Here is a 130,318-nt window from a genome sequence, read left to right as displayed (position 1 = left end):
CAAATATTTTTTTCCAGTTTATAGTTTGTCACTTTACTTAACTGTTGATGAGTTTTCCTATTTGAGAATTTTAAAAGATTTTTTATGTGCTTCATTTTATCAGTCTTATGCTTTATGGCTTCTGGGTTTATCTCATATTTAGAATGCTCTGTCTTATTCTAAGAGTATGGTTTTGTTTGTATGTTGTTGTTTTTGTAAGTAGGCTCTGTACTCAACATGGGACTAGAACTCATGACCATGAGATCAAGAGTCACATGCCCCACCGACTGAGACAGCCAGGGGCCCCTCTAAGAGTGTGTGTTTTAAAAATATCCCTCTTTTATGTAGTTATATATTTTTATATCTCAAGTTTAAGTCTTTGAATTATTTATTTTTTTTTAGTGGAATGTATTACGTAAGAATCCAACTCTATTTTTCTGAATTATCATCCAGCTGTACCATATGTTCTTTTCTTTCTTTTAGTTTGTGCCATTATTTATTATTGTAGGTTTTTTTCCCATAGTTACATCTATATTTTATTTAATTTTTTCATTTTTTTAAAAAATTTAAGTCCAAGTTACATTATTTAACATATAATGCAATAATGATTTCAGAAACAGAATTTAGTGATTCATCACTTACATATAATACCCAGTGCTCATCCCAGCAAGTGTCTTTCTTAATGACCATTGCCCATTTAGCCCGTCCCCCACCAGCAACCCTCAGTTCATTCTCTGTATCTAAGAGTCTCTTATGGTTTGTCTCCCTCTCTGTTTTTATTTATTTTTTGCTTCCCTTCCCCTACGTTCATCTGTTTGTTTCTTAAATTCCACGTATGAGTGAAATCATATATTTGTCTTTCTCTGATTGACTTATCTCACTTAGCACAATACCCTCTAGTTCTATCAATGTTGTTGCAAATGGAAGATTTCATTCTTTTTGATTACTGAGTAATATTCCATTGTATACATATGCCACTTCTTCTTTATCTGTTCATCAGTTAATGGACACTTGGGGTCTTTCCATACTTTGGTTATTGTTGATAGTGCTGCTATAATATGAGCAATTCTATCCAAGTCTGTTTTTTTGTCCAAAAAATATTATTGATGAATTATCCTTGATTGCTCACTCTCCCTTGACCTGGGAACTGTTAAACTGTCCTATGATATTAAGGATGGATACATTCTCTTTGTTATAACAACCACTATCCCTTACTGTGGTATGTAATACACAAAAACTGAGTTCCCAGCTTCTGGAGCCAGAATGTTGTATTCTTTGCTTACTAGCTGTGTGCCCCTGAGCTTCTTGCTATCTCTGTGGCTCAGTTACCTTACCTGTAAAATGAAATTATTATGAGGATTAAATGAGTTTATGATTGCAACACATTTAAAATGATACCTGGTGCATAGGCGAGGCTGTGTTAAGTGTTGGGTTATTACGAACATTACCCTCCTGTGGCTTGGGAGAGGGAAGAAGTGGGCTGAGGCCATGGGTAGCTTCAAGACTTTGCAGATCTTGGGCTTCTGATTTAGAAATGAACTCAGGCAGTCTTGCTCAGAGATTTGCTCTTAATCTCTAATATTTATACCTCTCCTTTAATATTTCTTCAGTTTAGTCCAAATGCTTCTATATTTGGAAGATGTTTCTCAAAGTTTGGAAAAAACACATTATTTTAATTTTGGGGGGCACCTGGGTGGCTCAGTTGGTTAAATTTCCAACTCTTGATTTCTGCTCAGGTTGTGGTCTCACGGTTTTGTGAGTTCGAGTCCCACGTTGGGCTCTGCACTGACCGTGCGGAGCTAGCTTGGGACTCTCTGTCTCCTCTCTCCTCCTCTCCCATTCATGCTATCTCTGTCTCTTTCAAAATAAATAAATAAACTTAAAAATGTTTTTAAATTTTTTTAAAAAGTGGAGGGAAAAGGGGGGTAGGAACTGATTAAAATGGGTAAAGGGGGTAAAAAATACAAACTTTCAGTTATAAAATAAGTAAGTCATAAGGATATAATGAACGGCATGGGGACTACAGTTAATATACTGTATTGCATATTTGGAAGTTGCTAAGAGAGTATATATTAAAAGTTCTTATCACAAGAAAAAATGTGTAACTATGTATGGTAATGGATGTTAACTAGACTTATTGCAGTGATATTTTTTCAATATATACTATTATGGAATCATTATGTCGTATACTTGAAACTAATATGTCATATGTCAATTATACCTAAATAAAATTTAAAAAGTAAAAATAGTCCCAAGTCAAATATTAGACAAATACACCATTTGTGGTGTTTTTTTTTTAAAGTTTTTATTTTTGAGACAGAGAGAGACAGAGCATGAGCAGGGGAGGGGCAGAGAGAGAGGGAGACACAGAATCTGAAGCAGGCTCCAGGCTCTGAGCTGTCAGCACAGAGCCCGACCCGGGGCTTAAACTCACAGACTGTGAGATCATGACCTGAGCTGAAGTCGGATGCTTAACCGACTGAGCCACCCAGGTGCCCCCACCATTTGTGTTTTAAAATGAAACATGGAAAGGGCACCAGGGTGGCTCAGTCAGTTAAATGTCTGACTCTTGGTTTTGGCTCAGGTCATGATCTCATGGTTCATGAGTTTGAGCCCAGTGTCAGGCTCCTTGCTGACAGTGAGGATCCTGCCTGGGATTCACTCCTTCTCCCTCTGTCTCTGCCCCTCTCTTGCTCTCTCCCTCTCTCTCTGCCCTTCTCTTGCTCTCTCTCTCAAAAATGAATAAACTTAAAAAAATGAATCATGGCAGTGATTTATTCCAGCAATGCAACCTAATGTATTTGTTAAAAGCCTATTATATGCATGTATGTATTATATATAAAATTAATGGCATTAAACAGTTAAAGGAAAAAGTTCACAAAGTCATCTACGTAAATACTGAAAATATGTTTAATAAGAATTACGTGCCCACTTCAGGTTCAAACTAGAAATTGTAATCTACTTCTTCATTATCGTAATAATTACTTACCTGAAGCAAACAGCCAGTGTCATTCTTCACAATGAAATCCTACAGGCACTCATCTGAAGCCACTCCGGTGCATTTTCAATCTTTTTGAAATCTTTACCAAGATTATAGTTGTTAAGGCTTTCTCTATGTTTTGACTTAAGCAAAGTTTCTGAATATAGCCCAGAAACTTAAATACCTACAAGACTGGGCAGATTGCATAAATGCATGACACAGCCGGGATAGAATAAAGTATTTTTTGCTGCAAAGCGTGCTATTTTCTTTTTTCAAGAAACAGATAACACATGGGTATAAGAAAGGTTTCCTGTCCTCTGAACTTTACTACAAGAAACCCAGCAATGCAAGTATGGTGATAAATGTAAACTGACAACAGCATTAATGCGGGGGAGCTCTACAGAGTGGTAATAGCTACTATGTGCGAGCACCTACATATTCCGGCGGGACACTGAAGCGGAAGCAGAGAAACACACGCACACGGAGAGATTGAGGTGGGACTCTACTAGTCTGACTCTTAACTTACATGTAATTGTGAACCATATCTGTGGTACAAATCAGAGGTGGGCCTGAAGGATGTGACACGGGTGTTGTGTCTGTTTACATTGGCTGTTTATGAAATGAGAGAAATCCTTCCATAGGATAAAAATTCCCCAAGAGATTGTGTTGAAATCTTTTATGAAGACCAAGTTCATATGGTGTCCGGATCTCTGGTGTGTCTTTTGGTAATATTTGGCTTTGGTTTTCCTTTGTCTCTTGGTAATTTGGGATCTCTTACCACTGCTTTTTGCCTTGCCCACCGGTACTATCTCCTGCCACCAGGATATCCCTCAAGCCTCAGAATTTTCTTTTTCTTTCTTTCTTTCTTTCTTTCTTTCTTTCTTTCTTTCTTTCTTTCTTTCTTTTTAATGTTTATTTATTTTTGAGAGAGACATAGAGCACGCACTAGTGGGGAAGGGGCAGAGAGAGAGGGAGAGGAGGATCCAAAGCAGGCTCTGTGCTGACAGCAGTGAGCCTGATGTGGGGCCTGAACTCATGAGCTGTGAGATCATGACATGAGCCGAAGTCAGATGCTTAACCCACTGAGCCACCCAGGTGCCTCTAGCCTCAGAATTTTCTAATTCATCATCACTCCTCCTAGATATTTTTTCTCTTCAGCACACATAACATTTTCTATCCTGAGAAAGTTTAGTCTTCAGCTTATGTGAAACAAATTAATGTCAGATAATTTTGAAAGTTCAAAATTTTTTTAACATTTTTTTTTACTTAACCTGAAGAGTATTCATACATAAATTAAAGGAATAATAGTAGAAATTACTTATGCTTTACCACGTGTCAGGCAATGTTCTAAGGACTTAACATGTGAAATCTCATCTAATCCTTCCCACAACCCTATGAGATTGGTGCTATTATTATCCTCATTTTCAGATGAGAAACTGAGGCATGGAAATGTGAAGTGCAGTGTACAGGTTCACACCACTAACAAGGGCAGCATCACAATGTCTGGCTCTAGTACATGGCTCTCCCGCAGCCATTGCACCATCCTCCTGCAAGACTGCAGGCCAAAATACCGAAGGGAAACACTCCTTCTTTCACACACGCCAACCATTCATTTCTGCCCTCATTTATCATACTATTTGGAATGCATACTATGAAAAAAAAAATGCTCTTCCAGGAATGGTACAAACAATAAAACACAAAAACCAAATAGCTAGCAAGTGCTACAGAAACTGAAGAAATATGTAAACTCAGTAGGAAGTAAAACAGGTTAATCAATTACGTTAGTGATTTACTATAATCATATTTGCAATGAACTTTAATCTAGTTCATGGCAAATTGTTCTTGAATCCCTAACAAATGCTTTTGACATTTCTTCAAAACTAACTCAAAACTTCATTTTATTTTGTCTATTTAATTCTGTTTAATTTGGATAAAAATTTTGCTTTAAGCAAACCTAATTTAGTCACTCTCTACAAGATATCATAATAGATTCAGTCTATTTGTTCTTCAGTGCTATGAATTACTGACAGCTTTCTAAATTATTCTAAGATTCTGGAGTGCAATGATTTATTACTTGTGCAATAATTTCTGCAAAGCTGCTGAAACCTGGCAAGTCTATAACTAATTACACATATTAGACTAAGCATTTGGCTCTGACATAAAGTGGGTTTTGTTTTTCTCATCTCTACAGTATTTTCTGTCACTATGTTATCACTTCCCTATCTACAGGAATGCCTTGTTTCTGTTTTAGTGGTGCAGAGAGCATATGTATTTGTGCGCATTACTTGAAGATCTCCTTTTAATCTGAAAGATAAAACTGGGAAAGAACAATATACCAAATAGTATTGAAGTATAGCATGGAGTCTCAATTTGAAATTAGGATAAGCTGCAGGCATGAGCAGGGATGTTTGCCAAACTGGTAGGGTAGGGTCCCTAGGAACTGTTTGTATGAAGACAAAGTTGCCTCATGGGAGAAATCACCTTGAAGAAAGACCAAGTAAGAAACAATGAACATGAGTTTGTAACAGAGACTTATTAGGAAGAGAATAGGGCTCTGTGGGCTGCCTGGTGGCTATTATTTAGCTCATTCTCATTTTCAAGCAAGATGTCTGGGACCTAGCAAGGGACAGGGCTCTACGTAAAAACTGAATGTGCCATAAAACATTGAAACTGCTGGTTTGGATTCCTCTTATCAGAATTGATAGGGGAGAAGCATCTTCCTTTAGTGCCTTTGTGGCAGTGTTTGGTGAGAGACACTGGCAGGCAGAATCGTGGCTAAGACCAGTAAGAATTGCCATGCCTAGGTGGAGTAGAACAGAAGCTGGGATGCCTCATGGAACAGTAGCAGCGTCTGCAGGTAAGTTGGTGCCTGCAGTGCCCATCAAGTGATCCGGAAGCCTCCCTGAACATCAGTGGAACCCAGCAGAAATTGCCATGCGCAGATCCTGGTAGGGAAACAGTGCTGGAGGAAGAGTTCCAGGTTCTTGTGAGCAAATGTGATACCTGGTGGGTGGTTGCTGAATCAGGGTGAGTTTGTGAGCATATGGGAGACACCCACTGAAGATGCCTAAAACACCTCAAGGAAGTGAGATTTCAAAAAAGGATTGAAGTCCTGCATTATGCAGGTGATGACATAAGCCGATGACTAGTGGGTCATTCCTCTTAAAATGACCTTATTTGCATCTACAAGCTGGTGGAAGCTGGACAAATGGATATATAAAATAATCTAGAGATCGGAAGTCATCATCAGACTATTGAGGATATTTGAAGGGAACTGTGTCATAATAATTTTGAGACAAATAAAATGTGTAATCTCATTTTATAGTCACAGGCTACCTTGTTATATAAGGTCTTATTTAAGACTAAATAACCCAAACTTCGGGAAATGAACAATTTGGACTCTGGTCATTGCCTCATAAAGGTCATGGAACTAAACCATGTTTAACATGGATCAGGATGAGGTTTCATCCCCCAAGGGAAAGGATATGTTTATATTCTGAAAGCAATATTTCCTCTATTTACTCTACCTTTGACAGTAACACTGAACAAGCTAAGCCTCAGGATATGTCTGCCAACAGCCCCTTCTAAGAGGTTCTTGTCTATAATACCCTTCTAGAGTTTTACTTCTACATAGAATTCTCTTCTTGTATAAAATCACCCTGTCATCTTAGCCACAACTGATACGAACAAAGGCAGTTATCTGATCCAGGGAAAGCCAATAGCGCATTTAGTTAATAACACATGAGTTGATATTTCATAGAAACTCAATTGGGAATAATTGTAGTTAGGCTGATGAATATCACCTTTCCTTGAGAAAGTGGTAGCAAACACAAAAAGTGAAAAACAAAGATTGAGAAAAGGTAATTAATAGAAGTCTATAAGCAGAAGCCACAAATAAAAAGCTGAAGTAAGCAGATGCCATTATGTTGAAAGGAGATGGTCAGTTTATTGGTGGCATGTGAAGCAGGACAATCAGACACAGAGTAACGGAGTCTCTGTTATGGTTGAGCATCGAATGAAGGTCATTGGAAGATTACTGAGCCACAAGAACTGCTGAACATCATGATGGACCTTGCAGTTCCCGAGCCATATTCTGTCTCCTTGACCTGGTAACTCAAGTATGTCTCTATTCCTGTAACCTAGCAGGCCCTAGCTACCTCCTACACTACTGCAATGAATTTTGTCAGTTAAAAAAAATCAACAGTGATTTGAATAAGTGGGGAAGTGTACTTGCTTACATGATATACCTCATAGAGTTAGTAATAGAATGACAATCTAAAAATCAGAACTTAAGCAAAATAAATTGGTAAATATTCTCACTTCAAGGATCTATAATTGCTAAGTATATTCAGCATAAAATTTGAAGCCCAACCTTCCAGGTATCTAAGGCATATATAATATATATATATATATATATTATATGCCTTAGATATAAATATATATATTTATATAAATATATGTATTTTATATAAATATATATATTTATATATTTATAAATATATATATTTATATATATATAAAAGAAAAAAGAAAAAAGAACTAAAATATTTTGAGACATTTAACTTTTATCTCTTTATTTTTCCCTTTCCCTTCCTCTAAGTAGGTGGGCAGGTTAGTGCTTTCTTCAGCAAGATGAAGTGTGTACTAGGGATGGATATTGAAGTTGTCTGGAAAACTTTCTGGCTTTTATTTCAAAAGGCTAAGCCTCAGTAGAAGACAGAAATTGCAGGTGGAGACAAAATTACCAGGAGAAAGCTGAAGTTAGAACTTCCCTCAGTTTAGAAAAAAAAAAGACTCTACATGCCAATGGGGGCCAGAGGACTTGGATGAAGGAACCTAGATCATGCTCTCGGGTAGTATTGTTAGGGAGGCAGCAAGATGGACCTCAGAAAGTGATGGCTGCAGGGTACATGAGAGCCCAAGCTTGGAATTCTTGGTAAAAATATCCATCCTGCAGACCTGGTGCAGAAGCAGCTGAGAGCTGCTGGACCTGACGGGATAATGCAGACAGAGCAAAGTCAGGGCTGTGAAGAGATGACCAACAACCACTGGGCCTTTCTTCCATCTGAGTGATGTCTCGGCACTGCATAAGATTCCAGAACCATGAACGACCCTGGGTAGGTTGGGGTCAGCTCCAAGAATGGACAATGTTAAATTTCCACACACCTGATGGAAAGATGATGGTAGGACTCAGCATCAGGAAGTACCTTGATAGAGAACATTTTTGTACATCTGTATCTGTGGACAGAGATTCACAAGGCGCTATACTCGCATTATCAGAAAAAATGTACCAAGATCACTTCTAAGTTTCAGATTAATCATAGTGGCTATGATAATGGCTCTTTAAATCACAAAATAAAATGACAAGCCAGGGAAGCTTAAGTGATAGGGCTTTAAAGTAAGGCAGACAAATAACTTCTGCAGTCAGACCCTCTTCCCCCACTGGAATGAATCTGGAAGGTCATTTGGGATATTAGCAGTTTATGCCATTGTGTTCTCATGCCGCCATGGATCCCTGTTGCAATCCTATACCATTCTGGTGACTCAGCTACTCTTTGTAGCTGCTATTTCTGCTATTCCATTCTGTCCATTGTCTTTCTTAGCTTTTGCCATTCATAGTTTCTGACGACTGTTGGGTTTTATTGTCTCACAGCTTCTGATGATTGCTTTTTCTCTGGGTGTTTGTTTGGTTTTGTTCTTTTCATTTTTTGAACTCTACCCCTATAATAAACTGCTGACTTACTCTCTGTGTTATACCCTCAGCCTTTGCAAAAGAGTCCATTCATTCAGTTACAGCTACTTCTGTTGAATGGAGTGCTCACACCTGTATCCTCTCTGCTACAGCCAGCACTGTGAGTTCCTGAAACTTTCATAGCCCACTGTACAAGGACAGTTTTATGGACAGACTCTGTGAAAATAATAATAATATAATGATAATAATATCTAACACTTATGGAGTGCTAACTGTGAACTAGACATTGTTCCAAGTACTTTATAGTTAGTCTATTCAAACCTCTGAATAAAATTCCCATTTTACAGATAAAAAAGCAAGCTAATGTGGTTAGAAGTGAGCAATGTTTCCGAGGTCACACAGTCAGTAAGCAGCAGAGCCAGGATTCTATCCAGGCAGTCTGGCTTTTACCCGCTACATTTCCAACTCGACTGAATTTTTTAAAGAAACCTACACTGGATCTACCATGAGCAGCAGAGGGGCTAGCTGACTACTAACGATCCAAATTCTGTGTTCCTGGTGGAGAGTTGTAATGGGAAGTGGTTGCCCAGCCAAGGGCTATGTTTTTCTAGTCCCTTTGAATCTAAGTAAGAACATATGACTGGTTCTAGCCAACGTGAACACCAGTGATGTGCTTCACATTCAGCTCAAGGAAAGTAGTATCTGATGTGCCTTCCTCATGCTCTATTCCCCTTCCGTGGAAACCCTGGAATCCACCTATTTCGGATGGTAGTGCCATAAGATGGGAGGTGCCTGGTTCTCACTTGGAGAATTGCCTGGGAAAGCTGCCCAGTCAGGAACATCTACTTGACTTTGCATGTGGGAGAAATAAACTTCAGTGGGTTTAGATTTGGGGTTGTTATGGCAGTTAGCCTATTCTGACACATAAACCACGTAAGCACCAGTTTCTTGAATAAGGTTGGCAAATTTGTTGATAAATGTGTGGTTGAGATGTTGTAACCACATAAATGTTTCAGACACCGACACTGTTGAGTGACCTAACAGTTTTGACAAAGGCTCTGGGAAGAAAAGGAAAACTCTTTAGTGATCTTTACCAAAGATTAATACCTTCCAGCAGTAATGGACTCTTCTCTTCTGCATGTGTGGCTATATATGCAAATATTTATATGTGCTGAGACATCTTTCCCCAGACTTCCTAGAATTATTATGTGCATAATCAAGATGATCATTGGAAATAGTGTGAACTGCTTCCACATTTCCTGAATCTAGAGTCTGATAGATCTGACTGAGATCATATTTCTCAATATTATGGGCTGAGCTGCAGCCGCCTCCCCCCCCGCCAAATTAATGTATTGAGTTCCTAATCCCCAATACCTCAGAATATGATTGTATGTGGAGATAGGGTCTTTAAAAAGGTAAGTAAGGTAAAATGAGATTATGTGGATGGGCCCTAATCCAACAAGACTGGTGTCCTTATAAGAGATTAGGACACAGACAGCACAGACCAAGGGATGACTATGTGAAGACACAACAAGAAGGTGGCCACCTGCAAGCCAAGGGGAGTGGCCTCAGAAGAAACCAAACCTGACAACATCTGAATCTTGGACTTCTAACTTCCAGAACTGTGAAAAAATAAACTCTTGTTGTTTAAGCCCCCTAGTCCATGTTATCTTGTAGGGCTTGCTAGGCAGCCCTAGCAAACTCATACACTCCAAAGGGCCCTTTGCCTTTTGGAATTAACATTCTGCTTCTTCGAACCTCCTAAATCATCACAGGTAGAGTCTTGCACAGTGTGGGTAGGATTTTTATGTTTGAGTCAATCTCTAGATATTGTGAACACAAACTTTTTTTTTTTTATTTTTACTAATTCCATGGCTAAGAGCTCTCTGCTAGCATCCTATGAAATCCCTGTTTATTAGAAGCTGTTCCTTTATTTCCTGAGCTGAGATAGATAATCCAGCTCCTCAGTTAAGTCAGGAATATCCCCGTTAAGCTGCTGATTGCAGTTCAATATTTGAATATCACAACAGAGAGATTCAACAGTATCACAAATTCATCAAACGTTTGCTTTTTTTTCCTAAGTGAAAAAGAAGATAGAGTCTGATTATGGTAAATATTTTTCTTCCATATTCAAAACTGTGAGAAGCATGCCTGGTTCTGTTGGCGACCTCTATTTTTGTTTATTTTAAGGAAGCATTAGAAGAGCAGGTTCACTAATATCAAACTTTTCAGTGAGCCTTCTAAAAGTGCTTTATGGTCATGTCCGATTCAGCTTTTATAAATTATAAAACTAAGTATTATAGATAATACTTTCAATATGATGAAATGACATACAGAATTGGAAGCCTATGCTGTTCATCTTTTTCTCTCTCTCTCTTTTTTTTAATGTTTATTTATTTTTGAGAAAGAGAGAGACAGAGCACAAGTAGGGGAGGGGCAGGGAGAGAGGGAGACACAGAATCAGAAGAAGGCTCCAGAATCCAAGCTGTCAGCACAGAGCTCGATGCGGGACTAGAATTCACAGATGGTGAGATCAGGACCTGAGCCGAAGTCAGATGCTTAACTGATTGAGCCACCCAGGCGCCCCTATGCTGTTTATCTATGTAAAAAATATCAGAATACATGGAGAAAACAGTAATAAATATAAAATTATTTAGGAATCCTTATGTTCTCATTGTTAAGACTATTATTTTTTAAGTTTATTTTTTTAATAATCTCTACACCCAACGTGGGGCTTGAACTCATAACCCCAAGATCAAGAGTCGCATGCTCTTCCAACTGAGCCAGCCAAGTGTCCCCATAAAGACTGTTATTGAAAAAACTTGCCTAAATGCACCAAGTGTTTGAGAAGAAATATGGTTTAATCATAAGACAAGGAAAGAGAACCGAATTGCATTATTCAGTTACATTCTTCATTTTGATAGTTATGAGATTGGACTAAAGCAAAGTAGATAGCTTATGCAATCCCAGGTTGCACATTGACATTTTTTGAATTATCAAGACACTTGATTAAGTAGCATCACACTGTCGCACTGGCCATTCTCACACAGTAGCTGTACTCACAGCTGGATGAAGTGGCATTCTCACAAAGGCATTCTGACCTTGGTAGCATGTCTGACCTCTCCTTTGAGACTTCTCTGTGAGCTTCTGTAGATCTCACCTCTTGCACTGCTTTCATTCATGCCCAGAATGGGGCTGAAATGGAGTCCTGCCATAAATCAAGGTCCATGAATGGATACTATAAAATTCCTGATTTATACGCTACGTGCTGTGTGTTCCTTTGAGAGACATAAAGCTATGCAAATAGAGTAACTAGAAAGCACAATAGAGAAGGACCATTTGCTTCCTAAGAAAGGAAGCAATAGTAATCAGTAAGCTTGTTTCACGTTGAGTGAGTGTACCACCAAGCAGTGCCAAAGGGCAGCTGTAGAGGGCCTTGGAAGAAACTTGGCTAAGCTATCAGAAAAGAAGCTGATAAATTTATAAAACAAACAGATGCTGGTCCTTCATTTCCAAACTGGTTTGGTGAAATGTAGTTAGTTGTCTTTCCTACCATTTACCTGGAAGGTGGGACAAACCATTCTGTGTAATTTGAGCCCAAATGAAAGATGTAAAAGAATTGTACTTCCCCTTGCTTCTTTCCTGGAGTCTCTCTTTGCTACAAGGATTGCCACAAACATAAGCAGAGTATAAAAGGCTATTGCCTTGTATATAAATGTTACATGGGTAATCGAATCTCCATCATTTGGATCCTGCTAGCCTGATAGATGACATGTTACTTCCACCCACAGTTCAAATGAGAAAATTCAGAATCTGAACGTGGCTTTGGTGTTAATGTATATGTCACATTTTCCACAATTTATGGATTTTTGTCTGTCTCTAATCACTCAAAGATTTCACTTCTTTTAAATTTATCACAGGCACTCAAGACAGAAAACCAGAATGGTGCTGATTTTACATATCTCCAAACCCACTTTTAAAAAAAATCACTTTTAGTTCAACTTGTACGTGTAATCAATCTTAGAACAGTCTTGTAATACATTGAAGAATATGTCAGCAGAAATAAATTTAAGCAACTCTTCAGTATCTCTTGCTGCCTCAAAGGGTTAGCAGATGATGCCACTTGACATTTTAATTTGTTAAACAGTATTGAGGGAAACCAGACTGTAACGTGGAACACATATTTCAAATTAAACTTTGTGGTGCTTGGTTGATATTTATCTGAGGCATTGCATTGTAGAGTTATATTAGCATAGAATTTGAGTCAATTAATTCTGGCTGGCTTATATATGTGAAACCTGTGTTTTCTATGAAACGTAGAGAAGATGATCCTAGGAGTTTGCTAGGCTTGTGAGTTCAGCATGTTTTCTCAGATATTATTTTTTAGAAATGCATGTTGAAAAATCCCCGCCTTTATAACTGAACTGAAATCTAGAACTTGCAATGAATTAAAAAGAAATAGGAAAGTTTGGACAAATGGTGTGTCTGTCATATTATTATAAATAGCATATTATTATAAATAGCATGTTATAAATAGCATATTGTGTAAATTAAAGAAATGTTTCTTTTTTTAAAAATAGCTTTTCCCTTCCAAGGGAACAGATTCATTAAGGATACTGGAAAATACAGAAATGTATAGAGAAAAAAAAACAAACTATTTGCCATTGTTCAACGGTGTAAAGATAGGTATTTTCAATATTTCAGTATGTTTCCTCTATACTTTTTTCTGCTTCTGTTTTGAGTTTCTGTATGTATACAATTATTTTTTTATCCTGCCCTTTTCTCTAATAATACCATTTCTCTAATTTAATACATAAATTTACAAAAAATTTTAAAAAGCCATACAATTTTCTGTTAAATGTAGGGTCTGTAAATTATTTATCTAGTCCCAAATCATTAGATATTTAGGTTGATGTAAGTTTTCACTTTCATAAAATATACTACTGTGAATATCTTTGTGCATAGAACATAGTTTTACTTTTTAATTTTAGATTATTTATGTAGGCTTTCTTCTCAGAAGGGAAATAATATTTAAAGACCTTTAAAAAAAGGACACAACCATCATGTACCATTACAAAGTTCTGGGGAAGGGGCACCTTGATATCTCAGTTGGTTAACTGTCTCTCTCTCTTTTTTTTCTAATGTTTGTTTTTATTTTTGAGAGAGAGAGAAAGAAAGACAGAACATGAGCAGGGGAGGGGCAGAGAGAGAGGGGGACACAGAATTCAAAGCCGGCTCCAGGCTCTGAGCTATCACCACAGAGCCCGACACAGGGCTGGAACCCATGAACGGCGAGATCATGACCTAAGCCAAAGTTGGACGCTTAACCGACTGAGCCACCCAGGCTCCCCAGGTGTCTGACTCTTGATTTCATCCCAGATCATGATCTCACGGTTTGTGGGTATGAGCCCCACATCAGGCTCTGCACTGAGCATGGAGCCTGCTTGGGATTCTCTCTCTCTCTCTCTGTTTTTCTGCCCCCCCCTTGTTCATATTCTCTCTCTCTCTCTCTTTCTCTCTCTCAAAATAAATAAACAAATAAACATTAAAAAAAAAAAAAAGAAAGTTCTGGGGACACCTGGGTGGCTTAATCAGTTAAGTGTCTGAGTTGGGCTCTGGTCATGATCTCATGGTTCATGAGTTCAAGCCCCACATCAGACTCTCTGGCAGAACCCGCTTCAGATCCTCTGTCCCCCCTCTTTCTCTGCCCCTCTCCTGCTACCATGCTTCCATGATTTCTCTCTCTGTCTCTTAAAAATAAATATTAAAAACAAAAGAAATTTCTGAGAATGCTGTTCAATGGCATACTGGCAGCAATGAATAGTATTATATACATGACTTCCTGTTAAACATGGGACTATGACCAAATACATTTATTTTCTCTTTTACTCAAAGCTTCAACAAAGAAACAGTAAAAAATAAAATACATATTCTAACTCAGAATATTAAATAAAATGGGAATGAAAATATGAAATCTGGACCACAGGAAGTAGTGACTCCGGGAGCTGATGAGAATAAAGTGAAAGACTCTTTTCTGGGGATTGAGGCAGTCAAATATATACAACTTCTTGGCAGGAGATAAGAGAATTATTTTCTTGTGTAACTTAAGATCAGCAGAAAAGACCACCAAATAACATTTTGGTATCCTAACACAAGGGTTGGCTTGTTGTCTAAAATATTCAGACAGAAACTTGGAGAGGAAAAAGGGCAGAAAATGCAAAAAAGAACCTAAGAATCACACTAGACATGGAAGATATATTGAATATATGTGTAATTGAAGTTTACTTTTAACGTATGTGTAATGAGAGATACTAAGAATTTTCAAAATCTAACAAGAGATATCAAGCCACAGAACCAGTAAGCAATAGACTACAGGCAGGATAAATACAAAGAAAATCATGGCTAGGCACATCACAGCACAGCTATTGAATATCAAAGGCAAAGAAGGAAATTTTAAAAGTATTCTGAGGGAGGGAAATCACTTTCAAAGGAACAAAAACAAGGCTATCTGCTGGTTTTTAAAAAGAAACCCTAAAAACCAAGAGCAACTAGAATGATAACTTTAAAGTCTTTTCAGAAGTACCTCCATGAATCAGTCTTTACATCTTTCTTCTCTTTTCCTTTTTTGTTTAAATTAACTTAAAAAAAACTGAGATATAATTCATATATCATAAAATTCATAATTTCAATTATACAGTTGAGTGGTTTTTGGTATATTTACAAGGTTGAACAGCCATCACTAGTATCCATTTATATTTATTTATTTTGAGAGAGAGAGGAGAGAGTCCCATGTGGAGCTCGATCCCATGAATCGTGAGATCACAACCCCAGGGGAAATCAAGAGTCAAGCGTTCAACTGACTGAACCACCTAGGTGCCCCTGCCATTCCTTTTTTATGACTGAGTAATATTCTGTCACATGGTTATAACACATTTTAAAAAATTCATTCATCAGTTAATGGATATTTGTGTGGCTTCCATTTTTTGGAAAACAAATATATGGATTTATTTTGGACTCTCAATTCTATTCAGTTAATTGATATGTCTGCCTATAAGCCAGTAACACACAGTTCTGTGTTTTCCATGAAAGCAGTTATGTCCCCCTGACATTTATTTATCTGATTCTTGTCAGAACCTTCAAGAATACAAAGTCTATGTTGTCTGTTGTATCCCGATAATGTAGAAAAGTGCTTAGGGTATGGTAGGTCACAATATAACATGCTAATTCTATTGTATTTCTTGAGTAAAAACTATTATTGGAGATAGAATTTACCACATCCATTATCTAATGAACACATGGATAGTGTAGATAAGCACAGGGATATGGCTTTTTTAATGCTTATTTATTTATTTATTTATTTAATTTATTTATTTATTTATCTAGAGAGAGAGAAAGAGAGTGTGCAGGGGAGGGGCAGAGAGAGGGAGAGAGAGAAACCCAAGCAGGCTCCGCACTGTCAGTGCAGAGCCTGACATGGAGCTCGATCTCACAGACCGTGAGATCATGACCTGAGCTGAAATTAAGAGTCAGACACTTAACCAACTGAGCCACCCAGGCGCCACAAGCACAGAGATATGTTTTATCTGAAATGTGCATTTGTGTGATCCCATTGTGCTTGTTTTGGTTACTCTGTGCACATATACACATAAAAAACACACAAATATGTACATTGATAATATTAATAGTAAAAAACACTTTCTAGCAGAATTAAAATATGTACATGCAAAAATTAAAGCATTTGAATCAGGGCCAAACTATCACCTGAAAGTAAGTCAATTTTCACAATACTTACTTTGTTTTTAATTATAGGCAGAGTTTATTGTACTATGCATTAGAAAATTTAAGTAGCATACCTAAAATATTTTATAAAACTTTGCATATGATGAGGCTGCCTTTCTTGAAACAATCCCAGAGAAAAGCCATAATTATGATGCAAACGTTATTTTTCTTTAACCATTCCAGAGAAAATTGCCTACCTGATGTCCCATCACCTCCCAATACTTCAGAGTGCATTTCCTACAATGAGGACATTCTCCTACATAACCACACACTACCATAAAGATCAGAAAGTTACCGTTGATACATTACTACCATCCAATCAGCAAACCCATTCAAATTTCACCAGATGTGCAAATAATGTCCTTTAGAGCAAAAGGATCCATTTCAGAACCGTGAGATGTTTTTAACTGTCATGTATCTTTAGTCTCCTTTTGTTTAAAACAGTTCTTTAGTCTTTCCTTTATTTTTATAACTTTAATTTTTGATCATATCAAGGCAGTTGTCTATATAATATTCCTCAGTTTTGGTTTGATGTTTCTTCATGATCAGATGCAGGTTACGCATCTTTAGAAGAGACATACATTCTCATTGCATCCTCTCGGGTGGAACACTATTTTGATTTGTTCCTTTGCTGGTGATATTTGATATGATTACTTGATTAAGAAGGCATCTGCTGGGCTTGTCAACTCTGAAGTTACTTTTCCTCCTTTATTATTATTGAAATATTAATTTGGTGAAATATTTGAAACCATGTAAATATTCTATTAACAAACTCAATTTATTCATTTATCATTTTTTAGAAGTATGATTCATTATCTCCTACTTATTTAATGGGATATAATCTATAATTCTTATTATTTTGGTTTCTCTTTAGCAGGCTGATATTTAGAAGCCAGGATCTGGCACCAGTATGATCCTTGCTATTGGGATGATGCAGGTCTCAGCCTCACTCAGTGGATAGAGATGGGGAATGTGTATATTCACATGCACAAATATACTTACATTTAAATGTATATTTATGTCTATATCCATCAATATATATTGAAAACCATAGCTCACAACATTTCCTTCAATTTCATTCAACACCACAGCTTTTCTTTTAGTTTTCTACCTTTCCATATTTGAAACTGCCTTCTATGACAGAGAGAAAACTGGCTTCAATTATCTTTAACATATTTATTTGTTGGATCCTGCGTACACAACCAATCTTAATTGTTTTATTATTATTATTATTATAAATGTTTTATTTATTTTTGACAGAGAAACAGAGCATGAGCAGGGGAGGGGCAGAGAGAGAGGGACACACAGAATCCAAAGGAGGCTACAGGCTCTGAGCTATCAGCACAGAGCCCCATGCAGGGCTCAAAACCACAACTATGAGATCATGACCTGAGCTGAAGTCGGACACTTAACCGACTGAGCAACCCAGGCGCCCTGACCAATACCATTGTTGCTGCTGCCCTCCTGTGTACACATTTTCTTCTTATCACACATGGGCTCCAACACCCCACATCAGTCTTCCCCTTCACTTGTATGACTTCCTCACCCAACTCAGGCTCAGACACCACACACTTCCCCCCTTTCCCTATGGATCTCCTCCCGCATTCAGGCTCTGACTACCCATGTTGGGCTGCCTCTCTGGAGTGATGCCTACCTCACCTCCATTAGACTCTGACTTGTCATGCTAAGCTGCTGTCCTGTACAGGCATCCTCCTCAACATACTCTAGGGTTGACTCTCCTTGCCAGCCTGTCCCTCTATGGGTATGTGCTTCTCGCCCAGCTCTGGTCATGACACCCCAGGTGGGACCGTCACTGTGCAGAGATGTTGTTGTCATCTTGCTGGGGCTCTGACACCCCGTTCCTGGCCATCCCATTTAGGGGGAGACCCACTTTATATCTACTGTTAGAGCTTGAGTAGGATGAAAAGAGAATCCCAATGAAATGCAACCAATTTGAGTACATTGATTTTGTATCCTGCGACTTTGCTGAATTAATGTATCAGTTCTAGCATTTTTTGGGGTGGAGACTTTTGGGTTTTCCATGTGGAGTATCATTTTGTCTGCAAAGAGGGAAAGTTTGATTTCTTCCTTGCTGATTTGGATGCCTTGTTTTCTTTTTGTTGTCTGATTGCTGAGGCTAGGACTTCCAACACTATGTTGAATAATAGTGGTGAGAGTGGACATCCCTGTTGTGTTTCTGACTTTGGGGGGAAAGCTCTCAGTTTTTCTTCACTGAAGATAATATTAGCTGTGGGTCTTTCATATACGGGCTTCATGATCTTGAGGTATGTTCCTTTTATCCCTACTTTCTTGAGGGCTTTTATCAAGAAAGGAAAACGAAGGAATTCCTTTTTTATTTTCCCCTTTCTAGCCATGCCCCATTTCCCAGGATGAGGGGCTCTCTGCACAGAACCTGATCCCAATGTGTGGTGGGGCACACCAAGACACTTGGCGCACAGGTGGGGGCTTGCCAGTGGGGAAGAAAGGGAACCAACTATCTGAGGCCAACAGAAGAGCTGTGGTGCTGCAATGGGTGGGATTCCGACTTAGAGGTTGAACAGTCCATAATCCACCAGATGGTAGCTTCGTCCCATTGGCTTCTGAGGCAAACACATACACCAAATGTCTGAACTTGCGGTTCCTCTCATACTGAGCAGGATTGCCATAAAACCAGGGAATTCTTAAGGATACAATACAATCTTTATATTTTCCTTTTAGCAAAATCATTTTTTTCTTTTCATCCAAAATCTAACCCAGATTCAAGTTGTCATGTCTCTTTAGTCTCTTTTGATCTGGAAGAGTTCCTCAAATCTTTCTCTGTCTTTGGGATATTGACATTTTGCAGATTACAGGTCATTTATATTGTAGATTGTTTTCCATTTGGGGTTGACTGTTTGTTCATGGTTAGAATCAATTATGCATTTCTGAACACCACAGAAGACAAATTGTGTTCTCAGTGTTTCATATCAGGAGGTGCACAAAGTCAATTTGTCTCATTACTGGCGATTTTAACTTAGAAAACACTGTTAAGACAGTATCTGCAAGGTTTCTCACTGTGAAGTTATTATTTTGCTTTTTATATTTATTTAATTTTTAATTTTTTAACATATGTACTTATTTATTTTGAGAGAGAGGAAGACAGAGAATCCAAGTAGGCTCAATGCTCAGTGTGGAGCCTGACGAAGGGCTGAATCCCACGACCATGAGATCATGACCTGCATGGAAATCAAGAGTTGGACACTCAACTGACTGAGCCACCCAGACGCCCCTATTTTGCCTTTTTAAATGATAAATATTTTGTAGGGAGTTACACTGAGACTATGTAAATACCCTGTTACTTAAGAAACTTTCACCCAGTGAAAGCATACATTTTTTTTAGCATTTTTTGATGACTATTGCCTGAATAAATTATTGCTATAATGACTGCCAAATGGTGATTTTCTAACTCCATCATTCTTTCCAAATTAGTTTTTTCCTAGTTTTATTTTTTTAATTGAAGTATAGTTGACACACAATGTTACATTAGTTTCACATGTAAAACTTAGTGATTTGACAGCTCTATACATCCTGTTATGCTTATCACAGGTGTAGCTACCCATGTAGCTATCATTGAATACCAAATAGGTATAGTCAATACTTTTGACTATATTCCTTATGCTATACCTTTCATCCCCATGACTTATTCATTCTATAACTGGAAGCCTGTACTTCCCATTCCCCTTCACCTATTTTACCCATTCCCCTACCAATCTCCTGTCTGGCAACCATCGGTTTGTTCTCTGTATTCCTGCTGTTTGTTTGTTTATTCATTTATTTTGTTTTCTAGATTCCACATATAACTAACAGTATTTGTCTTTCTCTGGCTTATTTCACTTACTGTAATATCTTCTAGGTCCATCTATGTTATAAATGGCAAGATTTAATTCTTTAAAAAAATTTTTTTTAACGTTTATTTTATTATTGAGAGACAGAGACAGAGCATGAGCATGGGTGGGCAGAGAGAGGAGGAGACACAGAATACGAAGCAGGCTCCAGGCTTTGAGCTGTCAGCACAGAACATGAAACAGGGCTCGAACTCACAAACCGCGAGATCATGACCTGAGTCGAAGTCGGACGCCTGACTGACTGAGCCAGCCAGGTGCTCCAAGATTTCATTCTTTTTTATGGCTGAGCAATATTCCAGTGTATATACATACCACCTTCTTTATCCATTCATCTATTTTTTTTTTAATTTTTTTTTCAACGTTTATTTATTTTTTTTGGGACAGAGAGAGACAGAGCATGAACGGGGGAGGGGCAGAGAGAAAGGGAGACACAGAATTGGAAACAGGCTCCAGGCTCTGAGCCATCAGCCCAGAGCCCGACGCGGGGCTCGAACTCAAGGACCGTGAGATCGTGACCTGGCTGAAGTCGGACGCTTAACCGACTATGCCACCCAGGCGCCCCTATCCATTCATCTATTAATGGACACTTGGGTTGTTTCCATATTTTGGCTATTGTTAAGTAGTGCTGCAACAAACATAGGAGTGCATATATTTTTGAATTAGTGTTTTTGTTTTCTTTGGGTAAATACACAGTAGTGGAATTACTGGTGTGTGTAGTACTTCTCTTTTTAATTTTTTGAGGAACCGCCATACAGTTTTCTCCATACAGTGGCTGCACCAATTTGCATCCCCACCAATAGTGTATGAGGTTTTCTTTTTTTCCACATCCTTGCCAACACTTGTTATTTCTTGTCTTTTTCATTTTAGCCATTCTGACAGGTATGAGGTGATATCTCATTGTGGTTTTGATTTGCATTCCCTGATTAGTGATGTTGACCATCTTTTATTGTGCCTGTTAGCCATCTGTACTTCTCTTTGCAAAAATGTCTATTCAGATTCTCTGTCCATTAAAATTATTTTAGTGTTTATTTTTGAGAGAGAGAGAAGCAGAAGAAGTAGAGGAAGAAGAAGAAGAAGAAGAAGAAGGAGGAGGAGGAGGAGGAGGAGAAGGAGGAGAAGGGAGAGAATGAGTGGGGGAAGGACGGAGACAGAGGGAGACAGTGAATCCAAAGCAGACTCCAGGTTCTGAGCTGTTAGCACAGAGCCAACATCAGGCTTGAACCCATGAACTGTGAGATCATGACCTGAGCTGAAGTCGGATGCTTAACTGACTGAGCCACCTGGATGCCCCTACCCATTTTTTAGTTAGGTGTGTGTGTGTGTGTGTGTGTGTGTGTGTGTGTGTTTGAATGTGTGTGTTGAGTTGTATACATTCTTTATATATTTTGGGTATTAACCCCTTATCAGGTACATGCAAATATCTTCTCTCATTCAGTAAATTGCCTATTTTGTTGATAGTTTCTTTTGGTGTGCAAAAGCTTTTTATTTTGGTGTAGTCCCAATCATTTATTTTTGCTTTTGTTTCCCTTGCGTGAGGAGATATATCCATAAATATGTTCATGAGGCTGATGTCCAAGAGATTACTATGTTTTCTTTTAGTTTTATAGTTTCAGGTCTCACATTTTGGTCTTTAATCCATATCGTGTTTTGTGTCTGGTGTAAGAAAGTGGTCCAGTTTCATTATTTTGCATATAGCTATACAGTTTTTCCAACACCATTTGTTGAAGAGACTGTCTTTGCCCCATTGTATATTCTTGCCTCCTTTGCTATAGATTAATTAACCATATAGGTGTGGGTTTATTTCTGGGCTTTCTATCCTGTTCCATTGATCTGTGTGTCTATTTTTGTGCCAGTATCATACTGTTTTGATTACTATAGCTTTGTAGTGTATCTTGAAGTCTGGGATTGTGATACCATCAGTTTCTCAAGATTGCTTTGACAATTTGATGTCTTTTGTTGTTCTATGCAAATTTTGGGATTTGTTCTAGTTCTGTGAATACTACTACTGGTATTTTGATAGTGATTGCATTGGATGTGTAGATTGCTTTAGGTAGAATGGGCATTTTAGTGATGTTAATTCTTCCAGTCCATGAAAATGGAATAGATTTCCATTTGTTTGTGTCATGTTCAATTTCTTTCACTAGTGTCTTAGAGTTTTCAGAGTATAGGTCAGTCACCTCATTGGATAAGTTTATTCCTAGTTATTTTATTCTTTTTGGTACAACTGTAATGGGACTGTTTTCTTAATTTCTCTTTCTGCTACTTTGTTATTAGTGTATAGAAATGCAGCATATTTCTGTATATTAATTTTGTATCCTGCAACTTTACTGAATTCATTTATCAATTCTAATAGTTTTTTGGTAGAGCCTTTAGGGTTTCCCATATACAATATCATGTTATCTGCAAATTGTAAAGTTTTACTTCTTCCTTACCAATTTAGGTGCCTTTTATTTCTTTTTCTAGTCTGATTGCTATAGCAAGGATTTCTAGTACTAAGCTGAATAAAAGTGGTGAGCATGGACATTCTTGTCTTGTTCTTGATCTTAGAATAAAAGCTCTCAGTTTTCTTGCGATTTCTTAGTTGATATTCTATTGTAAATAAGAGCTTACTTTTGTCCCTCATTTGTTTATGTCTTTTTAGCAATATAGGCTCATGGAATATTATCTTTTTTCAGTGGGTTATAATCTGATACTATCACTATTTATTCTGGTTCACATTGTATTCAATTTGGCCAGTGGGAGCTGCTTCAACTTGGCTACCATGTCCTTTCTATAGTCACCATAATTTTTGTGTTCTACCTTATGTTCTGGTACAATTTGACTTTCCAGACTTGTACTTTCCCTGCTCTAGTTTTGGAATGAGCCAGCTCCCCAAGGACATCTGATCCCTTTTATTGGAGAAAAGTATTTAGAAACAAAGATCTGAAAATTAGGTGTGCTCATTGCCTATAGTTCCATTTAGTGGTCAGAACTATACACACACACACACACACACACACACACATATGCATGTCCATATTATCTATCTATTATGCAAAACCTTGAGTTCACATCAATATATTTTTAAAAATGTTTAATTATTAAAAATTTTTTGATTTTTATTTATTTTTGAGAGAGAGACAGTGTGATCTTTATTTTTGAGACAGAGAGAGAGAGAGAGAGAGTGTGAGTGGGGGAGGAACAGAGAGAGAGGGAGACATAGAATTCAAAGCAGGCTTCAGGATCTGAGCTGTCAGCACAGAACCCCATACAGGGCTCGAACTCATGAAGTGTGAGATCGTGACCTCACCTGAGCAGAAGTCAGACACTTAACTGACTGAACCACACAGATGCCCCTTAGTGTTTATGTATTTTGAGAAAGAGAGAGACACAGAGAGAGGGCATGTATGTGAGAGAGGGAGAGGGGCAGAGAGGGAAAGAGAATTCCAAGCAGGCTCCATGCTGACCTCCCCCTGACCCCCACCCCAATGTGGGGTTTGATCTCACAACCATAAGATCACAACCTGAGTGGATATCAAGAGACAGACGCTTAACTGACTGAGTCACCCAGGAGCCCATCACATCAATATTTCCAAATCCAATATAATACCACATGATTCATCCTAGCCTTCATCCTTTTCATATTTGTAACTCCCTCAGACAGTGATAAACTTGTCTCTCATTACCCTTAATTTAGTTATGTATTTGCTCATTTCATTTTTGTGTGCCAAGCCCCTTATCTCCTTGGCTGTGTCCTTAGCTTTGACTTTGGTGGTCCACAGATCTCCTTAGTCCTGTTTCCTTACCACCAACTCTGCAGGGTCTGGCCACCTTTTGACCCTGGCTCCAGCTCTACAAGCCCCATATTAGCAAAGGATTTTAAATAGGGGAAAGGCATGATCAGATTTATCTCTGAGAACAATCAGCTTGATGGCAGGGTGGATTCAATGGATTAAAGGCAGTTAAGAAGCTACTGTAACAGTCTAAGCAAAGGCTTAAAATGGCCTAAACTAAAGCTGTAGCCATAAGAAGAGAGAACATATTAAAAAAAATTTATTTATTTATAAATGTTTTTATTATTATTGTTTTGAGAGAGAGACAGCGCGTGACAGGGGAGGAACAGAGACAGAGGGGGAAACAGAATCTGAAGCAGGCTCCAGGTTCCAAGCTGTCAGCACAGAGCCTGATGTGGGGCTCGAACTCACAAATCTCAAGCTCATGACCTGAGCTGAACTTCGACGCTTAACTGACTGGGCCACCCAGACACCCCTAAAAAAATATTTAGAGGATAAAGTCTATGAAACTGAGTGATTCATTTGATGTGGGGGTTTAAATAGAAGGGGCCTAATTTTTAACTTGGGAGAAAAGAGTAGATAGAGGATGTCACAAAGCAAGACAGGGAATTCAGGAGAAAAAGCAGATTTGAAGGGCAAAAGTGGGTAAATAGAAGATAATTGTTTCTTTTTGGCTATGTTGATTTGAAATGTCCATGGACACTGGAAATATTGTAGCTAGTTGGGCAGATAGTTTGAACATGTGCTTAAACATGATATCAAAAATGCTTCTCTCTATGCAGAAGTCCTGGGAAACAAGTGCTTTCCAAGGCCAAAGGACTCATTTTTTTTTTGTTTTTTGTTTTTTTTTAAGTTTGTTTGTTTGTTTGTTTGTTTATTTAGAGAGATAGAGGCAGAGGGAGAGAGGAGAGAGAGAATCCCAAGCAGGCTTTGCCTGAGATCATGACCTGAGCTGAAATCAAGAGTTGGGCACTTAACGGACTGAGCCACTCAGGTGCCCCCAAAGGACTCTTTATAAATCGCAGCAAATTCTCAGCTGCGATTCTGAAGCGCATTCTTCCTCCTGGATGTGGGTTGGCTGAACTTTGCACATAGGAATTAAAACAGAAACAGTTAAAATCTCAAAAGGAAGAGAAGAATAAAACAGGGACTCTGACAGACATAATTTTGTAAAACCTCTCATATATTGTCACTTTTTTATGTTTAAATAAAAGGAATATGGATGATTATCTTGAGAATAACATAAGGTGATCTTAGGAAGTTTATCTCACTCAACAGCCTGTTTGAGGCTGGTGTGGTGGTGGGGTGAGTAGGACCAAGGAAGGAGGACTTGATGGCAAAGCTAACTAAGTATTGCTAATGGAGCTCCAAAGCACTTCACAAAATCTATTTGATTTAACTATCATAAAACTCCATGGGTAGGTACTCTAGCTTGTATTTTTCAGATATGGGAAATGAGGTTAAATAAGTTGCTCATGGGAACATGACTAAGGGAGGAGAGTTGGGAGGCAGAGGTTTCAACCCAGGTCTGCCTATCTTAATCAACATCTGTGCTCTTAATTGCCCCACAGCATTGCTTTCCTAAAGGTGCAAGGACACAGCTTTCCTAAAGGTGCAAGGACTCCAGAGCCGACAGCTAGCAAAAGCAGAAGAGTTTCCGGTCTCCCCATGCCTGAGAAGAACGCTGAGGGTCTTTTGGACTAGAGTTTTCAATAATTCCTCTTCCTCTATGTGATTAGCTTCATCTGGACACAACCCATGAGGGAACAAACTGGAATTCCTCCAGATTAGATGGAGAAAGATTGCAAGGGATCTAAACTTTACTACAGATGGAAGGGGATGCTGTAAGACTGACAAACCATAAGACCTGACAGTCTCAAACACATAAAAGAGCTGTCATGTTGAAAAGGAATAGAACTTAGTGTTTTTCCTAAATCTGAGATTAATCCATGGCATAGTATTATGTGAAAATGTAGAATAAAAAATTCTATCAATAATTGCAAATATGTAAATGCTGAAGATGCATGTGGATAAAGATTGAGGGAACAAGGAAAAATGAAACATTGAGGTGTTCAGGTGATAGTATTATGGCCAATTTGTGTGTTGTTTTTTTTAGTTTTTAAGTATTGTTCTGCAAAAGGAAAATTTAACAAATAAAAGCAAACACACACAGGAAGACATGCAAATGGTGATAATCAGAGAAAAAATGTCCAGCCTCATTATAAAATAAAATAAAAAAAATAAGATACCATTTTCCATTTATCAAAATGACAGGCATTAAAAATAAGATAATAATCAGCACTAGCAAAGTCTCAGGAAATAATGTGTCAGTATAGTTCTGACTAGAGTGTAAATTTGTATACACTTTTAAGGGAAAATTTGACAAACTGTATCATAAAAAATAAAGTGACAATCCTTTGATGAGGCAATTCCACTTTTAACAACATATCCTAGGTAAATAAGAATGTATGCAAAGTTCTAGCTAAAAGGGTATTCAGTGAAGCCTTGTTCATAATGTGTAACAGTTAAAAATAACTTAAATGTCTATTGTTAGTGAGCTTTGTTCAGTGAATTACCCATACAATAGGATATTACGCAGACATTAAATTATGTGGTAAATTTTATCATAATTAAATTATTAAATCATAATTAAATCAATAATAAATTATACTATATTTAAGGACAATAAAGGAAGTTTGTAATGTAATAACTGAAGAAAGCAAGTAACTAAAGATGGTCTTTGTTTTTGTTAAAAAATATTTTATATATACATATACACATATGTATGTCATACGCATCCATACACACATAAATCGTTGATTTTTGCTCACGTGTAACATTTTAAAATGTATTATTTGATCTTATTACATTATTTATTTGTATTGCTTATACAGCAACACTTAATAAAAATAAAAGTAACATGAGTTTTTTCGTCTATTAAGTATGTAAGTTTAAAAAAATATGGATTAGATAACACGAAGTTCACAGCGCTTAGCTGATGATCAATAAATATTAGTTCCTCTCCCTTTCCAGTGACAGGAGGTATTTAAGCACAAGTTAGAAAATGGCAGACCTGGGATGTAGTTGAAGAAATTTAGGCAACAAGTTTACATCAGATGACCTCTAAAGCTCCTTTCAACTCCGGTGCTTCAACATTAGAACAATTCTTCCCTACTCACCTTTCAAACAATCAACTGGGATAATACAAAAAAATCATTGTTTTATTGAATATCTAGTAGTTGTGTCACTATTACTAACATTGTACACTGCGAATGGGGGGGGGGGGAGTGTGAAAAAAAATCAGGCACGAGGGAGGCCTGATGCAAATCTCAGCCCATTTTCTGACAGCTCTCTGGCTCCTCTTTTTGTGAATGACTGAGTGGCGGTCTTTAGGCCTCAGAGCAGACACTATCGGTGAGAAACAGTACTTTAAAAGAGAGAATTACTTTCCTTTTCCAAGGAGCTGCCGGGTGAACCAACGCAGAGGAGCGCGGCGCTCTTTCCAACCGCCTGTGAGTGTGGGGGACATTCAGTAAGGCACGGCCGGGGCGCTGTCTCCCTAGGTACAGACAGCGCAAGACGTGAGGGCCTCTCCCTTTGCGCCCTTCGCCGCCGGGCGCCAGGAAGTCGCACTACCCGGGGACAGACGTGGGACCCCGCGGGGCAGGAGGTCTCCGACAGACTCCCTCACAGCCCCCACGTGCACGACTGGCGCCGGGAGGCGGGGGCCACGGGCGGGGGCGGGGCGAAGGCCACGGGGCGGGGCGCCAGTTGCGCGCGCGGGGCGGGGGCGGGGCGCGCAGCGTGGTCTGGGCCGGCCCGGCGCTCCTTCTGCTTCCGCGCCCAGGCCCCGCAGGCCGAGCTCCTCCCCCGGCTCGGCCTCTGTCCCCTCCCCTGCCCTCTCTCCTCCTCCTCCTTCCTCCTCTTCCTCAGTGAGGCGCTCCTCCAGCAGCCAGGCAGCATGGCGGCTGTGGAGACGCGGGTGTGCGAGACGGACGGCTGCAGCAGCGAGGCCAAGCTCCAATGTCCCACCTGCATCAAGCTGGGCATCCAAGGCTCGTACTTCTGCTCCCAGGTAGACGCCTGCTCTCCCACGGCGCCGCCGCCGCTGGCGGACTTCCTTCCCTCTGTGCCTGCCCTCGCGGCCGGTCGGGACGCGCTCCTCCTCTTCCACCCCCCGGGCGCGCCTGCCGCGCTTCCTCCTACCCCCAGCCGCAGCGCCGCCGCCCCCTCCCGCCTCCGGAGAGCCTGGGCCCCTTCGACGCGGGCGCGGTCTGTAGCGGCCATGTGGGCTGGGGGCGGAAGCGGACTTGTCCCGGGTAGCTCGGAGGTCCTAAGGCGCCGCGTTTAGGGGCGGGTTCCCGCCGCGCATCTCCTGCCGGTGCTGGGGCTACCAGGTGTGCGGGCTGCCCGAGACAGGTGGGGACGCCCCGGGGAGGGGGCACGCCCCTCTGGCGTGTCTCCACAGCTCCCGGCAGGACTCTGATCGTGGTCACAGGGGGCTGCGGAGCTGGGTAGTCACTCTGGTCCCGGCGGGATTGGAGGTCGGAAGACACCCACTGGGTTTTGAGGACTGGGTTGCCTGGGGGTGGTGGGGGTCGCAGACAGGAGGAATGTTAGCTCCAGCCCCACCTGTGTCCTTGTGTTTTACTACCGCGCTTTGACACTTAAGCAACTTTGGACGTGGGGATAGAGAGGGGTCTGTAATTCATTCTTTTGCTTTGGCACCCAAAATTATTAATTTAGAAAACCGTAAGTTAGCGTTATGAGTCACCGTTCTCATTTACTGAATTTCCCACTAAGGGAAAAAGTCAGTTCCATTAAGGGTTATGCTTTAAGGCCGTGGTGTATTTTAGTAAGTTTTGTGCAGTGGAGCAAACCCAGCACTGAATGGGGTCTTGACAGAAACGTGTGCCAGTGTTTATGTTTACTGAAGAGTACTAGTGTTCCGGTTGCATTGGAACAGAGTATTGGCAGGGTAGCAGTGGTAAGGCTCGTAGTTACAGTCCAGATTTGTTGAAGAGAGACACGTGAAAGTTCAGGTTTAAATTAGTAGCGTCCTGTGGGGAGAAGAGCATGAACAAAGAGTCTGAAGGCCTGGGCAGGGCCCCGTCCTTGCCAATTACAGTGCAGTCTTGAACTAGTCAAGTTACCTAACCTTTCTGAGCTCCCACTGTGCAGAGGGAAAGGTGATACTTTCACTTACATATTTCACAAGGTTGTTCTGGAGCTCAAATTATCCAGTAAATGGAAATGTCGGTAAAACGTGAAGCACTTTTTTTGGTTTTAGAGGCTGTCAGTGCAGTGCAACACTGCCATATAAAAAATATCAATGAATGGAATAGAAACAAATATATAAGAACAGTAAATACAAGAATATGAATATCTTCAATATAAACTATGTAAACCTAAAGATGTATGTAAAATAAACAAATCCTTCAGGTCACAATACTTGTGCATAAGCCATTATGAGAGATCCTAGCTATATTGTATAGGTCATGTTTTTAGATAGGATATGATCCTTGACCTTGTTAATATCATTTGGAAAAAGTTGCACATGAGAAGAGTTGCTCTTTCTAAAAATAGCATTAGGACTACTCAGCATGCTAAACCTGGTATGAGTCCTTTTGTTTCTTAGAAATAATTTTCAAATTCTCATTTGTTGAAGCCTATGTGGGACCTGGATTTAAAACAAAACAAAACAAAAACCCAATAATTTGCTTTTGGAAATTATGTACATCTTTGTGTGGAATAATGTGGTTTTCATTGCGTTTAAGATTAGGTGGCATTTTGTAATGCCAAATGAGTTAATGTGTACACACACTTACCTGTTGAGATTTTAGAAAGGTACTGTGAAACTGTATTCATCCAGCATAGGTGATGTTCTCTTAGGCACGGTATTATTCAGTAGAAAGAACATTGGCTCATTAGGGTTTGTGGAAAAATGCCAACACAGTTATGAAAACATGAAACTAGGGCTTCTCCTTGCCACTTCTCTGATCATCTTCACTAGGAGTGGTCTGTCTTCTGTCTGCTTCTCTGGTCGCCAGCCTGGCTGTCTGGCCAGCTTGTGTGGAAACAAGCTGAGAGCAAGACTACAAGAGGCCATAACAGAAATAAGCCTTTCTTTTCCAGTTACTTCCTCACATCCCCTTCTTTATTTCCTTTATAATACTTTATACAATCTGTAATTTTCTCATTTATTTTCTTATTTATCTGTTTTTTAATTGGAAGGTGAGTTTCATGAATAAGCTGTCTCGTTCACTGCCCTCTTATTTCTCAACATGATGCTCTGTATGCAGTAGGTGGGCAGTGAGTGTTTGAATCAATCATAAGTGTATCACAGGGCTGCATAGAGAGGCTGCATTTGAATCATGACTTAATCATTTACTAGCCATGTGACTTTGGGCAAATAATATAGCTTCTTTATTTTCTGTTACATCCTTTTAAAATGGGGCCATTAATAGTACAGGGTTCAGTCTTCAGTAAATACTAAGAGTATGTAAAACATTTTGCACATTGGTAAATTTAATCGATGTTAGATTTTTTTTTAATATGAAATTTATTGTCCAATTGGTTTCCATACAACACTCAGTGCTCATCCCAAAAGGTGCCCTCCTCAATGCCCATCACCCACTTTCCCCTCCCTCCCACCCCCCATCAACCCTCAGTTTATTCTCAGGTTTTTGTTTTTTTAATGTTTATTTCTGAGAGACAAACAGAGCATGAGTGGGGGAGGGGCAGAGAGAGAGGGAGACACAGAATCCAAAGCAGGCTCCAGGCTCTGAGCTGTCAGCACAGAGCCTGACGCGGGGCTCGAACTTACAGAGTGTGAGATCATGACCTGAGCCGAAGTCGGTTGCTCAACCAACTGAGCCATCCAGGCACCCCTATTTTCAGTTTTTAAGAGTCTCGTGGTTTGGCTCCCTCCCTAACTTTTTTTTTTTTTTCGATGTTAGGTCTTAGTGTGATACTGTGTTTTATGCTTAAGGTAGAAATATTTTTATCTGAGATGCTTAAATTTTTTTTAAGTTTATTTATTTTTAGTAATCTCTACACCTAATGTGGGGCTCAAACTTACAACCCTGATATCGAGTCACGTGCTCCTCTGACTGAGCCTGCCAGGCACTCATAAGATGCTTAATTTTTTTTGTCTTAAAATTTTTTTTTAATGTTTATTATTTATTTTTAGATGGAGACAGAGATATATAGAGAGAGACAGAGCAAGAGCAGAGGAGGGGCAGAGAGAGAGGGAAACACAGAATCTGAAGCAGGCTCCAGAATCCAAGCTGTCAGCACAGAGCCCGATGAACTGTGAGATCATGACCTGAGCTGAAGTTGGATGCTTAAGTGACTGAGCCACCCAGGCACCTCTAAGATGCTTAATTTTAAGAAAAGTTTTGGTCCTTTAAATGAGTAAAATCTGTTTTACTTGAAAATCAAGCTTTTCAGGAATTTCTGATGTTTGATGGTATTTCCTTATAGATGCATGTCCATTTTTATTTAATAGTTTATTTTTTGTTTTAATTTTTTTTATGTTTCTTTATTTTGAGGGGGAGAGAGAGAGAGCACAAGTGGGGAAGGAACAGAGAGAGAGGGAGAGGGAGGGAATCCCAAGCAGGCTGCACAGTGTCACCACAGAGCCCGATGCTGGGCTTAAACCCACAACCCTGTGAAATCATGATATGAGCCGAAATCCAGAGTTGGATGCCTAACCAACTGAGCCACTGAGGCGCCCCAGTAGTTTAGTAGTTTCAATAGTAGTATAGGAGTTTACTTCTACTTCCTAGGAGTCTGTAAGAACATTTTGAAGATGGAGGCTGTGCTTTACTTATTTTCATTTTCTCTACCTTGTACACTGTAGGCACTTAGTTTATTAACTGAAAGAAGAGAGGTTGATGGGCCTGAGAAGGAAAGCATAGAGCATTCTTGCCCTTAGTGAATATCAGCCCAGGGCAGATGCTACCTTGTGTGTAGTTAAAGGATCAAGCTGAGAACACATGAGTGATTTCCAATCATTTATAAGATACAATAACTAAAAGATAGTATAGTGTGAGTGGAAAGAGACTGGGTATATAGTCTGACCTAGGGTTAAATCTTTGCTGCTATGTTCTTGGCTAAGTTCTCTCTTAAATTTGTAGTAGAGGGCTAATGGTGTATCCTCTTCATGGAGCTGAGGGGAAGGTGAATAAGAGAGCGTGCAAAGTGCTTAGCACAGTGTTCAGTGAGTGGTTTTATTATGCATATTGCCTCACATCTAATACCCTTACACTTAGTTATGAGGAAGGTTTAAAAATGTTTAGGAAGAAGTATCATTTGTTTATGAAAAATATTTTTTTAATTATGAAAACAATTTTTAAAAAAACGTTTATTTTAGAGAGAAAGAAAGTGTGTGCATAAGTGGGGGAGGAGAGAGAAAGAGAGAGAGAGAGAAAATCTCAAGCAGGCTCTACAATGCCAGCGTAAAGCCTGACACAGGGCTTGATCTCATGAGCCATGAGATCATGACTTGAGCCGAAATGAAGAGTTGGACATTTAACCGACTGAGACACCCAGGTGCCGTAAAACAATTTTTATTCTCCATAATAGCTATCAAAAAGTAAAATTATAAAATAATGTTATTTACAGTAGCACCCAAAGAAATCAAATAACTAGGGAAAATCTAATAAAAGCAATGAAAGATCTCTACACTAAAAAAAGTATGTACCAGTGCTGAGAGAAATTAAAGAAAAGCTAGAAATGGAGGTATATATGGGTATACCTAATTGTATTGTGCTTGCTTTATTGTGCTTTACAGATACTGTGTTTTTTGTTTAAATTGAACGTTTGTGGCAACCCTGTGTCAAGCAAGTTTCTTGGCCCCATTTAGCTTACTTAGTGTCTCTGTCACATTTTAGTAATTCTCAGAATATTTAGAACCTTATCATCATTATTTTATTTAAAATTTTTTAGTTTGAGTATAGTTGACACACAATGTTACATTAGTTTCAGGTGTATAACAGTGATTCAACATCTCTGTACCTTTAGGCTGTGCTTACCACAAATATAGCTACCATCTGTCACTATACGGCACTATTACAATATCACTGACTACGTTTCCTGTGCTGTGCCTTTTATTCCCATGCCTTATTCATTCCATGACTGGGAGCCTGTATCTCCCACTCCCCTTCATCCATTTTGCCTACCCCCCACACATGTGCTCCTGTCTGTTTATGAACATTTTGAACAAAGTCTTGCAGTAGGTTCTTTCAAAGAAGCAGTGGCAAAGTCAGGTGATGAACTGGGTCTCCAGGAAGAAAGTTGAGTAGCTGAGCATCTTGTGGGTTGGAGTTGGAAAGGAAGGAAGGAATTGCCCTTCCAACATACAGCATCTTTGAAATGCAACCCTGTCCTCTGAAATTCTTTCTCCTTTTGTATCAAAGTTCCTGATAATGCAGCGTATTTCTGGAACTCATCATTGATGGAGATATTACCATATTGTATTTTATAAGGATTATCTTTACATTCCTCACATTATGTCATACCACCCCTAGATAACTACTGTAAGTTAGGTGATTGGGTATAACTATCAGAGCTTCTTATGAAGCTCATCGATCTTATAAAGATCATTGTTGGTTTGCAGACTTTGTGGTGGTCAGTGGGGATCTTTTTTTTTTTTTTAAGCTTATTTATTTATTTATTTTGAGAGGGACAGAGAGACAGAGAAGCCCAGGCACGCTCTGCGCTGATAGGACCCACCAGTGTCGGGCTCGAACTCATGACCCATAAGATCATGACTTGAGTCAAAGTCAAGATGCTTAATCGACTGAACCACCCAGATGCCCCAGTGGAGATCTTTTTATTGACATGCTTATATTATAAACAAACGTGTTGGCATTTTGGCATGAGTTATACTTATATTCCAGTAGAACTTATAAAAAGCAAGCCTCTGGGGCACCTGGGTGGCTCAGTCGGTTAAGTGTCTGACTTTGGCTCCTGTCATGATCTTGCAGCTCATGGGTTCGAGCCCCATGTCGGCCTCTGTGCTGACAGCTCAGAGCCTGGAGCCTGCTTTGGAGTCTGTGTCTCCCTCTCTCTCTGTCCCTCAACTCACACTCTGTCTCTCTCTCAAAAAATAAATAAACTTTTTTTTTTTTTTTTTTTTTAAGCAGCATTTGGTAGGTAATCAAAAGTGGAACAAGTCTTTAATGAATTTTTTAGAGATTGAAGGGCTGTTGGTAGTAGGTGTGATCTTATATTGTTCATACAGTTTGTGGATAGATGTTTTAGTCGCTTTTTTTCTTTTTTCTTTCTTTTTTTTTGGTGAGTCTGACATACAAAAAATTATTTGGCATAGAAAATTTTTAGTTTGGTCTTAGTAAAATTGGCAGGGGTGGCGTGACAGACACATAAGCACATAGCTAAGCGCATGCTTAGCTGCTCTAGATGTTAGGAGGGAAAAGCAATGGCATGGTAACTCTTGTATTAATTACTGAGGAATTGTCCTTGGTATTAATAGCAAACCCATTTAGTAGATATAATATAGACAGGCATACTCTGTAAAGCAACTATTGTGAATCTCTGCATATCAAAGATTTAATGTAATGGAGTATAAATATAATTACTACCCTTTCTGCTTGATCATGAACCTCTCCTGACCTCACAGTTTCAACATGAAGCATTTGCTTATTCATGCTTGGGCAGGTAGTACTCCTAGCTCAACAATTACACCTTTTTCTTTTGATTTCTTTGATTAGTATCAGTCTTGTGTGTGGCTTTGAATAAAGAGCAGTTCAACACACTCTGTAAGCTGTGTCTTGTCTCAACATGTTTGGCAGCTATAGTTAAACCTGGGAGAGGGACCCTGTAATTCTTCCCCCGAGTTATATATTGCAATATATCTCTTGTAGCACTCGCTATTCGCAATAGCTAAGTTGTGGAAACAACCAGAGTGTCCATGGGTGGGTGAATGGATAAATAAAACGTGGCATATACACATAGTGGAATACTATACAGCCTTAAAAAATGAGATTCTGCAGTGTGCCATAACATATATTAACTGATACAAGCCAGTTAACAGACACTACATGATTCCAGTTACATGAGGTATCTAAAATAGTCAAATTCATAGAACCAAAGAATATAATGGTAGCTGCCAGGGGCTGGGAGGAGGGAGAAGTGGAAGGTGCTAATCAGGCATTAAGTTTCAGTCACACACACACACACACACACACACACCCCTCTAGAATAAGCTCTAGAGGTCTGCTGTTCAACATTTTACCTACAACAAGGAAAATTATATTGACACTTAAAAAAAATTCTCTCCTATTTTTGTCTCCAGTAACTTACCTGTTTTACCATAAAATTCAGTAGGGACTTCTTCTTGATACACTAGAGCTGTGCCATGTCTGTTGGAAAGCATTCTTAAAAACGCTGTTAGCTGGGGTCTGCTAGTGTCCCATTTATCTGGGTCATAGCTCAGGCCTCTAGTGGTTAGGATAAAAAAGATAAATTGTGACTGTAGCAATTTCCTTAATAAAGTAAGAGGAGACAGAGACTTCTCCATATTGTAAACCTGTCTTTAATGATTTTCCCTTGATGAAAGGTACAAAAGGGCAACCTTTTATATCACGTTCCGAAGGCTACTTTGTCTTATCCATCAAGCTATGACGTTAAATCACTCAGTAAAATAGGTAAATGTAAGTGCCATTAGACCTGCCTTGGCTTCCCCCTCCCTCCCTCAAATGGGACGTGACTTTTTGGGTGAAGGGATTTATTTTATTCCTGGTTGTTTTGCTAATTGGTACTACTGATAGGTTTGATTATTTGAATACTGATAACTGCATTGTTCACTACTAAGCAAATGCAGAGAAAAATATAAATGCAGTTATTGTGTGAATAATTTAGTATTGTTTTTGAATTGAGGTTTTATGTACCTTAAAGTCAGGATCTATATATAAGTATTATCTTTTTTTTTCTTTCCTAAATTGTTTTCGTTAGATTTTGAGTAGAATTAAAAACTACTGGTAAATCATCCATAGAATCTAAAAAGAAAAAAAAAAAGACATGGTAAATGCCTAAGCGCTTAAGTTATTAAAAAGAATATTACTAGTAAAACAAGTAAAACCAGAAGGCTCCGATGCTTTCCTCACACAAGAGGTACTACATATCCTGAATTTTGTGTTTATCATTCATTTGCTTTCCCATATGTTTGATTCCTTAGATAATGCATTGTTTACTTTTGATGTTTTTGAAAATTTTGTAAATGAAATCACTGCTAGTATTCTTGTGCAACTTGCTTTCTTCGTTTAACATTAAGTTCTTAAGATTCATTCGTGTTGTGTGCAGCTCTAGCTCATTCATTTTCATTCTCTATGGTATTCCAATGAATTCATATATCATAGTTTATTCATTTCTTTGTTAATGGAAATTTGGGTTGTTCTAAGTTTTTGTTATTTTAAACAGTGCTGCTTTAAATAGTCTTGTACCTAGCTCTTGGTGCCTGTGTGCAAGAGTTTCTCCTGGGTATATACCCAGGAGAAAAATTCTTGAGTCATAGGATACGTATGTGTTTAGCTTTATTTTGATGGTGCCAAATTGTTTTTCAATGCGCTTGTACTTCTACTCCCATCATCCAAAACTTTATATTGTTCTATATCCTAGCTAGGACTTGAAATTAACAGACATTTTGATTTTTGTCAATCTGGTCTTTTGTGTTACTTCTGAATAACAACATTCATTGGGTTATTTGTATGTTTGTAAACCTGAAAAAATTTAACTGTCCTCAGGGACTTAATAGTTACTTGTACAAACAGGAAGTACTTTAAAAAAGACAAGTGATTGAATCATTGTGTTGTGCACATGAAAGTAATATTATATGCAAGTATACTTCTCTTAAGAAAAATAACAAGGGGGCGCCTGGGTGGCGCAGTCGGTTAGGCGTCCGACTTCAGCCAGGTCACGATCTCGCGGTCCGTGAGTTCGAGCCCCGCGTCGGGCTCTGGGCTGATGGCTTGGAGCCTGGAGCCTGTTTCCGATTCTGTGTCTCCCTCTCTCTCTGCCCCTCCCCCGTTCATGCTCTGTCTCTCTCTGTCCCAAAAATAAATAAAAAACGTTGAAAAAAAATTAAAAAAAAAAAATAACAAGGAGGGGCGCCTGGGTGGCTCAGTTGGTTAAGCATCCATCTCTTTGTTTTGGCTCAGGTCATGATCTCATGGTTCATGGGTTCAAGCCCCACATCGAGCTCTGTGCTGACAGCACGGAGCCTGCTTGGGATTCTGTCTCCCTCTTTCTCTGCCCCTCCCCTGCTCACTCTCTGTCACTCTCAAAAATAAATAAATAAACATTAAAAAAAGTTTTTTTTTTTTTAAAGAAAGAAAAATAACAAGGAGGTGCTAAGTGAAAGAGACAAATAATTATTTTTTCCTTTATTTTACAATTTTATTAAGTTCCCTAGTTTTTTATTTTGAACAGTTTCAAACCATAGAAAAATTTAAAGGTGAATATTATAACTAATTGCAGTATACTCATCACCTAAATTAATGGTGTGCCTTGCTTGCTTTGTGTCTGCTTGTGTGTATATTGCATTTTTGTATGTATTTGTTGAAACATTTGAGAATAAGTCACAGACAACATGTCACCACAGCCATTAAATATTCAGCATGCGTTCTCTAACGACAAGGACGTTTTTCTTTCTTAACTACAGTGCCATGATTACATTTAAGAAAATTGACAAGGATTCCCTAATGTCGTCTAATAGTCAAGCCTGTTCATATTTCTCAGTTATTCGCTAAGCACGTCTTTAATAGTTGTATGTTTTGCTTTTTGTTATTTTTTGGGATCAAAATCCTGTCAAAGCTCACAGATAGCATTTGATTGTCCTCTCAGCCTTTTTTAATTTGGAAGAGTTCTCTCATCTTTATTTCATGATGCTGACTTTTATAGAGACTAGTCAGTTGTCTTATAGAGTGTCACACATTCTTGATTTTTTGATTATTTCCTTATAGTGTCTTTAAGTTGTTCTTATTTTCCTTAAGCCAGATATTAGGTCCAGAGGCCTAATTGGAATATGTCAAGATTCCCTTGAAAAGACTCCTGGGTGATGCTGTGTGCCTTGTATTGTATCACATCAGGAGGCACAGAACACCCGGTTGTCCCACCACTAAACTTGATCTCTTTGTTAAAGTGCTACCAGATCACCACTGTAAACACATTTTTCACTTAGCAATGACTGTGTAATCTGTGGGGTGATCCTCTGGCACTATGAGAATATGCTTTTTTTCAACATGCTTTCTCCTAGTGGTTTTAGTATCCATTAATGATGCTTGTCTGATAATTATTCCAATAGGGGTTGCAAATGGTGATTCCCCTCCCCACTGCATTCTGGCATTTAATAGCTGATTTTTTTTTCTTGTAAGGAAGAGTTTATCTTTATCAATTGGCTAATAAATTATGTTCCACCTAAAAACGTACTATAGTGTTTATTTATTTTTGAGAGAGGGAGACAGAGCACGAGTGGAAGAGTGGCAGAGAGAGAGAGGGAGACACAGAATCCGAAGCAGGCTCCAGGCTCTGAGCGGTCAGCACAGAGCCTGACGCGGGGCTCGAACCCACGGACTGAGAGATCATGACCTGAGCCAAAGTCGGCCGCCCAACCAACTGAGCCACCCAGGCGCCCCAAAACGTACTATAATATTCCTACTAAAAAGACATGTAATGGTAATGCATCGCTCACTTTAAACGGTCACAAATGTTTGTTGGAGTTTTCACATTTTTCAGTATAGGGACCTTTGAATTTTTTTCCCCTTCATTAAGCATTAAAATAAGTTACAGTCCTTACTCTTTTTGATGTTCAAATTGTCTCAGATTCAGTCAGTGGTACCACTTTCAAAGTGACTTCTGTATCTTTTTGACCTTCCTTCATTAGTCTCTGATTGCTTCCTGGCTTTCTGCTACAAGACAAATCAGATTTACCTTGTTATTTCCCTATCCCAGACATAGAATCAGTCCTGTCTCTAAGGAGCTCTTGTTTTTGGTAGGAATGTCTTTAGAAATCCAGATCTGGGTGCTTTAAGTATGTTTCATGCTCCTGGAGGGTCCTTGTCTCTAGGAAAAGGAGTAGTAAGATCTTCAGGAAATTTTGCTGATGACCATATGAGGGACATAAATCAAACCTCTACAGGGCAGTTTTTCTAAAGGAGTACACTAAATAGGTGAAAAAATGCTATAGGTAAGGACAGGTCCTAGAAGACCTCCTGAAGGAGGTGAGTTAAGAACTGGATTTTGATAAATTACAAAAATAAGTGAAAGTGAAAAAGTGAATCAGAAGGTGTGCATTAGGGTGTAGGAGAGGACATTCTTTCCAGGGGAAGGATGAACTTATGGAAGTAGAGATCCAAGCTGAGAAGGTGTTGTGTCATAGCAAATAGAGTAGCTTTACTGTAGTGAAGAGTAGGAGTAGTTAGTAGGGACAGAGACCTTGCTGTTCCCTTAAGTATATTTTTTGAAAATGTAAATATCTCCTTTTGGCTTTCATTGTAAAAAGCAGTACATGATCTTTGCATAAATTTAATAGAAGCATGTAAAGTAAAAAGTCCATCATGATGATACCTAGAAGAATGCCTGCATTTAAAACCTGGCTTTATGTTTTTTGGACATGTTAATTAATCTGTCTGTGTCTCAGTTTTCTCATCTGTAAAATGGGATGATAATATTACCTACCTCTTAGAGTTGTAGGATTAACAGCATTGATACATGGTAAGCGTCTAAATCTGTGCTTGGCATATAGTACATGCTCAAATGTTAGCTGTTTTTAATTTTTCAAAACAAAAATGAGGTCATTGCTCTTACATAGAGCTATTCAGTTTTAGAACTTAACCTTTTTTCTTTTTTTTCCCTTAAATTTATTCTGGAAGAGAGCGTGCATGAGTCAGGGGGAGGGACAGAGAGAGAGGGAGAGAGAATCCCAAACAGGGATTCTGACATGGGGCTTGATGCTATGAACCATGAGATCATGACCTGAGCTGAAATCAAGAGTCGGTCTTAACTGACTGAGCCACCCAGGTGCCCCTTAACTTTTTTTAAAGTTATGTCTTTTTTTTTCTTATTGTAAAAAAAACCCACAAACGACCACTGTCACCATTTTTAAGTGTACAATTTTGGTAGTGTTAAGTATATGTACTACATTGTTGTTGTGCAGATCTCCAGAAATGTTTCATTTTGCAGAACTGAAACCCATTAAATAACAACTCTCCTTTACTCCCTTCTTCTAGCCTAGCTAACCACCATTGTGCTTTCTTTATACATGAATTTGAATATTTTAGATACTTCATACAAGTGGAATCACATAGTATTTGTCCTTTTGTGACTGGCTTATTTCACTTAACATAGTGTCCTTAAGGTTCATCCATGGTGTAGCAAGTGACAGGATTTACTTCCTTTTTATGGCTGCAGAGTGTTCCATTGTGTGTATGTACCACATTTTGTTTGTCTGTTCATCCTTTGGTAGACATTTGGGTTGCTCCCATCTCTTGGCTATTGAGAACAGTGCTGCTGCTGAATGTGCTGTCCAGATGTCTCTTTGACCCTGCTTTCAATTCTTTTGGATATATATTCCGAAGAGGGATTGCTGGATCTTTAACTAGTTATATGTTCATTTTTTGAGGAACCATCATACTGTTTTCTATAGCAGCTACATTATCCCAGTATGGTTTACATAGTAGTTTACAGTTCCACCAACAGTACACAAACATCCCAGCTTCTCCAAATCCCTGCCAGTATTTTCAGGTTTTTTTGATAGTAGCTTATCCTAGTGGGTGTGAGATGATATGTCATTGGGTTTTGATTTATATTTCTCTGATGACTAGTGATATTGAGCATCTTTTCAGATGCTTATTGGCCTTTTTATTTATTTTTTTAAAATCATTGTTGGAGAAATGTCTGTTGAAGTCCTTTGCCCATTTTTTAAATCAGGTTATGTGATTTTTTTCTAGTTGGGTTGTAGGAGTCTTTGTATATTCTGGATATTCACCCCTTATCAGATATGTGATTTGCATATCTTTTTTACCATTCCATAGGTTGCCTCTTCACCTTTGATTGTGTCCTTTGATGAGCAAAAGTCTTAATGTTTGATGTAGTCCCACTTTATTTTTGCTTGTGTTGCCTTTTCTTTTTGGTGTCACATGCAAGAAATCATTGTATCTAATGTCATGAAGCTTTTCCCCTGAGTTTTATGGTTTTAGGCCTTATGTTTACTTCTTTAACCAATTTTGAGTTAATTTTTATATATGGTGTAAGATAAGGGTCCAACTTCATCTTTTGCATGTGGATCTCTAGTTTTCCTAACACCATTTATTGAAGGGACTGTCCTTTCCGTATTGAGTGGTGTTGGTACTCTAATAAGGTCATTTAACTATATATCTGGGGGTTTATTTCTGGACTCCATTCTATTCCAGTTGTCTCTATATTTGTCTTAATGGCAGTATCATACCGTTTTGATTATTGTAGCTTTGTAGTATGCTGTATGTATGTAGTATGTAGTATGACACTTTGTAGAAGTGTCAGTCTTCTGAGTTGGTTCTTTTTAAAACTAATTGTTTTGGTTGTTTGGGGTCCCTTTAGATTCTATATGAATGTTAGGATGACTCTTCATTTCTGCAAAATAAGTTTTTGAGATTTTAATAGTGATTTTGTTGAATCTATAGATTGCTTTGGGTAGTACTGACATCTTAACAGTATTAAGTCATTCAATCCATAAACAGGACTGCTTTCCATTTGTATGTGCCTTTAATTTCAGCACTGTTTTGTAATTTTCTGTGTATAAGTCCCTTGCCTTGTTAGATTTATTTCTAGGTATTTTATTCTTTTTGATGTTATAAATGGAGTTGTTAATTTCCTTTTCAGATTATTCACTGTTAGTATATAGAAACATTGTTGCATGTTGATTTTGTATCCTTCAACTTCACTGATTTTGCGTATTAGTTCTAATAGTTTTTCACTTTAGAATCTTTAAGAAGTTTTCTACATATAAGATTATGTCATCTGTGAACTAAGATAATTTTGCTTTTCCTTTCTAGTTGGAAGCCCTTTATTTCTCTTTCTTGCTTAATTGCTCTGGCTAAGAATTCCAATACTGTGTTGAATAGCAGTGGTGAGAGTGGGCATCCTTGAGTTATTTCTGGTCTTAGAGGAAAAGCTTTCACTCTTTTTCCATTGACTGTGATGTTAGCTGTTGGCTTTTATTATGTTGAGGTAGTTTCTTCTGTTCCTAACTTAAGTGTTTTTATCATTGAAAGCGTGTTGACTCTTGTCAAATGTTTTTCCTGCATCAATTGATAATTACTTTGATTTTTGTCCTTCATTCTGTTAATGTAGTGTTGAATTTTATATACTGATCAGTTGACTTTGTGTGTGTTGAACCATCCTTGCATTCCAGGAACCCATGTCATCATGGTGTATAATTTTTTAAATGTGTTGTTGGATTTGGCTTGCTAATGTTTTGTTGAGGATTTTTGCATCAATATATTTTTTATTTTTATTTTTTTTAATGTTTTTTATTTATTTTTGAGAGAGACAGAGACAGAATGTGAGTAGGTTGGGGGCAGAGAGAGAGGGAGACACAGAATCGGAAGCAGGCTCCAGGCTCTGAGCTGTCAGCGCAGAGCCCGATGTGGGGCTTGAACTCAGGAGTCGTGAGATCGTGACCTGAGCCGAAGTCGGATGCTCAACCAATTGAGCCACCCAGGTGCCCCTGCATCAATATTAATCAGGGATATTGGTTTGTAGATTTGTTGTGGTGTCTTTTGTCTGGCTTTGGTATCAGGATATCACTGGCTTTGTAGAATGAACACACTGAGAATTTACCCTCTTTATTGTTAGTTGAGTTTTCTCTCTTTTTTTCTAAGTAGCTAAGGGTTTGTCAATTTTGTTGATCTTTTAAAAAATATTCCACTCTTAGTTGTGTTCATTCTTACCCCCCACCATTGTTTTTTATCTTTTATTAATCTGTTGTAATCTTTATCATTTCCTTTCTTCTGCTAGCTTTAGATTAGGTATGTTCTTTTTTAAAGTTCCCTGAGGTGTAAAGTTAGTGTTATTAATTTGAGATCTTTTTTCCTTTTTAATGTGTGAATTTATAGCTATAAACTTCACTTATCCTGCATCCCATAAATTTTGGTATGTTGTGTTTTGTTCTCATTTGTCTCAAGGTATTTGGTAATTTTCTTTGTGTCATTCTCTTTGACCCATTGATTGTTTAAGAGCACATTGTTTAGGGGTGCCTGGATGGTTCAGTTGGTTGAGTGTCCAACTTTGGCTCAGGTCATGACACTGCGGTTTGAGGGTTCCGCCCACATTGGGCTAGCTGCTCTCAGCATGGAGTCTGCTTTGGATGCTCTTGTCTCCCTCTCTTTCTGCCCCTCCCCCACTCATGCTCTGTCTCTCAAAATTAAAAACATTAAAAAAGGAGAGTACATTGTTTAATTTCCACACATTTGTGGATTTTTCCAGTTTTCCTTCTAATTTACTTTTTTTTTTTTAACACTAAAACATTGTAGAATTCTTTGTATGCTTGAAAGTAAGGTTATTTCCATTACTTTTAATAATGATGTAGGGTTTATTTGCATGGTTGAATCAGAATTTAAACCATATTATATTGATGGATGTCTAAACTCTCTTTAGCTTTTCACAATTATAAACAATACTGCAGTGAGCCTTAAATTGCATGTTTGCTTGTTTGTCAGGTTATTTTCCTTGGCTAAGTTTTTGGAAGTGGATATTATGATGAGCACTGAGTAATGTATAGAATTGTTGCATCAGTACGTTGTTCACCTGAAACTAATATAACTGTATATCAATTATACTTAAATATATAAATTTTTTGGAGGGAAGTGGAATTACTGGCTCAAATGGTATTTTTCTGTGTGGGAATATATATTTATATGTGTTGTATATTTATATACATGTTATATTTGATACATGGAGCCTTCTTGGTATCAGTTGATCATTCAAGACTCATTAACACTGAATGGTGTGTCTGTTTACTCAGACCCTTATCAACATGAATTGATTTTAGTTTTGAGAGGGCAGAAAAGAACAAGATAATACAGGTTCTTAAGGAGGCAGGAGTAGGTAGGTGTTCACATTAGGAAAATCATTTAATGTTAATTCTAGCAACTACTTGTAGGATGGTTTGTGGTTTGGAATAAGAAAAGATTGGAGAGAGGAGAGGGTTCTGGTAAGGATACCATTTGGTAAGCTGTTTTGGTAATTTGACATGTCAGTAGAGCCTAAAATAGGGTGGGGATATTGGGATTAACTAGATAAGAATAAAATAGGAAAAGACTTGTTCTAGCAGTGAAATGAAAACACAGGTCTCTTAATTCTGTTGGTACTTTATTGCTCTCCAGTGATTCACAATCCTGGAAATAAATAAGAATCCCCTATGTAGCCTGTCCTCAGAAAAGAAAGCTTTCCAGGTGTTTCTTTTATGTAGCCAGGATTAAGAACCATACTCTCTCATAGCAGCTCCTAAAACTGGTAGACCTTTGCTGGTGCTAAAGAAAAAATACGTTCTCTTGGGGTGAAAACTAAAGGTTTACACAACTAGTTATAAGAGGTAATCAATACACAGTGCTTTGGTGCTGTTAAATAGGTGGAGACTAAAGCAGTGAGACAAAGTGCTCTCAAACAAGCACCAAATAAGTACAGGTGACCTGTTAGGCTTGGTGGTGGGGTGGGGTGTGGTGGACATTTATATAGGGAAGGTAGCATTTGAAATAGACCTGAAGGGATAGGTAAGGCTTCTGAGAACTCAGATGTAAAGGTGAGTGTCAGGAGCACATAGACCAGGTTGTGCAAAGGAAAGGGAAGTGTGTTTGGGGAACTTTAAGTCTAGTTTTAGTTTGGTCATTTGTACATTTCTCAGAGATGAGCAGGGAAAGATTGCCAACTTAAGCATTCAGAGGTTGATTTTTTAGGAAATGGGCAGTCACTCGGGGCTTTGGGTGGTCCTTGGCTGATAACGAATGGAAGAAGAGAAAGAGGGAGATTGTGGTTTAGGGAAGGAACACTGTTCAGTCATCAAGAGTTACTAGGAGATGTGAGAATGTTCTTGACGACCTCAGTGATTTTTGAAGGTCATGACCAGGTTGCTTCATGGCCTCAGCAAGTAAGGGGAAGGTGGGTGCGCTTATACAGGTGAGAGGTGTTTCTTAGGAATATTTTCTTGAATCTTCAGGTATCTTGAAATACAAGCCTTTAGCTAATTAAGCTGTTTCATGAGATAGTTCCCCAGTTTATTTAATGAGAATAATCCTATTAGTCCTCTTATTAAAAAATTGGGATTTGATGTAAGTTTCATGAACTAAATATAAAGCACTCTGAAATCCTTTGAGGAAAGTAGAAGGCTATTTGGTGGAGAGCTACTTTTCAGTGAATGTGTGAAATTTCAAAATGTTAGTTGATGCTGGCTACATTGAAAATACAGTTGGGAGAAAAATCGATGTGGGACAGAGTTGATCTCCAGTGCATCATAAGCTTCTTTAGAATACCAAGTAGTCTGAAAAATGTAAAACGTGTTGTGTTTTTCCAGGAGTATGTTCTTGTTGTAAGTGTTCTTTGCTGAAGCAGAGTCAAGCATGATTATTTTTAAATCTTGGTAATTACTGCATAGCTTGTGACTTTTTAAAACAGATATGAAAAAATAATTTTCCATGAATGCTTAAGGGGTATTTTAAATGTTGATCTTTATATATTATCTTGGGTTGTTTTACTTTGCCCACCATGAAGTGAGGATGGAGAAGGATTTTGAAATATGATCCCTTTAAAAATTTATGCTGCTTTTAGTTTATTCAAAGTTTACCTCAGAATCAAATCAGTGGTACAGATCACAGTGGAATAGATTATTAAGTGAATTGTAGAGGCAGTTAGAAATGTCAGTTCCCACTGAGGGACAGATGGTATTTAAAATCAGTTATTATTATCTTCTGTACTCTTGAAGAAAGGTAAGGTTTGAATGGAGCAGAGGAGGGCATCTGATTATTTAAGCTTAATTGCTTTGAAAGATACATTTAGAGTTGGGCACAGGTGGGAGTGGCACCAGCTCCCTGCTCCTGTCTCAGAGAGCTCTTTTTTTTTTTTAATGTTTATTTTGAGAGAGAGAGAGTGCGTGCGCGTGTGCGAGTGGTGGGAGGGGCAGAGAGAGGATCCCAAGCAGGCTTTGTGAGGTCATTGCCAGGTCCGACGAGGGTCTCGAACTCATGAACCTCGAGATCATGACCTGAGTGGAAATTAAGAGTCGGTTGCTTAACCAACTGAGCCATTCAGGTGCCCCATCTTATTTCCCCTTTACTGAGCTGTCCTTCTTCAGAGCCCTGCCCTGTGAGCTTTGTAGCTGCATAAAAAGAGTGGACCTTGGAACCTGAAAGCCCAACAGCTGTTTGAGCTGGTTCAAGTTATTTAACCCTTTCCTGTTTTAGTTTCCCCATCTGTAAAATGGGAATCTTAATATCCGATTCCTAGGATAAGTGTGAGGTCTGAGTGAGATAACGCATGTAAGGTGCCTGCCACACACACAAAAAAGGCTCTCAACAAATGGTAGTTCCAATCGACAAATGTTGACTGGAGGCTAGACAGGCCTTTATCTCTAATGGACAGTGATCCTCTTAACTCAGCTTGACAGAAACCTTCCTCTATAGATTTTTGCCACCTGGTCCTTTCTATTCATTAAGATGGCAGGAATTTGTATTTTTGAGACAAGACTCTGAAGCAGAGATGTTATGACAGCTTCCCTATTACCTGTTGACCAGTAATAATAAGGGTTGGTATTAATATTGAAATGGTAGTTAGACAGGAAAGGGAAGACAGGGCAGCAAGAAAACCCTGAATTAAGAAATACCAACAATACATACTGAGAGACTTAAAATGCCCACAACTTTGAAAACAAATACTGTGAAGTTGTATTGTGTAGTATAAAAAGGAATAATCTACCATAGTCAGCTAGTTTATTTCAGGGAGTTAGAAATCATGAAATAATAGGAAAAGCTATTAATATAGTAATATATCAAATCATTACATCAAATACAAAAAATTGCTTCTATGGATGCCAAAAATGAATTTCATAGGTTTCAGCACGAGTCTCTAATATTTTTAGAGTAGAAATAGAAAAACTATTTCCTGAATGTGAGAAAAAGTGTAAGAGTCCTCCAATTCTTTTCTTCTTTTTCAAAATTGTTTGAGCAATTCTAGTTTGTTTGCATTTTTATATAAATTTTAGAATTGTACTTTTTTATATCTAAAAGAAAAATCCTGATTGGAATTGCTTAAAACTTATAAATGAATTTGGGGAGAATTGACATCTTTCAGATGTTGAGTTTTCCACTCTGTGCATATAAGATACCTCTCTACTTATTTAGGTCATATTTGATCTCTTATTATTAACTAGTTTTCAGCCTATAGCTGCTGTTCACGTTTTGTTACTTTTATATAATTTTGGGAGGAGTGGTTTTTAATGGTATTGCTCTTGTGTCATTTTCCAGTTATATACTGCCAGTATATAGAAATACAGTGGGTTTTTGTGTGTTGACTCTGTATTTGTAACCTGATATTTTAGTTCTGGGAGTTTTTTCCTTTGTATTTCTAATTTTTTTTATTTATTTGTATTTTTTTTTATTTGAGAGAGAAAGAGCCTGAGCGGGGGGAGAGGGGCAGAAGGAGAGAGGAGAGGAGCAGAGGGAGGGGGAAAGAGAGAGAGAGAGAGAGAGAGAGAGAGAGAAAGAAAATCTTAAGTAGGCTTCATGCTTAGTGTTGAGCTAGAATCAAGAGCTGGACGCTCAACCAACTGAGCCACCCAGGTGCTGCTGTATTTTTATATAGATAATTATGTCATCTTTGAAAGAGGATCCTTCCTTCCCTCCTTCCTTCCTCTCTTTCCCTCTCTCTCCCTCTCTCTCCCCCTTTCTCCCTCTTTCTCCCTCTTTCTCCCTCTTTCTTCCTCTTTCTCCCTCTCCCTCTCTCTCTCTCTCCTCTCTCTCCCTCTCCCTCTTCCTCTTCCTGCCTTCCCTGTCTGTATGCCTTCTATATTTATTTTTCGTGCCTTGTTGAATTAAAAAAAAATTTTTTTTAATGTTTATTTTTGAAGGATAGAGAGACAGAGTGTGAGTGGGGAGGGGCAGAGAGAGAGAGGGAGACACAGGATTGGAAGGAGGCTCCAGGCTCTGAGCTGTCAGCACAGAGCCCGATGCGGGGCTCGAGCCCGCAGACCTTGAGATCATGACCTGAGCTGAAGTCAGACGCTCAACCCACTGAGCCACCCAGATGCCCCTATGTCAAATAGTTTTTAAAAAAAGTTTTCAAAATTTATTTTGAGAGAAAGACAAAGTGAATGAATGGGGGTAGAGAGAGAATCTCAAGCAGACTCTGCACTGTCAGCACAGAGCCTGATGTGGGGCTCAAACCCATGAACCATGAGGTCATGACCTGAGCTGAAATCAAGAGTCAGATGCTTAACTGACTGAACCACCCAAGCACCCCAATATATGTCAAATAATTTTAGATTGTATCCTGGAGATTTTGAATATTATGAGATCTTAAGTCTTGTTTAGATCCTATGGAGAATGTTGATATTTTTGTTTTAGCAGGCTATTAATCTGGTTAGATTCAGGCTATGAGTTCTTACCTGCCTTCTGACCCAGTGCTTGGTCTGAGACTTGGATGATGGATTTTCGATTAGTTCTTTTCTCACAAGCATCAGTTTATTGTATTGTGGACAACTTTCCGTAAGTTCCCTTTCTGGAACAACTTGCAGGTACTTTCTGGTTCTTTGGGAATTCTCTTTTTTGGTCTTCTGGCCAGTAAGCTGCGGTTTAGTTACCTGCTTTGCTGCACACTTCATGACTGTGCCTGTATCTGTGGCCAAATGGAGAGAGGGCAGAGGCAAAAAAAAAAAAAAAAAAAAAAAAGCAGTAGGGTTTAATCCCACCCTCTCTGCACTGATCAGGGAAGGAAAATGCCCCTTCCTCAGAACTTTGGCTCCTACAAACTCATGTAGTAGATGGCCACCTCAGGATCACTTTGGGGTCTGGGGTGTGAGAGGATAGAAGAGAGAGAAGGTGGATACCCATGCTCTTTGAGCATTAGGAGTTCCCTGTCCTGATTTTTTTTTTTTTTAAATCTTTATTTATTTTTGAGAGAGAGAGAGAGACAGCGTATGATCAGGGGAGGAGCAGAGAGAGAGGGAGACACAGAATCTGAAGCAGGCTCCAGGCTCTGAGCCATCAGCACAGAGCCTGACGCGGAGCTCAAACTCACGAACTCTGATTCTTGAACCAAAATTGGAGGATTTCTCCTGGAGCACTCTGTCTTCGTGGCCTGGCTTTCTAAGGGTTGCATAGCTTAGTATTCTGCCAGAGATTGGTCCCAGGTTGTACTCAGACACCTTGGCCAGTAGGCTGGGTTCTCTGATGGTCTACGTGTTAGGAGCAAGTTTGAACTTTGGGTTGCATCCCCTTCCCCACTGTGCAGCTTCTGTGGGCAGTAATGATGCTAGTCAGATACAAAGCTCACCGTAAGCAATAGCTGCCTAATTGCCATCAGTTTTCACAAGCCAGGAATTTGGGCCAGGGTTGACAACATGTTAAAGATAGATATGTAGGTGCATCATCTTTTCAAAGTTAAAATTTAAATTGCTTGAAAAAGTAAAATGGATGACAATTAGAATTGAGCACTTATTGGCCATACATTTAACCTAATTGTTTTCCCAACATAACAGTTGAAGAAAGTGGAACTGAAGAGATACTAAGATTTTTTTTTTCCTCCAGTATCACAGCTTAATAAGTGACCAAGCTAGGATACAAGTCTGTCTGATTTCAAAGTCCATGATTTGAGCCACTGCCCTAACGTTAGTTTTGAAAAGGAATGTTTTACAAAGCCTTGTGGGTTTTGAGTTGTCCCTACTTAGAAACCCTTTATGAATTATGAATTATCCTTAGTAATAAGTAGGCAGTATTTTTTTTAGTAATAAAAAATTAGGTGAATATACTAAATTTTTGGCAACATTTTAAATGCTTCTTTTACCTCTCCTCTCTGATAGTTCTTCCCCTACCCTTTCTTGTTCAGATTGGTACGTACCCCTCCCTCCTGCCCCCATTCAAATTGGTGTGTAAACTTCTGTGTTCTCTAAATGAATCAGTTGGGATAGAGATTTTTTTTAACTTACGGAAATGTGTGTCAGCTTCTGTGAGGGTAAAAAAAGATGTTGAGTGATGCAGAAGCGTTTTTGTTCACTTAACCCATTTAGAAAGGTTTTATAAATAGGTTGTATGAGAGTGCCAACTATATAAAGGCAGATTTTTTTTGTTTTTTTGTTTTTTTAAGTAAGCTATTTGCACAATGAGGGGCTTGAATTCAAGTCACACGCTCTGCCAACTGAGCCAGCCAGGTGCCCCCTAAAGGCAGATCTTACTTTGCAGTTTTGATACGCATGAGTTTTGTTACCATAGTTTAGTTAAACGAAACCAAGTCTCCTAACATCACAGAGTAATTACATAAAGTACAGACTTGAGGGCTAATTCTTCAGTCCTAGGAGCACTATGTAAATCACAGGTGTGCATCTTGATTGGTGACCAGGCACTCCCTTCTTTCAAAACCTGTGATTGGTCACTGTGCATCCGTCATTCGGTTCTCATCCAGACAGATAGCAAAGCCTGTAGTTGTGGTGCTTTCTTGTTTTTCAGTGAGAGCTTCTGTGATACTTTACAAATGTAATTGAAAGAAGGAATCTGTCAACAAAGATGAAAGTGCAGCAAAGAAATGGTAAATGATAATGCTGGAAGTGAAATCTAAATAGAGCATAAGTGGGGTTGTAGAAAAAGTAGCTGACCATGGGAATGTTGGCATAGCTCACCATTCTAGAAACTTGAGACGAGTAGTCAGAGCACCTCTGTGAGGCCAGCTTGTTGACACAATGAGGAAACTGGTTGTGCTGAAAAGAATGACAGTGTCTCAGGGGAAACGATAACCAACAAAAACTTTAAAGGAAGTCTCAGGTTTTGAAAGTGCAAAGGATAAAATTTGGAAGCTGCTCCACATCTAGAAAGGAGAGGGATAATTTGCCAAGCACAAAAAGATGCTCACTCCGTTTCATAAGTTATCAGTGGGAAGAAGGCTAAACGTTGTTCAAACTAGTCTTGATGAGTTTTTATTTTTTAATTTTTTAAAATTTTATTTATTTTTTTAAGCAATCTCTGCACACTCAGCATAGGGCTCCAACTCATGACCTGAGATCAACTGAGATACCCAGGCGCCCCTTGCTAAGTTTTTAAATAAAGAAACAAAACACTCTAATTCTCAGTGTTACAGTGTACATAAGTGTTACTTTTATTCCTTCACCCCCCAGTTCTCTCTATATTTATAACTGACAGAGTTTTTTAATGTTTTATCAAAAAATTTTAAAGGTCATGGAACAATTGTAATTTCTTACAATTTCTTACAAGATTCTTTGTATGGTTATAGCTTGCCCTGGTCATTTTTATGGCTCTGTACTACTGTGCAAAGCAAGGACTGCTTATATTAAAAACCAGTTCTTAAGACCATTCTTTAGGCTATTATTTAGAAAAAGGGGTTTTGGTTTTGATTTTGGGTTTGATGGAGATCAAGGATGCCAGGAATTCAGTCTTTTTCAGGTTATTCCTTGGTTTAAAACTCTTTAGTGGCTTTCTGTTATTAGAGTAGACCAGAATCCTTAACCTAATCTGATCCCTGACTATATCTTTAGCTTTTGTCTTCTTCCTCTTTTAACGGCACCATGTATTTTTTCTTTTTAGCCCTTATGACTTAAACTGTGTAATTGTGTAATTAGCCGTGTAATATTTGTCTAGAACAGGCCTATATTGTTCACTGCTGAATGCCTAGCACCTTGCAAGTGCTTTGGTCATAATGTGCATTCTGTATTTATATGAATAAATGAGTAGAATTGTGTGCATGAGTTTATATGTGCATGGATTTTTTTTTTTCTGTGGAGGGGAATGATTGCTTTCCCAAGATTCTCAAAAGATTCAGTGATCTAAAAAAAGTTAAGTATCACACTAAAGGAATTGATACAGTGGGTATTCAACCTAGATGGTATCATTAGACATAGAAGATGTTTACTTTTTAATTTTAAACTGCATTTGAATATCTAGACATATATATGGCAGTGAGCAAGCATTTTAAATTATTACATTGTAGAACATAAAATTCATTTGAAAAATGGTTATCTATATAATAGCATTTAAAAAATCTCTCTCATAGTTTTATGTAACATATATTACAGTGTGATAGAAGTCCTGTTGAGTGGGAGATTACTTGGTTTCATCTCTCTCTCTCTCTCTGTCTCTCTCTTTTTTTAGGAGAGAGCGTGAGCAGAGGAAGGGCAGAGGGAGAGAGGGAATTTTAAGCAGGCTCCATTACCAGCACAGAGCCTGATGCGGGGTTCGATCTCATGACTGCAAGATCATGACTTGAACCAAAATTAAGAGTTGGACACTTAACTGAGAGAGCCACCCATATGCCCCTTGAATTCATCTTCTGTAAAATTGTAAATTTCTCCTAGTTTTAAAAGTCTGTGTTTTCTTTCTAAAGTTACCTATTGATTTTTTCATATTGATTTTGATTTTATTGATAAAATATTGATATTGATTTTATTCATACTTTAAACTTTAGAGTTTTTTTTAGCACTATATATGTTTTAAAATATTTTGTATAGAAGCTTAACTCATAAAGTAATTTAGATGTTTCTTGATTGGGTTTATGTTTACTGTCTCAACATCATGGAGGCAAAATGTCCATAATTAATTAAAATAACTTTTTGTAACTTTTTTTAAAAAACAATTTTTTTTAACGTTTTATTTATTTTTGAGATAGAGAGAGACAGAGCATGAACGGGGGAGGGGCAGAGAGAGAGGGAGACACAGAATCGGAAGCAGGCTGCAGGCTCTGAGCCATCAGCCCAGAGCCCGACGCGGGGCTCGAACACACGGACCGCGAGATCGTGACCTGAGCTGAAGTCGGACGCTTAACCGACTGAGCCACCCAGGCACCCCGACTTTTTGTAACTTTTTAGTTGGTTATTCAAATTATTTCACATACCTAGACAAATGTTTCTAACTTACAAATCCCCTCCCTGCTTTCCTCTATATCCCATTCTTTCTGTCTGTCTGTCTGTCTGTCTATCTATCTATCTATTTATAATCTCTACACTGAACATGGCGCTCAAACTCATGGCCCTGAGGTCAAGAGTCACATGTTCTTCTTCTGACTGAGCCAGTCCAGTGCCCCCTATTATCCATTTTTTTTTTTTTTTTTTTCCTTTCTAAGGAAGCTCTACCCCAACTTGGGGCTGGAACTCACAACTCTGAGATGAAGAGTCATAGCTCCACCGACTGACCCAGCCAGGCCTCCCTCTTTCCCGTTCTTTTAACAGTATCCTTTGGTCGTTTACTGATTCATTCCCAGACTCTTCTACAATTTCATAGAATTCCTCTCAGTACTGTTAAATACATTTGGCATGTAATCGGTTTTATCTGGGAACTCTCTGACCTCCAGCCATAACTTGTTCCCTGGGCTTGCTTCAGAACAGTCCTCCTTATATCGCTCTTCAAGCATCGCCCTTTACTTCTCTTTTGTCTGTATCACATCATCCTCTTTCTTGGTTAGTTCTCATGTTTTATGCACTGTCTCCTCCAATAACTTCCTGAGAAAGATGGCACAGGAGGTAGATTTTTGAGATTCTGAAAATGTCTTGTTATATACCCTGACACTTGATTTTCAGTTTGGCTGGGTTTGGAATTCTAGTTTGGAAATTGTTTTCTCAGAATTTTTATATTCTCCATTTTCATTTAGCTTCCAGTGTTGAAAAGTCTGTTGCCATGGGATTCATAATCTTTTGCATATTTATGCCCCCCTCGCCCCCCTTCTCTGGAAGCTTATTGGATCTTCTCTTATCTCAGTGTTGAGAAATTTCATATTGTATCCTTGGGCAAGTTGCGTTTTATTCTTTGGGGGTCTTTTCAGTCTGGAAACTCCTGTCTTTCAGTTATGGAAAACTTTTATTTCTTTGATTTCTCCTCGCCCTTTTCTTTCTGAAATTTTATTATTCAGATGTTAGACTTGTTGGTTTTTTTTTTTTTTTTAAGATTTAAAAAAAATTTTTTATTTGTAAGTAATTTTCTACACCATTATGGAGCTCGGACTTACAACCCCGAGGTAGAGTCGCATGCTCTACTGACTGAATCAGCCAGGTGCCCCAGACTTGTTGGTTGCAAGTCCTTTGTTTCACAAATACCATCTCGTTATTTTCAACTTTTTGTCATTTCAGTCTGCTTTTGGGAGAGGTTAACTTTGAGATCATCATTTCTACTGTCACATTTTTAAGTTTTTGAGAACTTGTAATGTCTTCCATAATTACTTGTAAGATGGAATCCTAGGCTTGTAGAGCTGAAGAGTATCTACAGGGTCACCTTTGATAACCCTGCTCTGTCCAGAAGTCTCTTCTGTATTGTTCTTGACATTTTCTTCTCATTTTTTGATGGTTTTCTGCCTTCTTATGCCCTAATTTCAGTGATGGCAGGAAGAGGGATAGCCAGGCTGAGGGCACAAACTGTGCTTGTGCTTACATAACAATTGGAGTACCTTAGGATTTTGGAGAAGGGGGTGTATGTGATGGGACAAGAATCTGTCCTTAATTTTTTTCAGGGAAGTCTATTTATAGCAGTGCTGCAATAGTGGTTCTATTTGTTCCTAGGAGATGTGTAAGCCACTTTAGCAATATATTGTTCTCATTGAGCAGACATTCAGTTCATTTATTCTAAGCTGGCATAATGAAAATGAATTGAAAATTGTACCAAGCATATTTAGCATGCAGATGGTTTGTCTGGTTTAAGGAAACATTGGAGTCATGGTCTTGAACTGAAGAAAAACATTGGTGCACCTAGCATGCTGCCATGGTGGGATTTTGCTTCTAGGCCTGGCCGACTTTTAGACTGGTATTCTAGGACCCACCCTGAATACCTCACTCCTTTCTTTCCTCGTCCCTGAACTTTTCCTTGCTGAATGTCTTACTGCCATAAACATCTTTGTTACCAGCTAGGGTGGGAGAAGGGAAAAACAAGTGAAACTCCAATCTGTCTCCTCCCTCTTGTCAGTCTTATCCATGATGATGAATAATTTGGAAAGGGGAGGAAAAGAAGAGGTTGAAATTGCTGACTGAAATTAAGTTTCTTAAAATAAGTCATGTGCCTTTGCTCATCCCATTCAAAAATTACCATGCAAAGGGGCGCCTGGGTGGCTGTGTTGGTTAGTGTCCAACTTCGGCTTAGGTCATGATCTCATGGTTCGTGAGTTTGAGCCCCATGTCGAACTATGCTGGCAGCTCAGAGCCTGGAGCCTGCTTTGGGTTCTGTGTCTCCCTGTCTCTCTTCCCCTCCCTGGCTCATTCCTTCTCTCTCTTTCTCCCTCTCTCTCTCTCTCTCTCTCTCTCTCTCTCTCAAATAAGTAAGTATAAAAACATTTTAAGACATAAATAAAAATCACCATGCATGATTGGGAGTTGACCCCATGAATAAGTACATGTAAGCAAAAAAAGCTTCAAGAAGACTGTAATTGATCCTTCACCGTCATTGTAGTAATTGGATTCATTCTTTTGCTGTGCCCTGGTGTCTTGTTATTTACTGTCTTAGTTTCCTGTGGCTGCTGTTAACAAATTGCCACATAGTGGCATAAAACAACAGCAGAGTATTCTTTCATAGTTCTGGAGGTGGAAGTCCAAAATCAGTTTCACTGAGTCTAAATCAAGGTGATGGTGGGGCCATGCTCCCTGCAGAGGCTCTACGACATTTCTCCAATCTCTACCCTTCTGGCCATATTACCTTTTTTCCTGTGTGGGTGAACCTCTCTTTGCCTCTCTTTTATAAGGATACTCATGATGATGGTATTTAGGGCCTACTTGTGTAATCCAGGATAGTCTCCCTATCATAAGCACAGGGCCTGATGTGAGGCTTGAACTCACGAACCCTGAGATCATGACCTGAGCTGAAGTTAGATGCTTAACTGACTGAGCCACCCAGGTGCCTCTGACCTGGGTTTTCTGAATGCAAACAGTTACAGGCTGTGTAGGGTACAAGGAGAGGAAAGGAGAAGTAGTGAACATCCTGGCCCTGGAGGGAGAAACCAACCCCTCAGAGCCCGTGGACAACCTTTAGGGAGAGTAGCTTTAGCGACACTGGTGTCATGTAGTTTAATTACTAATTAGTCCTAGGGAGGCTTTCTACTTTTGTCTTAGCTTTTCCTTATCCATTACTTACTCTTTTATGTTTGCAAAGTCAAAACATTTGTAGGAGTTTGTGAATTCTCTTAGTATTTGTACTGATTTGTTTGAGTGATTTTTAAACTCTTTGAGGGAAATACTATAAAAATCAAAGCATAAATAAGATCTATGGTTGAATTCATTTTTCTAATTTATTACTTGAGTTCATTATTTGAATTCAATTTATTACTTGAGTTCATTTTCCCAATATAGTATTTCCTATTGGTGTCTGAAATATGTCATATGAACTTTTTTCCTAAGTGAAAAGTCCAATCTTTCACATCATTCATCCATTCTGATCAATCAGTAAGTACGCACTGAATCTCCACTGTGTAGCAGCCACTACGGTTGCCTCTGGGCATGTGATGGTAAACTTGACAGTGTCCCTTCCCTTACTGAACTTACAGTGTAGGATTGTCAGTGTGTAGAAAACAATGAGGATACAACTAACTAGGAATCAAACTATAAATAATGGAAAAATCTGCAAAATTTTCCTTGTGTGTCCCCCCCCCCCCCCCCATCCCTCCAGTGTATGACATGGGTCATGGTTCTTTTTAAATGCTTAAAAATAATTTGGTGACATAAAATTGAAATATAACTATGACTTTTTTTTTTAATGTTTATTTATTTTTGAGAGAGAGAGAGAGAGACAGGGTATGAGTGGGAGAGGGGCAGAGAGAGAGGGAGACACAGAATCCGAAGCAGGTTCCAGGCTGAGCTGTCAGCACAGAGCCTGACGTGGGGCTCGAACTCACAAACCATGAGATCATGACCTGAGCCAAAGTCGGACTGTCATCCAACTGAGCCACCCAGGCGCCCTGACTATGACTACTATTTATAATATAGGCTGATGTTTCTTGCTTGTTTGAAGTACTCTCAAGTTTAGGATGGTTTTTGAAGTGAACTTTTAAATAGATATCATCATTTCTTAAGCTTTCCTAAATACTGAATATAGTAAACTCAACTGATTTAGATTTTTGCAGAGTTTCCAGTAACTGTATCTTACATACAGTATTCCTTAAAATGTTTCTGATTAAGGAAGGTCTGACACTAATTTTCATGTTTGCTCTTTTAGGAATGTTTTAAAGGAAGTTGGGCAACTCACAAGTTACTGCATAAGAAAGCAAGTAAGTAAAATTACACATCTCTGTGTTAATCGTTTTAGAAGTGGCTTTTTGCAGAAAACTAGAAGTCTTCCAGTTCTGAAAGTGTATATGTGAATGTTCTGAAAGTGTAATCCCTATATGTTCTAGAATTAGCACATATTTAAAATTTTTTTATTCTTTGTGGTGCATAAACATGCAAATAAAATGTGGCTGAGTACTGTCTTTGTTAATCTTGTATGTAACATGAAAACATGAGATGGTTGCTAGGATAGATGGCTTTTTCTTGAGCAGTACCTGAGAATGTCCTAATTTTTTGGCACCCTCTTTCCATTGCTAGAAGTGTTTGCATGTTGTAGGCAGGTGCACATGAGCTGTCTGGGTTCTAAATTTAGCCAGACCTCTTGTTTTTGTTTAGTTGCAATTTGATTGCTATTTCAAAATTTTATTACTTTGTTTTTTGATGTTTTATTACTTGCAGCTAGATACTCAATTTTCCTTTTTAAAGTTACTTTGTGAGACACAACAAAGTGAAACGATTAGCTGCTTCTTAGCTATTGCTGTCAGCCGCATGGATCTATTGCCAACTCACATGCCCTTTCTTGCTTTGGCTTACTTACTCATCCTGTAAATTCATTTCATTAGTGGGCTGGCTTAAGGGCTTAAGACAATTTGTAACAGTTACCTGAAAATTGACAAGGGCTTTCTGGTCTTAAAGCATTGCCATCCTAATGGATGAAGGCTTGGCAGACAGTCTTCATCCATCTTAAGTTTCGTCTTAATGCTCTTGGTATTTTTTATTCATCTAACTGTATATTTTTTAGGAATTTGCTGGTTTAATAAAGTAGATAGATTATTTCATATATGTATGTATATACATATGTATATATATCTTAAAACCTCATTGAGGTCAGTTCAACCACCATTTGAAGGAAAGGGAAATTAAAATTTAAAAAGACTTATTTTCTGTGGTTCTATAAGTGAAGTCTACATTTAATGGAAATGTTAGGTTATTGTGGGAGGAATTGTGGTTAGAAATGAGGAAATACGATTATGAATACATAAGAGTTTAAGAAAGCATAAATGACAGGGTTTGTTACTTCAGATCAAAGTACAGTATAGAGGTTGGTTTAAAAATGCCATTTACTTTTATTTAATATGTAACTTAAGTCACACATTAAGTATTGTATGTCTGATGTGTTAGATATTGTTAGAGCTCTTTTGAGCCAGTTATTAACATTTTATATCCAGGAAGTTAAAGCATAGGGAAGGGAAAGGTTGAGGTGAAACAGTATGTTAGTAAAAAAGCTGAGAATGGGTCTCTACCCCATGCATATGTTAACTTGTTGAAGTGTGTGTGTTTCGTTAATATTGGATTCCTACAGGAAATAAGGGCTATTATGACCTACACTCCAAGAGAATTAAATAGCTCATGTTCCCTAAGTAAAAAGAACATAATTATTACTGCCTTGGACTGAGACCGTTTGCGTTTTACTTATAGCTCTGGTGTTTACACATGGTGCCTTCTTTTAAATGGTGCCCTCCTGGATTTTTTGGAGATGATTTTCTTAGGGGTGAGCACTATTCTTGATCCCTTTGGGCTGTGTTATGCTGTTGGATGGAGACAGCTCTCAGCTGGCCAGCCCTGTATCTTTTACACCCTATTAAATTAACCCTGACTATACCATTGAGGATGACTATTCTGGAGGAGGGAATGGTGTAGGGGAAGGTTAACATCCAGGGTGAAGAGGAATAGCTGGAAAAGGGATCGGGGGAAAAGAATGTTGGACTGGCAAGGAGCCAAGCATATTACAGATCACACCGTGTTCAAAGAAACAATAGTGAGCTAACATAGGAAGCAGTAACTTTTCTTTTCTTCAAAAAATTTTTTTTTCATGTTTATTTTATTTTTGAGGGTGGGGGAGAATGACTGGGGAAGGGGCAGAGAGGGAGACACAGCATCTGAGGCAGGCTCCAAGCTCTGAGCTGTCAGCACAGAGTTCGACGCGAGGCTCAAACTCATAAACTGTGAGATCATGACCTGAGTCCAAGTCAGATGCTTAACCGACTGAGCCACCAGGTGCCCTTCTTTTCTTTTCTTTTTTTTAACTGTAGTGTGTACTGATCTCTAATTAAGGAGGCCTGATTTATATTTATGTTGGTGCAGATATTGGTCTGACATTTGCTGTTAATATTTTTGCCTAGTTTTGGCATCAGAGTAATCCCAGACTCATAAAATGGGAGATGTTCCCTCCTCTTTTCTAGAAGAGATTGTGTAGAACTGGTATTATTGCTTCTGTAAATATTTGGTAGAATTTACCAGTGAAGCCATCTGGACCTGGAGTTGTTTTGATTGCAGAAGCTAATAAGACCTTAGGAAAATTTCAAGTGTCAGTTAAAGAAATGAGTCAATGGAGTATTTATTTTTTATGGGTCCTAGTGAAGACGATCACTTAGATTGCAAAGCCCTTAAAGGGGGTGCCTGGGTGGCTCATTCGGTGAAGCGTCTGACTTCAGCTCAGAATTTATGGGTTCCAGCCCCACGACAGTCTTTGTGCTGACAGCTCAGAGCCTGGAGTCTGCTTCAGATTCTGTCTCCTTCTCTCTCTGCCCCTCCCCCACTTGCTCTCTGTCTCTCAAAATAAACATTAAAAAAGAAAGGCACGTAATGCTGACATGCTGGCTTGGGTACACAGTGTCCAATGTGTATCTCCTGTCAGAATGTATGCAGTAGCATTGGCTTTTAGTCTGACCTATAAAAGTTGTAGCACTTTACATCTTAATAATAATATAGTATGTTTTAGGTTATCATTGTTTTTACTTTATTACTGATACATTCAGTGTGTTTGTCACCTTTGCCTAGAGTAAAAGGTAGGAATGTTTTACAGGTATCTCTTGAATAGCCAGAAATATGATATGAAAACTCTATTTAAAAAACAAAAAACTTTACACTATTTATTCTCTTCCTCTACTCCTCGAAACTAGCAAGCTTGATTTTTGGATTGTAGAGAGAAGGTGTTATGTGATAATTCAGAGAACTACTTCCACCAAGCTTTGTGAGCACGGATTACTTTTTTTTGTTTTGTTTTTGTTTTTTTTGTTTTTTGACTATTAAAGAAGTTTATTTAACAAAAAAGTTCAATATGAAAATGCATGACCTGATTTTTATATTGTAGTAAAACAGGTGCTATGGAGGGGACATGTGAGGGCAGTTGGTTTCTTCTGGTGAACACACCCATTGTTTATACTCGTTCCAAGGTTTCTAACATGATGACACTATTTCCTCGAATTACCACCATTCCAATATTGTTCTGTTCCCACTAGTTGCCGTCTCCACACATTTATCTATCACAAGATTCATAAAAGGATCGAACCCCCGCAGTATTCCTTGGACATGTCTGTCACCATTTAATTTCAATGATAATTTCTTGTCCATAAATTTTTTCAACTTGGGAGGGTGAGCTTTGCCCATCATGCTTGCTTGGCGAGCTCAAAGATGCCTCCAAACGGGATTCGTGGAGTCCTTCATGCTCGAGCATGGATTACTTTTAAGCCTTATCTCCAAAATGCTGAAATTATAGGTTTGTTGTGAGGATTAAATGAACAGATCCATATAAAGTGCTTAGCATATGTACAACGCCTAGTAAATGCTCAGCAATTATTTAATAATCATCTCTGGAAGAACGGAGTCAGGATTGTGATTAGAAAGTCCTGTTCAGGCATATGTAAGACATAGTTCTTTGTTATCAGCTGGCTGGAAGAGACAGCTTGCACAGAACTTTTTAAAGAATGAGGCCTGAGTATGATGTACTTTGGGCCAGACCTTGCACATATCAGGTACTCTTCAACACTCCCTGCAGTGTACCTGGCCCTTTTGCATTATGATGTTTCAAAGACAGCTTTATTTACAGATCTTTATTTACACTGTCCTGTGCTTTCATTCTTTTGACAGAGACCAGTTAGTATGTAATTTTGTTACAAAACGATTCATACTTACTAGGTGTCTGTTAATGTTTGTAGTATTTAAGGCTGAGATCAAATTGATTCATTCATTCATTCTTTCTCTCTCTCTTTCTTTCTTTATTATGAGAGAAAGAGAGAGAGAGGGAGAGAGAGAGAAGCAGGGCTCACCCAGGGCTCGTGGTTTTTGTTTTTTTTTTTTAACCTGAAGCAGGGCTGGAGCTCACCTGAAGCAGGGTTTGTGCTCACCCAGTGTGGGACTTTAACTCACCAACTGTGAGATTGTAACCTGAGCCACCCACGTGTCCTCAAATTGAGGGCCTAAAATGTAAACTAACTTACTTTCGAAGTGTAAATTTCCCTAGGTAAATTCTACATAGAGAAAAGAAATTGCCATATTTCAATCTTTACTTGTTTAGATAGCTCTGAGTTATATTTGTTGGAGGTCTGCTTTTAATTTTCTTTTGACAATAGATTGTGGAAGGGTCTGAATGCAGATCAGCAGGAAGCTTTGAAAGATCTTATGTCCTTCCTTCTCCCTCCTCCTTCCCCAGGATTGTGTCAGACCAGAAAGCCTGCATCTTGATTGCTGTTCTGTCTGGGTTTCAGATGAAAATGATTCTGGAAGTTCATATTTCAGACGAAGCACTTGATGCAGTTCATAGCTGAAGCAGGCATCAATTGGCCTGTATTTTGAACTGTTTTCTGTAATATTTGACCCTAGGGGCAATTAGTGGAGTCCATTTTTATCTTGGGTTGGGAAACAGTTTTCCTGTTGACATTCACATTCACAGTGGCTTTCTTGAACTCCAGAGGGGAGAAAGATCTAAAATTCAGTAGCATGATAGAGCTTTTCTTTTCCTTTGCTATTCTGTTTTTTTTTTTTTTTTTTTTTTTTTTTTTTTTTTTTTTTTTTTTTTAAGGAGAATGAGAGAGTGCAAGCAGGGGAGAGGGGCAGAGGGAGGAAGGGGAAGAGAGAGAGAGAGAGAGAGAGAGAAAGAGAATGTCAAGCAAGCTCCACACTTAGCATACAGTCAGCATAGGGCTTTGATCCCACAGTCCTGGGATTATTACCTGAGCCAAAATCAAGAATCTGACTCTCAACCAACTGAACCACCCAGGCATCGTCCTTTGCTATTCTTATTTTCTAGTCTTATTCTTTTATTTTATTTTATTTGTAATATTATCATTGAATTTTCTTCCAAAGTAATGTGAACAGACTGGCTATATATATATTTTTAAGGTTATTCATTTTTTTATTTCTGGGAGAGCAAGGGAAAGAGAGAGAGAGCGAGAGAGTGCACAAGTGGGGGAGGGGCAGAAAGAGAGGGGGACACAGAATCCAAAGTGGGCTTCAGGCTCTGAGCTGTCAGCACAGAGCCTGATGTGGGACTCTAACCCATGAACCACAAGATCATGACCTGAACCAACATCAGACGCTTAACCAACTGAGCCACCCAGGTGCCCCAAGACTGGCTATATTTTTGCATTCTAGTCTGTTGTGCCTCAATAGTCTTGCAATCCCAAGTTGACGAAGGGCTCTCTGCAGAGGCTACTGGACTGAGAACCAGCATTCCCACGTCTCTGCTCCTGTGAGCCACATCACCTCAGTTTCCTCATCTGTAAATTGATGAGTAAATTAGTCTCAGTTGTCTTTTTGTTGTTAGCTGTAGTCACCATGCTATACTTTACACCCCTAGCACTTACTTACCTTATAGCTGGAAGTCTGTACCTTTGGACCCCCTTACCCATTTCACTGTTCCTTTCTAGCTTAACATTGTGTGAGTCTCATATTTTAGATAGCGTGTGTGTGTGTGGGGGGGGGCAGTTTTATTTTTCTTGTACACTGCAGAAATTATTTGAAGTCTGATTTTTAAAGTCAATGATAACAGTAATCAAGAGAAGATCAGTGTGAGTTGGGAAGTGTATAGGTTGATACTTGGTGTAGGAGGGATTTGAATTCCTGCTGTGTAAAGTCTTAGGTTAGTTTTTCTTTTAATTTTTTTTAATGTTTATTTATTTTTGAGAGAGAGAGAGACAGAGCAGAAGCAGGGGAGGGGCAGAGAGAGAGGGAGACACAGAATCTGAAGCAGGCTCCGGGCTCTGAGTTTTCCGCATGGAGCCTGATGTGGGGCTTGAACTCATGAACTGTGAGATCATGACCTGAGCCAAAGTTGGATGCTTAACCAACTGAGCCATCCAGATGCCCTTAAAGTCTTAGGTTAGTTTTATTTTAGTTGATGGATAAGAGATGCAGTCAGGGTGTGGACATAAGACACCATTGAGGGTCTGTTCCATGTGAAAAGAATTCGTAGGTGCATTTCAGTAAATATAACATTATGTATTAATGACTAAGCTGGTAGGAATGAGTGAGTGTGTGTGTGTGATTCTTAATTTTTCTAATGAGTTTTCAGTAATTTTCTATTGATATTTCCCCCCTCTTATCTTTGACTTTCTCACTACATCCTATTACCCCCCTACTGAAAAAAGGCAAATGATGACTATAAAATTTTCAAAGCATTTTGAAATATTGATCTGAAAGCTGTTCATCAGCTAAGTGGGAATTTTTTTATTTTAAATTTGCTGTGGAATTTTTTAGACTCTGTTGTTTTAGTAAGAGCACAGAATCCATTTATAATATCTGCTCTCAGTTGGGAAGTTTTGCCTAGGTTTAGATTTTACATTTCAATAAATGGTCTTCCTATAAATTGACATTGTAGAGAGAAGACATTTAGCATTTTTTTTGAAAAGGGAGCTCTGGGAGCTATTCCTATTCGATTTCGTGTAAAAACTTAGAATATGTTTAGCTTGGGCCTTTTCTCCCAAGACGTTTGGATCTTTGAAGAGTCCTAGGGTTATGAACATAGCAGGGAAGCAGAAGCTTTGGTGATTTAGATTAGGGTGGAAGTTTGCTAGATTTTTATACCTGGTCTCTGTGGCTTGGTTTCCAAACAAGTGATGGTTAAAGTATGCTGGTGCTCAGTAGCTTGACCACTGAAGCATTTCTTTCTCTTTTTCTCATCCATCCACCTCCCAGAAGATGAAAAGGCCAAGCGAGAAGTGTCTTCCTGGACTCTAGAAGGTGATATTAACACTGATCCGTGGGCAGGCTATCGATATACTGGTAAACTCAGACCACATTATCCACTGGTGAGTAAATAAGGTAATAAAAATTTTGCATTCTTTTAAACCAATTTTAAGAATTTTCAGTTTCCTAGAAGTGGTACATGTGTTTTACATTCTAATTATGAATCACATAATCAGGATGAAATTTGCATTCTAGCTCGTTAGCTTTTATGATATATTATTTGGATTTTAGGATAATTGACAGTCCTGGACAAAGGAGAAAACATCTTAGGTGAACGGATTAAAAATTCTTTAATCTTAAAAAAAGAATGAGGTAGAGTAGATATTTTCTGGCCAGCACAGTGGTAGTATATTTCTATTTTCCAATTTTTTTTTTTTTTTTGCTTTTTTTGTTTTAAAGTGGAATATATTTCCACCTTAATTTACGTATGGCTTTTCTGCCACTCCTACCCCTTCCTATGTTCTTGGCAGGTGGACCTCAAGAATCTTAATAACATAGGAATTAAGTTGAAATCTGTCTGCCATTCTCAAATATTTAAATTCTCTTTATTGATGTTTTTCTTTTTATAAAAGGAATGTACCTTTAATTTTTAAAATTTGGACAAATAACAAAAACATAAGAAAGTCTCTTTAATCCTGCCTTCAGGGATAATGACCAGGAGCATACTGCTATATGTTTACTTCAATACATTTTATTATTGTTTTTGGTTTGTCATTTTGCTTGGGCACCATGTTGTCTGTGTGTCGTCTCAAATCCTTGCTGGATATTTCTTAAATATCCTAAGAAAGGGAGTGGCATTAACATTAGGAAAGTAAAGCTTAGTCTTCATGAAATAGGTACGATATTTAAGATGTCATTTAAAACTTGTTTTCCATTTATATGCTGTGAGTGAACTTATATCTTTAGTGTTTTTCCCCTACTTTTATTTTCTTTGTTATTAAATTTTAATAATGAAAGTTACTTTCAGATTTGAATTGGTTTTAACTAATCTCTCTGATGTTTTTAGATGCCAACAAGGCCAGTGCCAAGTTATATTCAAAGACCAGATTATGCTGATCACCCGTTAGGTAAATTCTGCTGTGCCGATTCTACATTTTTCAATTTGTGGGCTTGGTAATTACTGCAAAGGAAAGGAGTGCTTTTTTGTAGAAATTTTCTATTGCTGGCTTTTCAGTAAATGTAAACATGTTTTTCCAAGACACACTAGAACATTTATGAGAGTTAAAGATTCTTTCCTCCTCTTAGAAATATGCCCAATTCTGAAAACACTGTTGATATAGCTGTTAAAGGCTACATTCAACATAATGTATTTTGTGTTGTTACATCAAATTTTAGATTAAAGATTTGTTTTGATTTTATTTAGTTTTTGTTTTTTTATTTTTTTAAAAATCTTTTTAATGTTTATTTTTGAGAGAGAGAGACAGAGAGACAGAGTGTGAGCAGGGGAGGGGCAGAGAGAGAGGGAGACACAAAATCTGAAGCAGGCTCTAGGCTCTGAACTGTCAGGACAGAGCCCAACATGGGTCTTGAACCCATGAGCCATGAGATTATGACCTGAGCCGAAGTCAGATGCTCAATTGACTGAGCCACCCGGGTGCCCCAAAAACTTGTTTTGATTTTAATGTGTCCTCTACTTTAATTATGTAGTGTCTATTTAGATAAAAAATAGATTGTGGGGGCCTCGAATGAATGCCTAACTAAAGACTCTGGGCTGTAGCAGTAATAGAAATAGTGGTGATGACGATGATGATGATTCTATAACTGATACGTATTTTTTCATGACTGTATGTCAGGCATTGTGCTAAGCTGTTTACATGTGTTCCTTCCTCCCGTTACTACCCTGACCACCCCTGAGGTGGGTTCCGTGGTCTTCTCTGGTTTATAGATACCAATAGTGAGATGCCTGGGGAAGATAGGTAATATGTAGCACAAATTGCTCCCTGCCAGTTAGAGGAGGAGTTTTTTTATAATGACTTGTAGGTGCTCTTTTTTTTTTTTTTTTAAGTTTATTTATTTATTTATTTTGGGTGGTGAGGGGCAAATTTCCTTTTCATGTTGAGAATATCTCTTTAAAATATCTGACTTGGACCCTCCTAAGTTATGGGGTACTCTTGTGTGAAACAGTGAGACTTGACTATTATTATGTCATTGGGAAGATCATTATGCTAATAAATACTACATTTTTACCTTCATTTTGGCTTTCTTATTGATTTTCTTTTCCAGGAATGTCTGAATCTGAACAGGCTCTTAAAGGTACTTCTCAAATTAAATTACTCTCATCTGAAGACATAGAAGGGATGCGACTTGTATGTAGGGTAAGAGTTATTTTTTCCCCATGAGATAAGATAGATGGAAATGGGCTTGAAGTTTCTAGATATGAAGTCAGTGATTTGCTGATTTACAAAGGTAGCAAATGTCCCATTGTAAGACTATGGCTAGTCATACTTTTCATTAAACTATTGTTAGCATATAATTTTATGCAACGGTTCTTTTCTACTTAGCCTTTTTGAAAAGTACTATGGCAAGTTGGCAGTGCATTTTTTGATCCTTGTATTTTTTTTTTAATTGAACCGAGTTTTCATATTTTGTCATTTTATTTTTACGAGTCATCGTAACATAGGGCAAATTTGAGGTTTTATATAAAGCTAAATAAAAGCCTCTATTGTGAAACTCAGTGGCCCACCCTTATCTGTGGTTTTGCTTTCCACGGTTTCAGTTACCTGTAGTCAGCCACGGTCTGTACCCAGGTGATCTTCTTTCTGACATATTGTCAGAAGGTCAGTAGTAGCCTAATGCCACATTACAGAGCCTACACCATTCATTTCACTTCATCTCCTCATGTAGGCATTTTATCTCACATCACAAGAAGGGTGAGGACAGTACAGTAAGATATTTTCAGAGAGAGAGATCACAATCACAGAACTTTTATGAGAGTATATGTTGTTATAATTGTTCTGTTTTATTATTACTGTTGTCAATTTCTTACTCTCCTTAATTTATAAATTAAATTTTATCATCGGTTTATATGTATAGGAAAAACAGTATGTATCGGTTTCGGAACTGTCTGTGGTTTCAGGCATCCAGGAGGTCTTGGAGCATATCCCCTGCAGATAACAGGAGACTGCTGTACCTAGGAAGTATAGAAATGTGAGAAGACTTAACTTCCATCGATTGATTATTGTTTAGATTCCTTAGGATACGCATTTTCACATGGAACTCAGTCATGCTTACTTATTAAGCTGGTTAGCCTGATTTTATTTACATATTTTTACACACATATTTATTGATGGACATTAGAAATACAAATAGCTTTAAAATGAAAATTCAAGATTATAGTATTCAGGGTGAAATTCGTTTTACAGATTTCTCACAAAATCTGAGATAGTACAAAGGGTACAGATTTCTGTTTCTATTTCATTTCTTCTTGAATGTATTAAATGTTTCTCTTTTACAGCTTGCTAGGGAAGTATTGGACATTGCTGCTGGCATGATTAAACCTGGTGTAACTACTGAAGAAATAGATCATGCTGTACACTTAGTAAGAACTTGACTTTTATGCTTTGAAAATGTTTTTCACCTTATTAGATGCTTTAGGCTTCTAAAAAATAAGAAATTCTGAAAGTTCTAATGGCTAATTTGAAAGCAAAATTTTACTTTCTTTCAATATAGAAAATATTGAACAGGGGTACCTTGGTGGCTCAGTCGGTTGAGCGTCCGACTTTGGCTCAGGTCATGATCTCGCGGTTTGTGAGTTGGAGCCCCGTGTCGGGCTCTGTGCTGACAGCCTGGAGCCTGGAGCCTGCTTTGGATTCTATGTCTCCTCCTCTCTCCCCCTCCCCCACTTGTGCTCTGTCTCTATCAAAAATAAATGTACAAAAAAAAATTAAAAATCTTTTAAAAGAAAATATTGAATAGTCATTATTACCATTTGTAAAGGCAGTAAAGAGGTAAATGTTTGTACTAAATATGATACAGGGGTAGATTGCCTATCCTTCATGGAGAGACCTTAAAACCCTGGCATACATGAGTGCACGTGTTATATGAATATCTTGTTCATAAGACAAGAGCAAAACTAGTTAATAAATTATATGGTAAACTAATTAAACCTGCTCTGGTAATCAAACGCAAATCATGAAGACCTATTGAATTAGTTAAGTATTTTAAAGACGTTTATTTCCACAGTCTCTGTGGAGACGAAGCTGGTACTCTGTAAAAATTTTTTTAAATGTTTATTTTTGAGAAGAGAGAGCGCGGATTGGAAGGGGCGGGGGGGGGGGAGGGGGGGCGGACAGAGGATCCAAAGTGGGCTCTGTGCTGATAGCAGACAGCCTGATGTAGGACTCGAACTCACTCACGGACTAGGAGATCATGACGTGAGCCAAAAACCAAGAGTCAGACGATTAACCAACTGAGACACTCAGGCACCCCAAGCTGGTACTCTTTTTGCATGGTTGTGCTACTGTAAATTGGACGACCTTTTTGAAACGGAATTTGACAAGGTTTCTTGAGCAGTAAAAAACTTTTATAAAATTTTTTATTCAAAATTTATAAATTCTGATTTTGGGGAGTTCTTCCCTGTGTTATAAAATATGTAGTATGCAGTAGTAGCATATTGCACGCTTGCTATAGGCCAGGTGCTTTTTCACTAACTCATTTAATGTCTGCAACAACTCCATGAGCTAGATACCACTGTCCTCTCTGTTGTATAGATAGGGAAACTGAAGCAGAGGTTAACTGTCCAATGTTACACAACTTGTAAATGATGGAGTTGACATTTTTAGTCAAAACAATTTGCTATGTGCTCTAAACTATTTATACTGGCTGTGAGAAGCATGTCATCAAATAAGGGAAAAGTGACAGGCATATAGTTACTGGTTGTAATATTTTTTATAATTGAGGAAACTTCATTTAAATTTCTAATAGTAGTGGAATTGCCAGTAAAATTATGGTATATTTCACAAATCATATTCAAGTATTTATTGGTCTGAAGACTGTGTGGTAGTATGGAAACAGAAATTATATATGTTGTAACTCCCACTGTGTAAAAACATCCAAGTAAAATAAGACTTGTTAAGGAAAACCAGACCATTTTCTTAGAGGTTCCCTTGTTGTTCCATGTGAATGTAGTGATTAAAATGTATCAGGAAGTACTTTGTCATCTCTTAATTATGCTGGTATTCCATTTTTGGTTATAAGGATATATATAAGCTGGTTATAAGATATAATTACATTAAAAGTACATTTAATATTTGCTTTAGATATTATCTTTTTATTTTAAATAATATATTTTTAATAAAGAGTAGTTAATTCCAAACTAGAATCTTCATATAGTAACATTTGTGTGTACTTGGAAATAGTTATAATATGTGAAATTGCTTTACTTTTGCACTTACCAGTATATTGGTTTGTCTACAGTCTGATGTATATTGTTTAAGATAATATTTATTACTTTTTCTAAAATGATAGATTAAATAAGTTCATTAGGAGCATCTGTACAACAGTTTTTTTCAATTTAAAAAATTTTAAAATCTGGTTAATTGCATATAGATTTTTTTTCTTTTGCACATTCCAAACTATTTTCTCTGTATTTTAATTTCTTATAGGCATGTATTGCAAGAAATTGTTATCCCTCTCCCCTGAATTATTATAATTTCCCAAAGTCTTGTTGTACTTCAGTGAATGAAGTGATATGCCACGGGATTCCAGACAGACGGCCCTTGCAAGAAGGTGATATTGTTAACGGTAAGAAGTGTGTAAGCATGACTTTTGTCACCACGAGCAAAGCAACAACAAGGTTTTGGGAGTCTGATAGTGACTTGTGTTTTCTGTACTTGCTTCCTGTCTTTAACTTATCCCTTTTTTGTATTTAAAATTTTAAAGAAATCTTAAATCTGTGGAAACATTTTTTATGATTTTAAGTACTTCTAGTATGATATGTTTGGCACAGCATGATTGTGATTGACAAATCGTGGAAGATGTCAGTGAAATGTGGAAGTAATGTTGATTCAGGTGGGATTCACTCCTCCCCCCTGCCTTTTCTTTTAGTCCACTAATGGTGTTGAAGAGATCAGGGCAGGCTTTCTTACAGAGAATGAAAAATTTTTAGTAATATATGAAGATCTTAAGAAAAAAGGTAAAATCCTACAGAAATGCCTTCCTTGATGTAAGAAATTCAGAAAGTGGCTACAGGGGCCACTGTGTTAAACTATCTGGGGACGCTGTGCAGAGGAAGGAGCTGCGATAAAAAGAAATACCGATGACGAAGACATCCCTAGATGGTATTTTTAATATTGATGACCTTGGTCTTGTTAGTAATCAGAAACCTTCAAACGCTTACCTGTCAGATGAGGAAACATGAGCCCAAGTGGTAAGGCTGCAGGGGATGCTTTGCCTATGATGCTGACTGGGAGTGATAGTGGAGACAGCCAACACTTCTTGTTCGGTTGTTATTTTTTAGTTAGGGTATCTGTTTACAAAGGCCATGGCTTTTGCCCAACCCTGTTTTTCATACATACCCTGTTATTTTTAATTATTATTTTTCATACAAACCTGTTATTTTATTTTTACACATTTATTACATAATGTGTGAGGTTTTTCAGGAATGTACGTGTCGTGCTAGCCAACACACCTGTATCGTGATACTGTAGGTTGGTCAAAATTCATGGTTTAAAAAAACTCATTTAACATACATTTAGTGGATTACAGTTGTATGTTAGTAGTCTGTATGTATTCAATATGTTGACAAAGGGAAGGGTGAATATTCACAAGTAAGTGAAAGCAAATGAGTTTTTGAAAAAAATAAGTGTAGAACAGCATAAGTTTTTTTATTTAGTGATTCACTAGGAAGAGAAAAAAACGCGTTAGACAGTAAGTGAAAGCAGTATTTTCTGTTTAATGTCGAAACGTAGCATAGTCCTCCATTTAATGTTATTAATTGCTCATTGCTTATTGTGTGAATGTATCCTCAATACATTTCTTCTGACATAAATGATCTAATTAGTACTGTAAGTATAAAAGACCACCATCTGGCTTGTGCTGCGTGACCACATCCTTTTCCGCCACAGTGAGTTTAGTTGCATGACAGACAAGGAATGTCTTTCAGGCGATAACTATATATCCATTAGTGTCTAGTTTGAGAATGCAGAAATTGTCTTTCTCATTAAGCTGCTTGATGCTGTCATGTTGGAGAAATGTCTTCTATTTTGAAACAAAAATATGGTCTATATATTTGTACATTGTTTTACAGTGGACATCACTCTTTATCGCAATGGCTACCACGGGGACTTGAATGAGACGTTTTTTGTCGGAGATGTGGACGAGGGAGCACGGAAACTGGTTCAGACCACGTATGAGTGCCTGATGCAAGCCATTGACGCAGGTCAGTGGCAGTGCTGGGCACCCTCTAGAGCTGTTACGTGTTGATGGGCTTCAGATGGCTCGTCCCTCCACAGTTCTTTCCTTGCCCTTACCAGCTTTGCCTCTACCCTGCCTGAGTTAGCGTGGGTTTTAGCAGTGATGGGTATACGGGTGATTTGGGGATCCCTTGATGAGGTGGACCAGATGATTGCTTATCATCCTTTATCTCTTCTGTGATTTATCTTTCTTTTCTTTGACCGATAAATGAGGAGGAATGTATATTATATGTATAACATGATAAGTATATAGAAATGTGTAGTTCTTAAGTGCAGTTTTTTTTCCTACATGTTAGTTCTTTCATATTATGTTCTCATTTAAAAAAAAATTAATGCTAGATTATGAGAGAAAAATGAACGATCTTCCTTTACACTTACCTCTTTCCTTTTTATATCTTTTTTTCCCAGAGGTATCTGCATTTAACATTTAGGTTTTTTTTCTCCCCTGTACATTAACAGATGGACATACACATACCACATATATTTATGTGTATGTGTTTAGTTAGGTTAATTGGAGTTATAATATTTGTAATATTCTGTAATTTGTATGTTTTCTCAGTAGGGTCTTTGTGATTTTTTCCAATTAACATATGTACTTGCATGCATAGATCTACCCCCTTGTTTTAATGGCTATATATTATATTTCATACTATAAAAATTTCTACAAGTATTCCCCTACTAGAATTTGGTTTTTTCTAGATGTCTTGCTATTGTAGTGAATAATATCTTTGAGTACAGGTATATTTCTGTAGGATTTTTCTCAGGCTGTCTTTGTCCACTCAGATAGCTCATACAGATTTTGTTGTTGTTGTTTATAGTATGTCTTAGGAGGAGAAAGAATGGCTTGTTGCGAATGTTAGCAGACTGTTACTAAAAGGACAGTTGGAGTTCAAACAACTTTTTAGGTTGAATCCCATGACATTTTAGCTATATTGTTCAGTATATTATCTGTATTCACCTTCCTTTCCCCCACAATAAACCTGATATATCATCAACAAAGTATTGGACAGGACCACATTCTTTGACAAACACATAGTTATCTCTGATAACATAGATCTGTTATTTTTATTTTTTTGAGTCCATTTTAACATGCATGGAAAATGATGACATTTTTACTAATAAAGTTAGAGGAATGAAAAATGAAAATTGATACTTTCAAGTATCTGTGTTGATTATGTAAAAGCTAATATTCTTTAGTGTTTAGTTTCTCATTTTTGGAAGTTGTAGTTTAAAACAACTTTTAGGGTTTCTGCCAGGTAGTATCTTTGATGTTTATATCCTTTTTGCTCTTCTGTGAGTTGATGGAAATAACCAGAGAGCTGAAATGTTGTTTTACAAAGACACAGGAATAGAACTTATCAAGAAACCAGCAGATACCAAAGTCTTTGTCACAGTAGCCAGGATAGAACTCTGGAAAGTGCTATTAATACCTTTGTATGTATCATTCTTGCCCCTTATTTTCTACTGGCTTGGCTGCTCAACATGGTGTAGAGCAGTAGAGCTTGACTGTTGTTAAAATTATCCTTTTAGAATTGGGCTTCTCAATCTACACATTAAATTGTTTTGAGTCTGGTAATTCTTTATTGTAGGGCCTGTCCTGTGCATTGTAGGATGTTTAGCCACATTCTTGGTCTTTACCCGCTAGATGCCAGTTTGCACCGGCCCTCCTAGTGGTGAAAACTAAAAGCGTCTCCAGGTACTTACGAAGTGCATCCTTGGGATGAGAATTGCCTCTAGTTTGAGAATTAGGGAGAAATCTCCTCTCTTTTATTCTCATTATTTTTGAACAGGGATTTTTTGTTGTTGTTGTATATTGCGCAAAATGGGTTAAAGTTTGCTTTGCTCCCCCGTGACTGGGGCTGATAAGAAGGCTTGGATGGGAATGCAAGCAAATCATTATGCAAGTCAGCCTTGTTCCTCAACATTATTAACTTCCCACCCCTGAAAACAGTCAAGCTGGAACATAGAGTTAAGAACAAGTACATATTAATTGAAATAATTCCTGGAGCTATTTGCCCAGAGATTTGATTGGCTGGAGGCGATACGTTGTACTGGAACCACAGGTTGAAAATCAGGGAGGCAGAGTTAGGAGACTGTAGGGAATTGGAGCACCAGAACCATGACTAGGTTCTCTGGGAGTCTGGGCAGCACCCAGCTTGGGGGTCTCAGTGCTGGGACAGCCATAACAACAACAAGAACCACTTTGTTTGTTTTGGTTTATAGTGGCAAAAGTCATAAAAATTAAGCAGAGCAGGAAGTATATAGTGAGAAGTATCTTTCTATACCCTATCCTCAGGACTGTCTTCAGAGGCAACTGTGAGTAATTTGAGGATCACTTTTATGGGGAAAGAAGCCCAGGGGAAGTAATCCTTTGAGAACTTGATCACTCTGAAACTAAGGATAAGTCCAAGTTACTTTCTGGACATTGCTTTTTGTCCTGGTGCTCTTTCCTACTTTACTCCTTCTGCTCGCTTTAATAGGATAGCACACTTGACCTTAGAGAAGGAGAGAAAGAGATGCCTGTTTTCCATTCTTTTGTCTATTTAAAAATTTTTTTTAATGTTTATTTTTGGGAGAGAGACAGAGTATGAGCCGGGGAGGGTCAGAGAGGGAGATACAGAATCCAAAGCAGGCTCTAGGCTCTGAGCTGTCAGCACAGAGCTCGATGTGGGGCTCGAACCCACCAGTGGTGAGCCGAAGTTGGGACGCCCAGCGGACTGAGCCACCTAGGCGCCCCTTTCTTTTGTCTATTTAGAAAGCAAAAGGTATGTCTCTCAACCCCTTAGTACTGCACATGTGTCCCTTTCTGCACCGAAGGAGGAAGTACAGGTGCTACTAGTTTGAATCTCAACTTTGCTATTTATTGGCAGTGTAGTATCTGTTACCCTTGGTTTCCTCATCTGAAAGTTTTGTAAGGGACATGTTTATGTATAGGCATGTAATGTAGAAATATAAAGCATTTGGAAAGGTTCCAGGCACATAGATAGTAATTGGCAGTAAGTGTCACTTACTATTACTTTGTCATGAGTCCTCTTTTTTCCTTCCAGTGAAACCTGGTGTTCGATACAGAGAATTGGGAAACATTATTCAGAAGCATGCCCAAGCAAATGGGTTTTCAGTTGTTCGAAGCTATTGTGGCCATGGAATCCACAAGCTTTTTCATACAGCCCCTAATGTACCCCATTATGCCAGTAAGTACTACCCAAAGATTTGCTGTTTGCTAACCATTTATTTAACAAATATTTATTCAAACATTTAACAGGACCTACTATTCTGTATTTATTTTTCTATTAACTGTTATAAATGGACCCTCAAAATGTATATGTGCTCATACACAATACACATTTGTTATCTTGCTCACCTAACATTCCAAAATGTGTTTGGTCACTATTGGGGTGGTGGTGATACGGCAGTTATTCTGTGGCCCAGGTTCTGTCATCATCAACCTATACCTTTCAAGATCACTTTGGGAGTTATTCTTCTAATCTGTAGATACTGGGAGGAGGGGGAAAAGCATGGAGAGGGGTATCTTTGGGAGGTTTTAATGAACCAGCCTGAAATTGGCATAGATCACTTACATTTACTTTTCATTGGTGGGAATTCAGTCACATGGCTACACTAACTGAAAAGGAGATTGGGAAGTGTAATCTAGCTGAGGACTCTCAGAGAAGTAACCTAATTTTGGTCAACAGCCTCTGCCATGGATCCAGCTATCACTATTCTTTTTTTTTTAATGTGTATTCATTTTTGAGAAGGAGAGAGTGTGCACCCATGAGCGGGTGAGGAGCAGACCGAGAGGGAGACAGAGAATCTGCAGCAGGCTCTGTGCTGACACAGCAAGTTCGATGTGGGGCTTGAACTCATGAACCATGAGATCATGACCTGAGCTGAAGTCAGACTGAGTCATCAGGCATTCTCTGCTGTCACTTTTTTGATTCCTTAAATGAAATTGGTTTGGCTTGGTTTGATTTTGTAGTATATATCAGAAACTGTACTATTTGTTGCTATAAATAAAGGAGATAGATGAAGTACCTTTTTAAGTTGAGTGCTATCTGATAGAATAAGAAAGGAAGTGTGGGACAATTAATGTCTTCCAGAAACCTTTTTCTCTTGGAGAGATAAGGCATGCAAGAATAAGTCTGTTTATTTAGTGCTAGAAATGAAAGCTGCCCACAGTAAGCGACCTAAGAAGGAATTTAACAAATATATGTGAGTTATTGCTGTGTAGGCACTTTCACATAATTTCTTGTGCTTAAGTTTTCTCATCTTGAACAGTAGTAGGGAGTGGCACCTACCCTAGAATTGTTACTAGGATTAAGTGAGATAGTACATGGAAAACAATTAGTGTTAACTTTTAGGATGATGATGATGATGATGATGATGATGATAATGACGGATATACATTATTTCATTTGATCATCACAACTCTGAATAATTTCTTAGCCCTATTTTAAAGAGCAGATTCTACCAAATATGTAAATAAATAAACAAACAAAATAAATAAATGCAGATTCTGTGCTTAGAAAAGTACTTCATTTACTCAGGTTCACACAGACTAGTAAATAAATACCAAGACTAGGAGTGGTACCTGGGTTTTGTCCTTCTAGAGGCAATCTTGATTCCCATACTTTGTGCCGACTGGTAAGGACCGAAGCAGTTTGGTGTAGTTCCTGTGGGAGAAAAAAAGAATGGTTGAAAGTTTGGCTTGGTGGAGATGAGGAAGAAATTCCAGGTGGAGAGGAAGCATGAATAGATGTTTCAAGTTGAGAGCGAACAGAGACATGATGAGCTAGGGCTGAGTACTATATATTAATAATACAACAGGAGGCAGTGCCAGACCAAGGATATTTGACTTTATTTGTTGGGATTATCGGAAACATTTTCGTGCAGAAGAATGACAAGGTGAAGTTGTTATTTGGGGAAGACAAATTTGGCAGTGTTGTCTAGAGTGTATTGCAGGTGTGAGCTAGTCTAGCCAGCCTGATGCACACTTGTTGCCGTAGTCGAGGTGTGAGGTGGTAAGATTCTAGATGTCAGTAGTTGTGAAGAAAAGGGAAAGGAGTGAGAAACCTCTCAATGGGGGAAGCTGGAGAAGTAGTTTGGAGCACAGCATTTGGTACATATCAGCAAGCATTTATTAGCAGACCACGAAGTTTTCTTTATATAAGCTGTGAATTGTGCTTGAAATAAAAATTAGCAACAGAAAATAAGTAGCCAACTTAATTCCTTCCTGGTAAGCCCTGTAATCTGATGTGCATTCCATTAACAGAATGGAAGTGGCTACTCTGATTACAGGGATACATGAGTATGTGTATGTTTGTGTAAAAAGAGTGTGTGCGGCGGGCGGGGGGGTGGTGAAAAATTCCCTTTACTTACTGAATTGACAAATGACAGACTCAGGTTTAGATACGGATTATATAAAGAGATGGAAGAAGATAGAATTTATGGGAGAAGGGGACATGGGTCAGTGATGATCGTGTCCGTAAAATACATAAAACCATTTAATTAGAAATAAAAAACAGTTCTGAAAAAAGAAGCAAGGGCCAGGTATACTTGATTTCATATGTTTGATACATTTATGGAAAGTCCAGTTTCAGTCAGGTTTATATATATTAAAATATGTTGTGATCACTTTAGGGAAGTGTAAAAGGAAACTGCCGAGTCTTTGTGCAGCTGAGACCTTTTGAAATGTGTAAATGATCCCTGCTTTGGCTTGTAACTCCATATTCCTAACCAGCTGAAGGTGGAACTAGGAAACTGTTGTGTAACTTCCTCCACGCCTTCTATGTTAGAGAAGTCCTTGTTAGAATTGATTTCCTTTTATTTAAGTCATTAGGGCTGAGAGGTAATGATGATAATACCCTACGTTTGGAATGTATGTTAAATAATCTGTGAGGTAGATGGTAGAGCAGGTACAGCTTTTTACAAAAAGTACTTAGCATACTGTTTGCAGTCGTGTAGTCAATCAGATAATGTATGTTTGCTGAGTGAGGTACATGGAGAAACTGAAACCATGAGTCAAGTTGAGTAGGAGTGGTAACTTCTAGAATAATGAGTCAGTGACAGAAGAAAGGAGTGGAACTTTGAGTCTCCGTTTCATCACTGTCCAATAGTAATATCTTGCGAGGTGCCTATGTAATTTAAAAATTTCTAGTGGTCAGTAAAAAAAAAAATATATAGGTGGAATTAACTTGAATGATATATTTTATGTAATGCATTGCATTCACAAAATTAGCATTTCAGCATTTAATCAATGTAAAAATGATTGAGATATATATTTCATCTTTGAAATCGGCATATATTTTACACTGAACAGTTGACATCATTCTGACTAGCCACTTGGCAAGTGCTCTCGGAGGCTACATGCTTCCAGTGCTGCAGCAGTGGGATAGCTCAGTTCCAGATTCCTTTATCCTTTTTCTTTCTGTGACATCACACTTCTACCCTTTTGACAGTAAAACAATACATATCCCCAGGGGAATATGACCAATTCTTTATATGTAGTAAGTTGCAGGTCATTAGGAAAGAAAGTTCTTAGAAATAATAAGTCATTGTTTTTTGCCTCTCAGATTTTAGGATGATTTAGAAAGTACAGATTTGGAATCTGCAGTGCGTGTATTTTGGCAATATGTAAGAGAGTGAAAAGCAGCATGATGGCTTTTCACAAGGAAGGATGTGTAGGAATATAAATGTGCAGGTGAGATTAGATCACATCTAGATGGCGTTTAGTGGATTCAGCCTCTGGACACGTGTCATTCATTACCAAAGCCACCATCTCCAAGACCAGCCTTACCAAGAAACCCTGAAAGCCAGTGCTGTTGCCATCTGGTGGTTAAGCAGAGCAAATGCAGTCATTTGTTTACTGACGCTCACATCAGTTTTTTTGTTTTTTGTTTTAATTGGAACTTTAAACTGATTCTCCATTTTTGTCTGAGATTATCTAAAAATGTCCATCCCTGTTTTTACCTTTTGGCCTTTTTTGGAGGATGACCAGTTTGAATACTTGAACTCATCGTTGTGTCTTTCATGATGGTCCTGAAAAATACTCTCATATTAGTGAACAAAAAGCTAAAAAAGTATTTGGGGGAGAAAATGGAATTTCTCTTTTCAGATAAGGGATAGTTTTATCATCATTAAAAAAAAGTAGGTTCATACATAGAGGCTTTGTTCCTTTTTGAAAATAAGAAAAAGAAGGCAACATAAAAGCCTCATGAGAATCGTGCCATTGTTTCTGTGGGCTGTGTGCCTGCTCCCCCCTCACCCCACATCCACACACCCGCCCAAAAGGTGCGAGGCTTCCGGCGTAATCTGGAACATCTGTTGTTTTCCTTTAAATATCTGGGTGAGTAACAGAACTTTGCTTGGTTGCATGATTTCAACTCTACTCCTGGTGTAACATAAATGGTGGTACTTTTCATTTCATAGAAGTGATAACTACATCTGAAATCACTTTGCAGACATCTCTGTGTTTTCCTAGAGAAAATAGAAGCAGAATAAAATATGCCTAGGACAGTATCTGCCCCACAGCAGGTGGATATCTGCAAAATACCTGTTCGTTGAATGATCCCCTTTAAGAAGGGGGAATTGGGAAAGGAGAGAGGAATTTAAGAATCACTGATAGGAATGTAAGTTGTGTACTCTGACAAGGGAGCTGTTCAACAGTATGCTGCTGGTTTTTAGCTGGGTTTTGAGAATTTTTTTTTCTTTAATTTCAGAAAATAAAGCAGTTGGAGTGATGAAGGCTGGCCATGTATTTACAATTGAGCCAATGATTTGTGAAGGTGAGAAAAAAGGATGCTATAATGTTCTTGAATTGAATTTTAATTTATTTTTGGTCACTCATGATCAGATCAGTAGTCTGCTCTGTTTATTTTCATTTTGGTTCATTTCCACTCCCAGTCGCATTTGAGCTTGAGGCTCAATTCAGTATCATGTAGAGAACTGAAAACTGTAAGGGCTGGCAAGAAAGCAGTGCTTTCTGTCTGGTAATTCTGCTGTCAGTAGATGCTGAAGTACTTGAATCCCGGTCCCTTTCCATAAAAGATTCTGTCAAAGGGTGTGTTGTAATAACAGGAGCCTCCATCAAGCCTGTGTAGCTTTTTGATGGGTGTCCAGGGGGAGGGAAAAAGAAGTAGAGCCACTCACTTCGAGGCAGACACGGGTATATGATTTGCTTCTCCACAACTCACGAGGTAGGTGCTATCCCCATCATACAGAAGAGCAAACTGATCCTTGAAGCAGGTAAGTAACTCTTCTGAAGTCATCTAGCTAGTTACGTGGCAGCTGACTTAGACCAAACTCATGGGCTATTCTGCCTGCTCAGGGTCTGCGCTCAGGTCATTAGGTGGCATTATTTAGCTCTTGTGGACAAAGCACAGCACAGACATACTTAACGCTGGCAGTTTTATGTCCTCACTGTCGCTGTTCCCCGTGGCAGGCTCATAGCATTGATAAAGACCCAGTGTCATGATTAGAGCTTGTCGCTCAGATGGTCGGATGTTCTCTTCACCTTTCTTCTCAGCCAGTCCTCTGTTGGGATTAGGGGACGCAGTGAGGCTATAGTAGTGGGGCTGGTGTGTCCTGGGGCCTACATTAAAGGATACCTCCTCTCTGGATCCTTCCGGTCTTTTTTATAACCTGATCTTGGCAGTGACATCCCATTACTTCTGTCAGATTGCCTTCCTTAGAAGTGAGTCACTAAATTCAGCCTTCAGGCTGCCTTCTTATAACCTGATCCTTTGTTGCCTTTTCTGTAAAGTGGAATTACAGTCTTTAACCTGCCAGCTCCCCAGGGCAGCTATTAAGAATTGAGACGACTTACATTAGCACAAAATACCTTGTGTCCTTTTAAGGGCTGTAAACATGCAAGGTACTGTTTTTGTCGTTGTCATGGAATAAGAATTAAGTTCTGATCCTGTGGAACCAGTCCGAGGGCGGGAGGTATATTAGCAGAGAAAAGCAAGACACTGAGAAGAAAGTGTAGTTTTGGTTACATACCTGTTTTCATTAACTGGCACCTGGTTGGTGAGACACAGTGTGGTATTTCCAAGAATAAGCAAATAACTTTTCATAGAGCCTGTTCAGATAATCATCATATTATAGCATACATACTTTAGTGTAACTCGGGTAGGCTAAATCCAACTCTGGAGTGGAAAGTTTCAAATCCAAAGAAGAATTTGAATTTTCTCCGAATAGGATCCAGATATGTTTGACTTGACATTGGTAAAGAACCTTTTGTAAGCAGTTCGCAGTAAAGTTAGATAAGTATTATGTCTTTAATCCAGTTGTGAAAAGGTTATTCATTACATCAGAAAATACCCAGTTATAGTCATCTTTTCATGTTTGACGAAGCATGAATTAACTTTCTTTAAGCTACCTCATATTTTCTTTTTAGGCTGGGATTTAGTATTGTAAAAGTAGGTTACTTCACTGCAGTTTATATGTATTCTAGGATTTGTGTGAGTCAGTGAGACCTAATCTTTGGTAAAGATTACTCAGAATGAAGGCTGTATTGATTTTTTTGACATCTAATTTGGAGACAAGAAAGTCTCTATAAACACACTTCTATAGTAGTATCTAGAATTGCATAACTTTCTCATTTTACCTCTGCCTCCCCTCCTTCTCTCTTTCTCTAGAGTGGTTTCTTTCATTGCCCTGGGGCTTTTTTCACTGTCCCTTTCTTTCCTTTCTCTTTTAGCCCCTCCCTATCTATTTTGCCTCATTCTAATTTTTTAAAATTCTCTCACCAATCCTATTTCTTTCTCTTAGCCCCTTTTTTTTCTGGTTACTAGAGGGGTGTGGTCAAAAATTTCAGAGTAGAATCTCTTGTCACCATCTGTGTGCCTGCCATTTAAAAATCATATTAGAAATTAAATGCTATAGGGGCGCCCGGGTGGCTCACTCGATTAAGCGTCTGACTCTTGATTTTGGCTCAGGTCATGGTTCGTGACATCGAGTCCCATGTTAGGCTCTGTCCTGACAGAGAAGAGCCTGCTTGGGATTCTTTTCCTCTCTGTCTCTGCCCCTTCCCTGCTTGCATTCTTTCTCTCTCTCTGTCTCTCTCTTAAAAATAAATAAACATTAAAAAAAAATGCTGTAATAAAAGTGTAAAAAGATGATTTCCTTTACAATATACATTGGCTGTAGTTTATGCCAAAGTTGTACCAGGAAAGAGCTAAATTTATTAATTCAATTTTTAACTCATAGTTCTATAATGAGCTGTATCAATATGTTTTCTAAAATGAAACCCAGTGCCTTTATTTTGGAAATACCATCTTGATTTGGTATTTGGGAGGCATAAAAATGTGAAGTTGTAACACACCCAAGGAAATTTAAAATATCATCATTACTTCATTGAACTAAAAAACCAAAATGAAGTTGGAGGAAAAACTAAAACAGTTGAAGTATAAATAGGAGTATTATTATTATTGTTATTATTACTGAGGTATAATTGATGTACAATATTGTATTAGTTCTAGGTATAGATTAAATATACTGATTTGACAGTACTATGTATTACCCGGTGCTTATCGTGATAACTGTAGTCACCACCTCTCAATTTTATTGACTATATTCTCTATGCTCTACTTTTCATTTCCGTGATTTCTTGTTTTATAACTGGAAGTTTGTACCTCTTAATTCCCTAATTTCACGCCCCCCCACCCCGCCCCATATACCTCCCTTCTGGCAACCACTTGTTTGTTCTCTCTATTTAAGAGTCTTTCGCAGGGGTACCTGGGTGGCTCAGTCAATTAAGCATCCGACTTTGACTCAAGTCATGATCTCACAGTTCGTGAGTTCCAGCCCCGCACGAGGCTCTGTGCTAACAGCTCAGAGCAGCCTGGAGCCTGTTTCAGATGTGTCTTCCTCTCTCTCTGCCCCTCCCCTGCTCGCTGTCTGTCTCTGTCTCAAAAATAAATAAATGTTAAAAAAAAAAAAATTAAGAGTCTGTTTGATTGTTCATTGGTTTTGTTTTTTAAGTTCTACATGTAAGTGAAATCATAAGAGTATTTGTCTTTTTCTGTCTAACTTATTTCACTTAGCATAATACCCTCTAGGTCCATCCATGTTGTCGCAAATGGCATGATCTCACCCTTTTTCATGGCTGTGTAATACTTTGTTGTGTGTGCATGCCGTATCTTCTTCATCCATTCATCTATCAGTGGACGCTTGAGAGTTGCTTCCATATCTTGGCTACTCTGCATAATGCTGCACTAAACATAGGGGTGCATATATCTTTTTGAAGGAGTGTTTTTGTTTTCTTTGGGTAAGTTCCTAGTAATGGAAATACTGGATTGTGTGGTAATTCTATTTTTAATTTTTCTCACAGTGGCCGCACCAGTTTACACTAGCAGTCCACAAGGGTTCCCTTTTTCTCTACTTCCTCACCAACCAACACATGTTATTGCCTGTTGTGAGGTGATAATCTCATTGTAGTTTTGATTTGTAGCTCCCTGATTATTAGTGATGTTGAGTATCTTTTCATGTGTCTGTTAGCTGTCTTATGTCTGCTTTGGAAAAATGTTCAGGTCCTCTCCTCATTTTTAATTGGATTCTTTGTTTTTTTTTTTGCTTTTGGTGTTGAGGTATATATAAATTCTTTATGTATTTGGATATTAACCCCTTATCAGATCTATCATTTGCAGATATCTTTTTGCATTTGGTAGGTTGCCTTCTGTTTTGTTGATGGTGTCTTTTGCTGTGCAAATGCTTTTTATTTTTGATGTAGTCCCGATTATTTTTGCTTTTGTTTTCCTTGCCTCGGGAGACAGATTCATAAATATGTTGGTGAGGCTGATGTCCAAGAGATTACTGCCTGTTTTCTTTAAGGAGTTCCATGGAATTCCAAGTCTTTAATTTTGAGTTTATTTTTGTGTGTTGTGTATTTTGCTTACTATGTAAGCAAGTGGTGCAGTTTCATTCTTTTCAATGTAGCTGCCTACCATTTGTAAATTGGAGTCTTAATAGTGAATTTTCTAATTGGCTTCTGTAATATCCAAGGATATAGGAGTACATGCAAATACACTTATCTAGAGAGTTTGTTTAGAAAACTGAGCGATAGAATTAAGAAATTGTTTTTGTTTGTTTGTTTAAGGTGGATGGCAGGATGAAACCTGGCCAGACGGTTGGACCGCCGTGACGAGAGACGGAAAGCGGTCTGCTCAGTTTGAGCACACCCTGCTGGTCACGGACACTGGCTGTGAAATCCTGACCCGGCGACTTGATAGCACGCGGCCTCACTTCATGTCCCAATTTTAATTTCTCCCAAGATGGCACATCTCAGTAATACCTTCTGGCTGTACCATGCATTTTATTGAGAGTACAGAATGGAAGAGGAGATTTTTATTACGTGTTTTGTTTTGACTATAGATAAGGAAGACTACAGCATTGGATGTGTGTCCTCAAGAACTTGACTTGGGTCTGAAAAAGCTGAGAAGAATAAAAGAAACATTCTCAACTCTTTTCAGTATTCCCCTCTCCCTCCAGAAATCTCTGCACCCCTGTTTTCTCACTTGGCCTTTGAGCACTTTTTACGTAAACCTGCTTCTAGTTGCTTTTATCACTGCCACAACTGGGCCAGCAAGAGCCAGCTGCTCTTCAGGTGAATGTGGAAGATGAGAATCCTTGAAACTTTAGCAACATATGTTGTTCCAGATTTTTTTTATTATATATGTATGGAAATATATATGTATACATTTTAAATTCCATGTATGTAATTCCTGAACACTATATGACCTGGGTTTGTGTTAATTCTGCCCTGACAGTGCTATATGCTATCATAAATGGACCCATTGTTTGCAGTGATTTATTTCCCAGTTGGGAATTTGGCCTCCCTCCTTCCCCATGCTACTTATTTACCCTTGTAATTGTGTGTAAGGAAGCACTCGGTCAGTGAGACTTCCTCTCCAGTGTGGACTCTGTCAGTGAATGGTTGTGGCAAAATTCACTTTGGAAAAGGGTTGTCACATTTTAGAAACATCTAGTTTCTGGCAAAAATAGCCATGCTTCATATGATAGCTGGCTGTTTCAGAGCATGAGCGTTTTGTGATACATTGCTCTTTCAGACCTCTTTCTGGTCGAAATGGGAGGGAAAAAGCTCCCTTTCTTCCCCTCTATTTTATTTCAGGGCAAACCTTGGAGATATTCAGAGAAGGGTGAACGGTTGCACTGTGGAGGTTGATGGGAAGAGACAGTTCTGAAATCTCTTTGGCAGTGAGCAGAGTAAGTCAGGTGGGCTGTTAGCTTCTGACATTTAGTAAACCTGGTAGTGATGAGAAAGGAACTTCTTTGAAGATTGTACTGTTCCCTTGCAGTAGAGATGCAGCTGTCCGTGGTGTGTTGAAAACACACTTTACCTTGACATGGTTGGGAACCTCATTAGAAATGACCCCAGCTGCCCAATAAATTTGTTCCTTTCAGTAGTTCAGTCCAAATGGAAGTGTATCCAGGGAACACGTATCAGATCAAAGTCGTTGTCATTGGAGTGTACTTGATTACTGGGTATCTGGTAACTTTCTTGTAAGATAATTTGATACCACTGACATGTTATATGAGAACATCTTTCCCAGAGTGCCTCAGACCTTTATTGCTTTAAAAGAATTATGATAATGTTTTCATTACTTTTATTATTTTAATGATTTAGTGAAGTGACTGAATCACAAAAGTATAGACTTTTGGGGGTATGTGTGTGAAATTTTTTATCAAACTGTAATATTTGTGAATGGAATGCCTTGCAATATGAATGTTAATATAATGTGTAAAGGGAGATTAAAAGTTTGAACGATTATCCCCTCCCCCCCCCCCCCCCCCCCCACCGTGTAGTTATTAACTTTGCTGCATTTGTTTGGGGTTTCAGAGGGAAGTGGCGGGAGTAGGGTGGCTGATTTCATAATCTGAAATAAACTCATGACCATTTGAGTGAAGAGTTTTTCGAGTTTAACGACTACATAATTCCAGTACTGTGTTTAGTTCACCAGAGCCTATCAGCAGTATTTGAGATGCAACCATAGTTTTGAGAGCTTTCAAGACAGAATGCTAAATGTTTAGGGAATCATTTTAGGTACTGATGGTGGAATTAACAGTGTGGGCTTCTTTGATCATTAGAATATAAGCTCAAGGAAAAAATATCTTGATAGGATAATTTTTTTGTAAAAAGGTTAACATTGGTGATGATGCTTTTTTTGGTTTGGTAGATTTCAAAACAGTATGGGCTCTAGTCTAATTGTATATATCTAATTTAAAATGTTTATTAGATGAGAAAGCTTCACGTTTCATTATTCTGCCAACTTTTCAGAGTGTATTAACTTTTTATTTTTTGTGTCAACTTAATTTTTTTAATGTTTGTTTATTTTTGAGAGAGAGCATGAGCTGGGGAAGAGCAGAGAGAGGGAGACACAGAATCCAAAGCAGGCTCCAGGCTCTGAGCTGTCTGCACAGAGCCCGATGCGGGGCTCGAACTCCTGAGCTGTGAGATCATGACCTGAGCCGAAGTCGGATGCCAAACCCATTGAGCCACCCAGGCACCCCTTGTGTCAGCTTTTAAATTAATACATATAGTTTTTCCTGCCAGTCCTCCAGCCCCCTTGGAATTATAATTTAGAAGCAGGGAAACATTTGCCTTTAAATTTTATGTCTTTTGCTGATGTAGTGGATTAAGGTACATTAGGACCCATTCACTGACACTTTAATACCACTTGCCACGGGTCGAAATTTAATAGGAGGTTGAGGAATTTGTCATCTTACCTTGATTCTTTTGTCCTATAACTACTATTTTTTTCTTTGTGTTTGGTTAAGATTGCAGGCATGGTGCTTTACTTTTTGCTAAGGCCCCCAGAATGCACCCTCATGGTATCTGTAAGCTGTTTTTTTCAAAAAAAAAAAAAAAAAGTTTTTTACTTCCAACTTTGCATTTTGAAAATTTTCAGATTTACAAAAAAGTTGAAAGTATAGTACAAGGAAATGATCCATATACCCTTTATCTATATTCAGCGATCATTACTTGGCCACATCTCTCTCCTAAGCACCTTCCTTTTGAAACAAATGGCATCATACTTCACATTATTATTGCAGCTTGTCTGTTAAGACGTAAGGACATTTCTTACTGATCATAGTACCACACCCAAGGAATTTAACATTGATACAGAATTATCTAATGTATAGTACGTACTCAAATGTGAGTCTCAAGTTTTTTCCAAATGTTCTTTAAAGCTTCTCTCTTTTCTAAATCCAGGATCTAGACCCATGCATTTGGTTGTCCTGTATCTGTAGTCTTCTTTACTCTAGAGCAATCCTACCTTTTTTGGTGCTTTATGAAATTGACACTTAATAAAGCAGGCCAGTTAGCTTATAAATTTCTGTATTTCTCTGGGAGTTTCTCATGAGAAATTTCAAGATAAATATTTTGGCAGAAGACTCTACTGATGGTATGTGGTATGTCTCATTCGTTGTGTCACATCACATCAGGAGACACAATGTTACTGTCACATTATTGCCAATATAAGTTTGATCACTTGCTTTGTCAGATCTTTCCATTTTAAGAATATTTTTCTTTTCTGAAGCAAATAATCTGGGAGGAGATACTTGAAGACCATTTGGATATTCTTTTCACTCAATGGAATTAATGTGCACTGATAATCCTTGCCAGAATCCATTATTTTATTACATTGGTGGCTGCAAATTGAGACTGAAATCTAGCATTCCATTTACATTTTATTAGCTGGCACCCTTTTACAAAGAAGCATTTTCCCCCCTCCTTTTACCCACGGTCGTTGAGTGTTGTCAATGTGGGCTCATCAATTCTTAAAAATTCTATTTAATTACTGTAATTGTCCCAAATTTGGCCAGCAGAAGCACCTTTAAGCTTATTCATGTGTCATTTTGACCTGCGCCTATTAGTCTTTGAGTGCTTTCTTTTTGCTGTAGCAAGATGTTGTAAGTTTATCGTACAACTTTCCTGTCTCACACTGGGACAGGCTGTTTCTCCAAGGAGCCCTCGTTCCTTTTCATGGGGAATGGTATTTGGAAATGAGGATCTGGGTGCTACTGGGTGTCCTTGTTGCCAGGCACTTTCAGGGAACAGAGCCAGGAAATGTACTTTTTATAAATCATGAATTCGTTCTGATACTTTCAAATCTAACACTAATCTTCCTCATCTTTTTCTGTTTCATATTTATATCTGCTTTATCCCATGGTGAGAACTTTGGTTCTGAACAGCATTAATATTTATTTGCTCGATTCTGTAAGACATGTAAAATTTAGAATTACTGTATCAAAATCACTACCAACAGTGAACTTAAGTGCAAAATTTGTGATTCTTGAAACCTGTCTCACTAAGGGAGTACAGATTATTGGTTTGCTACTTGAAGTAATTTTATTCCTACTGTATCCTAAATTTCGTAAACTGTGAGCTCCTTTTTGACAGTACAGTGCATCTTGGAGGCAAAAGGTACAGTAAGAGGAATGGGAAGGATAGTTATCTGGGAGTTAGAAGTATTGGAAAGGTTTGAGATAGTGTGGTAAGATTCTGTCTACATTTGGTGTTTGACCTCTACCAAACTCTGGAGCTATAAGAGGAGCACATGATACCACTTTGTAATGTAGATGTGTGGCCCATTTTCCAGTAGAGAAAAACATCTGGGCATTATTGTCTTAGCAACAGATTGTTTCACAATGTAGGCTACATTATGCTAATACCCTAAAAGTTATTAATGTGTTGTTTCATTTTAAAAATGAACACCCAAGGAAAGGTTAGCTTAGCACAGGCTCCCCCACGTTTGAACCCTGAGGAGCAAGCAGCCTCTGGTGGCAACCTCTCCTTTACCTCTTCTTCCTTTTGGTGCTAAGGATGAAAAAGAAAAATAGTGCTTTGTATTTGGTTATTTTGAGAAAAAGAAAGCAGGAAATAAGGTGGCCTTGGCTGCCTCTCATCATTTTGGGGACTGTGCAGTAGCAAAAACACAGCTGTCGGTCTATGGCGATTCTGTGGTTATATTACAAAATGTGTCAACGCTGGGGTCTTAGCAAACTGTGCCAATAAGTCCAGTGGAGCAGTGAAGAAGGCTTCCTGGAAAGGTATCAGTGATACGTTTGTTACGGCTCAAAGTCTTCTGGTAATTATTTTTTACTGATGTCTAGAACGTTTTTACCATTGTAAAACTTTTAGTAGAGGCATCGCTTACATCTCCTGGGTGCTTAGCCCTTTTCATGTTACCTCGGCCTCCTCACCTCACCCTCAAGAACAAACGTGCTAATACTTTTCCAAAACTTGTAGGTACATTTGTATTTTCGTGTCATGAGAAGAGCACAGGACCAACAGGACCCCAGAGCTCTGATTTCTCCAGTTTTTTATTTGGTTGCAAGACTAGGACAAATCCCTATACTTATCTGTGGAGAGACCTATTTGTGGAATGATACTATTAGCAACTATTTTATTCTATATATAATGTGACTATAAAGCAAATTTATTTCAGTAGTTGGGTCAGGGGTCAACAGAAAATTCAGGCTGGAATTTTTACAACTTTATTAGTCAATCTGATTCTGAGGAAACAAAATAGCCAAGGATAAGAACTTTTAGTCTGAAGATCTATGTTAGGGAAAGAGCAATAGATACTTTAAAGCACATTTTCACTGTTTATGTTGCTTAATATATCCTGGTTTAATATATCCAGCTTCAGTCCATTTTTAAACTGGAGGTAGTTGACTAGCACTCCTTTCTTGAAAGGGGCTTGTGCAAATTAATCTCATCACAAGGAATTCTGATATGATGTCCACTTTGATAAAAATCAGTCTACCTTTTAAAAACCATCCCACTTACTTAGTGCCCATAAAGTTCCACCAAAAGAAATTTGTATAATGGAGGACTTTGTATGGCCCTGTTCACTTTGTAGTTGTTTCTTTAAAGACATGATTCCCTTAGTTCTATGCATTTATTATCTAAATATCTCTTTAAATATAATAAAATGTTCTCCAAATGTGTTTGTGGTATACTTTTTTCTAAAGGGTATTTGCTGACAATCCAATCTGGCATGTGTATTGAAACAAAATTGGCTCAATCTACAGTTATTTTTTTTTCCTGGGTCACACAGTGTCTCTAGGCCCAAAGAATTGTCAGTTACTTCAGGACTTTGATCACCAGCCTAATTGGCAGATTGGTAGCCAGGCAGAAAATGTTCTGAAGCATTCTGTGCATGGGAAACATGTTCCCTCTTTTCCAAATCAAAACACGTTTTGACTATAAGTTTGCATTCAAATGGGATAAATGGAAAGAAATAGCATTATGTATATTTTTTGGAGTGTTTTTTGTTTGATGTAAGTTGTACACACATGAATGGTTCACTGTGACAGTTTGGGATGTAATGCAGTTTTTCCCTGTCTCCATCCCCCCAAACCTCATCATTCCCTAGGTTCCTACTTTATATGTTAGTTCTCTGCATGTAATAAAGAACTTGTTCCCAGACATGTCTGCAAATGGACTGTCTTACTCCAGTGAACATCAGTCAGGTTAAACAGAATAGCACAATATGCAAGCAAGATTTGAAAAGTGCTAACTAGGTACAGGAAAAATTTTCAGTAAAAAGTTGCTTAAAATTAGTTCCTAATACTGTAAAATTTTACGTACTTAAGTTAAAAATACATTTTACTAACTTTCATGAAGTATATAGTGGGTTAGCCATTGTGTGTTAAAATTATGTATCTGTCCAAGAAAGCAGTTTAAAGATACTTAAAAAAAATGCCCAACAATTCTTTTCAGGTGGTAGACCTCCTAATTTTGGACAACCAGGATAGGCTTGCTGATGTGTATATAGTGAGTAGCTTTTAGCCCTGTTTTATCTATACTTTCTTCCAAAAACTGTATATGCTATTTCTTCCAAAAACAAAAACATACACAACATCCTAGATGCCATCCAAGAGGATATATTAAAAGGATCTTGAAAAGGCTTTATAGTCCCATGATCCAAGAATCTTTATAGTAAGGATCATATAAACTTAACTCCCTCATTGGCCAGCTACAAAAGTTGGAGTTACATTGTTTTGATATTTTATTATTTTTTAAAAATCAATCATTTTTAAGGTTTTGTTGTTAATTTGAGAGAGACAGAGACAGTGAGTCAGGGAGGGGCAGAGGGAGACTCCGCAGCAGGCTTCACGCTGCTAGCACAAAGCCTGATGCGAGGCTTGAGCTCATGAAGCTATGAGGTATGATCTGAGCCCAAACCAAGAGTCAGATGCTTAACTGACTGAGCCATCCAGGTGCCCCCATTATTTTATGTTAAAACGGCTTTACTTTTTCATGTAGGTGGGCATAAAAATGCCATGGCATTCGTGTATATACCTCATATATGAGAAGAAAACTAATGATGGAAAAAACTGTTTAGAGAATTATTAGCTCTTCTACATTATCACACTACTTGTCCATTTTCTTAGTGTGATTGCTCAAGGTGATAGATTTTGTTCCTGGAAGGCTAAGGCTAAACTGAAACAGTTAAAAGCCTATTTCCAGAGCTTTGGTAGAAGCTAGTTTTAGTTTTTTCTTCCAGTTTTCTCAGAACAATAATTTGGGGCCATTTGGACCCCTAGTGCATCTCCAGCCCCCAAGGTAAAATGGGAGAGAAGCTAGGTGGCAATACCTGGTTCTACAAATGCACTAGCTATCCAAAAAGGAGAGGTCATGACCATAATTGCTACCTTTCTATTTTTAAATCAACTAAATAGTGCTCTCTCAGAAACACAAGCACTTACAGGAGCAATTAAGCCATATCAATCAAAAGTATTTTTATTTTTAATGTTTAGTTATTTTTGAGAGAGTGTGTGAGTTGGGGGGGGGGGGGGGGGGAGAGAGAGAGAGAGAGAGAGAGAGAATCTGAAGCAGGCTCCAGGCTCTGAGATGTCAGCAGAGAGCCCCAATGCGGGGCTCGAACTCATGAACCATGAAATCATGACCTGAGCTGAAGTCAGAAGCTTAACTAGCCACCCAGGTGCCCCAAAAGTGTTTTTAAAATAACAACAAAACACATGGCTTCAGTCCAACCAAAAGAACTATGTGCGTGGCATATCCGATGTGTTGACAGAACAGCAGTCTGCAGTCTGCAATACACTATCATGTGGAAAAACCAAAAGAGCGCAAAATAATGTTAATAGTATTCCTTTGTGTAGTTTTAAAGGATATGTATATGTGCTATTCCGTGAATTGAAACTTCTGGGAAGATACATGAACTTTCTAGGAGTCAACCATTTTTTTTTTTTTTTTTTTTTGTGGGAGGGGAATGTTGTGTTGCTCTTATATAATTTTCTGTAATTGAATTTTCTAACTCTTGGATATGTTGCTTTTGTTTTTTTTTCCAATGTCAATGGATTACCTGGATGGAAGAGAAAGCATTTTTTGTTTACTGCTTTATATTGCTCAGAATAAAAGAAAATCCTAAATGTTACTTAACAGCACCACAAAAAGACTGATAGATTATATTAAAAATATAAAATATATTAAAACATAAAACTGATGGAAGGACTGGCATCTATAAGAACACCTAAAAATTACTCAGAAAAAGATAATCCAATAGAAAAATGAACAAAGGATGTAAATAGATACTTCACAAAAAAGGAAATACAAACGTACGATAGTACTTTAGTAACTGAGGGAAATGCAAACTGAAGTAATGAAGTATCATTTCACACTCATTGAATTTGTAAAGATTTCCAACCATTTTGAGGAACGATGTTGGCAGTTTCTAGTACAGATGTGCTTATCCTAGGATATACAGTTGGCTCTTGAACAATGCAGGGACTAGGTATGCCGACCCTCCATGCATTTGAAAATTCATGTATTACTTCTGACTCCCCCAAAACGTTACTAATGGCTTACTGTTGACCGGAAGCCTTACTGATAACAGTTGATTAACACATACATATTATAAATGGTATTCTTAGAACAAAATAAGCTAGAGAAAAAAAAGTGAAGATAATCATAAAATACATTTACAGAACCATAGTGTAAAAAACCCATATATAAGTGAAATCTGTGCAGTTCAAACCTATGTTGTTCAAGGGCCAACTACACATCCTAAGTAAGGAGGATTACTAACACAGTGAGCATGAGAAGGATGTACAAGAATGTTTCACCAGTGTCGTCAGCAATATAGAAACAGCTTTGGAAATAGCGTTAGGCCATCATTTGGGCAGCAGATAAATTATGGTAGTTCATATAAGTGAATACTAATGCACAGTATTAAAATTAGTGAATGAGAGCATCACATGGATTAATCACAATGAGTAAAAAATGAAAGCTGCAGAATAGGACAGTTATCAAGTTTTCAATGCTGAAGACTAGAGACGGTTAATGGATACATATAGTAAGTGTGACAACATGTATGAGTGAAAAACACCAAATTCTGGGTGGTGAGGAAAGGAGGTAAACAGGTATTTCACAAAAAACTTCTGGAGACGAAAGGCAATGTGCTGGTCTAGAAATGGTAAAATGTTAAGATTTGAAAAAGCAGCTGGGAACTTTGCAATTCAGTATGTATTTTTCCTATGCTTGAGAGAATTCATAGAGCCACCACCTACACACATACACCTACTTAAGCACAGAGGGTAGCTTCGTCAATGATGTTTAGTGCCCACTGTGGGCCAGATGCCATACTAGGAATTGTGGGGGGTGGGTCTCTTAAGTTTGAACAAGACATGGTTACCTGTTCTCAAGAATGTAATCTCACAGAGACAGCCCTGGGTTCTCATGAACTTTGCCACTGATGGTGAGGGAAATGTTATTTTTTATTTTTTAAATGTTTATTTTTGAGAGAGGGAGAGTGAGGGAGGGGCATAGAGAAAGGGAGACACAGAATCCGAAACAGGCTCCAGGCTCTGAGCTGTCAGCACAGAGCCTGGCTTGAACTCACCAACGGTGAGATCATGAGCTCAGCTGAAGTCGGATGCTTAATCGACTGAGCCACCCAGGTGCCCCGAGAAATGTTCTTTAGTAAACGGGCCAAAGACTGTTAAAAGTTAAACACAAGTTACCGAGGATGGAAGAAGGCAAGGTTAAGATATTCACCACTGCCCTGTTTCCTCTGGCTTTCCTTTATTTATTTTTTTATTTTATTTTTTTCTCTGGCTTTCCTTTAAAGAATGAAGACAACAACTACAGGAACCATGAGAATGAATTCAGCATAAAACAGAGATCACAACTTCACACATATGCGGAAATTACTTTTATTATGTTAGACTATTTCTTAATAAGCTAGCAATTATTCATGTGAAGGAGAGTTCAGAAAGCTAATTTAGGACTGTATCAGCTTTGTCCTTGATTAGAGATGTATGAATTATACACAAAATATCACTCCCTACAATAGGTTACTCTAGAAGTAGTAGTAGAGAAGGTCTAAGAGACTGATCGTGGAAGAGCTTCTCCCTGCTTGTCTGGTTGTTCCAGTTGGACCACAAGATTTAGGTGAAAGGATGGACATATTTTCTCTGTTGAATTTAAAGTTTTACAACAGTTCGAATGCTGTAAGAGAAGGAAGCAATACACAGTTTTCAGTGATATCTTTTTTTTTAATGTTTATTTTTGAGAGAGAGAGAGAGAGGAGGGGCACAGAGGATCCAAAGTGGACTCTATGGTAACAGCAAATGTGGGGCTCAAACTCCCAAACCATGAGATCATGATCTGAGCCAAAGTCAAGACGCTTTGACTGAGCCACCCAGGTGCCCCTAAATGATATCTTTTAAGACCACTAAAAGTATTTTTTTTTTTACCCTTCTCCATAAACCCCAAGTCATTACATTTTATAATATATAGCTAACGAGGAAGCTTACCTCTTTCCTGCATGCATCAGTTCAAAGGCTTCATTAATTTGGTCAAAAGGCAGATTGTGAGTCACAAATTCATCAACTTTTATCTTTTTGGACATATATTCAGATACTAACTTTGGGACACTTTCCACACTCTTCCATCCTAAAAGAAATCACACATGTATTAATTCTTCCAACAAATCTTTGCAGTATGCTTATTACTTAGTGGGTGACACATTTAAGAGAATAAATTTTTGGAGCTAGAATGTATTATGTTAAATGAAATAAGTCAATCAGAGAAAGACAAATATCATATGATTTCACTCATATGTGGAATTTAAGAAACAAAACAGATGAACATTCGGGAAGAAGGAGGGAAAAAGAGAGGGAAACAAACCACAAGAGACTCTTAACCACACAGAACAAACTGAAGGTGGAGGCATCTAGGTGGGAGATGGACTAGATGGTTAATAGATACTGAGGAGGGACTTGTGATGAATGCTGGGTGTTGTATCTAAGTGATGAATCGCTAAATTCTATTCCTGAAACCAATACTGCACTGTATGTTAACTAAAATTTAAATTAAAAAGAAAAAAAAACCCTGATTTTCTCATCAATTAAAGAGGACTGAAAAACTTCAAAATTAGCATACAGAGAAAGAAGAATTTAATGTACATCTTTAGTTAAAAAAAACAGTAAATGCCTTTTGAGTATTTTCCTTTTTCTGTGTTAAGATTTACTAAAATCTCATTAAGGTTTTAGCCAAGTGAGACTTCTAAGATACCAGGATAGAATTCTGAAGTCTTAGAACAAACTTATTTGGCTCCACAACAGCAAAGATTCTATAATTATGACATTTAAGGAAGAACAAACCTGACATAATACAGGACTTTTATTTCTTTGGTTTTAAAGCCTTTTTTTTTTTTTAAGTTTATTTATTCATTTGAGAGACAGAGAGAGAGAAAGAGTGAGCTTGAGTGGGGAAGGGGCAGAGACAGAGGGAGAGAGGGAATTCCAAGCAGGCTCCTCACTGTCAGCACAGAGCCCGATGCAGGGCTTGAACTCATGAGTCGTGAGATCATGACCTGAGCAGAAACCAAGAGCCGGATGCTTAACCAACCGAGCCACCCAGGCACCTCTTATTTCTTTGGTTTTAAATTCAACAATGAAATTAGGGATAGCATCTCACACCAGAAATCGTGAAACTGAAAACAAAAGTGGGAAATTCTTAGCTATATAAGATTTTAAACAAAATTGGTGCTTCGATCTTTGACTTGTATTGAAAGAAGCAATAAATCAACAAAGACACCTTCCCACCTTTTACACCAGGGACACTTTGTAGCTCATTTCAAACCTCTTTTGAGCCTTTTCCAAATCTGCCTCCTTATATCCTCTATTAATTATTTTTCTCTTACAAATCATAGGGCTTTTCCTTTCTCCTTTTTTTAAAAAAAGTATTATTTATTTAAGTATGCTCCATGACCAATGTGGGGCTTGAACTCACAAGCCTGAGACCAAGAGTCACATACGCTACCAACTGAACTAGCCAGGTGCCCCCTTCTTTAAATCCCCTGGAAACAGAGACAAGTACAGCCACCTCTATTTGTTAGACCAAAACTTCTATTTACATCTGTGGGTCATATTTTAACAACACCCATCACACCCCAATACTCCAGCTTCTGTCCCAACTAGCATGTGCTGGGGTGATGAGGCTTCAGTGAGAGGTTATGATCAACCCCCTGGCTCAGTCTTCCAGGCTTAAAATGTCCTTTTAAATACAGCTAAGGACCTGAGAGGATGTGTGGCTTTAAAAGTCTGTTCTGATATACTCAAGTGAGGCGTACAGCTCGTTGGAAAGGGGAGGTTAGTCTGCATGACAATTTTTATGGTGAATTCTATAGTATAAAGGCAGAAACTTCGGCCAAACCCCCTCATACCCTCTTGGTCTTTTCCTCTGGCCTTGAAAAAAGCTGGCATGATAGGGGATCTTAAACACCTTGTTAAGTTCAGATTATTGAAAATTCACGCTAAGTGATTTTTTTCCCTAAGAGGATGGCGAGAAATATATACTTTTTTAAAAAACCTACAAAAACTTTAGATTTCATTCATTCACACTTGTTGGAATATACAGGCATGATCTGTGCCTCCTAGGTGAGCAACTAGCAAAACAGATGGAAACTGTTTCTCAGCATTCTATCAGTTAGTTAGGCAACCCCAAACCACCATGCGTTTTTTAGGATCACAAAAGGGGAAAAATGATCAGTCTGGCAGCTTTTCATTTCTGTTATAAAGTTTTGTCTAATACAGTATTTTCAGTTGAAGACTTTGTATTGGTTACTACTGAAATCAGTACTATTTAGACAAGAGGTATTATTACATCCAGCGACAACCAGACACTCTGGAAAAATGAGCACAAATGCCTATAACCTCTTTAAGTCCATAACATGAGTGTGGCTGACAATGCTGTTTGTATCCCTGGAACCTACTTCTAACTTCTGCCCTAACCCCCAACTATTTCCTCATTAACAGGATACTGATTTTTTGTGTGTAAAAAGTGGGTCTCCTTCTTCAGAGGAAGTTGAGTATCTCCCCAGCCCCAGGGGTAAATACTGACTGAATGGGAAGCCCTCCTATTAAAACAGCTGTGCAACAACTTGATGAAGGTAGCCCATGAAAATTCTTAAAATGAAAAATCAGCCTGGGATTAAAATTCTGCCGATGGAAATGACAAAAGAGAAAATGTGCTCACCCATTAACTTACCTCCAAAGGCAGTGCCTTTCCACGTGCGGCCTGTTACCAGCTGAAACGGGCGAGTGGCGATCTCTTCACCCGAAGCAGCTACTCCAACCACCACGCTGACTCCCCAGCCTTTGTGGCAGGCCTCTAGCGCTGCTCTCTGCAGGAAAGAGAGGACCAAATCACAGGAGTCAGTGCGTTGTGCCGGCCATCTCTGCTTCCCCAGTAAGTAACTTTTGGGGGAAGGGTGGCGGCACAGAGCTTTTTTTTTTTAAAAAAAAAAAATGACAACAAAAAGATCAAACTGAATATTTAGTCAATGTAATTTTATTCAAGTTTTAATAAGATAATTACCAAATGTATTAATCTGGCTAAATACTAACACAAAATGAAAGAATTTAAAGCTTTTATTTCCCGTCTAGTTTTAAAAGTAAATCCTAGTTGAAAATTCTAAAGACTTTAATAAAGGAAGCAAGGTGGAGAATAGTACTATTTTGCAGAGGATTGACTTTATGTCAAGTAGGCGCATCTTGCACCTGAGGAAACTGAGGTGTTAGAGAAGATGTTGCTCAAGGTTAGTGAAGCGGATATACAGTTGACCCTTGAAAAACACACAAGGGTTGGGAAGCTGACCCCCTGCCCAGTCGAAAAGTCACATTAACTTTTGACTCCCCCAAATTTAACTAATAGCCTTCTGCTGACTGGGAGACTTACCAGCAATATAAACAGTTGATTACCAGCTATTCTGTATGCGTATTTCATACTCTATTCTCACAATAAAGTAAGCTAGAGAAAAAAAAGGAATGAAGCTAAAACTTACCATGACTTTCACGTTACCAATGCACTCAAAGGAGTAGTCCACTCCCCCATCAGTCATTTCAACGAGCACTTCCTGGATGGGTTTACTGAAGTCTTGGGGGTTAATACATTCAGAGGCTCCAAACTCCTTGGCCCGTGCGAATTTATCTTTATTGATGTCCACACCAATGATCCGGGATGCACCAGCCACCTTACAGCCCATGATAACCGCCAATCCAACTCCTCCTAGGCCAAAGACGGCACAAGTAGAGCCAGGCTCCACCTAATAGTAAACATAGTTTGTAAGGCACTCATTGCACGAGAGTCAAGGAAATCACTAGGTTTCTAACACACTGGGCCAATTTCACTATTCTAGCAAAGCTCCACTGTATCAAACTAGAAGGCGGAAGCTAAAACCCGGGCCAATCTCTTACCTTGGCAGTGTTCACAGCAGCACCATAACCAGTTGAAATTCCACAACCCAGAAGGCAGACTTTATCCAAAGGTGCTAAAGGATCAATTTTAGCAACAGAGATATCAGCCACAACTGTATATTCCGAAAATGTGCTGGTTCCCATGTAATGTAAAATTGTCTTTCCTTTGCAAGTAAATCTGCTAGTACCATCTGGCATCAATCCTTTCCCTTGAGTAACTCTAAAGAAAATAAAAAAGGAGAAAGGCAGGGTAAAATCAGGTTTTTCAAAACCCATAGGAAAAAAAAAGTTTTAAATAGGACAGGTAGACAAGAAAGTGTGCTAAGCCCCAAAGTCAGATTTCTACTGTATTTATTAATAATTTACCACCTTTCAGCAATGCCTTATTAGAAAACCTTACAAAAGACTTATAATCCTACATATCTTTTCCAACATTCAGTATCCTTCTGGATCTTGTTGTCAGGGTATTGAGATAAAATTTAACAGATACAACTTATGGATTAGATGAAATAATTTGAAAATTCCATCACCGGCACGCCTGGGTGGCTCATGGCTCAGTCAGTTAAGTGTCGGACTCTTGATTTTGGCTTAGGTCATGATCTCACAATATGTGAGTTGAAGCCCCGTGTGAGGCTCTCTGCATCTTCTCTGTGTGCTCTCTCAAAACAAATATTAAAAAAAAAAAATCCATGAAAAAACTATGAGCAAATATAACTTCTTAGAGCATACAGCCCAAACCAGAATCTACACAGAGATTATGAGCAATTACGCAGATTAGGTGATGAAAATAGCCAAACTGGCTGATTTAGATCTTTCAGGAGGCTTTGTTAAAAGGCTAACAATCCTCAAGGATTCAGGTTATTTCTTCTTTCTCTGTAACTTTGTCTGTTGCCTGTGTAGTTGGTAACACTAATAAAAGATAAAGGAAAAGAAAAAAGCTCACAAAAGCAACCGGTATGATAAATAGTAACAAAAATTGTTTTTGATATTCTAAATAAGTAATGTAATGTCTTGCTTAGGAGTACAGGTCCTAAAGTCAGACACACTTGGGTCAAATCCTGTGTGATCGTGGGCCAGTTAATTAACCTCTGTGGCTTAGTTTCCTCACTAAAAAATGGAGAAACAATCATATCTCAAAGATTGCTATGAAATCAAAGGAGGTGTTATGGAAGGCATTAACATTGTGCCTGGCACAGAGTGCTTATTAAATCTTTATTATTTTTCAAAATAATGCACTATAATTTGATGTTCGTTCTTAGGCTAATCCTTTGGAATAAACAGGAATAAACAAATACACACATGAAAACAGATTGGCTCTAGACTCAAGAGTAAATACATTTCCTTTGAGAAAAAAATATGACCAGAAACAAAAAACAAATCTGTGACAAAGCTCTACCACAGATAACTGTTGTATCTTTAAGAGCAACTTAAGTTTGTTCACCCTTCCTTAATGCAAGAAATCACTTCTATCTCAGAGGAGTTTCTTGAACAAAAGGTGATGTGGGATACATTTCATGCTCTGAAAGGACTTGTCCCTCTGAAAGGCTACAGGCAGCTACAAAAAGGCCAATACCATTATTATACTTGATATGTCCCAAGTTGTTAGACTGCGTTTGAAATTACCTTTCAAAATGAGATTTTGGTTCTAGCTTTGCCAAAATTAACTGGACTTATATAGTGAATGACATCTTGTTTCCCAAAAATAGAATTTTGTCAATGGCACTAGAAAACAAATTCAAGAACACACGATCTTTTATGTATGACCCAATCTTCTAAGTCATGGACCCAGCTCTAATGTGTGTGTGGGGGTGTGTTCCCTTATACGTAACATTAAGCAATTCTTGGACACCAGCAAGGTGTCTGGCAATTCAACTCAATTCTGACACTAGCCACCTGGAGACAGCATCAGATCCCACAGGTTAAGGACTCAGTCCTAGAAGACTGCCCCCTACCTTTCACTTCAGATGCCAGCTGCAAGGCCGAAACTGTTACCAGTGCTTCTGACCCCAATGGCTACAGATTGGAGGTTCCAAAGATTTTCTTCCTCAGGTTCTTTTAATGTCCTAGAATGGCTCGCAGAACTCATGGAAACACCTATGTTATTATTTTTAAAAGTTTATTCATTTTGAGAGCGAGTGAGAGCATGGGAGGTGGAAAAAGAGAGAGAGAGAATCCCAAGCAGGCTCCATGCTGTTAGTGCAGAGCCTGATGCAGGGTTTGAACTCACAAAACGTGAGATCATGACCTGAGCCGAAATCAGGAGCTGGAGGTTTAACTGACTGAGCCACACAGATGCCAGTTTTTATTTACTTATTTAATTTTAGAGACAAAGAGCGAGCACAAGCGAGGGACAAAGGGAGGGTGAGAGAATCTTAAGCAGGCTCCACACCCAGCACAGAGCCCCAGTGCAGGGCTTGATCCCATGACCCCAGGATCATGACCTGAGCTGAAATCAAGAGTTGGACGCTCAACTGAGTCACCCAGGTGCTCTTTAAGTTATTGAAGGATACGATAAAGGATATGAATCAACAGCTAGATGAAGATAAAGTATGGGGAAAGGCTGAGGAGTTTCCATGCCCTCTCCAGGTATGTCACTCTCCTCAATCTACACGTGTTCACCAGCCCCAAAGCTCTCTGAACCCAGTCCTTTTGGGATTTTATGAAAGCTTCATTATAGCCATGACCGACTAAGTCACTGGCCATTGACTGATTCAACTTCCACGCCTCCTTTTCCTTACCAAAGGTCAGGCCACCCCTAGGTTACCTAAGGGCTTTCCAAAAGTCCCCTTCATTAACATAACAAAGGCACTTTTATAGCCCACATCACAGGAAATTCTACTAAATTTTAATAGCTATGAGCCAGAAACCATGGCAGAAGACCCCAATACATATGAGAAATATGTGTCTGGTTATCTGAATGAAATCACAATATTGCATCCAGCAATTCCAATCCTAGGAAAATACCCAAGTAGTCACATCTTCACTAAGAGCTATGAATAGAAATGTTCACAGCAGCATGAATCACAACAGCCCCAAACATTTGAGCAACTTAAATGTCCATCAGCAGGGGAATGGATAGAGATAAATGGATGTATATTTGGAATGATAGAGAAGAGGTGATTCACAGAGCAACTTAAACACATTTCACAGACATTATGAGGAAACCAAACAAAAGAGCACACAGTATGTGATTCTATTTATATGAAGTCCTGTAGTGAAAGAAATCAGAACAGTGGTTCCCTTTGAGAGAGGCAGGTACTGAAGCGCAAGGGATATGAATGACTTTGTAGGGTGCTGGAATGGTTCTCTACGTTGATCTGGGTGGTTATAACCGTTAGGTGTGTATATACATAACAATTCATTGAGCTGTACACTTAAGGTTTATAGTACTTTATTACATATGTTTTACCTCAGTAAAAAGGGGAATACAACATCTTAAATTGCCTCAAAGAAATAGTTAAGTGCTGTTACCTTATTACAATAAAGTAACTACCTTTTCTGTGTCAAGGGGTTAAGTTATCTCTTGTAGTCTTCCTAGTAACCTTATGGGTTTCACTACTTTGATTTCATGGACAATAAAATGGCTCATAAAAATGCTTCTATTTAATTTCCTAGGCATGTCCCTCCTTAATATACGTTTTGGCAAGTTTAGACGAATGTTATGGAAGAAGAATGGGTTCAGAAAATTCTGTTTTATCTAATAGCTGATGATATTGGGCACACCACTTAATTTGAATCTTCATTTTTTCATCTATGAAAACGGGGATACCAATGATAGTGAGGCTGCCATAAAGCTGGAATGAAATAATTCACGGAGAATGCTCTGTATAGACTGCCACACAATTACTTATTATCTTAAGGACCAAATAACAAAGATACTAACCTTATCTTCTGGCAAAGGTTTGTCTTAGGGTTTAGACAAAATTTGCATTCTCCACACTGTGGGATGTAGAGTGGGATGACAGTATCGCCTGGGAAACAAATGCAAAGACGTTATTCTGAATAGGTGACATCTGTTTCTAAACGGATACATCAGCCTCTGCAAATCCCCACTTCTCATGTGGCTTTGCAAGGTTAACTTCAACTCAGAACTTTACCTACACAACATCATTCAGACACTGCCTATGCAAAAAACACAAGTTTCAAAATTTTTATTGAGAGAAAGCTCTTAAACTGTACTTGGAGAACAAGGTCATGGGCTTTAAAATACTGACTCACCGATGAATCTTTAAAAATTCTTGTTTAATTGGTCCAAACTGGCTTTGGAAATATACTTAAATAGTTTCAGATGACAGTAGCTTGCAAAATCAGAAAGAAAAAAAACTCTCAAATATTTGTGCTTCCTAGATAAGGAATAAAATTCTTCCTGAAAAATGACTCAGGTGATAACTTGTTTGTGAAAAAAACAATGTATAAAAATAATTTCCTTGTAGAAATAAATTGAAATTATAAAATTAAGAGTGGTTCAGATATCCTCCTTACCTGCCTTCAGGGTAGTAACTCCTTCGCCAACACTTTCCACGATCCCAGCCCCTTCATGTCCCAAGATCACTGGAAAACTCCCCTCAGGATCAGCCCCACTCAGGGTATAGGCATCGGTGTGGCAAACTGCAGTGGCGATAATCTAGCAGATCAAGAGCATTTAAGGGTGTTTGCTTGCAATCCAGAGAGATACAAGTCAAAGGAAAGGCATTTTCAATACCACATTTCATTGATTCTAAGATACTTTTGTTTCATATCTTAATCTTTAAAATCAGCAAGTATTTACAATCTATGGTATCTTAACAATTGGAATTGGCAGTTTTTAAGTGACACATAAAAGTAATGGTGTGTTTATATGCAAAGACACATGGTACATCTATCCCTTTTCAGTGCATGCTAGCAAAAGAAGGTGAACAAGGTGATTTTATGGGCACTGTGCCTACAGGTGTGGAGAGAACATGACCTGTGTACAAAGCGGGAGGAGTCCATTTCACTGCTGGGATCCTTGTGACTGTTGACAAATGTGACTCCTAAGAAGGTATGGACTACTGCGGAAATATGCCTGCCTGCTTATTAGGGCCAAAATTCAGAGCTTTTAGTGAAACCAACTCCCTTTTTAGCAGCCACACACAACTACTACTTAAACAGCCTTTTATTCTTATCTGGCTTTTAAGTAGGTTATCTTCCCAAACCATTTAACGCACAGAAAGGAAGTCTTGGAGTGTTTATATTTATGCTTCTTTGTCTCTCACCCATGTACCTGCTTACAAGGTAACATTCTTTGCCATTTGTTTTGTTTCCCAGGGAAGACAGTGCGCCCCAAACAGCTCATCTTAGTATATCCCAGGACACATTTTCTTTTTCAGTAGCAAAATCACAATCAGGTTCATTTCTGAACTTAAAGAAAAACATATAAACTGTCATAAGTCTGGGTTGCAAAAGATCTTAAGAAATTATTTGGCCCTGGGCTCTGCAACCTGCTATTTGATCCCTGGGAGCATGAGCATTTGTTTGGAAGTAAGATGGGGAAAGGATCCTCTAATTCACAGCAAAAAAGAGCTTATTTTTTTCTAGGATGTTAGTTTCATTCAATGGTTACTACTTTAAAGTATTAATTTTACATCAAAACAAGTGTAGAATGCTATAAATATCCAGTTGGCTGCCTTGTGCAATACTGTTCTCTCCAAGGGTAACTTCATTTCTCTGACACAACAGAGGCTGAGAAGCACTAGACTAATGAATCCCCTGAACACTGCTCTTGCCTGCAAGGGTCAGTACATTTTATTTTATTAAAAAAAATTTTTTTTTTAACGTTTATTTTTTTTTGGGACAGAGAGAGACAGAGCATGAACGGGGGAGGGGCAGAGAGAGAGGGAGACACAGAATCGGAAGCAGGCTCCAGGCTCTGAGCCATCAGCCCAGAGCCTGACGCAGGGCTCGAACTCACGGACCTCGAGATCGTGACCTGGCTGAAGTCGGACGCTTAACCGACTGCGCCACCCAGGCGCCCTGGGTCAGTACATTTTAAAGCTCTCCAAGCAAGCGGACTTCACTTGCTTGTTGCTCCAATCAAATCAGGAACCTCTTCCCAAATCATATTTGAAACCTCCGCTAACAAAACTGAAGACCATTTCTTCTTTTGTTTCTAATGTGTCATCATACATTTTAAATTATGGGCTTGGCAGAAAGGGGGAACATCCTATAAAGTCATCTTAAACACAGGCTACAGAAGAAAGAGTGCAGTTATCCAGTGATCCATGGGGAAGGCTGCTTAGCTCACCCTCACAAGCTAAAAAGAGGGACAGGAGTGCTGCAAAAGTGAAGCAGGTAAAGTAAGAGGAGGAGGATGTGATTCCCAGGTTGGAGGACTTTCAATACTTTCTCTTTAACGCTGTCCTTGGGGATTTATCCACAGAGGAGTCATCTATCCGGAGACCTCATTGTAAGTCTCCTTTTCCAGTGCCCTCAATATATCATTACCTTAATTCGCACTTCATGAGCCTTTGGGGGTGCCACCTCTACCTCCTCTATAGAGAGAGGTTTTCCTGCTTCCCAGGCAACTGCAGCCTTGCACTTGATAACCTGAGATCAGGGAAAAAAGAGAGCAAGTTGTTTATCCTCCTGCACTAATAATCAACTACTTATTTAGATCCTGACTACTAATCTTAGAAAATATATCGCAGAATCACAAAAACCATAACCTCTAAGTGATATGGAGAATTATTTTGCATGTTTTTAAGATTATTATTGTTTAAAATCATTTTTTTTTTTTTGAGAGAGACATGGACAGAAAGTGTGCGTGAGCAGGGGAGGGGCGGAGAGAGAGGGAGAGCGAGAATCTCAAGCAGGCTCCACACTCCCAGTGCAGAGCCCGATGTGGGGCTTGAACCTACCAAACATTAGATCATGACCTGAGCCAAAGTCAAGAGTTGGATGCTTAACCAACTGAGCCACCCAGGCACCCCTTGCATGTTTTTAGATTTCATACAAGTAATGTTCACTAAAAAAATTTAATTCAGATGACTACATGGTCAGCTGTAAAAGCCTCTTTTGGTTAAGTTTTATTAGTCAAATATTTAACGATCTTCTAGGAATACGTTAAAAATACGGGTTCTGGGGGCACCTGGGTGGCTCAGTTGGGTGAGTGTACAACTTTAGCTCAGGTCATGGTCTCGTGGTTTGTGGGTTTGAGCCCTGTGTCTGGCTCTGTGCTGACAGCTCAGAGCCTGGAGCCTGCTTCAGATTCTGTGTCTCCCTCTCTCTCTTCCCCTCCCCCACTTGTGCTCTGTCTCTAAATAATAAATAAATATTTAAAAAAGCTAAAAGCAATACAGGTTCCAGAGCATCTAGGTGGCTCAGTCGGATAAGTGTCAGACACTTGATTTTGGCTCAGGTCATGATCTCATGGTTCCTGAGTTTGAGCCCCACGTCAGGCAGACAGCACGGAACCTGCTTGGGATTCTTGCTCTTCCTCTCTCTCTCTCAAAATAAATACTTTAAAAAAAAATACAGGTTCTAAGACAATCTGATTCAGTAGGTCTGCCACAGGATCCAAGGAATCTGAATGCTTAACATGTACCCTATGGTATTCCTTTACTAAAGCTGGTTTAAGTTAACACTGGTTTAGTGCAAAACCGCAAGGTGGGAAGGAGCATAAGGAGGATCAGAATGGGAGAATTTTAAAACACTATATTTAGGGGCACCTGGGTGGTTCAGTCGGTTAAGCATCTGACTCCCTGATGTCTGCTCAGGTCACGATTCCATGGTTCATGGGATTGAGTCCCGTGTCGGGCTCTGTGCTGACAGTGTGGAGCCTGCTTGGTATTCTCGCTCTCCCTCCCTCTCTCTCTGTCCCCTTCCCTACTCACATTTTTTCTCTCAAAATAAATAAACTTAAAAAATTACTGTATCTACCCCTTTTAACTGTGCTATATAGTACAGTTGCCACTTGCCATGTGTGCCTTTCAAGTGGAAATGATATAAACTGTAAATGTAAAAGATATGCAGATTATGAAGACATAGTAAAAAAAAAAAAGTAAAAGTATTTCAATACTTAAAAAGTATTAATTACATGTCAAGGCAGTAATTTGAACACAGTAATTCCTCTTTATCTGTAAAGGATACATTCTCAGACTCCCGTGGATGTCTGAAACTATATATACTGTTTTTCCTATGCAAACATATCTATGATAAAGTTTAATTTATAAATCAGGAACAGTAAGAAATTAACAGAATTATATTGTAGTAAGTTATGTGAATAGTCTTTCTCTCAAAATCTTATTGCACTATATGTATGTACTACTCCTTCTTGTGCTGATGTGAGATGATAAAATGCCTACCTGGTGAGATGAAGTGAAGTGAGTGAGGTAGGCATTGTGATGTAGTGTTAGGCTACTAATGACGTTCTGACAATAGGTCAGAAGGAAGATTACCTGCTTCTGAACTGCAAATGACTGCAGGTAACAGAACCGGTGGAAAGTGAAACTGCGGATAAGGGGGGGATTACTGTATAATGGATTAAATTTTAATCAATTTTATTTTTTATTATTCATTTTTTAACCCAATTTTAATGTGGCTACTAGAAAAAAATTCCAAGCTAATTAGCTAGAAATGCTAACTTCAAGCATAGCATTGACTTAGAAATTCTAGTCAGTACTAGAATTTAGTACTAGGCCTCCTTTACTAGAGCATCAGGTGTAATGAGGAAAGGTAAAAAAAAAATTTTTATTGAAGCATAGTTAATATACAACATTGTATTAGTTTCAGGTGGACAACATAGCAATCGGATGTTTATATACATTAAGAAATGATCACCATGATAGGTCTAGTTATCATCTGTCCACCATACAGTTATTACTATATTATCGACTTTATTCTCTATGTTGTACTTTATACCCCCATGACATCTTTTATATCTGCGAGTTTGACCTCTTAATCCCTGTCACCTATTTTGCATTCCCCCCACCCCCAAAAGTTTTGAGCAGTTCACAAAATGCTTATGAAATGTGTTGACAGAATAAAGGATGCAAACTGCTGGGTTTATAGGAGACAGACCTGAAAGTCAACACTTACAAAAAGGGTAAGTTAAAGGGAGAGGCACAAAGTGGAGAAAGAGTGTTAACTTTCATTGGTGGGTTTGAAAAAACTTCACTTTTAACTAGGATACCCAAGGATGAGAAAAAGTTAGTTACAAATCATAGTAATTAAACACCTACAAATATAAAAAGCTACTGTGAGGAGTAAATGAAAATGAATAAAAACTCCCTAATATAGTGCTTGGCATAGTGCTTTGCAGAAACAAATAGTATTTATTAGAACTAGAACAAAGAGTGGAGGAAAAGCAGAGTTGAACTGTATAGAGAGCTGAGTGGCTTGTGTAAATTGGTGAGGCTGGAAATTATTATTTTTAAAATTAAAGGGTAGATACTAAATCTTATGGTAAAAATATGCAGGCATTGCATTAGAATGTTTTCACCTCAACTGACCATAAATCTCAAAACAAAATCACAAAGGTCAAATTCAAAATAGTCACATATTCTAGAGAATTTAGGCAACAAGAATAAATATAATTCATCCATAATTTTTTTTTTTTTTTTTTTTTTTTTTTTTAGTGAGGGGGAAGAGGGAGATAGAGAATCTTATGCAGGCTCCATGTTCAGTAAGGAAGCCCAATGGGGACTCGATCCCTTGACCCTGGGATCATGACCTGAGCTGAAATCAAGTCAGATGTTCAACTGACTCAGCTACCCAGGTGCCCCTAATTCATCCATAATCTAAGTTCTTTTTAAATTAGAAAAAAATTTTGTTTTAAATTTTATTTATTTTGGGAAAGAGCGCATGAGAAGAAGGGCACAGAGAGGGGAGAGACAGGATCCCAAGCAGGCTCCATTCTGGCAGCGTGGAGCTACAGGTAGGGCTCAATCCCACCAACGGTGAGATGAGGACCTGAGTCAGATGCTTAACTAGCCACCCAGGTGCCCCAATAATCTAGGTTTTTATACCCCCTTCCCCTATTTTAAGGAATGCTTGAGAAATTTTTTTCCTTTTAATGACAGTTCTAAAACAAAGCTCCACCCTAAATCTACTTTGCCCTACTTCAAATATGATCACAGGATAATTTTTCACCTTCTCCAAATAAAGGCACTTCGTTATAAAGAAAAACAACTTGCCAGTTTGTTAAGTATGAAAGATCGTTTAGCGTTTACCATTTCTTTTCAACCTCAACATTTAATGTCATAAATCTTTCTAAAGTTTGCAAAACATTAAAACACTAAGCAACTTTAGCCTGATTATTCACGTTATTCGTGCATTTCTGCCTTTCTTTACTGTCTAAAGTATGTTTCAGGAACCTGGAACAGTTCCTTGCAAAGGGACAGGCCTGGCTCACTATCTTAATGTAACCACTAAGGTCGACCAACCTCTTAAATCTCAATTTTTGGTGTGCAAAATGGGGACAATACTCGCAGAAGCGTCACGGTAGGATTAAAAGAGGAAAGTTCTGGTGCCTTAAGTGCTCAAAAATGTTACTACTGAAAGGGACCCAGGAGCCTTCGCCAAATACATTCTTTAGTGGCACCATAATTATTCAATTAACAATTATAGTCATGAAACACAACCTAAGGGTTAGGAGCACGGGCTCTGGCTGTAGTTCTGCTACTAGCAAGATGACTCCAGGCAAGTTACTTATTTTTGCAAACGCAAAGCGTGAACGCTCTTAAACCTTTTCTACCGCCCCCTCCCCCCTCGGGCTGCACCAAAAGCCTCGAAACCTTTCAAGTAAGGAGCCCAAAGACTCTTTCCATTCCTTCCCGCAGAGCAGCTTGCCCGAGGCACCGTTTCAGATCCGGCAGCTGATATCAGCCTACCGGCCTAGGCCCCGCGCAGTCAAGCGACCGGGTTCCATCCCATGCTTTCCCTTTCTCCTCTTCCCTGGGCCCGGTCGCGCTGCACAGCCAAGCCTACCTGGTTCGCCATGTCCTCGGACTCCGATCAGTGAGGGGTGAACATCCGGGGTGGGGCGCACGGGGCTGGGGATGTGGGCGGGATGTGCGCCCAGCGCAGGGGGGCGCGGCGTGGGCGGGGCGTGCTCCCAGCGAGGTCCCGCCGCCGCCTGCTCCGGGGGGCGGAGCGTGAATACAGCGCTCGCTAGGCCAGTCTGGCGCGAAGGGCGGTGCCTGAAGTGTGACGCCTCTGGCGTTGTAGCTCGCGCCCACGTGGTGTCGCCTCCAAAGCTGGAGGGTTTTGCGCGAGGCTGGAGGGCGGCGGCTTTGTGGCAGAAACCTGCCGGCTGGATGCAAAACATCTGCGTCAGGAAGGGGTTTTCCCCGTGTAACGTTAGCCCAGGCAGCGTAGATAAAGCTTATGAAGCATACATGTGCAAGGCGAGGGACCAGGAATTTAACTGGAAGCACGTGAGAAAGAGGACTGCACCATTCTGTGCGCCTTCTACACTGTGTGCGCTGTGACTTGACACGAGTAAGATCGAGCCCTTCAAAGGACTCTCCATTGATGGGAAAACTGAGTTGGGAGAAGAATGCTTAAAGGGGAGACGAAGGAGGTACCCATTCGGGAAACTTCTAAAGGCACTATTCCAGCTGCTTTTGAAGGGTGAGTAGGATTTTTAGCGGTTGGTAGAACACAGGAAGAAACCTGCAAGGAGTACTAGTGAACGAAAAGCCTCCAGAAAGTTTGATATGGTGTGGTTTAGGAGTGGCCAGCGTGGAGAGAGAGGGAAGAGGGGGAATATTTGTCATTTTACTCTTAAACTCTGATTATTGTGGATGCTGAATTATTTTAAGATAGGTCTATCAGACCACTCTTTCTCTGCTTCTCAGTCTTTTTCCTGGCTCTTTCTGCTCAGTCCTAAGGGCTGGTGATCTAAAAAAATTATGTCCAGGGGCACCGGGGTGGCTCAGTGGGCTAAGCGTCTGACTTCCGCTCAGGTCATGATTTCAGGTTGGTGAGTTCTAGCCCCGCGTTGGGCTCTGTGTACGCAGCTTGAAGCCTGGAATCTGCTTTGGAGTCTGTGCCAACCACCCCACCCCCGCCTCTGCCCCTCCCCCGCTCATGCTCTGCCTGTCTCTCTCTCTCAAAAGTAAACATTAAAAAAAATTCTGCCTGTTATCTTTCCCTTCACTCCACCCTCTCATCTACATCCTGAATTTTAACTTCTTCTAGGTTATGAACAAGGATGGCTGTGGTGAACTCCAGGCTTGGGCATACAACTGCTTACTAGATATGTCTTCATTTGTCATCTTTTCTCCTTAAAGGAACTCTTCTATCTTTCTGTGTCCCCACCATCCACCTACTTGCCCCAGCCAGAAACCTGGAAATCACGACTTCTCCCTGTCCCTGCATTCCTTAGCACCTGCATTAAATCTAGCACCAAACTCAAAATACCTCTCACATTTTGTGTCCCCCGCCCCCCACAACTGTTGCTGCTGCCTTAGTTCAGGGTCTTATGTCTTACAGGATTTCTGAAAAAAGCCTCCTATCTGATGTTTTTGTTTTTAGGCCCCCGAATGTAATGCATTTCCAACTAATGCCCCCTTAGTGATCTTTCTGAAACATACATGAATTCATGCCATTTCCTTTCACCTTTTATAGTTTTTGAGTGCTGTGGATTATAAGGAAATAAATGTCATTCGACTATTTAAAAATCTTCAAGGGCTGAGAGAGGGATAAAATCCAGATGCTAGCTGGGCCAGTCAGGTTCATACATAACATGGTTCCTGCTTATCTCTACATCCTTATTTTTTGCTATTCCACTACACAGATCTCAAAACAACCTTATGGAACACTTGAATTTTCTTAAGAGGACTGTTCTCTTTTTTGATTCCAGGCATTTGTTGTGATAGAATGTCTGCTTGGAATGTAGCAAGCGTGTTTTTTTTTTTTTTTTTTTTTTTTTTTTTTTTTTAGTGAAAGGAAGCTTTTAACAGAGTTCATGTTCTTTTCCCAATTGTTGATATGTTGTCTATCTTTTGGGAAGAAACATTTGCATTTTTGTAGTGCCTTGCTAGTTTGCTAGTTTCTATTCTGGCATGTAAGGAGGTTGAAAGTTGTCACTCCATCCTAACAAGTAAAAAGCTGAACAAATGAGAAATCAAAAACTCTTCTTAGATCTGTCAGAGAATTGAGATCACAAAGCAAGCTAATAACCCCAGAATTGGAGAGTTAAATGGGTGCAGAGAATCACAACTTATTGGAGAAGAAACTTACCTTTGGGGGAACCAGTATTGGCTTTGGAAATGTGAAGTGTAATTGATGAATTGCTGGTGGCTTAGTGTGGATTAAGTCTGGGAGTTATGCTACAGAGATCTACTCATAGGGGGGTCCTCACACATTTTTTACTTCAGGGAGTGTGCAGGACTTGGCCTATAAATAGGCTTTAGCTACTAGAGTTGAAACAGGGTCTTGGGCAAGCTGCTCAGTTGGGAAGGAAGTTTTTTTTTTGCTCCTTTCTTGAACCTAATGGAAATGAAAACACAAAAAATCTGTGGCATATAGAGAAAGCAGTGCTAATAGGCATAGCAGTGCTAATTTATAGCTTTGAATGTATATATTGGAAAAGAAAGATTTAAAATTAATCATCTAACATTCAACATTAGGAAAGTAGGAAAAGAAGAACATATAAAATCCAAAGTAAGCAGGAGAAAAATAATAAAATTTAGAGTAGAAATTGATGAAATTGAAAACGGGAATCAGTTGAGAAACTCAACTAAACCAAAAGCTGATTCTTTGAATAGATGAAACTGATAAGCCTCTCACCAGGCTAATTAAGAATAAAAGAGGAGCACAAATTACTAACATGAGAAGTGAAAAAGGGACATCACTACAGATCCCATGGGCATCCAAAGGGCAATAAAGTAATACTGTGAACAACTATATGCCCACAAAATTGATAACCTGGGTAAAATGGACAATTCTTTGAAAGACACAATCTGTTTAAAACTCAAAAAGAAAATGAAGCCATTTGAATAGGCTTATAGCTATTAAAGACATTGAATCAGTAATTAATAACCTTCTAAAACAGCACCAGGCTCAGATGGGTTCACTGGTGAATTCTGCCAACTGTTTAAGGAAGAAAATATGCCAGTTATCTACAATCTCTTCAAGAAGATAGAGGTAGAAGAAGATGGATATTTACTAATTACTTCTTTGAGGCCAGCATTACCCTGATACCAAATTTAGACAAAGCCATTACAAGAAAAAACTGCAGACCAATATCATAAACCTAGGTGCAAAAATCCTCAACAAAAGGATATCAAATTGAATCCAACAACTTATACAAAGAGTTATATGGCATGACCATGTGGGATTTGGTGGAGGTATACAAGGCTGGCTCAACATTTGAAAATCCGTTAACATGATCTGTTACCAACAGGCTAAAGAAGAAAAACCATGATCATAACAATAGATGTAGAAAAAGCATCTGAAAAAATCTAACATCTATTCATGGTAAAAACTCTTAGGAAACTTGGAATAGAAGATAACGTCCTCAGCTTGATAAAGAACATCTACAACAAATATACAAGTAACAATATACTTAATGAAGAGACACTAGAAGCTTTCTTGCTAAGATCAGGCACATGGCAAGTATGTCTTCTCTCACCATTCCCTTTCAGTATCTACTGGAAGTCCTAGCTGATGCAGTAAGACAAGAAAATAAAATAAAAGGTATAGTTATTGACAAGGAAGAAATAAAAGTGTCTTTCTTTACAATTGACATGATTGCCTATGTAGAAAATCTCAAAGAATCCACATAAAGCTCCTAGAACTGATAAGTGATTATAGCAGGTTTGTAGGATACAAGGTAATATGCAAAAGTCAATTACTTTCCTATATACCAGCAATGAACAAGTGGAATTTGAAATTAAAAACAATACCATTTATATTAGCTTGTGAAAAAAATGAAATACTGAGGTGTAAACCTAACAAAATATGTACAATATTTATATGGGGAAAACTATAAAATTGATGAAAGAAATCAAACAAGAATTGAATAAGTGAGAGATTGGATAGAAAGACACAATATTGTCAATATGTCTGTTTTTTCCTACTTGATCTATAGGTTCAGCACAATCCCAGTCAAAATTCCAGCAAGTTATTTTGTAGGTATCAACAAACTGACTCTAAAGTTTATATGGAGAGGCTAAAGACCCAGAATAAGTCAACACGGTATTGAAGAAGAGCAAAGTTGGAGGACTCATACTACCCAACTTTAACACTTACTATAAAGCTATCATTGAGACAGTGTGCTATCAGCAAAAATAGATAAATACATCAATAAAACAGAATAGAGGGTCCAGAAATAGACCCGCATAAATGTAGTGAATGGTTTTTGATGATGACATAGCAAAAAAAAAATATATATAATATACAATACACAATACAGGAAATAGTCTTTTCAAAAATGATTCCAGAACAACTGGACATATACATGCAAAAAAATGATTCTAGATACGGACATTCATCCCTCACAGAAATTAACTCAAAACAAATCATAGATGTGAATATAAATGTAAAACTATAAAAGTCTTACAAGGTAACATAGAAAATTTGGATGACTGTGTATGGCAATGATATTTAAATATAATACCAAAGGTATGATCCATAAAAGGAATAGCTGATAAGCTGGACTTCATGAAAATAAACTTATATTCTGTGAAAGATATTGTCAAGAGAATAGGACAGCCCACAGACTGGAAGAAAATATTTGCAAGGAATATTTGTAAAGGACGGTTTTCCGAAATATACAAAGAACTCTTAAAACTCAATAAGAAAACTAACAACCCAGTTGAAAAATGGGCAAAAGGTTTGAACAATTTCCTCATCACAGATGTATGTATGGCAATTAAGTATGAAAAAGTATTCAACATCTCATTACGGAATTGCAAATCAAGACAAGAAGGTACTACTGCATACCTGTTCAAATGGCCAAAATACAAAACAATACCAAATGCAACAAGAACTCTCATTCATTGTTGGTGGCAATGCAAAATGATATGGTCACTTTGGAAGACAGTTTGACAGTTTCTTACAAAAGTGAACATATTCTTACCATACTATCCAGCAATCATGTTCCTTGGTATTTACCCAAATGAGTTGAAACCTTATGTTTGCACAAATCTTATAGCAATTTTATTCGTAATTGCCAAAACTTTCACATGGCTATGTATAGGAGCTTTATTCATAATTTCCAAAACTTATATTCAACCAAATATCCTTTAGTAAGTGAATGGTTGAATAAACTGTGGTTCATCTAGACAATGTAATATTGTCGAGGCTGAAAAGACATAGAGGAATCTTAAATGCATATTACTAAATGAAAGAAGTCAATCTGAAAAGGCTGCATACTGTATGATTCAAACAATATAACATTCTGAAACAGACAAAACTATGGGTACAGTAAAAAAAATCAGTAGTTGCTAGGGGTTGGGGAAGGGAGGGTGAATAGGTAGAATAGAGAAGATTTTTAATAGATAAGAAGTAATTAAGTAATTACTGTGTATGATACTATATTGGTAGATACATGTCATTGTACATTTGTCAAAACCCATAGAATATACAAACCCAAAATGAACCCTAACATAAAGTATGGACTTTGGGTGATGATGATGTGTCAGTGTTATCAGTTGTACCAAATGTACCAGTGTGGTGGGACATGTTGATGGTGGGGCAGGTTGTGTGTGTGTGGGGGGGGGGGGGGCAGTAGGTACATTGGAACTCCATTCAGGTTTGCTGTGAACCCTAAAACTTCCAAAAAGTAAAGTATGCTAAAGAGTTACAAGTAGATGTGTAAGCCGTAACTATTTTCTGTGGAAAGGAAAAATTGATATAAAGTGGAGTCAGAGGCCCTCAGTTTCATTAGGGAATTTGCTCATGTAGACTAGATTGGAAATAACCTGACCAGGTAGAGGGGAGTTTATTTGTTTATTTTGAGGGGGGAGGGGCAGAGAGAGGGAGCAAGAATCCCAATCAGGCCAACATGGGGCTTGAACCCATGAACTGTGAGATCATGACCTGAACTAAAATCCAGAGTTGACTGCTTAATGGACTGAACCACCCACATGCCCTGAGCCTTGGAGTTCTTAGTCAAAACTGAGATAATATGAAAAATGCCCTTTTAATTTTCTATTATACTTAATCATGAAATTATACCTTGTATTTCTCCAGCCTGTCAGGTTTTCCAGAGCCTCCAGAGTTTCTGTCTGGAACATTTAAAAAAATTATTTATTTATTTTTGAAAGAAGAGAGAGAGAGAGAGAGAATTCACGAGGGGGAGGGGGTAGAGAGAGAGGAAGACACAGAATCTAAAGCAGGCTCCAGGCTCTGAGCTGTGAGCACAGAGCCCAGTGTGGGGCTAGAACTCGTGAACCATGAGATCATGACCCAAGCCAAAGTCTGGTGCCCAACCAACTGAGCCACCCAGGTGCCCCTGTCTGGAACATTTTTAATAATAAAAATTAAAAAAAGTCAGGCTAGAGGCTGGCTAGAGCAATCTGTTTGGTGGCAGAATGAAGTAGAGCAGAGTTTAGTGAGGTTAGACACACAGTGGGTTTTCCCATGGAGCAAATGTGGACCCTGCGAAGGGATACAGTTGTAGATAATCTTAAAAGAAACTTCACCAAAGAGATCCACCTGGAGAGGGTGGGTGACCCTGGTGGAAGTCAAGGGCTGAAGGCAGAGCTTTAGTTGGCCGGTTGTGGGAAAAATCCAACCTATAAAGGAATTGCAGGTAGGAGGTCCCCACTGGGGTAGAGAGTTCTTTGCAAAACCCACAGAAAATCCCCACTCAAGAAGGAATCCAGTATCTAGAAGGTGCTGCATCCAAAGAGTACCAGTATCAGATTGCAATAGTACTTATTGGCCGTGTAGCATATAGCTTATTTCTCCAAATTTTTCCTCCCTTCAAGTCTGGGCAATGGAAGGGGCTTGAAGCAGTAGCTGGCAAGTGGTGGGAGAAATGGAGCATGAATGTGCAAAGAAGCAAACCTCTCATTCTTTCCCCACTGCAGTTTTAACTTTCTGGGGCGGCAATGGCAGCCAAGCCAGTGGTGGTGTCCTGTGCCTAGGGGTGGTATTGTGGTTCAGTCTGTAACATCTGGAGCCTGAGGAAAAGGAAAATGGTGATCTGCATAGGCTTGGACCTAAATGTCAAGCTATATATCTCTGAAAGTGTTTTCAGGTCCTCTTGATAATACTGTGACCTAACCAATATCTTTTTTATTTTTTATTTTTTTTATTAAAAAAAAATTTTTTAATGTTTTTATTTATTTTTGAGACAGAGACAGAGCTTGAGCAGGGGAGGGGCAGAGAGAGGAGGGGACACAGAATCTGAACCAGGCTCCAGGCTCTGAGCTGTCAGCACAGAACCCGATGTGGGGTGTGAACTCACAGACTGTGAGATCATGACCTGAGCTAAAGCCGGACGCTCAACCAACTGAGCCACCCAGGCGCCCCCTGACCAATATCTTTTAAATAAAAATTTTTTATCATCTTAAATTAGTCAGAATTGATTTCTGTGATTTGCCTATGAAATCAGTCAAAAACAGTACCAGGAATTTTGCACAAAAACAGACCATCAGTGGGTTAATCTGGGATTAATTATCTGACCTAGTTGAGGCTTACAGCAGTGAAAATTCAGTTGACTCTAATGAGCAGAGTGTCTCTAGGTATGCAGGGATGAACAGTTAATTAAAAAAATCAATTCTGATTTTCTGGAATGAAGTAAGTATTGGAGGCAAAGCCTTGGGGACTACACAGATTTTGCCATAGAAGTGTATCAAAGTGCACAAGTCATTGAAAGCTGGAGGAGGTAGATGGTTGTTTCTAAAAGTGCTGACAGTTTAATGAAAGAGAATGGTAAATTCTGTTGCTCAATGATGTCAGGGCTTTAGTTCAGCTGCTCTGCTGTTCTCTTGTTTTCCCCATCACGGTTGTAAGATGGCTGCTACATTCCAGCCTCTCATGTCCTTGTATGACAATATCCAAAGGTAGGAAGGGAAATGTCTTCACTTTACCCTCCTTTTCTTTTTTTATTTTTAAATCAAAGGAGAAATCACTCCCCAAAGCCCTCTAGCAGACTTCCCCTTATGTCTCACTAGAACAGAGTCATATGTCTTCCCTAAATCAGTCACTAGCAAAGGAGAAGGGGATTAGACCATTCATAGTTTAATTCCTGGGGCTGAGGGAGACTCCCACCTTCCCTGAGCTCATTATTGCCTGTTTCTTGAATGAAATTGGGGTTATTTTTGTAAGGAAGTGAGGAATGGCTAATGATTTGGAAACCAGTGTTGGCAACACCATCTTTGGGCAGCTCTCACCTATTTATGGAATGACCTAAAATGTGCCAGCTTTGAGTAGAACCTAGAGCAAGAGAACTCCAGCTGGTCTAGACCGCTATGAAAGCAAGCTTGATGCTTTTCTTTTATGTACTGTATGTTTTTTAAGTTTCTGTGTCAGGATGTTGAATGGAACCTATGCAAGTTCCAGTAGTAGAATTATGGTGGAGAACCAAGTATTTTAGAGCAAAGTCATGCTCTCTTCAGTCCTGCTTGTGATGGAAGATGCCTAACTATGAGATGCTAGGTGATCATGCTGAGTTTCTCACCATGACCTGGTTATTATTGGGTGTATAGAATTATAAGGTTGGATACACCCAGGAGGATAGCATTATCAAGCAGATGTGTGTCTATAGGACTGGATCCAAGCAGATCCTGAGAAATTGACTCACACTCCTTTTGTACTTCTACCCCTATATAATCAGTTTATAGAGGAGGAAGAGAATTTCAGCGTGGTTTACAATACTCTGCACAATATTCTGGCAGTTGGTAGAGGTAGATTTGGGAAATCTTGCAGGAGTACATTATATCTCTTTAAGTCCTCTTTGTCAAGAATGAAATGGCCTGAGGTATGGATCTACATTGATTGATAGGTGGTAATTAGTGATTTGGTCACATGGTCAGGGTCTTTGAAGGAATGAGATTGTTAGATTGGTAATAAGGAAGCCTGGAGAAGAGGTATGTGGCTGGACCTTTTATATTGGGCACTGTGTGTGACAAAATTTATGCTCCCTGTGAATCTCACCAAAAGATCTGATTTTGGAAGAGATTATCAATTACCAGGTGAACAAGGTGACACAGCCTCGTGATACTGTTCAGCAAGTCCCCCAAGTGCTTGCTCAGTGGGTTTATAAATGTAGTGCCCATAGAGGGCATAGGCCCAACAGCATAAACATTTCTTACCAAGTGGGTTCTGGCTCTGCCCTGCTGAATGTTCAGATTGATAGCAATGCCCAACAACCCTGGGTCCCCAATAGGGTATAATAATACCTAAGGGGGATTAGACAGCTATTCTGTGACAGGTTGATTACATTGGGTTCCTTTCATCAAGCAGGGAGCAGGAATTTGTTCTCAATGGGATCAACCCTTATTCTGGACCTAGCATTGTTTCCCTGTCTACTATTTTTCTACTTGTGCCATCATCCATGGATTTATTAATATAAATGAAACATAGATTCAGATTCTCAGGTTTAAAAAAAAGTAAATATAAGAAAGGCGTAGTTACTCCATTACTCCATTATTATGGAATAGTTCATAATTCCACATTGTGCATGGGGGAGAAAAGGAATGTGCTAAGGATTCTCTTTTAATTTGGCAGTAAAATTAAAAGACTGCTTAGAAATATAGAGATATCACTTACAAATTATTACCAGGTCAAAATCTTGGCTATAAGATGCTCAGAATTGCAGATTCCTCTTTGAGGTTATTTTTACAGGACAAGGCAACATTTTAAAAGTTAAAAAAAATTTTTTTTAATGTTTGTTTATTTTTGAGAGAAAGAGAGCATGAGCAGGGGAAGGGCAGAGAGAGAGGGAGACACAGAATCCGAAACAGGCTCCAGGCTCTGAGCTGTCAGCACAGAGCCTAATGGGGGCTTGACCTCATGAGCCATGAGATCATGACCTGAGCCGAAGTTGGACACTCAACCAACTGAGCCACCCAGGTGCCCCTAAATTCTTTGGAGTCTTACAAGACATTTTAGTTCAAATAACATTAACTGAGAATGGATTTCTTATAACAAAAAAACCAGAAGACATTCTAGTAATAGTTGTGAATATTCACACATATCTCCATATTGCTGAGGAGAACCCACAGATATTCTTGGCAACTTTTAAAATTTATTATTATTTTTTCAGAGAAAATAGACTTGAGAATCTTAATTCCAGTGTAGTTAATGTAATACAGTGTTGTATTAGTTTCAAGTGTACAGTATAGTGGTTCAACACTTCCGTATATTACTCAGTGTTCAACATAAGTGTACTCTTCATCCCCTTCACCTATTTCACCCATTCCCCACCTTCCCCCTTGCCCCCCACCCAACTCCCCTCTGGTAACCACCTGTTTCTTCTCGGTAGTTAGGAGTCAGTTTTTTGGTTAGTCTCTTTTAGAAACCTTTTTAATTTAATGCCTTATCAAATCAGATTTTTAAAAGTAGCTTATAATATATAATTTTATTGTATTTTTTTCATATCTGCAATCAGACGCCTGTTCAGCAAGAACATTCAGCTGTTCAGACCCCTGTTCAGCAGGAACAAAAAAAAGCATTTTTATTTTTAAGGTCAGGTTCTCAAATTTTATTAGCTACATTATAAGTAGGTCTATAAAACAGAAGTTTATTGGCAGAAAGGATAAAAAATGTTATTAGCAGTAAAATAGAGGGTATAGTTTTTCTTCTATATTATGAAATGCCTATTTACTTATAATTTCCTCTTAAAAAGACCTTGAAATTTCAGAGATGAATGGTCTATCTTCGGGTTCAAGTGATAGAATAATAGCATTCTGGTTTAGTAGAATTCCAGAGAGGAAATATTTAGGAATTTTATACAGCACAATATTTGTCAATGATGGAGAAGACTAATAAAGAACATATGAATACAGCTTGCATTTACTGGTATATTATTCATACTGCATATGGAATATTGACTTTAAGTATAGAGTTATTTAATTAGAAAGAAAGAGGACATGGTGGTAGAGGAGAAAGGGATTATCCCAGCTGTCTTCAGTTGACAGGCAGAGGGACTAAACTTTTTGATTCTCCAGAGAGCAAACTAGGGAGGCAGATCTTAGCTTTAACCATAAGGAAAAAATTGGCTTATGAGGGTGTTCAACCTAGGGTTCACTGACCACCTGTTAAGACATATTTTAAAAAGTGATTTAATTATTTAATTTGGAATTGGAAAATATCCATCCTACTGGACCCAACTTTTAATATGAAAAGTTTTACAATTTCAGAACTTGAAAAACAGGACAATGGACACCTCTGTTTCTCACCTAGGTGTACCAATTAACATTTTTTGTCACATTTACTTTCTCTTTCTTTTTTACACACATACTTTTTGATGAACCATTAAAACAAATTTTTTAAATGTTTAGTTTTGAGACAGAAAGAGAGTGTGAGTGGAGGTAGGGGCAGAGAGAGTGGGAGACACAGAATCTGAAACAGGCTCCAGGCTTCGAGCTGTCAGCACAGAGCCCAACATGGGGCTGAAGCTGGGAAGGGAGAGATCGTGACCTGAGTGGAAGTCAGATGCTTAACTGACTGAGCCACCCAGGAGCCCTTTTGATGAACTATTTGAAAAAAAATGCACGTCTCATGAACTTTACCTCTTAATTCTTCAGCAAGTATCTCCTAATAGGGATTACTCCTTTACCTGTTACAACATCCTTAAAATAATGTTCAACTTGAACTTCAAGATTTTTTCTGACTTGCTTATGAAGATTCTCATAATCTTCATTCTCATAATCCTGTGTTACTTTTCCCTGTAACACAGGATTTATTCAATGAGGTTAGTAAATTCTGCGCTGCCTACCTCATATGGCACATTGCTGGAGGGCCTGCTATCTGCAAGGCACACAAAGAATATGAAAAATGTCCCTGTCCTCAAGAATTTATGGTCCAGTGAAAATTCTGGAGAATCATATGGAATAATGCACATGAAAGTACTTTTTAAAATGTCAACTATGATATAAGTGAAAGTTGTTATTCTCTCCCTGAATCCTTTTTCTCCAAGAAAATAGGATCTGGTAGATGGGAAAAATGTTTAAAAAACACCAGAGGGCGCTACAGGAGCATTTAGGAAACGATAGTCTAAGATGCTTGAAGAGACCATGAATATATCTTAAAACTGTTTTTTTCTTGTCAGAAGAACAGACTGTGATTGTATTGCCTTTTAAATTCAAGTACTGTTCACTCTATTAACAGGCATTCTTAAAGATTTGTAATAATTTCAGGCCCCCCCAAAACATTAAAACAATACACCTGAATATCTTACTACGTTAGAGAATCCAAACCTTTAAAATAATTTTTACCCCTTTGGGATGGTCAAGTTCCATTCCAGTTTTGTTTCAGTAACTTGGCACCCTAGAAATACTGTTTGGTGCCCCTATTATTTTAAAAAGTAACATTTAAAATTGAAGAATGAATGTGAGAGCCCTCAGGAGAGACAGACAATTGTCAGTAGTTGGGAGGTTTGTTTTTTTTATGTCTTTCTAGTGTGCAGTTTTTAAATGGAAGTTTTCTGCACATTGCGAGATGCATTACTTGTACATGATTTTGGTTGTTCCTGGAGTATCATATAGATTCAGCATTCATTTCTCATTTTTAAAGTTTATTTAGTTTGAGATAGTGCATGTGCGCACAAGCAGGTGAGGGTCAGAGAGAGAGGGAATCCATGCTGCCTGCCTGCACAGAGCCTGGTGCAAAGCTCCATCTCAGGAACCGTGAGATCACAGCCTGAGTCACCCAGGTACCCCATCATTCATCATTTCTCATTTTAAGAGAGAGACGTTTTGGTAACTTAGGCATTAGGTGTACATTTTGAAGAATTATACTATAACTACATTTATTAAGAGTTTCAGCTTGATGCATGGATGAGAAGAAAGGCCTTTGCTGCACACGTGGGCATGTAAGCAGGGGCTTGTGCAGAGAGAGAGAGAGAGAGAGAGAGAGATGGGGACTGATGATCCCAAACAGGCTCTGCACTGAAAGCAGAGAGCCCAAATGTGTGGCTCAAATTCAGGAACCAGTGAGATCTTGACCTGATCCAAAATCATAGGCTTAACTGACTGAGCTACCCAGGTAGTCCTCAAGGTTAAGCTTTAAACCTCATACATATCACTCTGGGCTTTCACTGATTCTGTAATATATAATGTAAGTAATTTTAACAGCCTTGTGAAGAAAAATTGAGTTTTTTTTTGCTTTTTATTTTGTTTTGTTTTCCAAATCACAGAACCACACTTGGAAAATTAGAAGACTGATAGAGGCAGGGGCCACTGACTGCAGGAGTGATTGCAGAGATAGAGGGAAGGAGTGAGGGAGAGAAATTACTGTGTCACAACTTGGCATAAAAATTAATTCTCATAGTGACTGTCTGAGTTATTGGGATTAACTTTGTGTTTCCCTATTGTAAGAGGAGTGTAGAAAATGTTTTGGAAAAATATCATTCAGAAGGGCTAATATAAACTGGATACTTGTTAGGATAAACTTGGATGTCAAGCACCGTGTATTTATTGAGCATCTCTAACAGAGGGATACATTCAAACATTGTTCTGTCTTCAAGAAGTTTACAAATATATACTTGAAAAACTAACAATGGAAGCAACACGTGTTAAGATTTCTATAAAGACAGTAAGAACTGAAGGAGATCAGGGAAGGAAAACAGCTCTGTGGCTGCCAAGCGCTGAAAAGGAGGTGGGTCTCAAGCTAGGCTGCGGAATGATTGAGGGCAGGAGGCAAGGGGATGAGGAGACAGAACACAGCTGACACAGGGAAAAAGGGAGTCACCTGTGGGGTGTGCCCTACTCCCCACAATGCCAACAGAGGAAGCATTTACAGACAGATTAACTGGCTTCCATTTCTAAGAAAAGAGAATCTTAAGTAAGCAGGAATGTAAGTTTCTACTGTGAGATAATATCACCCTCCTCAGCCAGAGCTTCAGAAAAGTTTATCTTTTCTCAGACTTCAGCGTGGTAAACATTTAAAAATAAAACTAGTGAGTTTCAGGAATTATGCTGAACCAGTAGCTAGTCTTTGTTACTCTCACAAAATTATCTGTCTTATCCTTAAAGTGTCCATTGTAGCATCTATGACTATAATTGTTTGAAAACGCTCATTTTGCTTTTCATAGAAATCTTTTTTCTTTTTTCCCTTCTTTTGCCTCAAAAGCCTATATAAATCTTATTGTGTTATATCTTGTAACTTTTTACTTATTACATTACTTTATTATAGGTATTTTGTTGTTTGCCACTTCCATTGATTATTAAAAATACTTAGTGCAGGGGCGCCTGGGTGGCGCAGTCGGTTAAGCATCCGACTTCAGCCAGGTCACGATCTCGCGGTCCGTGGGTTCGAGCCCCACGTCAGGCTCTGGGCTGATGGCTCAGAGCCTGGAGCCTGTTTCGGATTCTGTGTCTCCCTCTCTCTCTGCCCCTCCCCTGTTCATGCTCTGTCTCTCTCTGTCCCAAAAATAAATAAACGTTGAAAAAAAATTAAAAAAAAAATAGTGCAGAGGAAACCTGGGAAGATGACGGCATAGGAGGACTCTGGGCTCACCTCGTCCCGCTGATCACTTAGATTCCATCCACATCTACCTAAATAGCCCAGACAACTGCCAGAAGACTAGCAGAATGGACTCTCTGGAGCCAAGTGTAGACAAGAGGCCCACGGAAGAGGGTAGGAAGGGCAGACAGGCGGTGCGCGCTACATGGACTGGCAGGAGGGAGCCGAGGCAGTGGAGGGGCAGCCTGCCCAGCAAGGCAGAGCCCCCGAGTCTGGCTTACAAAAGCGGAGGGGCCGCACTGCGTGAGTTCTGACAGCCAGCGGGACTTAACATCTGGAAAGTTAAAAGTCAACAGCTCTGCTCTAGGAGAGCGGGGAGGGTGGGAGGAAACCGGGAGGGAGAGTTGTTGAGCCCCGGAAGACAGAGCTCAGCTCTGCGGGGGAACAAAGGCGCCGGCAAGTGCCGTTTCCCTCTCCCATCCCCCAGCCAAAATTCCAAAGGAAACCGGTTCCCGTCACTGAACTTGGTTGCACCATGCAAACGCCTAACTCTATGCTTCTGTGGATCCATCCCTCCGACAGGCCTTCTTCCTTCCGGTGCTGCCAGGGCCCCTCCCACAGGGGACCACTGATGGCAAAGCTAGCTAAGCTTGCCCTTCCAGCCCCTGTGCACCTTGTGGATCCACCCTGGCTAATACGCCCTTGGCCACATCCCATTGAAGCAGCACCACAAGCCTGGCAGTGTGCAAGTAGCCTAGACAGGGGCCACATCACTTCACGGTGAGTCCTGCCCTTGGGAGAGGGAAAGATAAGGTACACGCCAGTCTGACTGTGGCCTCAGCGGTGGGCTAGGGGCAGACATGGGGTCTGACTGCAGCCCTGCCCACCAACACAAGTTACTCCAGACAGCACAGGGGAAGTGCCCTGCAGTTTGGAGCTACTGCAGGGACTACCCAAAATGACGAAATGGAAGAATTCTCCACAAAAGAAACTCCAGGAAGTAGTAACAGCTAACGAATTGATCAAAAACGATTTAAACAATATAATGGAACAAGAATTTGGAATAATAGTCATAAAATTAATTGCTGGGCTTGAAAAAACCATAGAGGACAGCAGAGAATCTATTGCTACAGAGATCAAGGTACTAAGAAATAGTCATGAGGAGCTAAAAAAATGCTATAAATGAGGTGCAACATAAAATGGAGGTGGCCATAGCACGGATTGAAGAGGCAGAGGAGAGAATAGGTGAATTAGAAGATAAAATTATGGAAAAAGAGGAAGCTGAGAAAAAGATAAAAAAAAAATCCAGGAGTATGAGGGGAGAGAGAAATAGAGAACTAAGTGATGCACTCAAACAGAACAATATCCGTATCATAGAAATTCCAGAAGAAGAGAAAGAGAGAGAAAGAGGCTGAAGGTGTACTTGAACAAATCATAGCGAAGAACTTCCCTGATCTGGGGAAGGAAAAAGGCATTGAAATCCAAGAGGCACAGAGAACTCCCTTCAGACATAACTTGAATCGATCTTCTGCATGACATATCATAGTGAAACTGGCAAAATACAAGGATAAAGAGAAAATTCTGAAAGCAGCTAGGGATAAACAGGCTCTAACTTACAAAGGTAGATATATAAGAATAGTAGGTCTGCTACCTATCTACTGAAACTTGGCAGGCCAGAAAGGAATGGCAGGAAATCTTCAATGTGATGAACAGAAAAAATATGCAGCCTGAGAATCCTTTATCCAGCAAGTCTGTCATTCAGAATAGAAGGAGAGATAAAGGTCTTGCCAAACAAACAAAAACTGAAGGAATTCATCACCACTAAACCAGCCCTACAAGAGATCCTAAGGGGGACTCTGTGAGTGAAATGTTCAAGGACCACAAAGTACCAGAGACATCACTACAAGCATGAAACCTACAGACATCACACTGACTCTAAAACCATGTCTTTCTATAACACTGAATGTAAGTGGACTAAATGGTCCAACCAAAAGACACAGGGTATCAGAATGGATCAAAAAACAAGACCCATCTATTTGCTGTCTACAAGAGACTCATTTTAGACCTGAGGACACCTTCAGATTGAAAGTGCGGGGATGGAGAACTATCCATCATGCTACTGGAAGTCAAAAGAAAGCTGGAGTAGCCATATTTATATCAGACAAAGTAGACTTTAAATTGAAGGCTGTAACAAGAGATGAAGAATGGCATTATATAATAATTACAGGGCCTATCCATCAGGAACAGCTAACAATTATAAGTGTCTATGCACCAAATACGGGAGCCCCCAAATATACAAAACAATCACAAACATAAGCAACCTTATTGATAAGAATGTGGTAATTGCAGGGGACTTTAATACTCCACTTACAACAATGGATAGATCACCTAGACACACGGTCAATAAAGAAACAAGGGCCCCGAATGATACACTGGATCAGATGGACTTCACAGATATATTTAGAACTCTGCATCCCAAAGCAACAGAATATACTTTCTTCTTGAGTGCACATGGTACATTCTGCAAGATAGATCACATACTGGGTCACAAAACAGCCCTTTATAAGTATAAAAGAATTGAGATCATACCATGCACGCTTTCAGATGACAATGCTATGAAACTTGAAATCAACCATAGGAGAAAGTCTGGAAAACCTCCAAAAGCATGGAGGTTAAAGAACACCCTACTAAGAATGAATGGGTCAACCAGGCAATTAGAGAAGAAATTAAAAAATATATGGAAACAAATGAAAATGAACATACAACATCCAAATGCTTTGGGATGCAGTGAAGGCAGTCCTGAGAGGAAAATACATTGCAATCCAGGCCTATCTCAAGAAACAAGAAAAATCCCAAATACAAAATCTAACAGCACATCTAAAGGACCTAGAAGCAGAACAGCAAAGACACCCCAAACCCAGCAGAAGAAGAGAAATAATAAAGATCAGAGCAGAAATAAACAATATAGAATCTAAAAAAACAGTAGAGGGGCGCCTGGGTGGCGCAGTCGGTTAAGCGTCCGACTTCAGCCAGGTCACGATCTCGCGGTCCGTGAGTTCGAGCCCCGCGTCAGGCTCTGGGCTGATGGCTCAGAGCCTGGAGCCTGTTTCGGATTCTGTGTCTCCCTCTCTCTCTGCCCCTCCCCCGTTCATGCTCTGTCTCTCTCTGTCCCAAAAATAAATAAAAAACGTTGAAAAATTAAAAAACGAAAACAACAACAACAACAACAACAACAACAAAAAACAGTAGAGCAAATCAATGAAACCAAGAGTTGGTTTTTTGAAAAAATAAACAAAATTGATAAACCTATAGCCAGGCTTCTCAAAAAGGAAAGGGAGATGACCCAAATAGAAAAATTCGTGAATGAAAATGAAATTATTACAACCAATTCCTCAGAAATACAAGCAATTATCAGGGAATAGTATGAAAGATTATATGCCAACAAACCGGACAACCTGGAAGAAATGGACAAATTCCTAAGTACCCACCCACTTCTAAACTCAAATAGGAAGAAATAGAAAACTTGAACAGACCCATAACCAGCAAAGAAATTGAATCAGTTATCAAAAATCTCCCAACAAATAAGAGTCTGGGACCAGATGGCCTCCCTGGGGAATTCTCCCAGACATTTAAAGCAGAGATAATACCTATCCTTCTCAAGCTATTCCAAAAAATAGAAAGGGAAGGAAAACTTCCAGACTCATTCTATGAAGCCAGCATTACTTTGATTCCCAAACCAGACAGAGACCCAGTAAAAAAAGAGAACTACAGGCCAATATCCCTGATGAATATGGATGCAAAAATTCTCAACAAGATACTAGCAAATTGAATTTACCAGTATATAAAAAGAATTATTCACCATGATCAAGTGGGATTCATTCCTGGGATGCAGGGCTGGTTCAACATTCACAAATCAATCATTGTGATACATCACATTAAAAAAAGAAAAGATAAGAACCATATGATCCTGTCAATCGATGCAGAAAAAGCATTTGACAAAATTCAGCATCCTTTCTTAATAAAAACCCTTGAGAGAGTCAGGATAGAAGGAACATACTTAAACATCATGAAAACCATTTATGAAAAGCCCACAGCTAATATCCTCCTCAATGGGGAAAAACTGAGAGCTTTCCCCCTGAGATCAGGAACATGAAAGGGATGACCACTCTCACCACTGTTGTTTAACATAGTGTTGGAAGTTCTAGCATCAGCAATCAGACAACAAAAGGAAATCAAAGGCATCAAAATTGGGAAAGATGAAGTCAAGCTTTCACTTTTTGCAGATGACATGATACTATACATGGAAAACCTGACAGATTCCATGAAAAGTCTGCTAGAACTGATACATGAATTCAGCAAAGTCACAGGATACAAAATTAATGTACAGAAATCAGTTGCATTCTTATACACTAATAATGAAGCAACAGAAAGACAAATAAAGAAAATGATCCCATTCACAATTGCACCGAGAATCATAAAATACCTAGGAATAAACCTAATCAAATATGTAAAAGATCTGTATGCTGAAAACTATAGAAAGCTTATGAAGGAAATTGAAGAAGACACAAATAAATGGAAAAACATTCCATGCTCATGGATTGGAAGAATAAATATTGTTAAAATGTCAATACTACCCAAAGCGATCTACACATTCAATGCAATCCCTGTCAAAATTGCACTAGCATTCTTCTCGAGGCTAGAACAAGCAATGCTAAAATTTATATGGAACCACAAAAGGCCCTGAATAGCCAAAGTAATTTTGAAGAAGAAGACCAAAGCGGGAGGCATCACAATCCCAGACTTTAGCCTCTACTACAAAGCTGTAATCACCATGACAGCATGGTATTGGCACAAAAACAGACACATAGACCAATAGAATAAAGTAGAGAACCCAGAATTGGACCCACAAAAGTATGGCCAACTAATCTTTGACAAAGCAGGAAAGAATATCCAATGAAAAAAAAAATACAGTCTCTTTAACAAATGGTTCTGGGAGAGCTGGACAGCAACATGCAGAAGAATGAAACTAGACCACTTTCTTACACCATTCACAAAAATAAACTCAAAATGGATAAAGGACCTGAATGTGAGACAGGAAACCATCAAAACCCTAGGGGAGAAAGCAGGAAAAGACCTCTCTGACCTCAGCCATAGCAATTTCTTACTTGACACATCCCCAAAGGCAAGGGAATTAAAAGCAAAAATGAACTACTGGGACCTTATGAAGATAAAAAGCTTCTGCACAGCAAAGGAAACAACCAACAAAACTAAAAGGCAACCAACGGAATGGGAAAAGGTATTTGCAAATGACATTTTGGACAAAGGGCTAGTATCCAAAATGTATACAGAGCTCACCAAACTCCACACCCAAAAAACAAATAACCCAGTGAAGAAATGGGCAGAAAACATGAATAGACACTTCTCTAAAGAAGACATCCGGATGGCCAACAGGCACATGAAAAGATGCTCAAGGTCGCTCCTCACCAGGGAAATACAAATCAAAACCACACTCAGATATCACCTCACGCCAGTCAGAGTGGCCAAAATGAACAAATCAGGAGACTATAGATGCTGGTGAGGATGTGGCGTAATGGGAACCCTCTTGCCCTGTTGGCGGGAATGCAAATTGGTGCAGCCACTCTGGAAAACAGTGTGGAGGTTCCTCAGAAAATTAAAAATAGACCTACCTTATGACCCAGCAATAGCACTGCTAGGAATTTACCCAAGGGATACAGGAGTGCTGATGAATAGGGGCGCTTGTACCCCAATGTTCATAGCAGCACTTTCAACAATAGCCAAATTATGGAAAGAGCCTAAATGTCCATCAACTGATGAATGGATCAAGAAATTGTGGTTTATATACACAATGGAATACCACATGGCAATGAGAAAGAATGAAATATGGCCTTTTATAGCAACGTGGATGGAACTGGAGAGTGTGATGCTAAGTGAAATAAGCCATACAGAGAAAGACAGATACCATATGTTTTCACTCTTACGTGGATCCTGAGAAACTTAACAGAAGACTATGGGGGAGGGGAAGGACAAAAAAAAAGTT

At 38.7% G+C, this 130,318-nt stretch overlaps 2 protein-coding genes and 1 pseudogene across 2 annotated transcripts; 1 reads left to right on the top strand and 2 right to left on the bottom strand.

Annotated features, from left to right (window-relative positions):
* The first annotated feature begins 27,939 nt into the window (after window positions 1-27,939).
* On the top strand, window positions 27,940-85,886 carry METAP1 (methionyl aminopeptidase 1). The gene is made up of 11 exons (XM_027061247.2): window positions 27,940-28,162; window positions 57,477-57,528; window positions 64,502-64,614; window positions 65,559-65,619; window positions 66,776-66,867; window positions 68,007-68,090; window positions 70,156-70,294; window positions 71,799-71,930; window positions 75,012-75,155; window positions 79,680-79,745; window positions 84,059-85,886. The coding sequence occupies exons 1-11, from the start codon at window positions 28,049-28,051 to the stop codon at window positions 84,220-84,222; spliced, it is 1,161 nt and encodes a 386-aa protein (XP_026917048.1). The 5' UTR covers window positions 27,940-28,048; the 3' UTR covers window positions 84,223-85,886.
* LOC106972172 (small nuclear ribonucleoprotein G-like) lies at window positions 60,591-61,180 on the bottom strand (annotated as a pseudogene).
* An 8,265-nt stretch (window positions 85,887-94,151) lies between the features above and the next one.
* Window positions 94,152-109,771, bottom strand: ADH5 (alcohol dehydrogenase 5 (class III), chi polypeptide). The gene is made up of 9 exons (XM_015069109.3): window positions 109,660-109,771; window positions 105,178-105,279; window positions 103,198-103,339; window positions 102,599-102,686; window positions 98,716-98,935; window positions 98,304-98,564; window positions 97,508-97,643; window positions 94,771-94,909; window positions 94,152-94,462 (listed from the first exon to the last, which is right to left on the bottom strand). Exons 1-9 carry the CDS (start codon window positions 109,669-109,671, stop codon window positions 94,438-94,440), a joined length of 1,125 nt encoding a protein of 374 aa, XP_014924595.1. The 5' UTR covers window positions 109,672-109,771; the 3' UTR covers window positions 94,152-94,437.
* Between the last annotated feature and the right edge of the window lie 20,547 nt (window positions 109,772-130,318).

The sequence above is a fragment of the Acinonyx jubatus genome, chromosome B1, assembly GCF_027475565.1.
Source record: "Acinonyx jubatus isolate Ajub_Pintada_27869175 chromosome B1, VMU_Ajub_asm_v1.0, whole genome shotgun sequence".
In the NCBI taxonomy this organism is placed as follows: domain Eukaryota; kingdom Metazoa; phylum Chordata; class Mammalia; order Carnivora; family Felidae; genus Acinonyx; species Acinonyx jubatus.
Note: the sequence above shows the minus strand (reverse complement) of the source record. Positions and strands in the feature narration are given on the sequence as shown.

Excerpts from the sequence above, each read along its gene's own strand:
- ADH5 (XM_015069109.3), bottom strand. Across the intron at positions 102,687-103,197 it reads AGTTACTACCCTGAAGGCAG|GCGATACTGTCATCCCACTC; the intron begins GTAAGGAGGATA and ends TTTGTTTCCCAG. Across the intron at positions 98,936-102,598 it reads AACCTTTGCCAGAAGATAAG|AGTTACTCAAGGGAAAGGAT; the intron begins GTTAGTATCTTT and ends TATTTTCTTTAG.
- METAP1 (XM_027061247.2), top strand. The coding sequence starts at position 28,049 with ATGGCGGCTGTGGAGACGCGGGTGTGCGAGACGGACGGCTGCAGCAGC. Across the intron at positions 70,295-71,798 it reads AGAAGGTGATATTGTTAACG|TGGACATCACTCTTTATCGC; the intron begins GTAAGAAGTGTG and ends ATTGTTTTACAG. Across the intron at positions 75,156-79,679 it reads TAATGTACCCCATTATGCCA|AAAATAAAGCAGTTGGAGTG; the intron begins GTAAGTACTACC and ends CTTTAATTTCAG.